Here is a 140,982-nt window from a genome sequence, read left to right as displayed (position 1 = left end):
TTATTTAAAGGTAAATCCCACGTGATCTAATGCTAATTCTAGCTAACCTGTCAATGGAGTTTTCTATTGACTGTTAGCATTAAACTGGCGATTTTTAAACGATAATGTGTGTCTTGTATTGGAATATAGAAGGCGTGTAATTCTTTTTGTTAGTTTAACAGTAAACTGTACGATTTACCGGTCCATCTCCGTTCCTCCCCTCACCTACGGTCACGAGCTGTGGGTCGTGACCCAAAGAACGAGATCCCGGATACAAATGAGTTTCCTCCGCAGGGTGTCCAGGCTCTCCCTTAGAGATAGGGCGAGAAGCTCGGTCGTCCGGGAGGATGTCAGAGGTCCTCCGCATCGAGAGGAGCCAAATGAGGTGGCCGGGGCATCTGATTGGGATGCCTCCCCGGTGAGGTGTTCCGGGCACGTCCCGCCAGGAGGAGACCCCGGGGACGACCCGGGACACGCCGGAGAGACTACGTCTTTCGGCTGGCCCGGGAACGCCTCGGGATCCCCGCGGAAGAGCTGAAAGAAGTGGCTGGGCGTCCCTGCTAAAGCTGCTAAAGCTACTGCCCCCGCGACCCGACCTCGCATAAGCGCTAGAAAATGGATGGATGGATAACAGTAAACTACACGAGGTGTCATTAAACAGTTTAAAGCACACTCAAGGAGGGCAGAGACTTTTTGTCTGTGTGTGTCATGCACACACACACACACACACACAAACAAACACACAGTCTGTGTGTCACTTATATCGGTACTAAAAATACCCCAAACAGTTACATTGTTTAATATAAAACATAAAACAAAAGATCTTTGTACCTTTGGATTATTTTGTCACTTTGAGAGAAGAGAACAAGAAAGCAACCGATTTTGATCACCCGATATCGATCAGCTGACAATCACGTGATCTGATCGGGACATCCCTAATAAATACCAATACACGAATGCAGGTAAAATAACGGTAAAAATAAATGCCAAGTAAAAGGAAACGTGATACGGAGCAGATGTTGGCAAAGTACGGCCTGCGGTCCACAGCCGGCCACCCTCGCAGTCTTCCTGATGTCAAAATAAGAGATAGGACAGGAAACATTCTTATTTACTGCACGGACGAGTGAAGTGGGGGGTTTTGGACTGATGAGAATTTAGGATCCCCGACTAGTGACGGCTAATATGAGGGAGCAGTTGGTGCTCAAAATGTCAGCACGCTTTGAAAATCTCCAAAAGTTATGCGCACGAGACATGGTTTTTGTCAATGTCGATAGAATAGTGATACGTTTATATACTTATGATCTGCTTCTAAATGTGTTTATTTGATATTTATTGTTATAAGAACGAATACCAAGTAGCAGCTTATTGAAACAATACATATATAAATACATTCAATGAATATGGAATACAATTGAAGTCAGCATGTTCCAGTTTCTTACATGGCCCTGCGTTATTAACGTTCATTCAGACAGCCCTGGGGGAAAAAAAACACATTTCATGACACAATTAATCTTTAATAACTTGAAAGAGTTAGCTTGCAAGCAAACTGTTAACGGGTTAGCCTTGGCAGAGGTATGGCAGCCTCCTCATTTTCTCTTTGCTCAATAAGGCGAAACAGCCAGGAGGTGCTAAAGAAGAAGCTCATTCAATAAAACGTATTTGCGAGTCGTCCATCCTACGAAGACTAAAAAATGCCACATGAAATTTCAGCCCCACCCCTCATCCTCACCCCTTTGCTGATTGCCCCAACGGGGGGAGTAGCGAGTGAGGGCGGGCGAGGGGGGCGGCCGAACGTTTCTGGGCCGAACCAGCTGGCTGGCGGCACGGGACAACGCCTGTCCGTAGAGGTGGGCAGGGGGCTGTGTGGGCGGTGAGGGAAGAAGGCTGCCCAAAAGTGGGGGCTGGCCACGCTGAGGGCGCTCATACTGGGGGCGGTTATGAGGGGGTTGGTTGGGGTGGTGGTGCTCATACTGGGGGGGGTATTTAGAGGGGTGGATATGCGGGGGCCAGTGATGTCGGGGGCCTTCATAATCGGGCCACTCGGGTGGGCGTCGACTTTCGGCTCCTGGCGGGAAAGATCTGCGAGGGGAAAAAACGTGGATGAGGGTGACGCATGACCTCGTCACATGCCCGCGCCCCCTCCGAGATGGCGTCCATACCCGTAGGCGCCGCTCCAACGCCCGTCTTCAGGCAGGCGACCGTTGGCGCGTCTCGGGTGGGCTCGTCCTTGCGTCGACGGCGGCAGACACTCGTTGTCCATGCCCTCGTTGCTAGGCAGACGAAAGCATGTGCAGGCGTGAGCGGGAAATGCGCATACACACACACACAAACAAACAAATGCACACATCCACATACTCATTGCTCAAACACACACACATACATGAAGATAAAACAAATGCACACACTGAACAAACACATACACCATCACAGCCCAACAAACAGACACGCAACAAACAAAAACAATGCGTTACCTTCTTCTGGGTCCGCTGCGAAGGTCGTCGATGTAGTTGCTTCTCTCGATGTCGTGACCGCGACACGAGTTGAACACTGAAAACACGCGCACGTGTTCGTTCGGCTCTCGGGTTGGGACAATTTACCCGCTACATCGATGTATGGATTTATATGAATAATAATTCATTACATGTATAAAGCACTTTTCATGATACTCAAAGACACTTTACAATTGCACACACCATTCAGCGGTAGTGGTAAGATACTTGTGTAGCCACAGCTGCCCAGCAGGGGGCAGTCTGACGGAAGCGTGGCTGCCATTCTGCGCCGACGGCCCCTCCGCCCGCATTCATTCACGGGCAACCTGGGTTAAGTGTCGACGACGACATTCGCTCGGGCGGGGATACGAACCGGCGATCCTCCGGTTGCGGGGCGTACACTGACCTTCTGTGCCACACCCACTTTATTATTTATATTCCTACGATGCAACGGCACGGATGTGCGCTTGGCAACTTAATAACTCGATTTAAAGGAGGTCAATCAATATATGTATATATGTATCAATATATATATATGTATATGTATATATATATGTACACTGTGGTAAACATGAGCCTGTCCCAGCTTTTTTGGGACGCGTTGCAGCCATCAAATTCTAAGTTAACGATTATTTGCTCAAAACAATCAAGTTGATGAGTTTGAACCTGAAATATCTTGTCTTTGGAGTGTATTCAATTCAATATAGGTGGAACATGATTTGCAAATCATTGTATTCTGTTTTTATTTATGTTTCACACAATGTCCCAACTTCATCGGAATTGGGGTTGTTGTTCAAGTGTGGGAACTTTTGCACGTCTTTACCGTTATTCCGATTGTATAAACAGTGTAAGAGCTTTCATGAGTCGGGTTAGGGTTTGGTTTTTCCTACTCGTATTACAGTATTTCTATGTTGGACAAACAACAGCAGAAGAATTGTTGTTTGCATTTTCTTTTTGATGATAGATTATTGTTATGTTGAAAAACCAAAGGAGAAGTCGCAGCACGGTTCAAATGTCTCTTGCACTTGCTGTTCTTTTATTGAAAATGAAGACGAAAAGAGAAAAGGTTCACCTCCTGCGGATTCGACCTGAAGTGTTTATTGTATTTTATTCAAATCAAACGGGAATGAATTTGCCATTAATTGTTGCCGATTTTGTTATGGATTCCTTTCTAGCCGATTCCCTCCCAAGAAGCGTCACCTGCACTTTCTGGTTGGCAGGTCTTCATTTCACAGTCACCCCGCTTGAAGTTGGGCGAAAAACTTACCGAATCGATTTCCAGCCACCGAATCGTTTTGGATCGTTCGAAATGAAGCGATATCGTCTTTAAATGCGATCGGCGGCCGCCGATCGTGATACGAAGCGAAACGTTGTTCAAGCGAATCGTTACGCCTCATGTCGCTCCCAAAGATATGTGTTCGTCTGTGTGTTTGCGTGTGAGAGACGCCACTCACATTTGATGGCCTCCGCGGGATCCATCCCATCCACATCGATCAGGTACCTGACACGCACACACGCACGCACAGTAAATGTGGGCCGGCCACGCCCGCGTGTGACGCGCACGCACGCACCTGCAGATCATGTAGCCCGTCCGGTTGAGTCCGTGCGTGCAGTGGACGCCGATCAGCTTGTCTGCAACGCAAACGTTGACAACGGGTGACGCCCGTACGAAACATCCATCCAAATCTTTCGCTGGCAATTCTCAAGCTTCTGCAATTGTTGGAAGCTCGTGCAGCACCTTTGCGGCGCCTCTCTTAACCGTGCTCATGCTCTCGATTGAATTTTGACCTCTCGACTCCAGAAAAATCGTTCATGTCGTCTAAACCCCAAAACGCTGACTGCCGCTTGAGCCGACATCTTTGAATAATTCAAACTTTAGCGCTCCATTGCTAACACTCATGCCAGTTAGCCGCGGTTCTCCCGGGTAGGTCACGAGTGCGTCACGGGCGGACCCGGACGACGACTGCTGGGCATGTGCGTCACACAACCGGTGAGCAAGCAGGAGGAATGGCGAGAAAAACAACGCTTCAAAATTAAAAAACAACCGCGTCGACTTTGAATTATCACTGATCTTGATCGTTGATGGAGTTATGACGAGTCGACTAATCTTGTCGGCCCTCCTTTTTGCGTTTTCAGCACTTACCTTCCAATGTATTTCATGTATTTACAAACAAACCACGACAATGAGTTCAGTTCAAGTTATAAAATCGACATTTAGAATGTTGAATGGAACTGGATTAAATAGCGAAGCTTGCGGTCGTTGTCGGGAGATGAGCGCCACGAGCCGGTTACGATGAAGCGAGCCAACAATCCCACGCTTGGTGAATTCTGCTTCACGATGACGTCATCGAATGATCCTAACGCGAGGTCGCTATGAACGCTTGGCCGCAGAGATTTCGCCAACGGCCAATCAGAGCGAATCTGTTTTCCATATTTACATCGAGAAATTCGAGCAAAGCTATTTACATGTCGCATATCAACGAGAAACGGCCGTCTCAACTGCCGAGCGAAAAAGCCCGACGAGAATAGCTTGAAAAAGGACATTCTCGGCATTCGTGACCCAAATTATCTCGCAAACCCGATAAAGAGAAATTTGAAAAAGGGGCTCTTGAATTGATTGAAAGACTTACGGTGTACACGTCAGCCCTCGACTCTTTGGCTCCTCGTTTCCAGATTTGTCGCAGTTAACTAAAACAAGCACTTGGACTCTCGAAAATATTTGAAAACAAAGAAGGAACTATCGGAGTGCAGAACGCAAATGGGGCTCCAATCCCATGACTTGCATGTGAAGGATTTACCGCTTCAACTCAATCAATCTATTAAAGATGCACGACCAAATTACTTTTCTGATTGACTCAACAGGAACAGCAATGACCCCAGGTCAAGTCCCCCTCCTCCTGACATTCCTGCATCACCTTCTCCAGATTGCGACGGCTTCCTATCCTTCTTTGTCGCCAAAATGGAGGGGCTCACATCTCATTCGGCCCCCGCGACATCTCCTACCCGCTCCTTCCCGTCCTGAACTATTGACCCAATTTTCCTCGATTACCCTTCAGCGCCTCCTTAACACCGTTGCCCAAACGTATCCCTCCTCTAGTCCATGGGACTTGCACCCAATCAACTTTCTCAGATCTGTCCTACCTGTATTTAGCCCCTCCCTACTCAGTATTATTACGTATTCTTTCTCTCCTGGCACTGTACCAGACTGTTTTTCAACCGCCAGTGTCAAGCCTCTCCTTAAAACGCCCCCTCTTAAGCCAACCCAGTTAGAGGATTCAATAACTACTGTATCTCCAGACTTCGGTTTCTATCCAAAATCCTCGTTAAACTCCACCGCCGAGTCCCTCGGGGCTCCGTCCTCGGTCCGACATCATTGTCATGGTACAGACTTCCTCTTGATCAGTTGTTCGGCCGCTTTCAGGAAATATCATACCATTGCTATCTTGATGATACCCGGATCTATTTTTCTGCCAAACCCAATAACTTGAACCAACTTGCCGCCCTCCATGAGTGTCTTGCCGCCACCAAAGGATGGATAGATCAAAGTTTTCTTCACCTTCTTTTTGGTACGGCTTGTCACCCTTTTCCATATAAGCCTATCTCCTGTTCTCTTTCTGCCTAGGAAGCCACTTTCCACTTTTTCTTCATCTGAACCCTGATAAAAACGATTTTTTTTGAATTGACGATTTTTTATATAATTCTTTGTCACTGCTGCTACTCCGTTCATTGGCCCACTTCTCCAGAACAATAAATCCACTGCTAAGAGTCTCAAAAGCTGACCATGCATTTGCATTCTAAGCACCAACTCTGTGGAACCACCTTCCACAATTTGTTAGATGTGCCGAATCCTTGGACTGTTTCAAACAACGCCTAAAAATTCATTCATATGGTTAGCGTCCCTTTTGTTCCTATGCCCGTTTTTTATTGTTTCTATTTTATTGTAGTTGATTTTCTCGGTTGCATGCTTGGCTCCTTGTCTGCTTTATCCACGTTTGTCTATTGTAACCCACCGGTTTGTGTGTTTGTGAAGCACTTTGTAACTGTGTTTTGAAAGTGCTATATAAATAAAACCTTACTTATGTCAGATTGACGTCTGGCGGATCCTCACAGCAAGAGCTACCGGAACATCAAAGCTAATTTCTGTTAGCCACTCTAAGGGGTTTCGAATTAGGGACCATTGAACATCGTGCTGTCAAATATCCACCAAACACACTCACCGTTGTCGCCGTTGTCTCGCAGGAATCGGCGTACGGCTCGCTTGAAGGCAAAGATGGCGTTGTCGGCGGGGACCACGTGACCCTTGGTCAAGACCTTGACGTAGCCTAGCGACACCGGTAGATCCTGTGTCGGGTGGCAAAATTACGGGAGCTGAGGGGAATATGCCGGGAATTTACAAAACTGGAGGTTACCTCTTAATAGGGAACTTATTGCCCCGATTTAGGAGTTTTTGCGTTGCGACTCGTCACATGGAAACTTTCCAGAAACTTAGAAAGCTATTGAATTACCCAGTTAATTGCCATTAATTTCCATGGAATGTTTCCACTTTAGAATACTTAAAAAAATTCCCCTGCTTAACTTGCCGTGGAAATTTACAGGAAACTTTGAATGAATGAATGTGATTTTTTTCGGTCAGCATCATAAATCGTAAGTCAAACAATCAAGAAGATTACATTTATTACATTTCGTGACATTTGTCACGAAATGTAATAAACATTACTTTTGTCAGATTCCAGTGAGTTCTGTGACCACTGTAGGCTTTTCTTTCATTAAAAGAGGGCCTGGAGTTCAATGCGTGGATGACGACATGTTCAAAAATGTAAATATAAAAAACACTTCGCTGTGATATGCTCCTGCAATACGCTGTCCTTTCCTACTGTATGTTGGACCAACATACAGTAGGAAAGGACAGCGTACCTTTTCACCTCTCCCTGACCCGAAGACACGTTCCACAAAGTTGACAGAAAGCTGGTACAAAGGTTGAAAAGGCCCAACGTCACGTGCTCAAAAGCCGAGGTGCCGATTGGCCGAAGAGCACGTCCGTGTAGCTCCCATTGCTTGACGTGTCACAGCTCATTTCAAATTGAATCTGAATGTGAAAATAGAGATGATCAATCAATCTTACTTTCAAGTTCATTGAACTTCAGTTGGCGGCACGGTGGCCGACTGGTTAGAGCGTCTGCCTCACAGTTCTGAGGACCGGGGTTCAATCCTGCGTGGGTTTTCTCCGGCCACTCCGGTTTCCTCCCACATCCCCAAAAACACGCACGGTAGGGTAATTGACAACTCTGAATTGTCCGTAGGTGTGAATGTGAGTGCCAATGGTTGTTTGTTTGTATGTGCCCTGCGATTGGCCGGCAACCGGTTCTGGGTGTACCCCACCTCCTGCCCGATGACAGCTGGGATAGGCTCCGGCACGCCCGCGACCCGCGTGAGGAGAAGCGGCTCAGAAAATGGATGGATGGATGAATTTCAGTTCCAAACTTCAAATCTCAGATTCAGTTTTTCAATGCAATGTTTCAAATGAAACAATACAAATTCAAATGATGCAATCCAAATTCCGTTTTTTTTTAAATGTAATTATTGAAGTTTAACAATTCAAATTCAATGTTTTGTTGTCTCCAAAGCGTTCTCTGTCAATTGACCGTCTGTTGTCGTACTCGAGCGGCTCCGACAACAGGAGGCAAATTCCTTGGGTGTTTTTTGGACATACTTGGCAAATGAAGACGATTCTGATTCTGATTGCTCCATCTTGTGATCGGATCGGTGATCGGTTATCGTTTTTTTAAACTCGCTGATCGGCCCCAAAAATCCCTATCGTGTAAAGCCGAGCGTAAACATCACATTTCGTCTCAACTAATCTGTTGTCGTACTGGAGCGGCTCCAACTACCGGAGACAAATTCCTTGTGTGTTTTTTACAAACTTGGCAAATAAAAATGATTCTGAAATTCAGTTTCTGGTGGCACATACTGTGTTTCAGCCCACTGGATTCCACCCGACGGCGACAATAAATAAAATATGGCTAATGACTTCCACTTTCTAGTATAATCCATTCCTTTGGTCTGCAGGCCTGCCAATGACGTCACACCAAGACACAGAGGCAGTGTCCATTTTGGCTGGCAAAAGGGGGCGCTCCAAAGGCCATTAGTTACTTAATAATTGCGCCAAAATGCATTGATATTATTGGAAATGACTGCAGGTTTCCTTTTCTTCAGCAAAATATTCATCCAATTAACTTGTCAGTGAAATATGGACTACTAAGACCGCATAACTCCTTAACTTCCCATGCTAACTTTGCGGAAACTATGAGTGTGCAACGACGGCATGTTTCCAATTGCTCCAATTTGGAATCTTTCAAAACCTCCGCAGTTTAACTTCCCTGCAAAGAGCGAGCGGCGCCGGCTGGTACCTGCGGCCGGTAGTAGCGCGTGGTGAAGGTCAGGTCCACGACGAGACCCAGTTCTTGGCCGTCTCGGCGGATGGCGTCCAGCAGTTCCCACGGTCCGAACGTCTGAGAGGGCATCAGCTGTCGGTTGAGAGACTGACCGGGACGGCGGGTTAGGCGTCGGCGTTTCCCACGGGCCGCGAAAGCATCGCGGCAGACGCCGAGGCGCTCACCTGATTGAGGGGAACCTTGAAGGCCACAAAGCGAGTCCCGTGGAGTCGCTTGCCCACCGCTTGGTAATCCAGCCACCTGAACACACACACACACACGCACGCACAGCTCAGGTCAGGTGGTCTCAAACTGACCAAATAATAAATGATGAGCGCCTTATTTTTTAATTCTTATTTTTCAACTGAAAAGCTCCAAAAGGGGAGCGGCGCACCAAGCTGAGAGTTCAATACCTTGATTTACGAGTGTCATTTTTTCCCATGACCAAGCTCGTAACTCAATTTACTCATATGTGAACTCAATTTCCCCCCCGAATTCAATTGAAATGTTGAAATTGAAATGAACTCCCCATATCGTCAACCCATTGGAATCTTTTGTCTTCAGTCACAGCGCACGTACCAAAACTAACAAAACAAAGAGTAGACTTTTAGTTCAGTAGTCCGCGTTAGAACGTGTGTCTGTTTTCAGCAGGAATTCAAGTGTCGAAAAATGTCAACTTCCTCCGTTTGCAAAGAAACTCCTTCCATTGCAAAAGGGCTCGGAAAGCCCTTCAAATAATTGCCGTATCTCGACGAATCAGGAACTCGGCAGCTTTTTCATATAATTCATGGACGCATTTTGTTTACAAATCTTCATGAGCCTTTTGTGACCCCGCCCCCCTCCCCCTCAGCGGCCTTGACACCAAGATCATTTTTAGCAACATCATTCGGCCTATCAAGACCTTTTTTCAGTCAATGTATAATTCGCACATTTCAAGACGTTTTGGGAATTTTCCTTTGTGGTCGATTCGCATTCAAATATGAACAAATACGGCATCTTCAAATCGCGTCACATCAACATCTCGCGCTTTTTTTTTACCTGAAGATTGTATTGTGGAAAAATGTAAAAAAAATAAAAATAAATCTTCAGCATCATTCGATTAAAAGACTAAAAGTGGAGGTGATTTTTATTTTGGCCCTTCCCCGGCTCAACAGGCGTAGTGGCAGAACAACAATCGGGACAGAAAATGCCCGCCGTGTGCGTAATCGGCGTTTCTTCCCATGGCCACAAAGTCACTAAGTGTGATGTCTTTCATCTGCAGTGGGGACGGAAAGTATTCAGACCCCCTTCAATTTGTCACTTTTTGTTATATTGCAGCCACTTGCTAAAATCATTGAAGTTCTTTTTTTGTCCTCATTCATGTACACACAGCACCCCATATTAAGCGAAAAAAAACGGAATTGTTGAAATATTTTCTGATTTATTAAAAAGGAAAAACTGAAATATCACACAGCCATAAGTGCAGGACGTCCTCGAGTTACAACGCACTCGACCTACGACGTTTCGACTTTACGACGCCCGTGCCTCGTCCGCCATTTTGTCCCGGCACCATAGTGTTTCTGCTTAGCTAGCGCATAGCGCTTGTCTGTGTTTGTGCGCCGGGAGTATCTTTGCCTTTTTCGCCCTCTTTTTTTCACACTCTCAGCAGTAATGGTAAGTACAGCATCCTATTTTTTTATTTGAATGTATTTTAGTTTCTTTATACGAAGTGTTAACCTTTCCCGCTACGGTCACCTGACCGTGGTCGGGAGACGCAGGGGTGAACTCCCTTCTCTCGTTGCGCCGATTTGCTGCTTCGATGGCTTCCTTAGCTCCTCTGCACATTCGACGTCAACGGGTCCTCCGCTAATCGCTACTCTTCCCCGGTCGCCGTCACTACACTTGCTACTGTACACACTCGCACCGGCGCACACTCCTTCCTCCTTCGCAGTCCCGTCTCACTCACACGTCGACACACACGCCCACACACACTGAGCTTGCTGTCACAATCGCGTGCGACAATACCCGTAACAGAAGTATTTCGCCGTAAATTTCGACTTTACCGGTGAAATCCGACTTGCGCGGAAAATCGTGTTACGTCGCCAGCGTAGGAACGGAACTCGTTCGTAAATCGAGGACTTCCTGTATTCAGACCCTTTGCTGTGACACTCATATATTGAACTCGGGTGCTGTCCATTTCTTCTGATCATCCTTGAGATGGTTCTACACCTTCTGTGTTTGATTATATTGATTGGACCTGATTAGGAGAGCCACACACCTGTCTATAGAAGACCTTACGGCTCACAGCGCATGTCAGAGCAAATGAGAATCATGAGGTCAAAGGAACTGCCTGAAGAGCTCAGAGACAGAATTGTGGTAAGGTACAGATCTGGCCAAGGTTACACAAACATTTCGGCTGCACTTAAGGTTCCTAAGAGCACAGTGGCCTCCATAATCCTTAAATGGAGGACGTTTGGGACGACCAGAACCCTTCCTAGAGGTGGCCGTCCGGCCAAACTGAGCCATCGGGGGAGAAAAGCCTTGGTGAGAGAGGTCAAGAAGAACCCAAAGATCACTGTGGCTGAGCTCCAGAGATGCAGTCGGGGGATGGGAGAAAGTTCAAGAAAGTCAACCATCACTGCAGCCCTCCACCAGTCGGGGCTGACGGAAGCCTCTCGTCAGTGCAAGCTCGCATGGAGTTTGCTAAAAAGGACTCCAAGATGGTGAGAAATAAGATTCTCTGGTCTGATGAGACCAAGATTGAACTTTTTGGCCTGAATTCTAAGCGGTATGAGTGGAGAAAACCAGGCACTGCTCATCACCTGTCCAATGCAGTCCCAACAGTGAAGCATGGTGGTGGCAGCGTCATGGTATGGGGGTGTTTTTCAGCGGCAGGGACAGGGAGACTGGTTGCAATCGAAGGACAGACGAATGCGGTCAAGTACAGGGATATCCTGGACGAAAACCTTCTCCGGAGCACTCAGGACCTCAGACTGGGCCAGAGGTTCACCTTCCAACAAGACAATGACCCTAAGCACACAGCTAAAATAACAAAATAGTGGCTTCAGAAGAACTCAGTGACTCAGAGCCCTGACTTAAACCCAATTGAGCATCTCTGGAGAGACCCAAAAATGGCTGTCCACCAACGTTCACCCTCCAACCTGACAGACCTGGAGAGGATCTGCAAGGAGGAACGGCAGAGGATCCCCAAATCCAGGTGTGAAAAACTACATCATTACATCATTCCCAAAAAGACTCATGGCTATATTAGCTCAAAAGGGTGCTTCGACTAAATACTGAGCAAAGGCTCTGCATACTCATGGCTTTATTTTTTTTAGAACTGTGGGAGAAGAGAAATAAGTCTAGAGGTTGGTTATTTAAAAAAAAGAAAGAAAAAAAGAAAAAAAGGTTTGACTACAGTTTTGAATAGAGGAAATACCATAGCTATTTTTATATTATTGGGAAATTGAGCGGCTTATAGTGATCGGTTAAAATCCAAACTTTAGCTTAGCTTAACGAGCGCCACTTGTTTACGTTCAAGTTTTGTCACCTGTCTGGAATCCCATTTTTCCGGCCGTGGCGAGGCATTTTATATTAAAATGTTTTCTTCCACTTCGACGTGAGCTAAATGCAAATAAAATGATTAAAAAGGACTTTGGAGTTCATAAAGAGTCCTCTTCGCTCATAAATTGCACAACCTCCGTCACATTTTTATTATTCCTACACAGCGAGGCGTCGCGTGGCGATGACGTCACCAGACAGTCCGGGACTGAGCTGCGTTCACTGACCAAACAGGCCCTGAAAAATGTGACGCTCGAACTTGTCATCGCCGATCGAAATGGTGATTGTCCCTGCATTTTTGTAGTTATTAGGTTTGTTTCTTGTTTTTTGGAGGGGTGAAGTCCTTGTTGTTCAAGTAGCGACTTGTTACCCGCTCTAACATGACTAAAAAACGCGTTTGCAGTTATTCAAACGTAAGAATATTTGACCGCCAATAATTGAACGCGTCATCGTACACGCGCAGTCACGTGTTTGGATTCCTCCCCCTGAAGCTTCTCAGCAGTTTTTTTTTTTATTACAGTGGACCACTGCTTTTCGCACGGGAAAGGGACCGGTCCCGACAGCAAATAATTGACGCCCATTATAATGGCATTGAAAATACATATATATATTTTAAAATATAGGTGGGATAGGCTCCAGCAACACTGAAGAGACAACAGGAAGCAGAGCTGGAGGTGGCAGAAATCAGAATCAGAATCAGAATCATCTTTATTTGCCAAGTATGTCCAAAACACACAAGGAATTTGTCTCCGGTAGTTGGAGCCGCTCTAGTACAACAGACAGTCAATTTACAGAACACTTTGGAGACATAAAGCCATTGACAAAAAACAATTGTGCAAAAAGATGCAGAGTCCTCTAGCACTTAGAGCAGTTCGAATGACTAATATTGCAATAGTCCGGTGCAATGAGCATTGTGCAAAGGGCGCTGAGACTTCAAGGAGTGTATGCGGTTTAAAGTGACGAGTAGTGCGATAATCTGGGACAATGTTGGTTGTGCAAAAGTTACAGATACTCATCAATCAGTGAGCAGATGCTACCTAATTATAGGTTAGGTGTTTAAGAAGTTGATCGCAAGAGGGAAGAAGCTGTTGGAATGTCTATTAGTTCTAGTTTGCATTGATCGGTAGCGCCTACCTGAGGGAAGGAGCTGGAAGAGCTGGTGACCGGGGTGCGGAGGGTCCGAGAGGATTTTGCACGCCCTTGTCTTAGTTCTGGCAGCGTGCAAGTCCTCAATGGTGGGTAGGGGGGTACCGACAATCCTTTCAGCAGTTTTTATTGTCCGTTGCAGTCGGAGTTTGTCTTTTTTTGTAGCAGCACCAAACCAGACTGTGATGGAAGAACACAGGACTGATTCGATGACCGCTGTGTAGAACTGTCTCAGCAGCTCCGGTGGCAGGCCGTGCTTTCTCAGAAGCCGCAGGAAGTACATCCTCTGCTGGGCCTTTTTGAGGACGGAGTTGATGTTGGTCGCCCACTTCAGGTCCTGAGAGATTGTAATTCCCAGGAACTTGAAGGTCTCGACGGTTGACACAAGGCAGCTGGACAACGTGAGGGGCAGCTGTGGCGAAGGATGCCTCCTGAAGTCCAGGATCATCTCTACAGTCTTGAGCGTGTTCAGCTCCAGGTTGTGTCGGCCGCACCACAGCTCCAGCCGCTCCGCTTCCTGTCGATATGCAGACTCGTCACCGTCCTTGATGAGTCCGATGACAGTGGTGTCATCTGCAAACTTCAGGAGTTTGACAGTCGGGTTCGCTGAGGTGCAGTCGTTCGTGTAGAGAGAAGAGCAGCGGAGAGAGGACACAACCTTGGGGCGCCCCAGTGCTGATGCTGTGTGTGGATGAGGTGGCCTCCCCCAGCCTGACCTGCTGTGTCCTGCCTGTCAGAAAGCTGTAAATCCACTGGCAGATGGCAGGTGAGATGCTGAGCTGGAGAAGCTTGGATGAAAGGAGTTCAGGGATGATGGTGTTGAACGCTGAGCTGAAGTCCACGAACATGATCCTCGCGTAGGTCCCTGCACTGTCGAGGTGTTCTAGGATGAAGTGCAGTCCCATGTTGACTGCATCATCCGCAGACCTGTTCGCTTGGTAGGCAAACTGCAGGGGGTCCAGCAGGCGACCTGTGACACTCTTGAGGTGGTCCAGCACGAGATGTTCAAAGGACTTCATGACCACAGATGTCAAAGCGACAGGCCTGTAGTCATTCAGACCCGAGATTGCAGCTTTCTTGGGGACTGGAATGATGGTGGAGCGTTTGAAATAAGATGAAACTTTGCACAGTTCCAGAGATCTATTGAAGATCTGAGTTAAGACTTGAGCGAGCTGGTCCGCGCAGACTTTGAGGCAGGATGGGGACACAAGGTCCGGGCCTGCCGCTTTGTTAATCTTTTGTTGTTTGAAGATGCGTCTCACATCCTGTTCATGGATAGTTAACGCAGAAGTCAGAGGTGTGATTGTGGTCGCGGGTGCGGCCGGGTGGGTGTGGGGTGTGAAAGTGTCCTTTTCAAATCTGAAGGTATTCAAGTCGTTGGCTAGTGTGCTATTGTTCTCAGCTAGGGGGGATCGTCGCTTGTAATTTGTCAGCGATTGGAATGCATGCCAGACTGATTTAGAGTCGTTTGCGCTAAACTGTTTTTCCAACTTTGCTGCATAGTTTCTTTTTGCAATGTTAATTTCTTTAGTCAGCTGGTTTCTAGCTCGATTATACAGGGCCCTGTCCCCGCTCTGATATGCGTCCTCCTTAGCTTGGCGAAGCTGCTTAAGTTTAGCAGTGAACCACGGCTTGTTGTTGTTGAATGTGCGAAAAGATTTTGTTGGTACACAAACCTCTTCACAGAAACTGATATAGGATGTGACAGTGTCCATATATTCATCCAGGCTACCAGCTGAATTTTCAAAGACACTCCAATCTGTGCAGTCTAAACAGCTTTGAAGTTCCATCTTGGCTTCATTGGTCCACTTTTTGACTGTTTTCACTGTAGGCTTCGCACATTTAAGTTCTTGCCTGTACGTCGGTATTAAGTGAGTTAAGCAGTGATCAGACGAGCCCAGGGCTGCACGAGGAATAGCACGGTATGCGTTTTTTACCGTAGTGTAGCAGTGGTCTTTTCCCTGGTAGGACAGTCGATGTACTGCTTGTATTTAGGGAGTTTGTGGTTGAGTTTAGCTTTGTTAAAGTCTCCGACAATAATGAGGGGTGAGTCCGGGTGTTTTTTTTTTCAATTTCGTTGACTTGTTCAGCGAGCGTTAGCAATGCGGCGTTCGTGTTAGCTTGAGGCGGTATGTAGACTCCAGCCAGTATGAATGATGCAAACTCACGTGGCGAGTAGAATGGTTTACAGTTTAAGAATAGCGACTCCAAATGCAGGCTGCAGTGTGTGCTGAGCACCGTGACGTCCGTATACCATTTTTCGTTGATATAGAGGCATATCCCGCCGCCCTTTGTTTTCCCCGATGATTCCATGTCGCGGTCCGCTCGATGAATGTGGAAGCCGGGAAGCATGACAGCGACATCGGGTACAGCGTCGCAAAGCCAGGTCTCCGTGAAGCACATGGCCGCGGAACGTCCGAAGTCTTTACTGGTCTTTAACAGAAGATGAAGCTCGTCCATTTTGTTGGGTAGGGAGCGTACATTCGCGAGGTGGATCGACGGGAACGCCAATCTGTGTCCTCTCTTGCGGAGTTTCACCTGAATGCCGGCCCGTTTCCCTCTGTGGCGCCGCTTCCGTCTCCATGCGCTGAAAACCGCGGACGCCGCTCCGGTGAGTAACTCGGGGAAAAAACTGAGCGGATTTGCGAACGTTGGTGACAGAAAGTCCGGAGTAGCCTCCTTGATGGTTAGCAGGTCTCCCCTTGTTTAAGTGAGTCGTGTAAGGTCTCCAAAGACGGACGAAAAACACAAAAACAAAGACAATACTAGAGAGCTCGTTACCGAGGCGACCACACTGGTAGGCGCCATCTTGGATATCTAATAAAGATGTTAAGGTTCGCTCTCGGAGTGACCAGGTTGGATCAAATTAGAAATGAGCTCATCAGAGGGACAGCCGAGGTTCGATGTTTTGGAGACAAAGTTCGAGAGAGCAGACTTGGATGGTTTGGACACGTCCAGAGGAGAGAGCTCGAGGCAAGAGAGTTTGAGGAAGACCAAAGAGAACGGTTGATGGATGTCGTGAGGGAAGACATGAGGGCAGTTGGTGTTGGAGAGGAGGATGCAGGAGATAGGCTGACATGGAAAAGGAAATGTAAATGTGAAGCAATGAAGCTAAATGTGTGCTACAAAAATGAAAGTTGAGCATCTTGTCGAATTGAAGAATGTGGGGGGATACACAGGAGCCTTGAGGAACTCCCCCACTCCCTGCTCACTTCACGCCATCAGCACGTCAGGACCCTTTTTTTATTTTAGCAAGAATGCACCAATTCCTTCTCGCACGCTGGGAGAACTTGCATTCAAGTCACCACACATTTTCAGATTTTAATAATTTTCCAACTTTGCTCACAAAAAACAAAACAAAAAACCCGACATTATTCAAATATTCAAGACAAAGTGGTTTTGCCTTTATGGTATTTGCTGTAGTTCTCCTGGCACCAAACCACCTTAAATAGTTACATGCAAGTCTAAAACGGTCATGGAAGTGCAAAGCCCCCTTCCACAAGCTGGCTGTCACGTTGGACTTCAAAATAAATAAATAAATAAATACCATTCTGGCCTACTTGCTATTCCACCTTTCTCTGCACTCACGGCCAACAACGAGGCGCTCTTAAGTGGCCACGCCAGCCCAAAGCCCCTTTCCTCATGCTGGCTGCCAGGACGGAATATAAAAAAAAAAAGAACATTAAAAAAACCTTCCTTGCTCTTCCGTCTTTCTCTCTGTGACGTGTACGCACTCAGGGGGGACAACGAGGCGCTTTAAAGTGGCCGCGTTATCCCGAAATCCCTGTCCGCCTGCTGGCTGTCAAGTTGTACTTTGTGTTTCCGCTATTTACTACTACATAGTTATCAGTGTTTCCGTGTTTTCAGCAATTATCTTCAAACATGTAGAATGCGTTTCCCAATTCACTTTCGAAACAGTCCCACTGCAGATTCCATGGACGTGGCAACTGAAATCTGATTGGACAATGAATAAATACATAAATACATTGACATTCATGCACTGGAAGCAGTGCAGCCAAGAGAAGCGAAAAGACTGTCGGGAAGAAATGAAGCCAATTTCATTTACCTGCGACGGTGGCGTACATGACGGCCGCGTTGACGGGCACGGACACGTTCGTGCCCGTCAACGCTCGCCGGGAATCAACGGTATCCGTGGATTCCCGCTCGCCGCACGAATCCACGGTGGCGTCACCATGACACGCCTGAGGGATGGCGCACCTTCGTTACTGGGGGTCACGCGGAGATCACGTGACCGGATCCCGGTCACATTCGCCGGCGTCTCACCTGGATGAGGAACACTTTGGCCATGCGCTCCACGTCGGCGCGGTCGAAGTAGGCGAACACCCGCGACAGCCACACGGGGGCGCCGTCCGCACCCAGCACACAGGTGGTCACATTTGATTGGTGCAGGTGGTCACATGGCACTGACAAAGTTCGATTAGTAATAGGTGATAAGAAGTCAAGTCCTCTGTTCGTTAGTTTCACTTAAGTAACAAGTAGTGCAGTTTACTATTACGTAAGGTACTATCATGTAGCGCAATGTAGTAGATGTTAATTAATATAACGTACATTAATTCAATGACGTGTACAAAATGTAGTGTAACATAATGAGACGTTATGTAGGTGAATGTACTATAATGTAGTGTACTGTAATGTAGCACACAATACTGTAATGTAGTTTAATGTACGATGCTGTCCGCTGTTTTAATGTAGTATGCAATAGACAAGCTTGTAAAGCAGTTCTATGTTTTTACAGTAATATACAGTACTATTACGTAGTCTAGTCATATTATGCAGTTTAATGTACAGAACTATGATGCTGTGTTAGTGTCCTATAATGTACTCTATTGTAATGTAGTGTACTGTAGTTTCATGTACTGTGATGGAGTGTAGCTCGCAACGTAGTGCAATGAACTACAATGGAATGCACTCTATTGTGTTTGTGTTAGTGTTCTATAATGTAATATATATCCGGTTTTGCAGTTACATAGTGTAACAATGTTATGCAGTGTAATGGACAGTACTATAATGTAATGGATTAAAATATAGCACACAAACTGTAGTATACTTTATATTTCGTATGACAGTGTGCAAAGTGTAACCAAATTAGTGCACTGCATGTAGTATACGCTACTATGTGTACTACTGTGTACTATATTTACTATGTTGATGTCACAGGCAATAACGTAAGGTCGTGTAAGGGTGCGTGACCTTTTCGGAAGAGCCGGTAAATCTCGTGGCTGTTGAGGTCCTGGTGGATGTCCACCTGGAAGTCGAGTTTGCTGAGGACTCGGTGAAGTCTCCTGGTGTCCTCCTTGGCTCCGTGCCGAGCCCCCAACGATACACCCGGCTCAAAGTTGGCCACAGACACCAGCACCGCCCGCTTGGCGACTTCCTGCATGTTTTCCTTGAAAATGACTTTGCGGAGGTTCCGCGCCGTTAAAGATGACTCGGGCCACGCCCCCGGTGCACCCGGGTGACCAAATATGGGCGCTTCCTGCTGCTCCGTGACACAACTCGGGGAAAGAACACTTACAGTTAACGTGATAAGCGCGTGCACACACACATCTCGTGCAAACGCGCAACAGGATGTGAACAACCTTTATAGGGATGGCTCAGACGCGCACACGCTTATAAACACACATACAAATGCACACTCATAAACACACGCCGCGCCTTTACTAACACGTACACCTTATGTGCACAGACACACACACATATTCATAAACACACACCTTGTGTGCAAACACGAAGTCACACTTTATGAGCAAACATGAGTGACGGGATGCCAACAACTTGTATATGGACACACTCCCTCACACCCCGAGTAAGCTGTTCACCCACGTATGACATCATCATGGGTTTGCGAGTTGATGAAGCAGCATGTGGTTAAGTTGTGAATATTTATTCCGGTTTACAAAAGCAGTTTTGTGAGTGAAAACACGAACGAAAACACGCGTGACGACAAAGTCAAATATTGACCACAAACTTGTCGTTTTCATACGACAAGAAATGGGATTTAAAAAACGTTTAAAAGCTTTTTGTTTTGTTTTGTTTTGTTTTTTGGATAATGGCTGACTGGCTCGCCACCGCTTACAGCTGATTGGCTCGTCTGTGAGAGGAGGAGGGTGGGGCCGGGGAGGGTGGCTCCAAGGTGGGCGCGGACAGGCGCGGGGCATGCGTGTCGCGCGGCGGCTTCGCAGTGAGGGCGAGCGGCCGGTCGGCGTACGGCGACGTGTGCTCACCGTACGAGGCCGATTGTGTGACTGAGTGCGTATGCTCTGTGTGCGTGGGTGCCGGGGCGGCGGGTGATGCCAGCGCGGCGGTGGGCGTGGCCGGGGAGTCAACGGAGGAGGCGGGGCTGGCCTGGGACAAGTGCGTGTGCGTGAGGTGGGAGACTGTGCGCGGGCGTGACGGGCGGGTGCGCGTGTGCATGTCGACAGCAGACGTGTGCGCACGCGCATGCATGAGAGGGGCGTGCGCGTGAGGCGCCTCGTCGTGCACGGAGGAGGACAGGTGCGCGCACTTGGGCTGTGGCGGGGAATCGTCTGCGCCGGCTGAAAAACAACAAGCGCAACACAGACGGGTGAGTGATGACATCATATATGCTTGTCGTCATGCGTTGCTATGACAACAAGGACGCCTTACTGTCTTGTTGGGGATCACTCTTGCTTTTCTTCCTCTTCTTCTTCTTGCCCTGCGCACACACACACACACAAATACACACTAGATGAATTGACGCCAGCGAGCGACGGTGATTACGTGTGCCGAGTGCACGTGTACTGACGTAGTTGTCTCTGGCCGACCATCCAGGGTAAAGTTGAGAGTGGAGCAGGCGCTCCTTCCGGGCGAGCTCATAATATTTGGCCTGCTCGTCCTTGCTCAGGGAATGCCACTGTGGACACGGACACACACACACACACACACACACACACACACACACACACACACGTACATGGGGTGAAACCAGCGCTCGAGTTTTTGGAGTCCCTCGAGTCCTAAAAATGATGGCTGATGATGACATGCTTTCCGCGAGGGGAGGCGAAAGCGAAGCGCACTCATTGGATTGGATTGAAGGAAGGGGAAGAGGGCGACGACGTCCGATAAGGCAAATGTCGGAAAAAAGACCGCCGATGGCGAAAGTGTGGGAGCCTGTCAGACTGAGCAGCAAGGCGAGTAGCGGTGACGTGGAATCGTCGTGATGCGCGCTTACTGTGAAAAAGTGTTTGCACCCTTCCCGATTTCTTTTTTTTTTTGTCACACTTAAATATTTCCCATCTTCAAACCAATTTAAATATTAATCAAAGACAACACAAGTAAACACAAAATGCAGTTTTTAAATGTTTTTTGATTAAGGGAGACACAAAAAATTTATAAATCCAAACCTACATGGCCCTGTGTGTAAAAGGGAATTGCCCCACCCTGTTAAGCCTGTCAGGGAATTGCCCCACCCTGTTAGTTTGTCTGGCAGCACGGTGGACGACCGGTTAGAGCGACAGCCTCACAGTTCTGAGGACCCGGGTTCAATCCCCGGCCCCGCCTGTGTGGAGTTTGCATGTTCTCGCCGTGCCTGCGTGGCTTTTCTCCGGGCACTCCGCTTTCCTCCCACATCCCAAAAACACGCATGGTAGGTTAATTGAAGACTTTGAATTGCCCGTAGGTGTGACTGTGAGTGCGAATGGTTGTTTGTTTGTAAGTGGCCTGCGATTGGCTGGCAACCAGTTCAGGGTGTGCCCCGCCTCCTGCCCGATGACAGCTGGGATAGGCTCCGGCACGCCCGCGACCCGCGTGAAGAGAAGCGGCTCAGAAAATGGATGGATGGATGTCGTTTGTCATACCCGAGTTCAAGTTCTCGAGCCACACCCAGGCCTGATACTGCCACACCTGTTCTCAATCAAGAAATCACTTCAATAGCACCTGCCTGACAAAGTGAAGTTTTTATCTAAAAGATCCTCAAAAGCTAGACAGAATGCCAAGATCTAAAGAAATTAAGGAACACATGAGAAAGCAAGTAATTGAGATTTGTCAGTGTGGAAGAAGTCATAAAGCCATTTCTAAAGCTTTGGGATGCCAGCGAAACCACAGTGAGAGCAATAATCCACAAACGGCAAAAACACAGAACAGTGGTGAAGCTTCCCAGGAGTGGCCGGCCCACCAAAATGACCCCGAGAGCGCAGCGACAACTCATCCAAGAGGTCCCAAAAGACCCCGCAACAACTTCCGAAGAACTGCAGGCCTCACTTACCTCAGTTAAGTCAGTTAAGATTCCCATAGAAGGCAAACGCATGAACAGATATTAACAAGCTGGCGCCTAGCAGTCTGGTCGCCTCGGTTACGCGCTCTCTAGTATTGTTTTTGTTTTTGTGTTTTTCATTCGTCTTTGGAGACATTACACGACTCACTTAGGGGAGACTTGCTAACCATCAAGCAGGCTACTCCGGACTTTCTTTCACCAACTTTCGCAAATCCGCTCAGTTTTTTTCCCCGAGTTACTCACCGGAGCAGCAACCGCGGTCTTTGGGGCATGGAGTCGGAGGCGGCGCCACAGAGGGAAGCGAGCCGGCATCCAGGTGAAGCTCCGCAAGAGAGGACACATTGGTGTTTCCGTCGATCCACCTCATCCAAACGCAGCATCAGCACTGGGGCGCCCCAAGGTTGTGTCCTCTCTCCACTGCTCTTCTCTCTCTACACGAACGACTGCACCTCAGCGCACCCGGCTGTCAAACTCCTGAAGTTTGCAGATGACACCGCCGTCATCGGCCTCATCAAGGACGGTGACGAGTCTGCATATCGACAGGAAGCGGAGCGGCTGGAGCTGTGGTGCGGACGACACAACCTGGAGCTGAACACGCTCAAGACTGTAGAGATGATCGTGGACTTCAGGAGGCATCCTTCGCCACATCTGCCCCTCACGTTGTCCAGCTGCCTTGTGTCAACCGTCGAGGTTTTCAAGTTCCTGGGAATTACAATCTCTCAGGACCTGAAGTGGGCAACCAACTTCAGGTCCGTCCTCAAAAAGGCCCAGCAGTGGATGTACTTCCTGCGGCCTGCCACCGGAGCTGCTGAGACAGTTCTACACAGCGGTCATCGAATCAGTCCTGTGTTCTTCCATCACAGTCTGGTTTGGTGCTGCTACAAAAAAGGACAAACTCCGACTGCAACGGACAATCAAAACTGCTGAAAGGATTGTCGGTAACCCCCTACCCACCCTTGAGGACTTGCACGCTGCCAGAACTAAGACAAGAGTGTGCAAAATCCTCTCGGACCCTCCGCATCCCGGTCACCGGCTCTTCCAGCTCCTTCCCTCAGGTAGGCGCTACCGATCAATGCAAACTAGAACTAGCAGACATTCCAACAGCTTCTTCCCTCTTGCCATCAACTTCTTAAACAGCTAACCTACAATTCCATTACAACATGCTGGCAATGTTTTGACTTGAGTTCGTTGTCACATTTCTGTCAGGCCAGTTATATATTATTCGTGCAGTCACTGTAGAAGTCTCACCACGCTGCACTATTTGCATATCTGTGGTTGCATATCCAATACTGGCCACTCATGCCAGAGTAGCATCTGCTCCATTTGCACAGTGATTGAGCAGTATCTGCAACATTTGCACAATCAACATTGTCCCAGATTATCGCGCTACTCGTCACTTTAAACTGCATCCACTCCTTGAAGTCTCGGCGCCCTTTGCACAATAGTCATTGCCCCGGACTACTGCAATATTAGTCATTCGAACTGCTCTAAGTGCTAGAGGACTCTGCATCTTTTGCACAATTGTCAGAAAAAAATGTATTACCAGATAACTATAAACCCTTTATTGCTCAGTGACTGTTTTTGTCAATGTCTTTCTGTCTCCAAAGTGTTCTCTGTCAATTGACCGTCTGTTGTCGTACTAGAGCGGCTCCAAGTACCGGAGACAAATTCCTTGTGTGTTTTTTGGACATACTTGGCAAATAAAGATGATTCTGAGTTAAGGTCAGTGTTCATGACTCCACCATAAGAACGAGACTGGGAAAAAATGGTCTGCATGGCAGAATTCCGAGAGGAAAACCACTGCTGAGCAAAAAGAACATTAAGGCTCGTCTCAATTCTGCCAGAAGACATCTTGATGATCCCCAAGACTTTTGGGAAAATACTCTGTGGTCTGATGAGACAAAAGGTGAACGTTTTGGAAGTCGTGTCCCCCATTACATCTGGGATAAAAGTAACATTTCAGAAAAAGAGCACCATACCAACAGTAAAACATGGTGGTGGTGGTGGTCGTGTGCTGGTCTCGGGCTGTTTTGCTTCTTTAGGATCTGGAAGACTTGTTGTGATAAATAGAACCATGAATTCTCCTGTCTGGCAAAAAACCCGAAGGAGAATGTCCGACCATCTGTTCAAGCGGAAACCAACTTGGGTTCTGCAGCAGGACGACGATCCAAAACACACCAGCAAGTCCACCTCTGAATGGCTGAAGCAAAACAAAATGAAGACTTTGAAGTGGCCTCGTCCAAGTCCTGACCTGAATCCTATTGAGATGCTGTGGCGTGACCGTAAAAAGACGCGTCATGCCCAGAAACCCACCAATGTGTCTGAATTACAACAATTCTGCAAAGATGAGTGGGCCAATCAGCGTTGTAAGAGACTCATTGCAAGTTCTGGCAAACGCTTGCTTGCAGTTGTTGCTGCTAAGGGTGGCGCAACCACTTAGTTGGCTTGGGGGGCCATCAGTTTTTTTCACACATGGCCAATTAGGATTGGATTTTTTTTTCTCCCGTAATAATAAAAACCTTCATTTAAAAACTGCATTTTGTGTTTACTTGTGTTGTCTTTGACTAATATTTAAATATATTTGATGATGGGAAAAAATGTGTCTGACAAACATGTAAAAGAATAAGAAATCACACCGGTCTGTATATATTCTGATTATCATATTTCAACAGCACGTCAATATGGCGATGTCTCCGAAGCCCAATTCCAATGAAGTTGGGACATTGTGTAAACTGTAAATAAAAACAGAATGCAATGATTTGTGAATCCTTTTCAACGTAATTCCATTGAATGCACTAAGTACAAAGACAAGATTTTTTATGTTCAAACTGAAACTGTATTTTTGCATTTATGCTCTCATTTTGAATGTGACGCCTGTTGTTAAATCTGGGCCAGCGTTTGGGAAGGGAGGGCAGGTATTGTTGAAGCTTATAGGTGCAATTCTTCCCCATTCTTGCTTGATGTAAACTTGGGTTGCTCAACAGTCCGGGGTCTCGGTTGTGGTATTTTTGCGCTTCATAATGCGCCTGCACACATTTTCAATGGGAGACGGCATGTCTGGACTGCTGGCCGGCCAGTCTAGTACTCGCACTCCTTTACTACCAATTAAGCTGTCCTGTTGTAACCTGCGCATTGTGCGGCTTGGCACTGTCTTGCTGAAATAAGCAGGGACGGCCCTAAAAACGACGTCGCTTGGATGGCAGCATATGTTGCTCCACAATGTGGATGTTCCTTTAAGCGTGAAGGTTAATGTTAAAGTTACCCATGCCACTAACACACTCCCATCTCATCACAGGTGCTGTCTTATTTTCAAGTTTGCGCTGACAACAATCCGGATGGTCCTTTTCCTCTTTGGGTGAGAGGACACCACGTCCGTGATTTCCAAAAACAATTTGAAATGTGGACTGGTCAGACCGCAGCACACTTTTCCACTTTGCGTCTGCATTCCATCTCAGATGAGTACGGGCCCAGAGAAGCCGGCCGGCGGAGTTTCTGCCTGTTGCTGATTTGTGGCTTTCGCTTTGCACGGTAGAGTTTTAACTTGCAGATGTAGTGACCAACTGTGTTAACTGATGATGGTTTTCAGAAGTGATGATGGTTTTCGGAAGTGTTCCTGAGCCCACGTGCAGCAGGAAATATCCTTTTGGGGATGCCCATTTTATACTCAATCATGACACTCACCTGTTCGCTATCAACTTGGAATGTTCCGAACTGGTGTTTTTGGACCATTCTTCAACTTTCCAAGTCTTGTGTTGCCCCTGTGATGCAGGCATCAAGTCTTATATTCTTATGTTCTAGGGTTATGTTATGTTTTATATTCTTATCTCTTATTTTATATCTGTATATATATTCTTTAAATAAATACAAACCAGATAGTGTGTTTGTGTTTATTAAAATACAGAAATGAAAGTTAATTTTGATTGATTACCTACAAAAACCAATAGGTTTCATAAGATCACTAATCATTTATCTTTTGCTGTTGACCTGTCAAATGCGACGTGGGGGTGACGTGTCCCCGAGTTTCGTTGGCATCCGCGCTCCGCGATAATGAGCAAAACGCTTTAACGTCCATAAAATGCAAAATATTGGGGCGAGCGTTCTGATACTCTCAGAGGTTGAAGGGGGCATAAGGAGAGATTTGGGGGAGAATCGATTGCAGTTATGTGACACGAAGCCACGTTTTTTCAATACAGTGAAAGCCCAAACACATGCACGCACACACACAGACTCCCAACTTACACATAGCCTCACACACACACACACACACACACACTTGCTCTCTTCCACTCCAACACAGACACATGTGCATGCACAAACACACAGTTTCATGCTGTGTAATGCACACGCTCTCTCACTCACACACACTCACTCTTTGTCATGCACTCCGTCTCACTCCCCCTCCTTTCTCTCTCTCTGGCACGCACTGACCCGCTGTCCCAGGATCTGGTTGATGGTGGCGCTCTCCTTGACTTGGCACTGCGCCACCACTTTGGGCCTCTCGTCCCTCATAAACAACATGAAGGCGTTGAGAGGTTTCTTGATGTGAGCTTTGACCTTCTGATCGACGGCCTGCGTGCCCACCATCGGCGCCGCCGACTTCCTGTGTTGGGAGATAGGCTGGCAAGTCGATATTCTAAAGCTTTATGCATAAGACCAATACAAAATATGCATTTGAGGTGCAGGCATTATTTGTGTCCACTTGGTGTCACCAGCCCCACGTTCTCCACTGTGGTATCTTGAATGTTTTTGTGGCTACGAAAGGCGGAGCCTGTCCTGGTAAGTGACGTGGGAGTCAGCCAATCAGAGTGTAAACTTGGCTGAGTGCTAACTGGCTAACCGTAGAACAGTTTGTGTGTCGAGTAACTGTTTACTGTTTATTTTGTTCCCTTTTGCTCAATTTGCTCATTTGAAAGAAGAAAGGATTGGCTGGCTTTCGGCTGTTTCCATCATCCCTCTACGTGAACCATCTGCTATGATTTCAAGTGGTTCTAACAAGCGCTGCTAAACTACAGTATATTAAATTACTTTGCTGTAGACGTGCAGTTGTGTAAGCCAGTTCTGTTTTGGCGGTAACATTAGTCCGTGTAGTGGAAAAACTGCAGATAGCAAATAATCCGCACCATATGTATCATTGAATAATCTGCTATACAGTGAGACCGTGAAAAGTGAAGTGCGATACGGCGAGGGGGACTGCATTCTGAACATTCGTAGGAGGAGTTCCTATTTACCAGCATCAGATTAAAAGGGGCGGACGTTGCTTTTGATTCACACATACACTCTCCCTCACACACACGTTGAAACTCTCCTTCTCACACACAAATGCATACACACAACCTCACGAACGCACTCTCTGTTTCCCTCTGTGTTACACACACTCTCTTTCACACGCACACAGTCCTTCTCACAAACACTTTCTTTCGCTTTCATACATGCACACACACACGCGCACCTATGTGACCACCAATCTGTTTCCCAAATATACGAGTATGCGAATGAGAGGCACTCAGTTTGTCGCTTTCTGACATTCGGTCCCTTGACTCACATTCGTTTACGGGGCAGATCTGCCACATCCAATATGGCGGACACGCTACCGTACGGAGACAAGGAGGCAACCCGCTCTAGGCGGAATCTGGGTACGTCCGGAAATGCATTCTAAACGCACTCTCTACACTCCGGACCGTTGGGCGGCACGGAAGCTGTTCGAGCAAGTCGCTCGAGCGAGGCAGCCGTCCGTTGATTCAGAGAAAGGGAGCCTGCGTTTCGAAAGCACCCAAGATGGACACTTGGCCGTCTGCGGTACCGAGCGTTACCTCAACAGGCCTGGTTCTCGGGGTTCTCTGGGTTCTCGGGGTTCCAGTTTGACGGCCGCCGAGACGTAGGCCGACGGCGACGAGCTGCTCGCCGGGCCACCGGAAGAGAAGCCGCTCGACACCAGGCTGACGTCACAAACGGGAAGTACGCCCCAAACGTCACAATCTAATCAATTGATCAAATCAATAAATCACCCCGCCCTCTAAAGGTCACTACACCGACGAACACGTCTGATTGGTCGATCCAACCCTGAAAGCTCGCCCCCTGATGGCACTCACCTTGACACGGAGGCATTGATGCCGAGGGTGGCGGGCGAGAAGCCTCCCGTCATCGGGTACACCGGCTGACCCTGCCTGTAGACACACGCGCACAAAATCACAGAGCGCACACACACGTTGAGAGACATGCTAACACACACACACACACATGTTCAGAGACACGCTAACACAGACGGATACACACACACACAAGAAACATGCTAACGCACGTGCGCACACACACATTCAGAGACAAGCTAACAAAGACGCACGCCCACACAAAGTCACAGAGCGCACACACACGCGCGCACACACACACACTCACACACACGAGACATGCTAACACGCGCACACACACACACACAAACACATCGCACAGACAACACGTACACTTACACACACGTTTATTCATACGCACTCTTTACACTCACACATGCCAATACACACGCACAGTCCTCACAGACCCTTTCTCTCTGTCACACGCACACGCACGTACACACACACACACACATACTCTCCCTCCGTCTCTCACATGCACACAGTCCTTCTCACAAAAACACACAGACCCACCCACGCTGTACTCACAGCCAATCAAACGCGTGAGCCCCGCCCCCGGGCGATATAGGATAGCAGGCGACGTGCGGCGGGCGGGATGAGCCTGCCGGAGCACATGTGTGAGCACGTTAGCCTGAGCGCGCGTGCGAGTTCCCGCGGGGTCACCGCCGTGTCTCACCTGGGTCGGGCGAGAAGCCAGGCGACGCCCTCTGGGGCGGGAATAAGCCCTCGGGGCGGCGGGACAGCAGCGGGTGGAGATGACCCACGTCGGCGTGCACACCGCTAGACTGCGCACACAGACACACCGCATGCGCGCAGCAACTAAGGTGAGTGTATGAGGGGCCGTTAGGTACATTATTCAGGATTAGCTCTCACACTTACTATTCAAATACTTTCACACACACACAAAGTACTGAAATTCTCTCATAAACACAACTCAAACACTCTCATACGCACGAGTCTTGCTCTCAAGAAGACTACTCAAACACTCTCTTACTCACGAGTCTTGCTCTCATTAACACTACTCAAACACTGTCATATGCACGATTCTTGCTCTCATAAAGACCATTCAAACACACTCAATAACACCACTTAAACACTCCCATACACACGAGTCTTGATCTCATAAAGACTACTCAAACACTCTCTTTAACACTACTCAAATCCGTTCACGCAAGCACGTCAATCACATTCTCGCACACGTCACTGGCATTCACGAGTTAATGTCAATCATGTTCACTCACACGTGGATTATGCTTACATGTGAATAGTGTAAATCTAGTTAGTTCAATTCAAAAAGTGAAATTATAGCGATGCACTGCACACACTCAAGAGTGAAGTATTTCATGTTTAAAATATGTATTATTTGGATGATTATAGCACATAACAAATACCAAAAATTCCCCATATTGAGAAACTAAAATATAACGTCAAACGAAATAGTGAATTAATTCAGGAAATTAACGTAGAAATTAGGCTGGAATTTGCCCTCTGAAAAGTATTTCAGTGTTTAATCACTCTCTACTTGCCAAATAAAGATGATTCTGATTCTGATGAGTACTGAGTACATTTGAGATTGAAATGTGAAAGGATCTGAGTAAATTTTATGAATAGATTTGAGGATGGTGTGTGAATAGATTTGACGTTTCTACGAGGTTATTTGAACTGTATGTGTGCAGACATTTGACATGTTTATGTGAGCGTGTATTCATATGAGTTGAAAAGGAAGTGGTTTCGAAATAAAATATGGCATTGACCAACAGCCATAAAGTACAATAGTAAGCCTAACTTAAGCAGTAGCTTACATAGAATTATACTGTATAATACATTAATATATATTTATAATGTATCTATGTCGTATACTTGTTGGTTATTGTGTTACAATAATGCTTTTCCTCATTGATTTAAAATGGATGCTTTTAATGTGTAAGTGCTGTAGGATATGACATAATGGTCAATCAGAATCCAATCAGAATATGACATAGGGCTACGCTGGCTCGTCGACCAAGAGCGAGACGCCATTAATCGAACACGGATGCTGCCGAATAAATGTGCCTTACGGGCTAAAACGCAGTGGACGTGTGCTTACTCCCCCTGACTCGAGACAGAGTTTCAACACCGCTGCGTTACAATCTGAAACGTATTCGGTTCGTTACGGGCAGGACGGCCGGATAGTCGCGTTTAAGCTCCCCTGCGCCGGTGTACCTAATGAGGAGGGCCAAAGGGAATGAAGGAATTGAATTGTCGTAGTGAAACTCGTGTCATAGATACACACACTCAGAGTCAAATATTTCATGACTTTGTTAAATATAGGTACAGCTCAATAAATTAGAATATAATTGAAAGGTTTTTCTTCAGTACTCATAGAGTGATTAAACACTGAAGTACTTTTCAGAGGGAAAATTCCAGCCTAATTTCTACATTTAAAAAATCACTTTATTTCTTGAATTAATTAACTATTTCATTTGACGTTATATTTGAGTTTCTCAATATGGGGAATTTTTTTTATTTGCTATAATCATCAAAATAATACATATTTTAAATCTAAAATACTTCACCCTTGAGTGTGTGCAGTGTGCAGTGCATCTCTATAATTTCACTTTTTGAATTGAACTACCTAATAAAAGATTTACACTATTCAAGTTTGAGCACAATCGACGTGTGCATGAGCATGATTGACATGAACTTGGGAATGCCAGTGACGTGTGCGAGAATGTGATTGACGTGCTCTTGAACGCATTTGAGTAGTGTTACTGAGAGTGTTTGAGTAGTCTTTATGAGAGCAAGACTCGTGCCATGAGTGTTTGAGTAGTGTTGAGAGTGTTTGAGTAGTCTGTATGAGAAGAACTCATGCGTATGAGAGTGTTTGAGTCGTGTTAATGAGAGTGTTTGAGTAGTCTTTATGAGAGTAAGAATTGTGCGTATGAGAGTGTTTGAGTTGTGTTTATGAGAGCCTTTCAGTAGATTGTGTGACTGTGAAAGCATTTGAATAGTAAGTGTGAGACCTAATCCTGAATAATGTCCCTAACTGCCCCTTATACGAGTTGCTGCAATGGTGTCACGTGACCAGAGGGTGTCGTCATGTCTCATACCAGGTGAACGGGCGTGGCCGAGTCTCTCATGGCTGATCTTCCCGGAATGTCCAGCAGGGGCCACTGGAGAGGAAAATACTACACCCGCGCACACACACAATCACACACGAACATATCCACAAACACACATATGCACACACAAACACACGCAAACACACACATGCACACAGACGTACATATAAACACACACAACCACACGTGAACACACAAATACATGCACAAACACGCACACACAAGCACACAAACGCACACACACACAAAGCAAAGCATTTTTGTCATTGCTGCAGCTCAGTTATTGACAACAAACCACAAGCACTACTACGCCACCTTTTGGTCACTTCAACACAATTCAACTGTTACAAAATATGTAAATGACTCATACACACACACTAACAGATCCATATATATATATATATATAGCTTTTTGAAAATATAGCTTTTTGAAAATATAGCTTTTGAAATATATATATATATATATATATATATATATAGCTTTTGAAAATGCCACACACACACACACACACACACAAAAAGCTAAACCTTCCTGGTGGACAAACAAGAAAATAACATCGTCCCGTCGGCCCTCGACCTGACGTCAGTGAATCGTATACGAAGTGAAATGAGCATGACATCATAGGTGACGTGTATGACATCATACGTGACAACGGGCTGGAAAAATCTGCAGGATCCTGATATCAGAGTCCTTCAATGACATCATCATCTGGCGTCTATAAAAGGTAATCTGGGACAGACTGTTGGCAAGACTTTGCTTCCAATTACAAGTTACCCTCTTGAAATTTTCATAACGAATTACATTTGACTTCATTTTGATGATTTTTCATAAATTTATCAGACTGATTAGAGCGTGTGCCCCACCCAATTTGACTTGACTGAAGCTCCGCGCGGTATCGGCTGAGGCTCGGAGCGGGAGGGAGCGCGTCAGACTTCGACACGTCGCCAAAGCCTCCTTTGCACAATATAATCTTATTCCAAGTGTTGCACTAAGGCGCTGGTTTTTGATTTTAATAAAGTTAAGACACGCTTTTGTTCGCCGCCCCCATTGGGCACAAACACTTCTTCGTGCGTGTTCTTCTTCGTTGGTTTTTGCCACTTTCTTCTTCGGGGTCGGTGGACTGTTGGTATCGAAACTGGGAACTGAATTTTTTTAATTAAAACGATTCCGGGAGAGCCCGGAACGTTAGCCCCGGTTCCAATCGGTTGTCGATTTTCCATGCCTAACTCTACCTATGACACCGTAGGTGACATACATGACAACATACGTGTCACATATACTGTATGACCTCACAGGTTTCGCGCATAGTGTGGCGTGACACCACGATACATATGACGTCACAGGTAGCACCGTGTGGTGTTCGGGTGTTCTTGCCGTGCACCGGCTGACTTACCGCGCGTGCCGCTGCCAGTCCTCCGCCGGCCAGATAGGACCGGCGCAGGTCCGGAATCACGAAGAAGGGGTAGCCCACATAGGGCGACGGCGCGAAGAGACCCCCAGCGGTCTGCTGCCACCTCAGCGCTGTCGCAGCACAACACATTAAAGACACGTCAACAGGGAACAACTTCAACTGCCGTCTTCCTTTGCGTATTGGGAGCATCAACCGTGTCGAAAATACTGTCTGTCCTGTCGTGCATGCGACAAAGAGGCGGGGCCCGGCGGGGCGGCGTGACGACGACGGCTCCTGTGTGAGCGTGCTCGTTGGAACTTTTTATCGTTTATAAAAAATAAAAAAATTATATACTATAAAAAAAAAGAAAAGAAACCACATTTGAGCCACCCTCCGTCACGCACACATTCACTGCAGACACATGCATGTTGATTCAAGGTCAGAGGACAAAGATTTTAACCTTTTTCCTGATAACTCTAGAACCCCTTTCCAAACCACATCTGCCATTTCAAAGTGATTACATAGCAGATATAGAGCAGTTATATCGAAAAATAGGATGCAGAATGCGCCTTCCGGTCTTCGGCTCTATCCGGTGCTGCGATGTCACACGAGCCAAACAGCCTGCTCATTCGGCGTTGTGTGCTATTGCTCCCGTCCTCGTATATATTTGTTGTCGTATGATTTAGCAATGTCACGATGGTTTATTGTGTGGCATTTGGTTGCAGAAACGGTTCAGGCAGTGGCAAGAGTTTTTTTTGGCTTTGCAAGTGAAAAAGAATACGTGATCTGTGGATAGGGAAAGCCAATCGACAGGGGAAGAAGCGTGGTCACCTGCGGGTGCCTAGCAAGCATTCTAAACTGTGCTGATCACTTCGAACCGGCGTGTTTTGAGAAAGACTTAGCAGAAAGCACTGGATACTGAGGTAGAGGCTGAAATCAGCTGCGGCGCCAACTATTTTTCCGACGGCCATCGAGACGCCAGCAAGAGAAGTAAATCTGGCAGCCGCCACGGTGCCGCGGCGCAGACAAGAGGTGAGGATTTCGACTCTATTATGGTTACTATGCACTGGGGAGTAGGAAAACAAAAAAGACCCACGCAGTACTTTTCAGTACTGTCGTCTGTACTTTTGCCTATATGACACGGCAAAGACTTTGTGTGCGGCGTGTTATGACGCAACTCGAGCGAGGGGCACACAATATATAGGAATACTGCATCCGATGTAAAAGCGTGTGCCGTGTCACTGAAACATATATGAATATATCATACGTAGAGTCGTGCTAAAAATTATTTCAAGCCATGACTGTATAAAAAGGGACCCAGCGGCCACTCTCTTTTTCTGTTGTAGAGCTGCTACCTGGCCGCTCGTCGTCGTCACTGTCAGGTTCCGACCTCCCGATCGGCCCAAACATGTACGCTTTGACGATGCCACCTTCAGTTGGGTGCTCCTGTAAGTCGAAAGCCTCCTCCTCCTCATATTCCAACACGTTGCTCGCCATTGCGTATTGTGTGTAGCGCCCTGTGTTTGTCAACTGCAACGTCACCTCTGGTAGCCCTTGCGGTGGATGCAGTAACCACACCCCGGTGTCTTGAGCTTCGGGTATGTTCGGGGAGTGCTCAATATGCGTCATAAAAACCAAATTTGAGCTAACCTATGGTTGAAAACTTTCTGGAAGTGACGTGCATGTATTACATAACATATAAACAATGCAAATATGAATTCAAACAGACCCCATAAAATCTTTGTCATCTGACCTTTAATTTGATCACCAATTAGCTGTCAATTAATTGTTGCGCCTGTAAATCAATTATCAATATAGTTGTCGATGAATTTGATCACCATTTAGTTGATGATTTCTCCACCTGCAAATCGACTGTCAAAATAGTTGCCGGTTAATTGTTGCAACTGTAAATGGATTATAAAAATAATTGTCATCATTTAGTTGTCGATTCATTGTTGCACGTCTACTGTGTAGGACAAAAAGTGTCCGATTTGACCTTTCAACCTGTTGACAGACACTTTTTTTTTCTTTTTACTCCCCGCTGGGTTGCGTTCGCGGCCTTCGTCACCATGGTGACGTGGACGTCCCCCTGCGTCAACAACAACAACAACAACAAGGTGACGTGATGCATTCACTGACTCGAGCGGTACCTTCTCCTGACAGCCGGTTGTGCCTGGCCCGGCCGGGCGCGTCCGGCTCGGTTCCGGCTCGCCTGTTGGCCGCCTGCACGGACACACGAGATGGTCAAGAAGTGCACACAACAACAACAAAAGTTCGCTCACCTCGGAACCCGACGCGCCGTTGGTGGTCTCGGTCTCGTTGACGAGGGACGACTTGACGTCGTCCAGGTCCGTCTCGGCGGCGGTTCCGGTTCTCTTGTCGTCGCGCTCGCCCTCTTCGTGGAACTGGATCAGCTCGTCGCTGGCGCCCAAGTCGCCGTCGTCGCTCAGCTGCGGCATGCTAGCGAGTTAGCCGCCGCGCTTTCCCCACTTTTCGCCGCCCCGATAAGTCCACTAGCCGCCTGCTCGAGCTTTCGTCTTTTAGTCTTCGGGGAACGGCGACGGCATCGGGCGCTCCACTTAATCGCCAAACGGGCGCAAAAAGTGCGTTTGAAACAGTCCGGAGGTGGCCAAGAGCTAGCCGTTAGCTTGCTGCCCGCCTGCAAGCGGCGTTCACTGACGCGATGAGCTCAGAAATTCCGCAGGTGTGAAACAAGATTTCCTTGAATTAGCAAACGTACAAAAGCGTCGAGGAGGAGGAGGCCGACTGCCCGAGTGAAAAGTTTCCTCGCGTTCGCTTCAAGTTCCTCGCGAGGAAGAAAAGTGCAACTTTCCCACATTGCTCACGTCGTCTGAACCTCTCACGGCGGCCCAGAGAGCGATCGCGCGCGCGCACGTCCGCTGACTGCGTTTGCGAGCGCGTGCGCACACACGCGCGCAGGAACCGCACGTCCGAGGTAAAAAAGAAAAAAAAAAAGAAGCGAGACCGGGAAAGCGGGACAGCGGGTCCCGGCGCTCGCCGACCCGGGATCAGCGTCGTCCGCCCGTTTGAGTTGCGCGTGGCCGCCGCGCTGATCCCAGATCAGGACAACAGGTCGTCTGATGGAAAAACACACCTTTCAACTCTCAGCTTACGTCACCACTCTCAGGGCTGATCCCTGATGCAGTCCCACCTCCACCTTAAATGCGTCTGTCACAGCACACCTCACTGCTGTTCTGCTGCCCTCGTACATGTCCTGTATTATTCTAACATACTTCTCTGCCACTCCAGACTTGTGCATGCAGTACCACAGTTCCTCTCTGGGTACTCTGTCATAGGCTTTCTCTCGATCTACAAAGACACAATGTAGCTCCTTCTGACCTTCTTTGTACCTTTCCATCAACATCCTCAAGGCAAATAATGCATCTGTGGTACTCCTTCTAGGCATGAAACCATACTGTTGCTCGCAAATACTCACTTCTGTCCTGAGTCTCGCCTCCACTACTTTTTCCCATAACGTCCTTGTGTGGCTCATCAACTGTATTCCTCTATAGTTCCCACAGCTCTGCACATCACCTTTGTTCTTAAAAATGGGCACCAGCACACTTTTCTTCCATCCCTCAGGCATCTTCTCACGCGCGAGAATTCTATTGAACAAGCTGGCCCAAAACTCCACAGCCACCTCTCCTAGATGCTTCCATACCTCCACAAGAATGTCATAAGGACCAAATGCCTTTCCATTTATCATCCTCTTTAATGCCTTTCTAACTTACTAATCATTGCCACTTCCTGGTCCACCACACTCTTCTACTCTCCCTTCTCTCTCATTTTCCTCATTCATCAACTCCTCGAAGTATTCTTTCCATCTCTCTAGCACACTACTGGCACCAGTCAACATATTTCCATCTCTATCCTTAATCACCCTAGCCTGCTGCACATCCTTCCCATCTCTATCCCTCTGTCTGGCCAACCTGTATGGATCCTTTTCTCCTTCTTGACTGTCCAACCTGGCATACATGTCATCAAATGCCTCTTGTTTGGCCTTTGCCACCTCTACCCTTTCCCTACGTCTCATCTCAATGTATTCCTTTCGCCTCTCCTCGGTCCTCTCAGTGTCCCACTTCCTCTTAGCTAACCTTTTTCCTTGTATGATTTCCTGTACTGTGAGGTTCCACCACCAAGTCTCCTTCTATCCTTTCCTGCCAGAAGATACACCAAGTACTCTCCTGCCTGCCTCTCTGATCACCTTTGCTCTTCCTGTCCACCGAGAGCCTGTCTCACCTCTTCCTGAAAAGCTGCACAACGCTCGTCCTGTCTCAGCTTCCACCACATGGTTTTCTACTCTGCCTTTGTCTTCCTAATCTTCCTCCCCACCACCAGTCATCTTACACACCACGATCCTATGCTGTCTAGCCACACTCTCCCCTACCACTACCTTACAGTCGGTAACCTCCTTCAGATTACATCGTCTGCACAAGATGTAATCCACCTGCGTGCTTCTACCTCCGCTCTTGTAGGTCACCCTATGTTCCTGCCTCTTCTGGAAAAAAAGTGTTCACTACAGCCATTTGCATCCTTGTTGCCACTATCTTTCACTCCATGATGTAAGTAAGTGATGTAAGATGGCGCCTACCAGTGTGGTCGCCTCGGTAACGCGCTCTCTAGTATTGTCTTTGTTTTTGTGTTTTTTGTGTTTTTCGTCCGTCTTTGGAGACCTTACACGACTCACTTACACAAGGGGAGACCTGCTAACCATCAAGGAGTCTACTCCGGACTTTCTGTCACCAACTTTCGAATATCCGCTCAGTTTTTTCCCCGAGTTACTCACCGGAGCGGCGTCCGCGGTTTTCGGCGCATGGAGACGGAAGCGTCGCCACAGAGGGAAGCGAGCCGGCATTCAGGTGAAACTCCGCAAGAGAGGACACAGATTGGCGTTCCCGTCGATCCACCTCGCGAATGTACGCTCCCTACCCAACAAAATGGACGAGCTTCATCTTCTGTTAAAGACCAGTAAAGACTTCGGACGTTCCGCGGCCATGTGCTTCACGGAGACCTGGCTTTGCAACGCTGTACTCGATGGCGCTGTTATGCTTCCCGGTTTCCATATTCATCGAGCGGACCGCGACATGGAATCATCGGGGAAAACAAAGGGCGGCGGGATATGCCTCTATATCAACGAAAAATGGTGTACGGACGTCACGGTGCTCAGCACACACTGCAGCCCGCATTTGGAGTCGCTATTCGTAAACTGTAAACCATTCTACTCCCCACGTGAGTTCGCATCATTCATTCTCGCTGGCGTCTATATTCCGCCTCAAGCTAACACGAACGCCGCATTGCTAACGCTCGCCGATCAAGTCAACGAAATTGAAAAAAAACACCCCGACTCACCCCTCATTATTCTCGGGGACTTTAACAAAGCTAAACTCAACCACGAACTCCCTAAATACAAGCAGCACATCGACTGTCCTACCAGGGAAAATAATACTTTAGACCACTGCTACACCACGGTAAAAAACGCATACCGTGCTATACCTCGTGCAGCCTTGGGCTCGTCTGATCACTGCTTAATTCACTTAATACCAACGTACAGGCAAGAACTTAAATGCGCGAAGCCTACAGTGAAAACAGTCAAAAAGTGGACAAATGAAGCCAAGATGGAACTTCAAAGCTGCTTAGACTGCACAGACTGGAGTGTCTTTGAAAATTCAGCTGGCAGCCTGGATGAATATACGGACACTGTCACATCCTATATCAGTTTCTGTGAAGAGGTCTGTGTTCCAACAAAATCATTTCGCACATTCAACAACAATAAGCCGTGGTTCACTGCTAAACTTAAGCAGCTTCGCCAAGCTAAGGAGGACGCATATCAGAGCGGGGACAGGGCCCTGTATAATCGAGCTAGAAACCAGCTGACCAAAGAAATTAACATTGCAAAGAGGAACTATGCAGCAAAGTTGGAAAAACAGTTTAGCGCAAACGACTCTAAATCAGTCTGGCATGCATTCCAGTCGCTGACTAATTACAAGCGACGATCCCCCCAAGCTGAGAACAATAGCACACTAGCCAACGACTTGAATACCTTCTACTGCAGATTTGAAAAGGACAGTTTCACACCACACACCAACCCGGCCGCACCCGCGACCACAATCACACCTCTGACCTCTGCGTTAACCATCCATGAACAGGATGTGAGACGCATCTTCAAACAACAAAAGATTAACAAAGCGGCAGGCCCGGACCACGTGTCTCCATCCTGCCTCAAAGTCTGCGCGGACCAGCTCGCGCCAGTCTTCACTCAGATCTTCAACAGATCACTGGAAATGTGCGAAGTTCCATCCTGCTTCAAACGCTCCACCATCATCCCAGTCCCCAAGAAACCTGCAATCTCGGGTCTGAATGACTACAGGCCTGTCGCTTTGACATCTGTGGTCATGAAGTCCTTTGAACGTCTTGTGCTGGACCACCTCAAGAGTGTCACAGGTCCCCTGCTGGACCCCCTGCAGTTTGCCTACCAAGCGAACAGATCTGCGGATGATGCAGTCAACATGGGACTGCACTTCATCCTAGAACACCTCGACAGTGCAGGGACCTACGCGAGGATCCTGTTCGTGGACTTCAGCTCAGCGTTCATCCCTGAACTCCTTTCATCCAAGCTTCTCCAGCTCAGCGTCTCACCTGCCATCTGCCAGTGGATATACAGCTTTCTGACGGGCAGGACACAGCAGGTCAGGCTGGGGGAGGCCACCTCATCCACACGCAGCATCAGCACTGGGGCGCCCCAAGGTTGTGTCCTCTCTCCGCTGCTCTTCTCTCTCTACACGAATGACTGCACCTCAGCGAACCCGACTGTCAAACTCCTGAAGTTTGCAGATGACACCACTGTCATCGGCCTCATCAAGGACGGTGACGAGTCTGCATATCGACAGGAAGCGGAGCGGCTGGAGCTGTGGTGCGGCCGACACAACCTGGAGCTGAACACGCTCAAGACTGTAGAGATGATCGTGGACTTCAGGAGGCATCCTTCGCCACAGCTGCCCCTCACGCTGTCCAGCTGCCTTGTGTCAACCGTCGAGACCTTCAAGTTCCTGGGAATTACAATCTCCCAGGACCTGAAGTGGGCGACCAACATCAACTCCGTCCTCAAAAAGGCCCAGCAGAGGATGTACTTCCTGCGGCTTCTGAGAAAGCATGGCCTGCCACCGGAGCTGCTGAGACAGTTCTACACAGCGGTCATCGAATCAGTCCTGTGTTCTTCCATCACAGTCTGGTTTGGTGCTGCTACAAAAAAGGACAAACTCCGACTGCAACGGACAATCAAAACTGCTGAAAGGATTGTCGGTACCCCCCTACCCACCCTTGAGGACTTGCACGCTGCCAGAACTAAGACAAGGGCGTGCAAAATCCTCTCGGACCCTCCCCACCCTGGTCACCAGCTCTTCCAGCTCCTTCCCTCAGGTAGGCGCTACCGATCAATGCAAACTAGAACTAGTAGACATTCCAACAGCTTCTTCCCTCTTGCAATCAACTTCTTGAACAGCTAACTTACAATTCCATTACAACAAGCTGGCAATTTTTTGACTTGAGTTCGTTGTCACATTTCTGTATTATGTATTACTCGTGCACTCACTGTAGTTGTCTCGCCGTGCTGCACTATTTGCATATAGTGGCCACTCATGCCAGAGTAGCATCTGCTCCATTTGCACACTGATTGAGGAGTATCTGTAACATTTGCACAACCATTGTCCCAGATTATCGCAGTACTCGTCACTTTAAACCGCATACACTCCTTGAAGTCTCAGTGCCCTTTGCACAATGGTCATTGCACCGGACTATTGCGATATTAGCCATTCGAACTGAGGACTCTGCATCTTTTTGCACAATTGTTGTTTGTTGTTGTTTTTTGTCAATGTCTTTATGTCTCCAAAGTGTTCTGTAAATTGACTGTCTGTTGTACTAGAGCGGCTCCAACTACCGGAGACAAATTCCTTGTGTGTTTTGGACATACTTGGCAAATAAAGATGATTCTGATTCTGATTCTGATTCTGATTCTGATTCCAAGTTCCTTTCCTGGATGCCTTACTTACCCATCACTTCTTCATCACCCCTATTTCCTTCACCAACATGTCCATTATAATCTGCACCAATCACGACTCTCTCTCTGTCTGGGACGCTCAGTACTACTTCGTCTAGCTCCTTCCAGAATTTCTCTTCCACCTCTAGGTCACATCCTACCTGTGGGGCATAGCCACTAATCACATTACACATAAAACCCTCAATTTCAAGTTTCAGCCTCATCACTCCATCTGATACTCTTTTCACCTCCAAGACATTCTTTTAAAATAACCCCGACTCCATTTCTCTTCCCATCTACACCATGGTAAAATAATTTAAACCATGCCCTGAAACTTCTCGCCTTACTGCCTTTCCACCTGGTCTCCTGGACACACAATATATCAACCTTTCTCCTAATCATCATGTCAACCAACTCCCGAGATTTTCCTGTCATATTCCCAACATTCAAAGTCCCCACATTCAATTCTAGGCTCTGTGCTTTCCTCTTCTCTTTCTGCCTAAGAACCCGCTTTCCACCTCTCCTTTGTCTTCGACCCCCAGTAGCTGAATAGCTGAGCTCCACCGGCGCCCTGCAGGTTAACGGTGCCAGGGTCGGACGTTGTTAACCACGCTCGATCCGGTATGTAATTCTTTAGATGAACGTCATATTTGTTTGGCAAAATTTTAAGCCGGATGCCCTTCCTTACGCAACCGTCTGCATTTATCCGGGCTTGGGACCGGCCGACAGTTTGCACTGGCTTGTGCACTCCATAGGGCTGCATTTGTCATTATTATCATATTACCACTCAATATTGTTATTATTGTTATTATTTCACAATTGACACTAGCGGTGCAACAATTAATTATTAACAATTAACACAAAATTGTCCAAATGCCCCAAATTTCAGCCTCTTGACAGAAAGTGGAAGTCCCGAATGAGCGAGTCATCAACGATAAACCAAGACGGCACCCATGAACGTTCCTCAGGCCCGTAGCCCTCCAACTCCACCAGATATTGCAACCCCCTCCCCCTCCGATGAGGAGACAACAGCTGCCTCACCGTGAAGACAGGGCCCCCGTCAACGAAACGGGGGGGAGGAGGGGGCCTGGAAGGCGGGACCAGAGGGGCCTCCCGGGGCGGGCTTGAACAGGCTGACGTGAAATGCAGGGTGGAGCTAAGTTTCATGGTGACAGGGTTGTTGACCTTTATGATGGGGAAGGGCCCAACGAACCTGGGAGCGAGCTTCCGCGACTCCACCCGGAGTGGAAGATGCTTGGTCGAGAGCCAAACTCGCTGACCCACTTTTTCATTTCGGGGCCGGTGTCCCCCTACGATCAGCTGCGGTCTTGTAGGACCGTCCTTGGCGTAGCAGCATTCGGCGGGCTCGCTCCCAGGTCCTCCTGCAGCGTCTCACCAAGGTCAATGCAGATGGAACCGTGAACTCTGGGGCTGTGGCAGGAAACTGAGATGGTTGGTAACCATGCACAATGTGAAAAGGCAATAGACCAGTGGATGCAGAGGGGAGAGAATTGTGAGAGAACTCGACCCAAACCAGCAAAATCTAGGGAAATGTCTGACCAAGGATGTTGTGGTACTGGCACCGGTCGCAACTCCCCAGAAGGACGTTGACGAGAGGGCTTGTTAGCAGCGCATACCTGGCAAGCATTGACGTAATTGATAACATCTCTTCTAACATTAGGCCACCAAAAGCGCTGTTCGACCACAGATTGCGTTTTGGCAATGCCTGCGTGACATACAGTCCGGTTAGTGTGAGCCCAACGGATGACTCTTCCCCTTAAGGTTTCATAAAGCCACATAAAGCCTGTTTTCAGGGCAATCTTCAGGGCTAAGAGTGTTCTTCAGAGCCTCTTTTACCATAGTTCCAATGTCCCAAACAAAAGCAGAAATAAAACATGACTTTGGCAAAATGGTTTTAGGGTCAGACAAAGAATTCTCTTCGCAGAAAATATGCGATAAAGCATCTGGCTTACCATTTTTAGAACCAGGTCGGTAGAATAACATGAAATTAAATCTTGTGAAGCATCGAGCCCGCGGCACGGTGGACCACTGGTTAGAGCGTCAGCCTCACAGTTCTGAGGACCCGGGTTCAATCCCGGGCCCCGCCTGTGTGGAGTTTGCATGTTCTCCCCGTGCCTGCGTGGGTTTTCTCTGGGTACTCCGGTTTCCTCCCACATCCCAAAAACATGCATGAATTGGAGACTCTAAATTGCCCGTAGGTGTGAATGTGAACGAATGGTTGTTTGTTTCTTTGTATCCTGCGATTGGCTGGCAACCAGTTCGGGGTGTACCCCGCCTCCTGCCCGATGATAGCTGGGATAGGCTCCAGCACGCCAGTGACCCTAGTGAGGAGAAGCGGCTCAGAAAATGGATGGATGGATGGATGGATGGAAGCATAGAGCCCATCTAGCCTGCCTAGCATTTAATCTTTTAGCAGACTTAAGATACTCAAGGTTCTTGTGATCTGTCCATACTAAAAACGGAGTCTGAGCCCCTTCTAGCCAGTGGATCCACTCCACCAAAGCCACCTTGACAGCCAGCAGTTCACGGTCACCTATGTCATAATTTCTCTCGGCTGGAGTCAGTTTTTCAAAGCGATACGCACAAGGATGTAACTTATCATCCTTGAGACATTTCTGGGAGAGCACTGCTCCTATACCGGCATCAGATGCATCCACTTCCACAACAAATTGCTGTTTGGGATCTGGCAAAGTGAGGACGGGAGCGGAGGTAAAGCTCGATTTTAGTTTCTGTAAAGCTGACTGACAAACCGGGTTCCACACAAAGGGTCTGTGTGGCGAGGTAAGATCATGCAAAGGCGAGGCTATTGAACTGGCATTTCTAATGTACTTTCTGTAGAAATTTGCGAACCCTAAGAACCTTTGTTCATCCTTGCGTGATGTGGGAGTGGGCCAATTAGTCACGGCATCAACTTTGCAAGGGTCCATTTTAACTTCACCTTGAGCCAGCACAAAACCCAGAAAAGAAACAGACGCCTTGTGGAACTCACATTTCTCAGCCTTGACATAAAGTTCATTCTGCAGTAACTGCTGCAACACAGAGCGGACATGAATGATGTGACTCTCCTCATCCAGGGAGAATATAAAAATATTGTCCAAACATACAAAAACATACACATTCAACATGTCACGCAAGACATCATTGACAAACAGCTGGAGCGTTAGTTAGTCCAAAAGGCATTACCAAATTCTCATAATGTCCCGTTGGTGTGTTGAATGCTGTTTTCCATTCATCCCCCTCCCTTATCCTGACTAGTTGATACGCATTTCTTAAGTCTAGTTTGGTGAACACCTTTGCTCCCTCCAGGAACTCAAAGACGGTGGAGATGAGAGGAAGCGGGTACATGTTTTTCACAGTTATTTCGTTGAGACCCTGATAATCGATACAGGGTCGCAGGGTCTTGTCCATTTTGTCCACAAAGAAAAATCCTGCTCCAGCAGGGGAGGAAGATGGGCGAATGATCCCGGCTGCCAGTGATTCTTCCACATACTCCTTCATAGCCTTGTGTTCCGGCCCTGAAAGAGAGAACAACCTCCCCCGTGGATGTGTGGTTCCAGGCAGCAAGTCAACTGCACAGTCATAAGGTCTGTGGGGTGGAAGGGATTTGGCTTTGGACTTGGAAAAAACTTCTTTAATGTCATGGTAACAGGTGGGCACTTGAGACAATTGGGATCCCCAGTTGGGGTCTGTGGAATTTCATTTGAAAAATATCCCTGAACATTACACGGAGGCTTGAAACAGTTCTGGGCGCAATTGCTGCCCCATGACATAACATGCCCAGAGGACCAGTCAATGTGGGTGTTATGTGATTTCAACCAAGGGTTCCCTAAAATAAGGTCATAATTCATAGGGTCAAAAACATGAAAACGAATGCGTTTCGAGTGAGAATCAGGAAATGCTAATGTGAGTGTTCGGGTGCGGTGAGTGATCTTGCCCATAAAACTGCCGTCTGCAGCATAAGCGTTGCGGTGGCGTCTTACTTGAAAGGTTCTAAGATGCATTCGTCTAACGAGGAGGGAGTTGACTAAATTTGCGTCAGAACCAGAGTCAATAAATACAGATGTATGAATCTCTTGATGTGGAGAGCATAGGGTCACTTTAGGAAGAACCTGGGTAGGGTCTTCCTTAATGATATTTAGACTCACCGCTCCTGTGCCCTTGTTACCGGCACGGGCAACTTTGACGCGACAGTTGCTCACGGAATGACCCAACTGCCCGCACTAGAAGCCCTTCCCTCAGCCGGCGTTCACGTTCCTCAGGGGATAGACGGAACCTGGCCAGTTGCATGGGTTCATCCGTGGTGACGCTAGCCAGTGGATTGAGACTGGCAACAGGGGATCTGCCTTGGTTTGGCTAGTTACCAAGGATCATCCTCCAAGTGTGCGGTGAGGTATCCTTCCGCCAATCTCTGTCCAGCTCGTGATGCAAAAGTCTTTTGTCGATCTTTATGGCGAGAGCGATGAGTGTCCCCAAGTCAGTCGGCAGGTCTAGTGGGACCAGATGATCTTTGACGGCAGGGGATTGCCCTTGCATCGAGTAGTGCCCTGTTATTCCACTGACTCTCAGCTGCTACAATGCAAAACTCAATTGCGTAATCTGACACCCTGCACTTGCCTTTTTGTAAGGTGACAAGAGAGCGAGCTGCCTCACGATCTGGTGTGGAAAACTGAAAAACCTGCTCCATATACTTTACAAAAGATGCCCAAGAATGACACGCGGCAGAGTTGCGGCTCCATTCAGCAGTAGCCCACGCCTCCGCACGACCAGTCAGGTGGGAAATGACAAAAGCGATCTTTGCCCGCTCGGTGGGGAAGACAGCTACCTTCAGCTCAAAGTGGAGTTGGAGATACCTGCAAGCTGCTCATCCTGCTTCGAGATGCGTTGACCCTGCGCTTGAAGGGCTTTGCGCACCGGGTCTGAGTCTGCTGGGTCCATGTTAGGGCCAGTTCGTTCTGTCATGAACAGAACAGAGGACAGGACCCAAAATGCACGACTCCAATTCAAATGGACAGTTTCAAAAAGAGAGGTTTAATAAACGGGCAGAAGTCGATACAAAGGCAGGCAATCCGTAAAGGCAACAGTATCCAAAAAATGTGAGGCAAAAAGGCAAGGTCAATAATCAGAACAGGGTCAAGGCTTACTATGAGTCGGTGACGTGGAAACAAGGAATGCTGGAACGTGACAACAAGGTACAACGAACTGGCGACCAGAAAGAATGAGACAGGAGGTTAAATGCATGGGGTGATTAGGGTAAACGAGGCACAGGTGGGGAAGATGTGCTCAGGAGCAGGTGTGTACGAGACGGGGGGAAGACAACAACCAGAACACACACCCATGTCAGCAAAGCCAAGTATTGAAACAAGTCCATTTTGTTGTTTAATGCTCACATCAGCAAGATCATCTGCACGCGCCGCCACCATGACCGTGACGGTCCCTGCGGCGCTTTCCGATGTTTGCTCGCCGTCACTAATGTTGCCAAAGTGTCCGTCGGAGCATCAAAACAAATGACGGAGACGCCCGCACTCGACATGGGAAAACATTTTCCATTTGGCGCCACGGGATAAGTCAACGTGCGCACGGGGAAAAAAAAAAAAAAGGAAAATGCTCATTTGAGCTATTCGGACACGTCGGCCGGCCGCGTGACGCAAGCGAAGTCGACCTGCGCAACAAAATGACAGTCGGCGACTATTGGCCGTACACGAAGCGATTAAGTAGCGTGCGTCGGTGCAACCGCGAGTTCAACGAGATGGAACGTTAGACAAACAAGTTAGCGGTAACCGAAATCGTTCGCGTCGACGAACTGGTGTCGGTGGGTCAAATCATTATTTAGACAGGAAAGAGCAGTGAGGATTCCGAGCGGGAGAGGAAAGCGACGTGCCGGATGGTGTCAAAAGCTGCAGTGAGGTCGAGGAGGTGGACTTGGCCGGCGTCAGAGGAGAGGGGGAGGTCGTCGGTGACTTTAAGGACGGCCTGTTGGAAACCGGACCGCAAGGGTTCATCTAGGTCACTGGTCGTGAGCTGGGTTTGAAGTCGGGAGTCGACAACTTGACAGAAAGGGGAGGTTGGAGACGGGCCGCTAATTGTTCAGGATGTCGGGGTCCGGTCCGGGTTTCTGCAGGCTGGGAGCGACGCGCGAGGGCCTGACGATGTTGCTGACGAGCGGGGACAAACTGTGAGACGGTCCTGGAGAACTTTGGATGGGATGGGGTCGGAGGGGGCGGGGCGGCGGACAGGGTGCTGGAGATATCGTCCATCTTTTCTTGAACAAATGAGAGCAGGGGAGCGGAGGAGATCGGACCGAGTCACGGTGAGAGCGTCTTTACGTCACGATATCGTACGGGGCGGCGCTTTCGTAAAGCAGAACGGGAGAGACGCCTGGCGCGGTTGAGACTTTGCGGGCTAGTAGAAGAGCGGCGGCAGGAAGCAGGAACCAAATTCGTCAGGCGCTTCGGGCACGCCTGCCCGGGACGGGACGTGGCAGGCGGGAGAATGTGGCCAGGCCGGTTCTCCACAAACCGGTCCGACCGGACCTGCTTTTCCGGAAGGAAGGAAGGCTATCGCCTCGTCTTCGTCGTCCTCGTCTTCGTCGTCTCCGTCGCGGCCTCGGTAACATGGCGGTCAACATGAGCAAAAACGGCGCCGAGCTGATGGCGGCCTACAAGGACGTGGTGGACGGACGCTCCGACACCAACTGGTCGGTCGCACCCGGATTTCCACTAACTCCCGTGCGTGTGTGTGTGTGTGTGTGCGTGTAGCCTCTGTAATGTGTGTGTAATGTGTGTGTGACCACTGTCGAACGTACGTGTGCAACTATTGTGAATTTGTGTGACTATCTGTGTGTGTGTGTGTGTGTGTGTAACGTGCGTGTGTGTTTCAGGGTTTTGTTCACCTACGAGGGCAACAGCAATGCCATCCGCGTGGCGGGAAAAGGAGGTGAGAGTGGTCAAGTGACTCTTTGGAGGAGGTCACGTGACCTTTGACCTCTGCGTGCGTGCGTGCGTAGGCGGCGGTCTGGAGGAAATGGTGGAGGAGCTGAACAGCGGCAAGGTGATGTACGCCTTCTGTCGAGTGCAAGAACCCAACTCGGGCCTGCCCAAATACGTGCTCGTCAACTGGGTAAGCGCGCACGCACACACATTAGTAGCATGCCACCGTTCTGCTTTCGTGCGTGTTTGTGTGTCTATCTGTCTGCATGTGTTTATATGTGTGTGTGCGCATGTATGTGCATGTGTGTTATTGTGCGTGTGTGAGAAGCCACATGACTCAGCATATTTCATCTCGTGTTCATCTTGTGTTGTTGTTTTGCATCCCACGACTGAAGGAGTGGCAGCTCGTGTCGCTGTCGTGTTTGCGTATCGTAGACATCGGGCGAAGGCGTGCGGTGTCGCGTTGTGATGACATGATGTTGCGCTGTTGCGTATCGGACACGTGACCGGGCCTCGTCGTTGCGTTAACGCTGATGTTGCGTATCGGCCGGGAGAGCCAGTGTGTTGATGTTGTGTTGTCGTTGTGTGCGGCAGACAGGCGAAGGTGTGAAGGAAATACACAAAGGACTGTGCGCTAATCACTTGAGTACAGTGGCCAACTTCCTGAAGGTGAGCGCCACTTTCTCTTCGCTATTTGTCGCCTCCTTCACAGCAGCCGTGCAGCGTGCGCGCGTGTGTGTACGCAGGGCGCCCACGTGACCGTCAACGCTCGCGACGAGGACGACGTGGACCCCGACGTGATTTTGTCCAAAGTGTCCAAAGCGTCGGGAGCCAACTCCAACCGACCCGAAAGCGCGAGTCCACGAGCCGCGGACGTCCCGCGAGGCGCCGCGGTGAGGAGAATCCCGATCCCGAAAGCAAAATGTTGTCAGCCGAGCGCTGAAGGTTGCGTCTCGCTTTCAGGCTTCGGTCTATCGCAAAACAAACGCGGCGGAGGAAATTCGACAAATCGACAAAGATTCATTTTGGACTCGTGAGCAGGTAAGCGCGATGCTACAGTGTGTAAATACGCGACGGCTTTCGGGCTTCCCTTTTCAAACTTGCGGCACGACGGAACATCGTTCTTCGTACGATTTGGGTTTCTTGAATTGTTTTTTTGTCCAAATTTTGTCTTGGTTTTCGTGAACCCGTTCGGTTTCTGTACAAAAAAAGAAAGAGTGATTCGGCCTTTTATTTCCCGGAATCGGCGCACCTTCTTCCGGCGCGTTTCCCTAAATTGCGTAAATGGCTTCGGCAGAAGCAAGTCAGACCTTCAAAAACAAAAGCACGCGACATAACTTTCTTGAGTCGATTCGACAGTTGGAGTCAATAAACCAGCACTGAATAGGTTGAGTGCATCTGCTCAATAAGAAGGAAAGTGTGGTGAAACTCTTCTAAAACTGGCCTGCTTTTATTTTGGAGGCCTACCTTTTGGGAGGATGTCCCGCCAATGTTGCGCCAACTTGTCCGAGTGTGGCCGAGCAGAGCGGGAGGCTCGTTATTGCCGCGAGGGGCCAATGAATGCTTGCGTTGCGGAACTCAGAAAATTTCAAGCGCCGGCCATTTGCTAGAGAAGATCAGAGTGATGTTAAATGTTCGTTATCCACTTCATTAGTCATTTATATTGGTTTATATTAGTCAAATATATTCTTCAAATATTCGTCCGCTGTTGTGTGAATGCAAAATGTCTGCCTCCTCACAGATCCCTCTGGTGTCATGCAACAACATCGTGAACGACGGCTAAAGACGGCTTGAGTGACATTTGTAAATGAAGCCAAAAAAAAAGAAATCTTTGGACACTAGGACACATCCGTGTTCGTTTTCACTTCAGAAAATGTTACAAATCATGGAACTTCATTGAGGTCACCTGACGGTTCGGACATTTTAGCATTCAAAGTTTGAAAAATAGGACTTTAGAATTGTTTTTCTTGATGCCCTTTTGATGGATAACAACCTGCACCCAATGAATTGATTCTCAAAATGAAATTCAGTGGGCCATGTCTTTACCGTTATTGATTGAATGATATGAAAATGAGCCGTATAAACGTGTAGTATTTGTGTGGCGTATGTTCAGAGGGAGGAGGAGGCGCGGCGCCAAGCGGAGGCCAACAAGGCGGCGCTACAGAGGCGAACGGTGGAGAAGGAACGGCTCGACTTGGACCAGAAACACGCCGAGGAACGCGAGAAGAAGATACAGCAGAGGAACGTCGCCATTGACCACAACAGGTGACGTCACGTTAGACGTCATTGCAGAGTCAGAGGTCACGTCTGTAGATGCTGCAGAACGCCGGGAAAACAAGTGTTACTGGCGCGTGTGGACGACACTGTGCCTGTGTGTATAGCGTGTGTACTGTTTGTCAGAATTCTGCAGAAGCAAAGAGAAGAAGAAGAGCGAGAGAAAGAACAACAGCGACGGGTGAGCGAGCGCTCCCGTCAACATCTTTGATTGACTTTTTGCATCTTTGTGGCGCTTCTCAATTGACAAAAATCAAATATGAATTGATTTCGCATGCATAAGTGTGTGTGTGTGCGCGCGTGACTGCGTGTGTGTTTGTGAATGTGCATGTACACGTGTATATGTGTGTGTATCTAAGTGCAAATGTTGTTTACATTGCAGAATGTGCAGGACGAAGCGAAGACAAGCACGGGCCTCAAGTTGGCCGCGTCGGTGCAGGCTGCCCACGTGAGTGCTAGCCTGCTAATTAGCGACGACGCGCGTATCCCGCCCTAAGTGGCTCAATGAAGATTTGGGGGCGGTGTTTCAGGAGGCCAAGGCGCTGATCGCGCAGCGTTCCTTCAACCCTCACGACGTCTTCAAGAGCAAGGACACGAGTTCGGAGCTCGGCTACGGAGGCGCCGCACCCACAGTGGGTAAGAACATACGTCACATAGACGGACGGCTACAGAATAGCCTCAACTTTTCTAATCATCGCATAAAGGCGACATATGTTGATTCTGGTTTGCCAAATCCAGGAATGACTGAGAAGCGTTCAATTGGTGCACTTTTACGTTTTCGTCGTTAGACTCCTTTGAGACTCGCATCCGCTTACAGCAGATCTGCCACATCCAATATGGCGGACGCACAGTAGGACATACACTGACTCAGCAACGGGCTAACCTACCAGATGAGGCCTCTAGTATTGTCTATGTATATGTACACTGGATATAAAAAGTCTACAACACCCTGTTCAAATGCCAGCTTTTTGTGATAACCATCCATCCTTTTTTTTGTACCGCTTCTCCTCACACGAGTCACAGGCTGCTGGAGCCTGTCCCAGCTATCTCCGAGCGAGAGGCGGGGTACGCCCTGAACTGGTCGCCAGCCAATCGCAGGGCACATAGAAACAAACAACCATTCAGACCTACGGGCAATTTAGAGTCTTCAATCAACCTACCACGCATGTTTTGGAAATGCGGGAGGAAGAAAACCCACACAGGCACGGGGAGAACATGCAAACTCCACACAGGCGGGGCCGGGATTTGAACCCTGGCCCTCAGAACTGTGAAGCAGATGTGCTACGTAATTTACATTTCATCCAAAATAGAAGCTGTTGAAATTTACACTTGACCATTGAGGTGATGGCGAATTAATGGACTTTTCTGTCTCTCGGATTAACGGCGCAAAAGTGCGTTCTCCCGACGCTGAAACTACAGCACCAAGTACCGTCAAGTCAAATGAAGATGATTTCTTTTGCTCTTAATCCCAAAAGTCTCAATGGTCTTCACAGGCCCACAGTTGTCAAGGACGGAGCTGATGTTAGATCAATGTTTTGCTGAAGAACTCAAAGAAAAGCCAAACGAATATTCTCGACAAACCCGTGAGAAAATGTCTTCCTCAAACCCGATGATGAAGTTTTGCGTGCCAGTCTCTGGCTACCGAGCAACTGCGCAGTCTTGTACAAGTCTCGCTATTCTGACACCAGGAACTATCCCGCAGCCTACTGTTGACAAGCAGGAAGAAAAGATCTGTACAGTATGTCTATGTCCGTACGTATATACAGTACGTCTGTGCATTTGTGTGTATGTTTGCGTTGGTCCCTTAGGGAAGCTGCGAAGCCCCTTTTTGTCCCAGCAAGCCTTTGATAGCCCTCAGCCTCCCACCGGCCACAAAGCCTCTCGACCCTTGGAGCCCGCGCCTGCGACTTCGCCCACCCGGGAACCCTTCCAGGCCTTCGAATTTGCCGGCGGTCACGAACCGTCCGTTGCCCAAAGCGCGCCGCATTCCTGGACTGCGCCCTCCTCGCCTCCCGGTGTCACAACCTCGACCGATGGCTTCCTCTCACGGGCGGCGGCGACCGCCCCCCCGGCGGCTGCGCCCGGCCAGGCTGCAGGTGCGTGGGTTACTGCTAACAAGTTAAGCCAAGATGTAATATGTGTTCTGATGGACAGGGCATTACCCGGACAGAGGTTATGACCCAGGCAGTGCTACCGGCGGGATAGGACAAGGCCAGACAGGACTGGACCAGACCGGGGTGGCGGGTTAAGATGGGGAAAGCCTGAACCAGGCAGTGCGACACCCTGTAAGGAAGGGAACGCAAAAGGTAGCAGATGACTTGACAGGACAGGGATAGCGAACCAGGCGGGACGGGACGGGGCCGAGTGGGGCGGAATAGGGCATGATGGGTTCCAAGCGGGCGGTGGGAGAGGGCCGGCGAGCCAGGCTACAGGTGCGCTGCTAACTGCCTGCGTGTGGCTAACAAGCCGAGCAGCCGAGTAAGACGTCGCTCTGTCGTACGCAGCGGAGGAGGACGATTGGTCGGACGAGTTTGACGACGACCTGTACGAGGCGGTGCCCAGTGGCGAGCGTCTGAAGACGCTCACCGACGCCATGTTCCCTACGCGCGCGGAGGACAACGAGTGCGCTGTGCCGCGGCCCGTGGGCGGGGCCGTTCTTTTTGACGACGTCGGCCGAGATGTCTACACGGTCAGTCGCTACACAAACGCAAACTCCCGTAAAGAGTTTGAGCGCAAATGAGAGGATGTTCGGTTGCCACAATGGCGGCTGTTTTCACACTCCATCGATCAGATTTCATGACTTTATAGGCTCAAGACGACAACGACGCAGGACAAAACGTCCGCGCCAGAGCCGTGTACGACTACCAGGCCGGTGTGTACACACACGTGCGCGCACAGACACAACACGCACCCTCAAAACAAGCAGAAGGATGTAACTTCTCGGCTTTCGTCCTCAGCCGACGACACGGAGATCACCTTTGACCCCAACGACATCATCACGGGCATCGAGATGGTGGATGAAGGCTGGTGGCGAGGTTACGGCCCCGACGGTCATTACGGCATGTTTCCCGCCAATTACGTTGAACTCTTGTAATTTTTTTTTTTTTTTCATCATGTGACGCTTCAGCTAAAACTTCAATATTTTGCTCATATTTGTGTCTGCTGTTAAAAACCAGAGGTGGGAAGTAACAAAGTGGTAAGAAAGCGTTCAAAAATTCTCCATCTTGTCTGAAATGAAAATTTCAATCTTTTATATCTGTTCTAAATGTACAATAAAAGGATATGTTTCAAGTTTTTAATACTCTTTTAAGATGAGTGGACAAATATGCTTACTATATGCAAATATTTTTTCAACACTTCAAATTCATATTTGTTCATTGAAATGAGAGCTGTCAAAATTAATGCTTTAATGCATATGACTGATCACAAAAAATGATCGCATTAATCATGTATGAACTCACAACACAATACAGTATATTTTGAGCGCACATGCTGCTTTCCCTTAACGTCGGATGGTTATCTGAAAGGCGGCGCAGTTGCTATAAGGTCAGCGATCGGGTCAACGCTCACGCCAGTGCGGAGAAGAGTGACGAGACACCAACTGGTGTGCTCAGTGGCAAAATTTGCTTCAAAAGTCATGCCGATGAGACTTTCCATCAAACTACGTTCATTTGCAAATAGTGCAGAGCTGAGCATCGAAGCACAAGTTTAAAATACCATCTCAAAGTGTAATGTGCTGTTCTGTGTGGTACATTTGGCGTCTGTGCTTAATCAAGATTAATCAAAATTCAAAAGTGTGATTAACCTGATTTTTTTTAAATTATCGATTGACAGCCCTAATTTAAAGACAATATACGTTGATTTAGAAACAAATAGCTTTGTTGAAAAAAATAAAATAAAACCACAAGCTGAATGCTAATACACAATGTAAAACGCTATAGACAGACTAACAAAAATGAGCATTCCGGTTTTGGTAGAGACGAAATAATGCTGCCATCCAAGTAACGTCGTTTTCAGGGCCGTCCCTGCTTATTTCACCAAGACAATGCCGAGCCATATTCTGCACCGGTTACAACAGCGTGGCTTGCTAGTCAAAGAATTGGAATACTAAACTGGCCTGTCAGCAGTCCAGACCTGTCTCCCATTGAAAATGTGCACAGATGCATATGAAGCGCAAAAATACCACTACGGAGAGCCTGACCGGACTCAAGTTTACATCAAGCAAGAACTGGAAAGGATTCCACATCTGCAAAGGCGAGTTAAAACTCTACCATGCAAAGCGAAAGCCACAAATCAGCAACAGGCAAAAACGCCGCCGGCCGGCTTCTCTGGGCCCGAACTCATCTGAGATGGAATGCAGACGCAAAGTGGAAAAGTGTGCTGCGGTCTGACCAGTCCACATTTCAAATTGTTTTTGGAAATCATGGACGTGATGTCCTCCCAGCCAAAGAGGAAAAGAACCATCCGGATTGTTGTCAACGCAAACTTGAAAATAAGCCAACACCTGTGATGGGATGGGACTGTGTTAGTGCCCATGGCATGGGTAACTTTAACATTAACCTTCACGCTGAAAGGAACATCCACATTGTGGAGCAACATATGCTGCCATCCAAGCGACGTCGTTTTTAGGGCCGTCCCTGCTTATTTCAGCAAGACAGGTTACAACAGGGCATCTTAATTCCTGGAAGGCTGTGATTGCAAGGAACGCCTCCAGCAGAACCCCAGCGGTGTTCTGTTGTTGGACTTCTGTGCTCATCACAGATTGTCCATAACTAACACCATGTTCAGACATAAGGGTGTCCACACATGCGCATGGCACAAGGACACCCTAGGCCGCGGTTCAATGATCGACTTTGTGGTTTGTCATGTCTTGGACACTTGGGTGAAGACATGGGCGGAGATGTCCTACGGTAGTGTGTTGGCTCCGATGGTGGGTAAGATGACTTTCCGACCAGGCAGGCCCAAACGTATTGTGAGGGTCTGCTGAGTACGTCTGGCAGAGTCCCCTGTCAGAAGGAGCTTCAACTCCCAGCTCAGGCAGAACTTCACCTATCTCCTGGGAGAGGCGGGGGACATTGAGCGCCCACCCCTGGCTCCGCCTATGGGGTGCGGATAAACTCCGCCTCCACCAAGCTGGTTGTCATCATCCTCATCCTCATCCTCTCTCTCTCTCTCTCTCTCTCTCACGCACACACTCTCTCTCATTCAGTCTAATCCCTCGCTCAGGTCGGTGGGGCTAGTACATGTTGGATGTCACATGAAAAAAAGAAAGAAAAAGGAAAGACAAGTGATAAAAGAAAAAAGAAAGCAAAAGATACAAGGACAGAAAAAAGAAAGACACAAAGAAAGAACAGTAACTAAAATGCAAAAATAAAGACAAAAGAAAAGCAAAAAAAGGAATAAAGACGCCAAACAAAAAAGTCACATTAAAATTCAAAAATAAGGAAAACTAAGTCATAGAAAGTGTAAATTTTGCTCATTTATTGCAAACAAAAATGAAAATGAATCTGTTGCACTTGGACTAAATTTGACACTAATAGCTAACATTGTTAACGTGGCTAACATCTGACAGTAACGCATAGCTTGTGTGGCGACTGCATGCTAATGTGCGGTCAGCGGCTTTCCTTGTTGAGGTACTTCCTCATGACTGTGGCCACGTCTCCGCCCTCTCCGCCCTCACCGCCTTCACTGCCCTCCGCTTCCAGCCGTTCTCCCTGCGGCCGGTCCGAGCGGCCCCGGGCCCGCGCCGACTCACAACTTCCCGCCGAGCCTCCGGACCCGGATGATTCAGTGTCAGAGACCCCGCCGTGCCGCGTGGAGGTCGGCAGCTCTCCAAAATGGACGCTAAGCGCTCGGCGGCCGCCCCGCACAGATCCGGCCAGACTGCCGGCCGACCGAGCTCTGCGGATGGCGGGGAGGATGGCGGACGTGGTGTTGGACTCGCCCGGGTGGCGCCGGTTCTGGAACACTGCACCCTCGGGCGCCAGGGGGCCCTCGGACGTGTCCTCTGAGAGCAAACCTTCCAGCGTGCAACGGCGCGGTACCTGCGGGGAGCGCTGAGGTTCCTCCCAGCCCTCCTCCGGGATGGCCAGGGAGGGGGGATTTTGGGCAGGGGGGTGTTCGCCGGAGGGGTGCCGGGTTGGTGGGCACTGACGGGTAACGTGCAAGGAGGATGCCAAAGACGAAAGGCAGGGCAGCGACGGTAGCGACGCCAGGGAGTCGCAGGAGTTAAAGCGTGACGGCGTGGCAGAGGACGCGGTCGTTAGTGGGTCGCTAACGGAACGAGCGCTGGCGGCACGGGGCAGGAGGGGCGAGGACGGCTTCAGAATACCTGGGCGAGCTTCCGGAAGCGTGTCCGCTGTGAGAGACAGTGCCGAGGCCCGGCGCCGAAGGGTAGATGCCGCCGTGGTTTGATAGACAGGAAGTGACACGGTGCTGTCTGCGTTGCTGCCTCCGCCCGCATCCGCGGCACCACCCGCTCGCCGCTTGCGAAGTCCTTCCAGAAGCTCAGACAGTGCCGAAGAGGATGCCGCCCGGCCTTGTCCTCCTCCTGTACGCCCCGCGCCCGAGTCGTCCTCATCCAGGTCCGAGCGGGAGCTGCACAGAGCAGAATCGCATGACAAACATGACAGCAGACTCAAAGCGACTGCCATCGAGGCGTAACATTGTCTTACCGGAAACTATACGTGCTGCCGGAGTCCGCCGCCGATCGGCGCCCTCCCTGGCCGCGGAAGCTGCCGCTGGGCGAGCCTCCTCTGGCCGCCCCGCGCCAACCGCGTGTGGCCTCGCCCACGTTCTCTGTCCCGACACTGGACTCCCTGCCGCCACAAGAAACACTTTCATCGACACACATTTTCATCGACACACAAATAAAGTTTGATTGATTGATTGACAATTATGGTAGAGCATGTATAGAGTTAGGCTATAAAATGTATAGCTGGTTCAAATTACAAATATAGCAAATGGAATAATGATATGGTGTCCAGAGTTGTATAGAATATAGTTTCTCTGTAGAATGTATAGAATCGTGTCATGAACTATGCTCTATACAATGATGACAAAAGTGTGCGCCATAATTCCAATAATTATGTTATAGTGGGAAGAGTTCTATTGGGTGGGTAGTGGGTAGTGAGCGGCCGTTTGCCGCTGCGCCGGAGAAGACAGGAAGCGCGTGCCGCGGCTACCTGTCGGTGTCGGTGTCGCTGTCGTCGCTGGACTCGACCTCCTCCAGGGCGGCCTGCAGGTCCACGATGCGGCGGATGGACGTCTCCAGGTCGGCCTGCAGCGTCTGCCGGATGGCCGTCAGCTCCTCCACCTGCATTTCCTAAACACGCGCACGCATGCGCACACACACTGATGATATCATCGCTGCGTCTTATCGTCACCTTTTTAACCTCGTCATGTCGATGACGACAAAAGTGCGTGCACACAGAAGTACATGCGGACGTGCGTGTGTGTTTGTGGCGCTTGTGACAGGAATACCAGGATTGGCCAGCTGTGTTCCCAGGTGGCCGGGGACTGGCTGTTAGCATGAAGGGGCGTGGCTGATGTCCAAGTCAAGTGCTCTTTTCTAAAGACGCCATCAGGAGTTTGCATGATCTTAGTTTTTTGTGTATATGCAGGCGTAACATGCGGCGTGTCGTGGGCTGTGTCCTCAACCCTGTCGTCGGGCGTGTCGTGGCCCGTGTCCTCGGCTGTGTCGGCGCGCATGTCTTTCCGCCATGTCGGGAGGGGCGTGTCGTGGGACGTGTCGTCGGGGATGTCTTTCGGGCGTGTCGGGGGGCGTGTCGTCGGGCATGTCCTCTGACGTGTCGCGGTCCGTGTCGCGTGTCGTGGGCTGCGTCGTCTGGCATGTCGGGCGTCTTGTGGCCCATGTTGTCAGGCGTGTCGTGGGAAGCGTGTCTTACCAGCTCCATGCGGCGTCTGCCGCCGTCCTGATGTCGCCGGCTCAGCTCGTCCATTTCCACGCGCACGTCCTGAAGACGCTGCTGGAAGTAGTGAGCATTCTCACGCTCGCGAGCCTCCGATTGGGCACTCTGCTCAAGCTCCTCCCCTAGACGCACCACGCTGTCACGCAGGCGCAGCACCAGCACCTTCACACACACACACACACACCATGGTTGCTAGCTAGTTGCCGTGAGTAGCTAGGGTACCGGTACTGGTTCTTTTACCGTTTCTGGTACTGGAGCTGGTATCGTTTCAGATTTTGGTTCTGACACTAGCTCTATAATTGATTTTGGTGCTGGTTCATGTATGGATTACACTGGTTGTGGTAGTCTTTATGATACTGGTTGTGGAACTTGAGTTGGTTCTGGTTCAGTTTATTACGTTATTTTAGTGTTACCAATACTAGTAGAACTAGAATCAGAGTTGGTAGTGGTTTTGATATCTCTAGTCTGCTAATACTAGGTTGCTCAGCTAAATACTTGACACACACAATCAGCTTCCAGCTTTATGTTGGCCATTTTCTAAACAGTTTCTATCCCCTCGATTTCATCACGTTATTGTTGTTTGGGTCATTAGAGTACTATGGTCACCCAAAATACGGATCTCTACCCCTCTGTGGTGGTTGAGTACTGTAGTTAAAGGGGCTGAGCTGTGCACTCACCTCAAACCTTTTGACTTGACCTTTCTGGAACTCCAGCTTGTTCTCCAGGTCGCACACACGCGCTTCCTGTTTGCTGACAATGCTGCGCCCCACAGTGGACGACTCCAGAAACTGCAGCCTGGAGGCCTGCTGCTGGAGCTGTGCCGAGATGATAAACGGGAAGTCGTGTGATCCGGATCAAAAGTGATGAAGATGACATGACAAAGGGGGCGTGGTTACCTCCTCCTGGAGGGCGTGTCTCTGCTTCTTCACCTCCTCAAGCTCCGCCTGCAACTCTCGGATCTGACAGATGTCACTGGACGACTGAAAGGACAAACGTGTCGAGAGGTCAAGCAAACAAGACGGAAATGTGAAATGACACGTGATGAAAGGAGATCGATCCATCCATTTTCTTCCGCTTCTCCGGGGTCAGGTCGCAGGTGGCAGCAGCTTTAGCAGGGAAGCCCAGACAACCCTCTACCCAGCCACCTGGTCCAACTCATCCAGGGGGATCCCGAGGCGTTCCTAGGCCAGCCAGGAGAAATAGTCTCTCGAGCGTGGCCTTCTTGTGCCCGGAATGCCCCGCCAGGGAATCTCATCCCCGACCTGAGAGGGCACCCCACCCTTTTCTGATTTAGGACCATGGCCTCAGATTTAGAGGTGCTGATTCTCATCCCATCCGCTTCACACTAGACTGTGAACTGCTCCAGTGAGAGTTTAAGTTCACAGCTTGATGAAGACAACATGACCACATCATCTGCAAAAAACCTGAAACGTGAAACTGAGGTCACAAAACTGGAAACCCTCAATGCCTCTGCTGCGCCTAGAAATTATTTCCATAAAAGTTATGAAAACAATCCAACCGTCACTGGAAACGAATACGACTTACTGTCGACAATGGGGACCAAACCTCGGACACCGGTCGTGCAGGGACTGAACAATGCAGGGACTGTATCAATAGGTTTGTTTCCCCATACACCCGGAGCACCCCCCTACTAGGAATCCATGAGGGACACGGTCAAAAACCTTCTCCAAGTCTACAAGGAACATGTAGACTGGTTGGGCCAACTCCCATGCACCATCCAGAACCATGCTGAGGGTATTGAGCTGGTCTACTGTTCCATGGCCAAGACAAAAACCACACCACTCTTCCTGAATCTGAAATTCGACTTCCCGACGGACCCTCCTCTCCAGCACCCTGGAATAGACCTTACCAGGGAGGCTGCGGATTGTGATCCCCCTGTAGTTGGAACACACCCTCCAATCCCCCTTATTAAAAAGAGGGACTACCACCCCGGTCTGCCAATCCAGAGGCACTGTCTATGATGTCCATGTGATGTTGCAGAGGGCCCTACCACCGAGGAGCTTTTTAACCACCTCGGCGATTTCAACCCCAGATAGGAGCGCCTACCGCAGAGTCCCCAGACTCTGCTTCCTAATGGGAAGGCCTGACAGAAGAACTAAGGAGGTCTTCGAAGGCACAAATTCACAACTTCCCGAGTTGAGGTCTGCAGTGCCTCATCCCCACTATACAGTGTTAATGGTGCACTGTTTCCTGCTCCTGAGATGCTGGACGGTGGACCAGATTTTCCTCGAATCCGTCTGGAAGTCGTTCTCCATGCCCTCCCACGGACTCCTCCCACGCTGGAGTTTTTGCCTCAGCGACCACCAAAACTGCATTCCACTTGGCCTGCTGGTACCCATCAGCTGCCTTCGGAGTCCCACAGCCCAAAAAGGCCAGATAGGACTCCTTCTTCAGCTCGACGGCATCCCTCACCGCTGGTGTCCACCAACAGGCTCGGGACAGCCGCCACAACAGGCAACGACAACCCACCTCAAGAGTGGAGGCGCGGAAAATAGCCCACTCGGACTCAATGCCCCCTGCCTCTCCCGGGACGTGGTCAAAATTGGAGTTGCAACTGACAGGACAAACATGAAATGGAAAACATAACAAGAGGACAAATATGAGAAGATAAAAATGATTTGAAGACAAAAGTTAGAGAACAAACACAAAAGGACAAACAAGGCGAGAGGACAACGGTGCCGACGACAGACTGTGAGCGACCTGCGCAATGAGATCTTTGTGTTTCTTCATGAGCTCGTTGAGGTCCTCCTGGTCTTCTTCGAGACGTTTAAGCAGATCGACTTTCTCACGTTGGAGGACGCAAACCTCGTCGTCCACCTGGAAACACAAACGCTCTTGTCACCATCAAAGCGGCGACATTCACTGGTCGCTGGACACTGTTCCTGACTTTTCAACTGGTTCTGTTCTGATACTGATACTGGTGGTACTGGTTGTAGTACTGAACCTAGTACCTTTACAGTTCTGGTACTAGAACTCTTTCAGGTACTGTTTCTGGAACTGATTGTGCTACCGGTACTAGTAGTAATTCAACTGGCTATGGTAGCTAGTATTAGCACTGTTACTGGTTCTGCTACAACAGCTGGTTCTGGTACTAAAACTGGTAAGGATTCTGTTCCTTGATCTGGTTCGATAATTGGTTATGTTCTGATACTGATTTTGGTAGTGGTTGTGGAACTGAAGCTAGTACTATTACGGGTTCTGGTACTGAAGCTGGTATTAAAATGATTGTGCGACTGGTACTGGTTCTGTTACTAGAACCCTTAGTGGTTGTGGTCCTAGCGCTGTTAGTGTAGGTGGCGGATGAAGATGAGGAAGATGTTTCTGACCAAACTCTTCTGCTTTCTGATGTTTTCCAATTCAATCTGAACATCTTCCAGCTCCTGGGTCAAGGTCGTCTGGACGCTCTCGAGCTCACGTCGCCGTGATTCGCTGTCCTCCAACTATACGCACGCACACATATCCAGATTGGATTATTCGTAGCGTAAGTAGCGCTTTGCCCACCTGGCTGGGCCGCATCCGCTAACCTGAGAGTGAAGTCTTTCCAGTTGCTCCTTGCTTCCGCCGTCGGGGCTCCTCCCGATTTGTCGTCCGCCGTGGACGGCGTCCAGCAGGGTCTGGGCGTCGGCAAGCAGGGCGTGAGTCCTCTTCAGGTCTCGCCTCAACTTCTTCTCCACGTCAAAGTCACGGTGGCCGACCTGTTCGCACAGCGTGGCGACCAAACCTTCCAGGTCGCGCTTCTCGTGGATGACTATCTGCTTCTCCTCGTATTCTTGCTCCAGCTGCATCTCCAGCTGTCTTAGCTAGCGCGGCGACAAAACGACATCTTCACGAGACGCACCCGAGGATACGAAGGTTGCTAATATGCTGATGTTGCAAACGTGGCCATCGACGTACCCGCCGCTGGGACGACCTGTGCACGTCCTCGAGCTCCTCTTCCTTGTCCTCCAGCTCCTTTTGGTGCATCTGCTTCACTCGGGCCATCTCCAATTCCACACGCATGTGAACCTGAAGAGCAGCAGCGGGTTTGCACATTATTAATGATAACTCTACCGGCTGTGTCAAAATTATTTCCACCGACTAATTCCACTGACTGTCAAAATTATTCCTACCGACTAACTCTACTGATGTATTAATAGTCAAAATAGCATCTATATCAAGTCATGTTTTAATACAGAACTAAAAGTCATAATCCTGACATAATTCCGGATTAAATGTGACGTGGCGTTCCTCCCAACTAACTCGACCGACCTGCTGCTGCTGTTCAATTCTGGCGGTCAGCTCGGCCACTTCCTGCGCCGTCTCGCCGGCCACGCGCTCCAGGTGGCGCACTTGTTTCTTCAGCTCGGGCAGCGAGTCGGCGGTCAGATGCACGCTGAGGTCGCGAATCTGACTACACAACTCGTCTTTCTGCTTCTGCAGGCGGCACGCCTCCGCCTGACTCTCCTGCGCACACGCCAACACTTGAGTGTGTGTGTCCGTCCTCCCATGTGTTCTGGCGGGCTCACCTGCAGGTTTCGGCGCAGCGTGAAAATCTGGACCCTTAGCGCGGTGTTTTCCTGCAGGGTTTTGTCCTTCAACTCTCGCTCGCTGTCGGCGTCCTCTAACGCCGCCGCCAGCTCGCCATCGAAGCTAAAAGTATTACCGTCATATTAGCACGCTAAGCGACGAACTAATTGGTACATTTGTTAGCATGTGTGCTAGCACGTTCATCGGAAGGCTAATGCTTACTGTGTATTTGTTAGCGTGATCAAAAATGTCAGTGTGTGTTTTTATGTTCATGTGCTTCTGTGTGTGTTTGTATTTATGTGTGCATGTTTATGTGCATTTGTGTTTGTGTGTGTTTTTGTGTTTGTGTATGCATGTTCCTTTGTGTGTGCATAAATGTGTGTTTCTTTTTGTGTGCGCATGTTTATTTTGGGCAGCACGGTGGACGATCGGTTAGAGCGTCAGCCTCACAGTTCTGAGGACCGGGGTTCAATCCCCGGCCCCGCCTGTGTGGAGTTTGCATGTTCTCCCCGTGCCTGCGTGGCTTTTCTCCGGGCACTCCGCTTTCCTCCCACATTCCAAAAACATGCATGAATTGGAGACTCTCTCAATTGCCCGTAGGTGTGAATGTGAGTGTGAATGGTTGTTTGTTTGTATGTGCCCTTCGATTGGCCGGAAACCAGTTCAGGGTGTACCCCGCCTCCTGCCGGATGATAGCCGGGATAGGCTCCAGCACAACCGCGACCCGCGTGAGGAGAAGCGGCTCAGAAAATGGACGGATGGATGTTTATTTTGTCGATGTGTTTATGTTCACGTGTTCGGCAGTGCGGCTACCACGCGTTAGCATCTTTTAGCATTCATTAGCATTGTCTTCAGTCACCGTCGTTGTTTGCGTTCCAGTTGGTGCGTTCGATTGTGCAGACTGTCCGTCATCACCCTGGCGTCGTGCAGGTCGTTGGCGACGCGCCGACTCTGCCGTTTAAGGTCCGTCACGGTACGCTTGGATTCGTCCAGTTGAGCCTGCAACGACGCCGCCTGCAGGCCAAGGGACACATTACAGCTAGGCTTCGGCCATTCATCAGTTTAGTCATTAGCTTGTTTTTGGCTACAAACGTCAACTATCAAGTCGTGCGCCTTCGCTGACCTTGGCGTCCAGCTGTTGCCGAGCGTGCCTCTCGACCTCCGCCTTTTCTTCGGTCTGCTGCAGACGCCGGCGAAGGAAGCCCACCTCTGTCTGGCAACACTCCAGCTGCAGAACCAGCTCGCTTTCTGTGGGGCGGCAACACCGCACTCGAAACTCCAAACCAGGTTCGCCGCACCAAATTCATTTGCAATAAATAATTATGTGCTATCATTTTAGAAAAGTGCAGACCTACATACTGAAAGATTTAAGCCCCGGACTCAAAATGTTTGAGCCCCCATTGTAGACCACAAGCTGGCGAGCTAACTGCTAGGTAGAAAGAAGAAGAGGAGGCAATGTCTTCCTTGGGGAATGCCGCCAACTTCCATCAAAAACATTCCAAACAGGATATTCCCCAACACTAAAGTGACGCCCCTGACAGCAGCGTCCAATTAGCGTGCGGACAGGAAATAGCAACCGACCTGTTCCTATTTCTGATCCTGCCACTTTCAGACTCTCCAGCGTACGACGCTTTAGATGTTCCTCCTCCAGATTTTTCTCCAGCATCTCCATTGCAACCTTGCACTGGTCGAGGCGAGCCTGGGGGGATGTGGCATTTACAGGAAGTTGTCAAAAAGGGGGCTGGTCAGGGACTGAGTGGTCAAACGGGTGGTGATGGTGACAGGAAGTGGCCTAAAAGGTTGACCGTTGGTGAAAATGAGCGACCGTTGGGGACAGTAATTGCTCAGAGCTTGGCAGTTAGGAACAGGAAGTAGTCTAAAAGTTTGGTCGTTGGGGACAGGAAGTGGTCTAAAAGTGTGGTGGCTGGGGAGAGGAAGTGCTGGTCAAATGGACGGGGGTTGGGGTCAGGAAGTGTTGACGACCGGCTCACCTGCAGGTCCTTGTTCTCCTTGCTGAGCCTCAGTCTCTCAGCTCTCTCCACATCCAAAGCCTGACCCACCGCGTCGCCGCGGAAACGCTCATCACTCAGCTCTGAGGTCACCGCCGTCAGCTACACACACACCAACTGCATCACTGTGTGTGTGTGTGTGTGTGTGCGCGTGTGCGTGTGTGAGTACAAACTTTAGTCTCGCAGGTGTCGACGGTTTGTCTCAAGTCATTTCGTTCTTTTTCGGACTTTTCCAAACGTCTTCTCAGTGCTGACACTTCGTCCTGACGACACACAAACACACACGCACACTGACGACGTGGCTGCGTGGAAGCCGAGGCTGCCACTTGGTCGGTAGCAGTCGTACCAGATTGTAAATTCGTTGGACCGTGCGCCTCAAGGACAGAGTGAGGAGTGGCACATAGTGCAAGTTGGGTTCAAGTGCTTTGTTAGTATTCGCCATGACTTGTTGCGCCGGATTACGCTGTTGGAGTGTTTGTGATTTTGTTGTCAAATTTACCATCTGTCGATCTCACCGGTACGCACTGGAAATGGGAAGGCCCAATACATATTTCCTTCTTACTTGTGGTTCTTCGTGTTCTTGTTTAAAAAGAAAAATGTTCTTAACTCCCTGTTTTGGATTCATTACAGCAGTAATGAAAAAAGTACCACCTACAAAAATATTTCCATCCTTCCATTCATTTTCTGTACTGGAGCCTATCGCAGCTATTTTCGGGCGAGAGGCGCGCTACACCCTGGTCGCCAGTCAATCGCAGGGCACATATAAACATTCGCACTCGCGGAACGGTGGACGACTGGTTCGAGCGTCTGCCTCACAGTTCTGAGGACCCGGGTTCAATTGCATGTTCTCCCCGTACCTGCGTGGCTTTTCTCCGGGCACTCCGCTTTCCTCCCACATCCCACAAACATGCACTCTGAGCCCCTCCCGGATAACCGATCTTCTCACCCTATCTCGAAGGAACCTGCGGAGGAAACTCATTTCGGCCGCTTGTATCCGGGATCTTGTTCTTTGGGTCACGACCCACAGCTGGTGAGGGGAGGAACGGAGATCGACCGGTAAATCGAGAGCTTCGCCTTTCGGCTTAGCTCCTTCTTCACCACAACGGATCGATACAAAGTCCGCATTCATGCAGACGCTGCACCGATCTGCCTGTTGATCTCCCGCTCCATTCTTAGCTCACTTGTGAACAAGACCCTGAGATACTTGAACTACTCCACTTGGGGCAGGATCTCATCCCCGACCCGGAGAGGGCACGCCACCCTTTTCCGACTGTGGACCACGATCTCAAATTTGGAGGGGCTGATTTTCCTCCCAGCCGCTTCACACTCTGCTGCGAACCGCTCCAATGAGTGTTGGAGATCACGGCTTGATGAAGCCAACAGAACCACATCATCTGCAGAAAGCAGAGATGCAATACTGAGGCCACCAAAGCGGACCCCCTCTACGCCTCGGCTGCACCTTGAAATTCTGTCCATAAAAGTAATGAACAGAATCGGTGACAAAGGGCAGCCTTGGCGGAGTCCAACCCTCACCGGAAACGAGTCCGACTTACTGCCGGCAATGCAGACCAAACTCTGACACTGGTCGTAGAGGGACCGAACAGCCCGTATCACGGGGTTCGGCACCCCATACTCCCGAAGCACCCCCCGAGGGACACTGTCGAACGCCTTCTCCAAGTCCACATAACTCATGTAGACTGGTTGGGCGAACTCCCACGCACCCCCGAGGACCCTGCCGAGGGTGTAGCGCTGGTCCGCTGTTCCACGAAAACCACACTGCTCGTCCTGAATCTGAGATTCGCCTTCCCGGCAGACCCCTGAATAGACCTTACCAGGGAGGCTGAGGAGTGGGATCCACCTGGAGTTGGAACACACCCTGAAATCAGCTGATTGGAATTTCTCCAGCTTATCGACGTCACTAGCGAAGATCTCCGTGTACCTCTGCGCTGTCAACAGAACGTACACGTGTGCACTTCTACACAGAGGCAACCAATCAGAAGAAAGGGCGCAGTCTTAGCCAAATGTGGACCAAGCAGATACAAAACCGGCTCAAACAGAATTTGCTGTCACTGGGGCCTTTTGTGGACACTCGGATGAGAAAACCAAGTTCTGTCAAATGAAACCGACACCTTGATACTAAGTCCATGTGAGGGAGTCACTCGATGGAGGTCCTAATAGACAAAATATGGGACCTTTAAAGATATGAAAATTGAAAACAAAAACTCAACTGTAATAAAATGATCAATGAAAATGTATTGCACATAAAAGTGGAGTAAAAAATGTAGTTTAAAAACAAAGTTATGAAAGTTTACATGCAAATGTGTTGTAGTAAAAAGTTCAATACAACTGCACTGTGTAGGCCATGATTATTTCGTGTACCACCAGAGGGAGCCCACATACCAATGGTGGTACATTTACATTGACATTTTATTTTAGTTCTTATTTTTGTTGTTGGTTTGAATGAAAAAGACTTTTTTCAAAGTAATATTACAGCCTGACCGAGGTCGATAACCTTTGATTCATTGAAAAAAATATTTCCCTTTTCCAAGAGTTATTTGGAGTCAGGAGTCAGACATCCTCGTCAATGTGACGATATTGGAGGTGTTGGTTAAAAAAAAAAAAACAGCAGTTTTGAGTTTTTGTTTGCAGAGGTCCTACGAGTAGCGTGCGTGCGCGCGCGTGTACCTCTTTGGCGCGCAGCCTCTCGTTGTCCATGTTGACGTCCAGCAGGGGGCGCACTCGGCAGAACAGCTTCCACCAGCTCCACTCAGACACTCCGTGCAGCACCCGCAGGTTCCTCTGCAGGCAACGCACCGCCATGTGCTGCACCTACACAAGTCCGCCTTATGACTCATGTAATAATAATCATCATCATCATCATCGTCAAATGGCCTTGAGGAGGTCCACGTTTGTGACTGGACAGACATTGTGTTTGTGCAGTTCTCCTTCGGGCCACACGAGGGGGCCAAAATTTACATCTTGGGCGCTGACCTTAAGCGTGCGGTACTTGTGTCTGGCCAGGTGACCCGCGCAGGACGCCTGAAGGTGGACCAGCCAGCCAGTCACCCGCAGGTCCCTCTGAGCCTCCAGGTGGGCCAGCACGCCGCGCTTCATGAACACCTGACGCACAACAGGAAGTCAAACGTGACAATCAATCAATCAATCCAATTTTTTTTATATAGCACAGACATCAAAAATACAGCCCAAAGTGCGTCACATTCTCAGATAAGGGAGACACTTCAAATAGCAGGAAATATCCAAAAAGGGGAGCCATTACAACCGCAGAAGATGCCACACTGGCACACCGAACAGATCTCCAAGCGTGGAGGCTTCCGGTGTGTGTGGATATGGTAAAAACCTATTTTAGTTAGATTGTTGATGTGTGGAATACAATTAATCTCAGAGTCAAAAATAACGCCCGGGTTTTTAACACATTGTGAGGGTTTAAAATCTTTTAGTTTTGGTAAAGGTTTCTCTCTCTTGCCTTCAGGACCAATAATTAAAACCTCTGTTTTATCCTGGTTGAGCTGTACGATATTCACTGCCATCCATGACTTCATGCCTAAAATACATTTAAGAAGGGTATCAAATGGCCCCGTGTCATCAGGAGACACGGCGACGTACAGCTTTGTGTCATCTGCGTAGCTGTGGAAGCTGATGTCGTGTCTCCTGATGACATCCCCAAGGGGAAGCATGTACAGATTAAAAAGAATTGGACCTAAAATTGACCCTTGAGGCACCCCACACTATATTTCATGTATGTGAACATGTATCCATACCTACAAATAAACTTCCATTTGTGAGATAAGAGCTGAACCAGTTAAAAACAGTACCAGAGAGGCCAACCAGGTTTCAAAGTCTGTTTAATAGCCTTCTCTCGGCTCCACTACTCTTTCCCATAACGTCAACATGCGGCTCATCAACTTTATTCCTCAGGTAAACACGACGCTTCAGGTGTGTTAAAAATCATGTTCTGAGATAGAAGACTGGAACTGATACCATCGATCTTGCTTCTGAAATGGTTTGCAAAGTCCTCGCAGGCTGTTTTAAAATTGGTGTTGGTTAAAAGATCGAAGGTGGAGAAAGGGAATTTGGGATTTTTTTGTTGTCTGTGATGAGTTTTGAGAAATGGAAACTTCTTGCCTGTTTGATGTGGATTTTTTGTTGTTCAGAGATAACTTCATGGTGAACTGTCTTATTTGTTTTTTCTCCACTTCCAGTCTGCACTCCTGCCATTTCATTTGAATTTTTTCATTTTGTCATTTCTCCACGGTGGAGTAGTTTTTATTTTTCTTGTTTGAGTTCAAAGTAGAGCCAATGAGTTCAATGTGCACTTCAGCCTGGTATTTAAATTTTGAACAAGAAAATCACATGATGCAGGAGGCATGTCACCAGGGGTGCTCTGTAACATCTCAATCAAATTTGCAGTCGCTTCAGAAATCAGAGCGTTTGTTTCCTCACCGTTCTCCCCGGGGTTTCCTGAGGGTTAAAAGCGGCAATGTTCAAATGTGCAGTGAGCAGACCTTAGTTTTGGTTATCAACAGAGGACACGGCGATGGATAAGCCATACATTAAAACGAGAGCCACCGTGTATCCTCTGTCCCGAGTCGGCTTTGTGAAGTGCTGTTTGAAGTCCATCCAGCTTAAAAGGTTGAACAATTATTTCGGATATTTTATCCGAGGTGTTATCAACATGCAAATCGCCAGTTCTTAAAACCCTCTTGTATGACTGACAGCAATTCAGAAAAGTCACTGATGAAACAGGCGCAATGTTGGGGCGGTCCATAAATTGTGAGACAAACGATCAGTGGGCGGCTCAAGGCATGATATTCTAATGAATTATTCATGTTAAAAGAAACCTCATTTGAGTCAATGTTTCTTTGATAAGTGACGCAGTACCGCCTCCCATCTTAGCCCATGTGACCACGTGACACACGACAGGAAGCGCACGAGCGTTCTGACCCGACTGGTGCCGACCACGATGCTCTTGGGGTCCTGGTCCAAGTCAGCCAGCAGCTCGTCCACCGCCTGAAACAAAGATGGCGGCGTTGAGTCATGTGACCCACATTAATGTAATTAGAAGACGAATATTAGGCACCTTCCTCTCATCGTGGCTGACAAACATGGAGGCGTAGCGCTTCATGATGGGCGGAGACAAAGCCTGGAAGTGGTAGCGGAAGTCGCTCAGGGTCATGTGGTCCGGGTAACCTGGCGGGGGAAACGCACACACGCACACACTATATATGAATGGGGTGCTCGACCTTTCCACATCCAATATGGCCACCAGCTCTTCATACCATCCATGTCTATGTCTCCATGTGTAGCATATGTGTATGGGTCATTTTCATACATTTCACTGAAAACGGTAAAGACGCTGAACTTTTTTTTCTCCATCTAGCAATGGTTTTTCGCCACCTTGGTTTTCTATGTGTAAACGTCTCCCGTCTTAGAAACAATTCTTACCTTTTGAATGATAACAACTGTCAATAATTCCAGTGTGGTCAAAACCATTATTAAACAAATCCTATGAAAATGACCCATAAAGTTACGTGCGTGCGTGGCGCGGCGCCGACCTGCGCGGTATATGCGGAGCATGGCCAACGTCTGCGCGGCCTTCAGTTGCGCTCTGAGCTCGGCCACGTTGAAGGCGCCGGCGGCGTCCGTCTTGGCGCTGACGCACTGCAGGAAGACAGGACGGGCGCGGCGGATCACGTTGACCAAGGCGTCCTAAGAGAGCGGAGATTCGCTCAAATCAGGGCCGGGAAAGGGGGCGGACCTTCGGGTGGCGGGCGCTTACGGCTTGCAGCTTGACGGCGATGCAGGGCGAGTGTCTGCGTAGCGCCGCCGCCCCGCCGCTCAGCGTCTTCCTGATGGTGCCGCTCCTCTGCAGCGAGCGCTGGCTGGAGCCCTCCAGGCCGCACACGCCGCAGCACAGGGGGGCCACGTGCACGCTCGTGGCGAACATGGACTTCACCGACGCTCTGGGGACAACGCCGAAACGTCACTGCCCGAGCGATCCGATGACTGCGAGACCACTCACATGTTGGAGCTGTGCAGCAGCGCGCCGGCGTTGCTCGCCACCGGGTTGTTGTGGAGCACGCCGAACCATCCCGTCAGGTCGTAGCGGACGCCGTCGTTTCCTGTCAGGTGTTGAACTTCGCAGTGCAAAGGTTGCTCGCATTGACGCACTGGACAGGCGCACGCGTCAGTCGTCATCATCATCGTCATCGTCGTGCGTGCGCATGTTACCCGTATTGCTGTAGTGACGGCACACGCGCTCCATGGCGACGCCCTCGCTGGACGCGGGTGTTAACATCTCCTCGTCCAGCGCCCAGAGGAGACCGCGAGGGCTGTCACCCGCTGCACGCACCTAACACACGCACACGTTTGTTGTGTGATGACATCATCAGCACGTGTTAGCATACCTGGGTAGGCGGCTGGTCGATGGCAGATACGATGTCAGCGGGGCTAACGTCCGGACACTCGAACTCCACCGGAATTTTCTCCTGCACGTACTCACACGCAGACGCACACACACGCACGCACACAGGCACACACACACGCACACTTGCGCATTATGGTGCACGCATGTTTGTGTGTGTGTGTGTCTGGGTGTGCGTATCATACCTGTGTGTATTTGTCCATCGTGTATGTGAATGTGTGTGCATGCGTGTGTGTGTGTGTGTCTGTGGCACACCTGTGCGTATCTGTCCATAGTGTGCGTGAACGTGTGCACGTATCGATGTTCCAGAAGTCGTTCTTGTAGGTAGTTGTGACAAAACTCGCTGACGTTTGCCGCTCGTTCCTGCGCCGCGTGGCGAGGGTTCCTCAGGCCTGGCGGGTCTACCACCATCACCGACGCCAGCGCCAACTGCTGGCCGCTCAGAGATCTGCACGCACTCGCACACGGTCAGGATGGCGTCCTTGTGCACACATTTCCTGACACACACACCTGTTGATGAGCGACACGATGGTGGTGAAAAGTTCTTCGTAGAGACCAGATGCCATCCCGTCTACGCACTGTGCCGCCGTCAACCTGGGACCTGGTCGCACGATCATCAACACACGATCGTCGTCACGTGACTCGTACACTATTAATACATGCTAAGTTAGCACAAATACATTGATTGATTGCCTTCGTTTCGAAAATGTAAGCAACAACAAAAAACCAAAAACCAACATAACAAATCAAGAACAAACAAACAAAAGGAAACAATACAAAACCAGAAAAGGTAGGTCAGAGGAGACCCCCTTCCACTCGTTCGAAAGGGGGCTGAACGTATAAACTTATCAAGGAACAATTATACTGTGCTATAAAATGTAAAATTTACTACATATAAATATTCTAAATGATTATATGTCGGTATAATAAAAAAGAGGTACACTGCATTACTATGCATTACAAAACAATGATTTTTTTTGATACACATTATATAAATAGATGTAGATCCAATGGTCCCTGTTACGGAGGCTTTTCTAGATTTGTGTACTTTGTGAAGATGATGTCTTTTTACTGTTTAAATACTTAACTTATTCCACAGTTGAACTCCATAAATACTGATACAAAGGCTCTTTTTGGTTGTGCATGTGCACGGAACTTGAAGTGTAGCTGTCTCCGTCACTTATGACCCCCCTCCTTTTCAGTTACGTAATAGTTTTGGACTGTATAAATGATGCATATGTTGTGTATTTATATGTTGTGTGTTCATCAAGTTACACAATGTATTATTCTGATGGCTCGTTTTTTGAAGAATGCACATTGCACAACGGCTGTAAAGAGCTTTTGTATGCTTCCCCAGACCTGAACAGTAATTCAAAAATGCTAATATTTAATTGAGTTGTAAAGAATATGGAGAAGTTGATTATTCAGGTAGTACTTGGCTTTGGACAGGACTGAAATGCTTCCAGATAGTTTGGTTGCTTTGTATGTGTTTTACATGATTTTTCCAGCTAATTCTATCATCAGCGGGTGGTCGCCTCTGTACTGCGCTCTCTAGTACTCTTTGTTTTTGTCATTTTTGGCGACCCCACGCCACTTACGCGAGGGAAGACTTGCTGAGCATGAGGGAGTCTACTCTGGACCTGATTTCGTCAACTTTCACAAATCCACAAAGTTTTTCATGTTAGCACAGCACGTTAGCTTGTCTCACCGTCTTCGACCTGGCTGGCGCTGTTGCGCTCTCTGCCGCCCCCTGTGGCTGTCTGCAGTAGCTGTCTCAAGTGATGCTTGAAGACGGCCGTGTGAAGCTCCTCCCCCTCGCAGCCCAGCACCCTGCTAGCGGCCTGAGCGCTATCGAAGTTCAAAAACTGCCTCCGCCCCACTGACAACACACACACGCGCGCGCGTGCGCACACACACACACACACACACACACACACAGACACCGACCAATCAGTGAAGCTAACGAAGGCGCTAATAATGACGCTACATAGGATGCTAACATCAATGCTAATGGTGATGCTAGTGAGGATGCCAACAAGGGTGCTATTAAGGATGCTAACAAGGATGCTAACAGTGATTCCAACGAGGGGGCTACTCTGATGATGATGCTAGCGAGTATGGTCTTTTGAGCACTCCAACTTCACTTCCGGTCTCTCCCCCAATCAACCTGCTGGTTACCTTTGCAGGCCCCAGCAGCTCCTAGATGGTAAATCCCGGCCAGGACGTGCCAGATGGACTTCTGCTCGCTGGCGCTGAAGGCCAGCGTTTCCATGGCAGCCAGCAGCTTGGAAAAGGCGACGGAGGCTCGCTGTTTTTCCTCCACCTGCGGACACAATGACGGGCGTCAGCAGGTCAGCAGGTGTTGATGTAGATGAGGCCAGCGGATACCTTGGTGGGAGGAGCCATTCCGAAGGAATGACGCTCTGGAAACTGATGAAGGCCGAGCTCCGTCCTGACAAGGAAGCGACCACATTAGCGTCAGCGTTAGCATTGTTGATAGAAGTCTCGGTAGCATTACTGTTAGCATCTTTGTTTGCATATTCAGCAGTATTTTAATAATAATAATAATAATAATGATGCGCTTAAATAGCGCTTTTCTAGACGCTTTACAATTTCACGCATTATTCATTCACTCCTCAGTCATACCTGGTGGTGGTAAGCTACTCGTGTAGCCACAGCCGTGGGGCAGTCTGACAGAAGCATGGCTCCCATTCTACGCATACGGCCCCTCAGCCCACCACCAAACATTCAAGCACATACATTCGTAGGGAATGCGGGTTAAGTGTCTTGCCCAGGGACACGACAATGACGACATGGGCTCCGGTTGCATGGCGTACTTTTACCCTCTGCGCCAAGGCGCTCACAATTATATACATAACATTATAATACACAAACAAGCTACAAAAATGACATATTACTGTTAGCATCAGTGATGGCATCATTGTTAGCATTGCTGTTAGCATCCCTGTTAACATTTTTGTTAAGATCATCATTAGCATTATCGTTAGCATCATTAACAGCACCTTTGTTAGCATCATCATCAGCATCACGATAAGCATCATTAATAGCACCCTCGTTAGCATCGCTGGTAGTCAAGTCAATTTCATTTGTAGAGAGTCTCAAAGGGCTTCAAAGGGCACAGTTGGCAATGATTGACTAAACCCCCCCCCCCCCCAATCGAGCATAGAAAAATGCAAAACCCCATTTGGGGGAAAAAGAAACCTTGAGAAGGGACCGCAAATGGGGGGCATCCCCATACTAGGATGACCACGCTGCAATGGACGTCGAGTGGGCAACATTTATCACATGGTATGGTGCTGCACAATGTTCATTACGATGGCATAGCACCCTCCTTAGCGTCACTGTTAGCATCATCATCATAAGCGTTATTGATAGCGCCACCATTAGCATCATCAATAGCATCATTGTTAGCATCATCGTTAGCATTAGTGTTTCCTCTAGATTGCGAACTAACGCGTGTGGTGGTTGGCAAGGCGGTGCAGGTTGGCGCCGTGGTGTTTGATAGCGCATTCAAAATAATAGAGTCAAACAAAGGTTTATGAACTGCTTATTTATTGCACATACGCAACAATATCATTTCTAGTTAGCTATTGACAAAGTTAACAAAATTTTAATGGAAGTGTTTCTGAATAGGTTTTTAACTGTGAAATGTAAACATTTCCTGTTAAAAGGGGCATTAAGTATGAGATTTATTCTCTCTGCTTTCCATCCATCCATCCATTTTCTGAGCCGCTTCTCCTCACTAGGGTCGCGGGCGTGCTGGAGCCTATCCCAGCTGTCATCGGGCAGGAGGCGGGGTACACCCTGAACTGGTTGCCAGCCAATCGCAGGGCACATACGAACAAACAACCATTCGCACTCACAGTCATGCCTACGGGCAATTTAGAGTCTCCAATTAATGCATGTTTTTGGGATGTGGGAGGAAACCGGAGTACCCGGAGAAAACCCACGCAGGCACGGGGAGAACATGCAAACTCCACACAGGCGGGGCCGGGGATTGAACCCCGGTCCTCAGAACTGTGAGGCTGACGCGCTAACCAGTCGGCCACCGTGCCGCCTCTCTCTGCTTTTTTTCATTCAAATTTTGCATTTTCATGTAAACATATTTTTCTTTGATGTAATGAACTATTTTTAACAGAAAAAAACAATACGTTAACACAAACCTATCATTGCATAATAGCATTGCTGATATTGTAAATATTTATAAGCTCCTTGTCCTGGCTGACACGGTAACCGATTCATTTCATATTTACGTGTGTGTAGCTGTTGTATTTCTCTCTGGACACTTAATTTACCTGCTAATTTGCTGTTCAGGTTGCCGTCCGCTGTAATGCAGTTACAGCATGTTAAAGGTGTACTTTACAGCAAAGCCCTCATTCTGGTGTTTCACGACTCAACCGTTCACGTTAGCTTCACGATTAGCATGCTCTTCTCTTAGCTACTACTTTCCCCCTTTAGTGATACTGGTTTGTGTCACGAGTTAGTCGCCATCTTGGTGGCGAGGATTAGTTACTTTGGAGGAGAGATTTAGATTCCACACCGTGGAAGTAAGCGTGGCACATAGCTGGTGCGAAGTTGGACTCAGAGGAAGTTAGCTTAGCGCACTGTGTAGCATCCTTGCACACTCTTGTGAGCAGCTGGGAAAGGAGGGAGGATGTGCCGTTTTATTTCGTTTTTTTTAACCAGTTTGAAGATGATTGGTTTGTATGAGCTGTCCACAAGTAGTTGACGCACAGATTCTGTCAGTCTGGAGCGCTGAACACCGACACACACACACACAAAACGCAGCTTTGCCAATCACATGATTGCATTGTCATTTTTTATTTTTTTTAATTACTAGCATCCTCCTTAGGTTCGTCGCTAGCATTTTGGCTAGCTTTGCTGTTATCACGACGCTTGCTAGCACCTACCTCATCTCTGTGCCAAGTCCCACTAGCATCTGCGAGAAGACCAGGAAGTTGCTTTCTCCTGCCGTCGTGTGACAAACTCGCCATTTGTCCAACATTATCGTCTGAGGTGGGAAAACGCAAGGTCAGGCATCACGTCCAAGGTCGCAGTTCTGTATGTGTATGCGTTTGCCTGCAGGTGTCCGGCGGCGGCCCGTCCAGCGTGGTTGAAGTCCAAAGAGAAAAGCATGGCGAAGCGCGAGGAGGCATCACTGTACGTCGAAGTCACGCAACCAAAAGACTTCAACACCGTAAACATGGCCTGCACGCGATCCACTGCAAGAAAACATAGCACCCTTCCTCTTTACTTCCTGGTTGTAAGGAAACACTTTCTGTTTGTCACTTCACACTTCCTGTTTACATTGAGTGTCTTCAAAGGGTTAGCTGGCGCAGTTAGCATTAGGAGACTGACCGCTCACGTTGGGTCCGACGGTTCCGGCTTGTTTGAGCAGCGCGACGGTGAAGGCCTGACAAGTGGCCGTCTTGCCGGTGCCGCTGCGTCCAGTCGCGCACACGCAGTGGTCCCGCCGGGTGTCCACCATCGACACGTATACCCGCTTGACCAGGGCGGCCAGAGCGGCTGGAGCGTCCCACCCCGACTCGCCGCGCCGCGATTTTGGAGTCTAATGGAGCAGAAGGACACCAAAAGTCAAACATGATGGACATCAGAGACAAATACACACGGTCGCTCACAAAAGCGAGCACACCCCTTAGTGAAAATGTGATACTGTAGGCCTACATACGTAGACGATTCATTTAGAGATCAATTGTACGTTGACTTCTCTCAGGACTAGAAGCTTCTCTTGAGATGAGCACCCTTTCTTAGGACTAGAACCCTCACTCGAGACTACACCGTTATTTTAGTACTAGTACCTTCTCTCAGGATTTAAAAGCTCTCAAAAAAAGAACCGTCCCTCTAGACTACAACCTCTCAGGAACAAAACCTATCGGGACTACAACCTTATCTCAGGTCTAAAACATTTATTTGGGACTAAGACGTTCTCTCCGGACTACAACATTCACTTGGGATTATAACCTTCTCTCAGGACAACAATCTTCTCTCTTAGGACTAGAACCTTCCCTCAGGATAAGTGCTTTCACTTATGATAATTACCTACTCTTGGGAGAAGACTGGTTCAGAATTGTATCTCCGGTCTTGCACCTACTCTTGGTACTAATACCTTCCCTAGAACCTTATTTCAAGACGAGAACCTTAATTTGGAGCTAGACCGTTCTCTTGGGACTACCACCTGCACACAGGAGTACAAACTTTTCTCAAAACTTCAATTTTCTCTCTAGATTAGTTCCTTCACTCAAAACTACAATATTGTCACTTGGGACTAGAGCCTTCTAAAGGGACAAGAACCTTCTCGTGGAATGAGAACCTTGTCTCTGGTATCACACATTCTCTCAGGATTAGTACCGCCTCTTGTGACTTGAACCTTCACTTGGGACTAATCTATTCTCTTGGTATTATGTATAAATATACTTATATATACTTTCTCACTGGACTAAAATCTTTCTTTCAAGACTGGACCCATCACGCTGGACTACAACCTTCTCTCAGGAATAAAACCTCTTGGGACGAGAACCTTTTTTTGGGACTAGAACCTTAATTTGGGACTAGACTGTTCTCTTGCGACGAGTACCTTTCTTGGGACGAGAACCTTCTCCCTGGTCTAGCACCTCTCAGGACTAGTACCTTCTCAAATGGCAAGCACCTTTTCTTGGTACAAGAAGCTTGTCTATAGTTAACAGGGAGGTCTGCCACATCCAATATGGCATTTCCATACAATACAGGAAGTCCACGATTTACGAACGAGTTCCGTTCCTACGCTGGCGACGTAACACGATTTTCAGCGTAAGTCGGATTTCACCGCTAAAGTCGAAATTTACGGCGAAATACTTCTGTTACGGGTATTGTCGCACGCGATTGTGACAGCAAGCTCAGTGTGTGTGGGCGTGTGCGTCGACGTGTGAGTGAGACGGGACTGCGAAGGAGGAAGGAGTGTGCGCCGGTGCGAGTGTGTACAGTGGCAAGTGTCGTGACGGCGACCGGGGAAGAGTAGCGATTAGCGGAGGACGCGTTGATGTCGAATGTGCAGAGGAGCTAAGGAAGCCATCGAAGCAGCAAATCGGCGCTTTGTGCCTTTATTGTTGCCGCCACCCGGCTCAGCTGCGCAACGAGAGAAGGGAGTTCACCCTTCCGTCTCCCGACCACGGTCAGGTGACCGTAGCGGGAAAGGTTAACACTTTGTATAAAGAAACTAAAATACATTCAAATAAAAAAAAAGATGCTGTACTTACCATTACTGCTGAGAGTGTGAAAAAAGGAGGGTGAAAAAGGCAAAGATACTCCCGGCGCACAAACACAGACAAGCGCTATGCGCTAGCTAAGCAGAAACACTATGCTGCCGGGACAAAATGGCGGACGAGGCACGGGCGTCGTAAAGTCGAAACGTCGTAGGTCGAGTACGTCGTAACTCGAGGACTTCCTGTAGGTTTCTATGCTAACATGCTAACGTGCCACCGGTGTGTCACCTTGCTGTGAGTGTGCAGAGGCGGCCAGAGGTTGACGAGGTTGGGTCCGGCGTGCGTCAGCGGCATGTTAGCCTTAGACCGGCTGATGAGCGCGTGCAGGACGCCGCTCTCGTTGATGCTCGGTAGCTCGCTCAGGTCCTCGCACAGGTCCAGGTGGGTGGGGTTACACTGAGGAGGAGGGGTCGCCTTCATTAAAAAATTCTCTTAAAAAATGTATCAAATTTGGGTCATATGACTGACTTTGTCAACGTGGTCTTCTGCAACGTCAAGCAGCGAGCCGTCGGTGTGGAGGCGGAGTCTCACGTGGCCTTGGGGAAGGTCGGGTGTCCCTTCGTCGGGCTTCAGCTGAGTGGCTGAAGAGACCGATCACAACAGATTTAAAATCTCAAGATTTATCTCGGGACTACGATATTCTCGCTTGGAACTAGTGTAGAATATTTTCTCTGGATTAGAGCCTTCTCTTGGGACGAGTACGTTCTCCTAGGACTACAACCTTCTCTCCGGTCTAGCACCTACACTAAGGAATACTGTAGTCATTATATCAGGACTAGAACCTTATTTTGAGACTAGAACCTAAACTTGGCACAAGACCGTTTTCTTGGAACTACAACCTTTTCTCAGGAGTACAATCTCTGTTTGGACTAGAATCTCAAGATTAGAGTCTTCTCTTGGGATGAGTAACAAGGGTATAGAACCTTCTCTCTGGTCTAGCACCTTCTCCCAGGACTAGTACCTTTTCTTGGGACTGGAACTTTACCTCAGTACTAGAATATTCTCTTGTTGTTTAGGTGAAATGTGGCGACCGATTTTGAATCTCAGGACTAGAACCTTAACTCGGGATTAGTCAATTTTCACGGGATGAGTATATTGTCTTGGGACTAGAACTGCCTCTCTGGTCTAAAAGTTGATCGTTACGCTTTCGCGCGGCAACGGCATTAACGTACCCAGCGTGAATCCGTCCTTCTGCACGTACCAAACAGTTCCCGCCTCGTACCACACGTCCTTCACCTGACAAGCACAGCACACGCTTTGATGGTCTTTCAGGTGTTTTGGTGTGTTCTTGAGTTCTACAGTGTTTTGAATGTGTGTCGATGCATTGTAGAGCAGTGGTTCCCAACATTTTTTTTCCGCCAGGGACCAGTTGATGGAAGTACATATTATTTGCAGACCGACAACAATTTTTGCCTGGGTCAGGGGCTCAGGGGTGGGGTTTTGGGATGCTGAAGGCCTTTCCCGATCGGAAGCTAATCATCAACGGGGTGAGGTACCGAATGTCCTGTCTCCCGCTCCGCTAAAAGAAATTAAAGAAATTAAAACATTAAAATGTTTTTTTTTTTTCAGTTCTATCTGTGCGGCCCGGTACTTCTATCTGTGCGGACCGGTGGTTGGAGACCACTGTTCTAGAGTGCCTCTTGTGGTTTATTTGGAAGTCTTCTGTTTTGTAAGTACCTTCTCCCTGTCACATTCGGTCACGGTGGCATATGCTAGTCTTCCTTCAGGTTCCTGACGTTCCTCAGTTTTTTCCTTTGTCTTCACTTGCTCCTCCTCCCACAGGCTTACCTCCGCCCCCTCGTTCTCACGCGTGCCCCTGGTTTGCGGCTCCGGCATGACCTCCCGTCGGGTTTCCGTCTTCCTGGGGAGAGCGGCGCTCCTCTGGGACGACGGTGGGCGGGGTGAGTGGGCGGAGACAGGGGCGTCGCCATGCTTTTCAGCTCGCAGCAACATCTCCGCTTCCAGGATGGGTGGAGTCTGATCCGGAAGCAGGAACTGTTGCACCAAGTCGTCGCTAAGTTTGCTTGGCTGGTGGAGGAAAAACAAACAAGCTTTATGAACTAACAAAGATGCTAATGCTAAGACCTCAACTTCCTTATATGCTGCCCCCTGCTAGCTTGGCGGTATCGTGGAAACACATCAAGCATGTGCTTTATAAATGAGCTGTATTATTATTATTATCTTTGCTAAAGTTAGAGATGAAACCTAGTCTCCATGCTATGCTAACAAGCTAGTGACCAAAACGAAAACCCTCACTGGTTTCTCGTCTTTGACGTCAGGCTCTTTTTGTTTGGTTTCCTTCTCGGAGTCTCGGACCAGCTGCTTGAGGAAGCCGCCCGGGAGGGCTGAGAGGGGCGGCGGTGGTACCAGGGCCACCACTGGTTGATTCTCCTCCTGAATCTGGGGTCACATCATCCGTTAGACCACAAACCAGTTCTCTTGTTAGCGTGCTATTGCTAATGAGACACAAAGTGCAGGTGGATGAAGCTTAAAAAAAGCTATAGGTTCTGAGCTAATAATGCAAGGTCACTAAACTAAGATCACCAGCAAAGGAGAAAAAAATTAATGTAAAACCAAAACTTTATCTTTTTATTATTACTGGTGTTAGTATTAGTAGTTTGTGTGCAAAGAGACCATGCTAGCTAATTAGCATTCCAAAGCACTAAGATCCAATCAGCATTTTCACATCGTATTGATTTGAAGTATCAGTTCCAAAGTGAACTGAGTCGGGACTCAGGACAAAGTCTTGAGGGATGCCTCGGTGATGCTAAATTTACAACTGACTTCTTTTGGGGACCATACCTGGACCTGGTCACTTCAGACTAGGACGAGAATTGATCTGATGACTTGGAACTTGACCTCATGATTTGAGACTAGAGATTGGGACTAATGATTTAGTACTTGTTGAAGATTTCGGAACAGAAGACTTGGACCTGTTTACATGGGACTTGTTTGGTAGTTAGACTTGATGACTTCAAAGTTGTAGGGTAGGACATAATGACTTGGGACTTGGAACTGATGACTTCGACCTGACGAGTACAGACATGGACCTAAGAATTTAGGACTTGTTTGTGGTTTAGACCTGACAACTAGAGAGTTGGAGATCAGGACATAATCAACTGGATCTTGTTAAAGACTTTGATCTAATGATTCGGTATTTGACCTAATGATCTGGGAGAAACTTTGACTTGAGACTTGGACCTGATGACTTCACACTTGTTTGTGTCTTGCACTTGATGACTTGGGACTTTGATCGAGACTTGGTATAGAAGACCCGGGACTAGAGATTTTGACCTGATGACGTGGGACTTGACCTCCTTACTCGAGACTAGAGATTGGGGCCTAATGAGTTGGGATTTTTTGAAGATTCTGAACTGAGGATGTGGGACAAGAGACTTGGACTTGGTTTGTTTGGGACATTGACCTGATGACTTGAAAGTTGTATGTCAGGACATAAGGATTTGGGACTTGGACCTATTGAGTACAGACTTGGACCTGAAGAACTGGAACATTTTTGGGGCTTCGACCTGACGACTTGAGAGGTTGAGATCAAGACATGACTTGGGACTTGCTTGGGACTTTGACCAAATGACATAAGGGCTGCAGATTAGAACCAATGACTTTGGTTTTGTCGAAAACTTGAATCTAATGACTTGGTATTTGACTTGATGATCTGGGACTAAAGATTTGACTTGAGACTGGGTCCTGGTGGGCGGCACGGTGGACGACTGGTTAAAGTGTCAGCCTCACAGTTCTGGGGACCGGGGTTCAATCCCCGGCCCCGCCTGTGAAGAGTTTGCATGTTCTCCCCGTGCCTGCGTGGCTTTTCTCCGGCCACTCCGCTTTCCTCACATGCATTCATTGGAGACTCTAAATTGCCCGTAGGTGTGACTGTGAAGTGTGAATGGTTGTTTGTTTGTATGTGCCCTGCGATTGGCTGGCAACCAGTTCAGGGTGTACCCCGCCTCCACCCCGATGATAGCTGGGATAGGCTCCAGCACGCCCGCGACCCGTGTGAGGAGAAACGGCTCAGAAAATGGATGGACGGATGGGTCCTGGTGACTTGACACTTGTTTGGGACTTGGACTTGATGACTTGGGAGTCTGAGATAAGGATCTAATGACTTGGGACTTGTTGGAGACTTAATACTAGTGACTTGGACCTGTTGACTTGGGACTTGTTTTGGACTAGAGGACATGCATCAGGTCAACAGCTCATTGCCTGTACACACACGCAGACACGTGCAACATGCGTGGGGCGCACCTTCTTCTCCCAAAGTTTTAAGCGTGATGACAGCGCCATGTTTGTGTGGTTTTTGGTGGGCGGGGTTGTAGGGTGTGTGGGGGCGGGGTCAGAGTGATGGCAGCCCGGTGTGATGTCACAGACGGCAACCTGAGGGGAACCAAGTCACATGCACGCACGTGTACATCATCATCATCATCATCATCATCATCATCATGCTGCTGCTCAAGTTTCAGTCAACAAAATGTTTTTCGCGACCAAGTTAGTGTAAGATGTCGCAACATGTCACGATCGCACCACTTTCATTCTGGAGGGGCGGTTGACGCTTTCATCGCGACTCAAACGGCAAAAAGTGAAAATCAATTCCTTCGAGGTGTTTTTCTGTTAGCGGGAGACTTCTGAGTTCACGTGGGATCCCCTCAAATCCTTCCCGGATAGCAGTTTTCATTCTGAGAGGTGATTTTGTCATGTCTCAAATAGCAAACACTGAAAATGAATTGGTTTTTTTTGTACGATAGTGGGACAACTTCGTTAATAAAGGATGATGTATTTGTGTTGGAAAATGTCATATTTGATTTTTTCGAGTTTTTGATTTTGTTCTCAAACATCTTACGCTAAGTACCACCTTACGCTAAGTACCAAATTCTTAGCTGTACAAGTACCACTATGATGACCAACATTAAAAGTCATCCAAAATGAGGCAAATGTTTTCTTCCTATCAAGAAAAACAGGAAAATGTCCATTTTTTTGGAGCCACTGTAGCATGACGCACAATTTGAACAGTAACACTGTTGTTTTGTTGTGATATACCGTTGCACTCTCACATGAACAACAGCTAGCGCCCTAAAAGTATGTTTCATCGCTAATATGTTGAAAAATGGCTAATTGATTAGGGTGTCATTGATTAAAATGATACGTCGGGAGAGTTCATCCCATCCTCGCAAGTCAACCCAAGCAATTGAATTGAAGAAGAAAGTGCGATTGAATTTAAACAATTCACCATGTTCTTTGTCATACTTGCGTACAACTTTGAGAATCACCGGTTTCAGTGTCTCTGTAAGTCAAAGCTATAAAAATCAACTTCCCAGATGTTTCATTGTTTGACCTCTTTGCAAACATAATACACCGCACAAGTAACTTTGTCTTCAAGTATTTTCTATTGGAGCAAGTCATTTCCCCCACAACATATTACAACAGGACTGTACCGTTTGTTATTCTGGAGGAAGGAGGATGTTTTTGTCACGACTCAAATGGCAAAAAGTGAAAATAAATTCTTCAGAGAAAATGGTGGCCTGTTTGTCTGTCCAATTGTTAGCTGAGCAGGACCGGACTGTACCACATTTCCTAGTATAGGGGTTAACAATGTAGTCACGACTGGAGCGGCACAACTTTCAATAAAACGCCGAATTATTAGTTATGAGGCCACTAAAGCGGACTGTACCCTTTGGGCCTTGGCCGTGAGGGCAGCTCACAGCACTTTTTGTAGACTCTTTGATCCAAAGTGACATCACAGACCAACGCTTGGCTCCTCCCACTTTGCTGGGAACCAGATCCAGATGCGGACAAATTCCCCACGAAGGCCACCGCAAAAACCAAATCCCGTCCAGCAGCAAAGTCTCAGGCCTCAGGGCTCCCCAAAAAACTCCCTTCGAGTGCTACCAAAAACAAGAAAACTCAAAATAAACTAATTCAGAATTAAAAGAATCAAGTTACCGTTAAGGAGGTCTACGAGGTCCGAAGAGGAGGACTGGACTCTCTGCGAACCTTCCTGCTGCCTGGTGTGTCCGAGTGGCGTAACTCTCAACAAGTAAGAGACGTGTCCTATAAATAAAACCCTGGGGGGTCGCGGAGGGGGGGCACCGACACCACTCCGGGGAAGGGGAGAACTGCTTAAAACTTGAACTTTTGTGTGAACACCACTAGAGAATGTTCTTGGAGGACTACAAACTCATTTATACAAACATTTTATTAGTGGAATGTATTTTTTATTTTTGAGGGGTGACAAATGGCATGTTCGGGGGTGTTGGTACCTCAGCTGTCACTTTGATTGACGGCTGCAGCTGAAGAGAGGGGGAGGGAGGGGCGGAGTCACACAGGTGGGCGGGGTCGTGTGAGATGGCCCACTTCTCATACGGGCTCGCTCGACAAAAAAATAAAAGCTTTCTTACCCAATATTCAAATAAAACAGGAACACAAGTGGGGGGCGGAAAAAAGAGAGGTTTAGATTCACCAATAATTACCAAAGTCTTGACGTGTCAAGGAGATCAATCAATTTTCCCCAAATTTGGTCAAACTCAGCTTTTGGAATTCTCAGGCAGTTGGTTAGCTTTTCAATTTCATACAACTTTAAAACTATGACATCATTTGAACGTTGACACGACCACTTGAAAATTCCGTCACCGCTTACAAATCAGGACTTGAGACTATAGACTTTGAACTCAGGACCCCAGACCTGCTTGAGATCTGGACCTGGGGCTTGCGGACATTTGACTCTACTTGGACCCTATAATCTGGAACTTGAAACTTGGACCTGAAAAAAAAAAATGGAAAAAAAGCTATACTGTACTACAAGTTGCTCATAACACACGGTTACTAAAATTCTAGCAAAGTTGGAAGAGATGAAAGGAAAATGCAAATATTGATCTTTTTATGACTGCTAGTGTAAGTATTAGTAGTTTGTGTGGAAATACACCATGCTAGCTAGGCAGCATTCCAAAACGCTAACATTTACCAAAACAAGAGTTTTACGGACTTGATTCGAAGTGTAAGTTCCAAAGTGAAACAAGCATCGAAAAGACAAAAACAACTCAGGACAGAGCTTTGAGGGACGTCTCAGTGGCGCTAAATTAACAACTGATGTTTTGGGGCCTAGACTTGGACCTGATCGCTTGAAAGTAGGACTAGAATTGATCTGATGACGTGAGACTAGACCTGTTGATCTGCTATTAGAGACTTGGACCTGATGACCAGGGACTTGAAAACTATTCCTGATGACCAGGAACTGGACTTCGTCCTGTGGACTACAAATTTGGACTGATAACCTGGAGCTTGAAAATTGTACCTCATGACCTGGGACTTAGAGACTTGGACCAGATAACTTAGGAAGTAAAACTTCAACCTGATGACCTGGAACTTAAAATCTTGACCAGATGAATTGGGACCAGAGACTCGAGGCAAGTCCTGCTTCGACTGGTAAAGGCAACAGGAAGTGAGCCAGACTAAAAAAGTTTTAGTTTTAACTGTTGGTGGTCCAACTTCCTGTGTGTCAACGATGATATCATGGCAATAATCAATAATTCATCATAATCCACAATGACGTGAGGCGCATCCCTAATAAAAAGACCAGAGGAGGCTTTTGTTTTGAAAGTCTTTATGTGCAAGATTGTTCACCACAAACACCTGAAAGAAAATCACAATAAAATCCCCCAAATGTTCTTGAATTTTTTTCTACATTAAATCTTTTAAATAAACGTAAAGCTTTCTTATACACATATATTTCTTTATTTCATTTATTTATACTTTTATTTTGTCACTGTGCTCCGGTAGCGTCCAAACAGCATGAACAGGAAGTGGGGAGTGGCGGCGGTCACGCGATTGGTCAGTTTTTGTTCCCTTGGGAGAAACGGCGACCGGCCACCATCTTGTCGGCGCGACGGGACGTGTAAGGCTTCCCGCTGGCTCCGCCCCCTTCGTTTGGCACATTGACACTAGCATGTAGCGAGTTAGCACATGGCGCTAAAAAAGATGCACGGACGAACGACACAAAATGAAAAGCCTAAAAAAAATGAAAAAGACACCGCGAGAGGTGCGACGGTGCCCACCCGCCGTCACAAACAAAACAAACCAGCAAGCCAACCGGCGCTAACGATGCTAATCGGGCGAACCACGCTCACTCCTCCGCCGCACTCGACGGCTCAGTCACAGGGCTCCTTTCGGCGTCACCATTGCTAGCGCCGCCATGCTCTTTCACGACGGAACGCTCTAGAACATTCAAGAATGATTTTGAATGAAGTATATAGATATACAACATACAACCCTCTAGAATGCGGTACAACACTGTAGAACGTTCATGGTGTAACACTAAAACACTATAACATTGCAGAACTCTCTAGATCCTAGAATGTTATAGAACATTGTTGTCATCCTACAACATTCATTTTGGAATTCCTAGAATGTCGTAGACCCTTCTAGAATAATGGTTTATGTTGTAGACTAAGTATATTTCAGAACCTTCTAAATTGTTCTAAAAAATTGTAGAACATTTATTCCAGGCATTACAGTTGTGTTTAGAACTTTCTAGAACATTCTACAAAGTACTGTAGATGAAACATTAAGATTGAAATATTCTAGAACATTGCATTATATGCTAGAATGTTTTATGTTGTAAACGCTCCTAGTACGTTGTAGCTCTTTCTTGACTGTTGTACAAAGTTGTAGAACAATCATTTTTTTACCATTCCAGGCATTATAGTTCAGTTTTTAAAATATTTTAAAATGTAGTCATACATTTATTTTGGAACATTCTACAATATAGTACATCATGCTGGGATGTTTTGGAATGTAGATTGCTCTATAATGTTGTAGAACATTCTACTATGTTGGAAACATTTATTGTCAAACACTAGAACGCTCAAAAATAGTTGTAGATAACTATAGTGATGCAGAACCTTGTAGAACATTCATTGTCAAAGACCAGAACGCTCCATAATGTTGCAGAACCCTCTGGATCCAGCTAGGTTTTAAAAAATTATTTTTGGAGCATATTCGAGAACAATTTGAATTTGTTTATACTGTTATAGAACATTCTAGAACGCTTGAAAATGCCGAATAATACAGATTGTTCATTAGCAATCACCAGAATGCTCTCTTATATTGCAGAACCCACGAGATCCTTCTAGAATGTTGAGGTACATTCTGGAAAATTAGTTTTAGCATGTTGTAGAAAACACTGTCCAGCATGCTACACTGTAGTTTGTTTCGAACTTCATTCTAGAACATTCTAGAGCGTGTCCCTGTTCTGCACTCTGCACCAAAAACTCATTTGGGTGTTTCTAGCACCAACTAAGATGCTAACAGGGCTAATGTTGATTGACTCTGCCTCCTTTCAGAGCTCACTTCCTGTTTCCTGTGAGAATGCAGCGTCGCCATGGTGACAAATAACTACTTCCTGTCTTAGCCCCGCCCCTCCCTCCCTCTACCCATACAGATGCTGTTGCAAACACTGAACACAAATATATACAAGACTCCCCTGACGCCCCCCAACCAGTGTGTGTAGTTACCATAGCAACATAGTGCAGCGGAATCGCAGAGTCTTTACCGACTGGGTGAGCGGCAGCCAATCAGAGACGAGTTTGTGTTGTGTTCACTTCCTGTTTGCCGCAGTGGAATGTTCAGCCCGCCCCCTCCAGTAAGAGGCCATGTTGGCACTTGACGCACTTCATAATACTTGGGGGGGGGGGGGCGTGCCCCTGGGGTCCTTGCTAGAGTGGGGGGCGGGGGTGTGTTGAGGGGTCCTGGGTGGGGGGGTTCATGCAAAGTTCTTCACATGCTGCTTCTGCTCCACATCTGGCAAAGTCCCATGGCGGGAAAACTACAATTGGTCGTAACGCGTGTGTGAGAGTGCGCATGTGTGCGTGTGTGTGTATAGCATGTATTGTGCGTGCGTGCGTGCGCATTCACAGGCCGTTGCTGTTGCGGTGCGTGAGGGGGGGTTTGGAGAGCTCCACCACGCCGCCGGTGCGACTCTTGCCGATGACCTTGGGAGCACGACGCAGCAATTTCTGAGCTTCGGTGAATGCCTCGGTCAGCTCCTTCTTCCACTGCACCAACTCGGGATCGCTCTGCGGACAACAGCAGCGACAGTGAAAAGTTTGCGCGTGTACGCGTACGGGCCTTTCAGTGTGAGTCCGAGCATGTGCACGCAGGTGTGGGCGTGTGTACGTACACATGTATGTGTGTGTGTGTTGGCAGGTACATGCAAGTGTGTGTATGTGTGTGGGTCCATGCGTGTGTGTTGGTGTGAATGTAGGTTAGGGTATTTATGCGCGTGCTTACAGGTGTCCGTGTGTGTGCGCGCACACATTAGGGAAGAGGGACGGTTTCTGAAAATCATCCAACCGGTTTGGTCTGACTGTTTCGGTTCGGGCCGCATGTGTTCCGTTCGTTTCATAACATGCACAACTCCCCCCCCCCCCCCATTTATAAATGAGGCGACAATGTCACGCCACAGCACAGTAGCAAGTTAGCCGAGATGGCGCCGCGGCACGTCATCTTTGTCATGCCGTCCAGCGATGCAGCAGCCAATCAAATCGCAGCGGGGCGCGTCTGGAGAGAACAGACACAGAGCTGCGAGAAACAGTAAGCTTACGACGGCATTTCCGCGTCTTTCTCTCTCCGACGTAAGCTCTCCGACTGCGTCCGACTCACAACTGTCCACTTGACGACCCTCCTTCCCGCCGACGGCTCAAGCAACAAGGTCCTCAAAAAAGTACCGCGGAAGTGATATCGCTATAATGTTGGTGACTGACTGAGATGTTTTGATTAGCACGGAAACTTTGCTTCACGTGAGGATACGCGATGCTAGCATGTAGCGACCTAGCCTTTAAAAAGTGGAAGACAGGACCTGAGAACTGGTGCAATTCCGACACCATTGACCTTATTTGGACGTAAATACTCTCAAATTAAAGCGGAAAAGCAGCAGTTAAAGCACATCTTATTTGTTTCATTTCAAATTCAATGTGGTGGCGCTTTAGCCAAAAACATGTATTTGTGGACTTGACCGGAAGCGTATAGCAATGCTGCTACTAACATAAGAATGAAGTTTATAGTGAACTTTCTGCATAAGCCGAGCTCAATCACGTTTGATCAGAAGACCTTTGCTGAGCCAAGGCACCTAATTTACATATGAAAAATCCCACGGTTAACCGCCAAACCAATTTGTCCAATTTAGTCACAAATGTACTTTAGTCAGTATGTAATCTGGGGTTGTTTAGTTGAGCACAAAGCTGATATACACGATATTGCCAAAAGTATTGGCTCCTCTGCCTTGACTCACACATGATCTAAAGTAACATCCCTTTCTTAATCCATAGGTTCAATATGACGTCGGTCCACCCTTTGCAGTTATAACAGCTTCAACTCTTGCGGGAAGGCTGTGCACAAGGTTGAGGAGTGAGCTTATGGGAATTTATGAGCATTCTTCCAAAAGCGCATTTTTGAGGTCACACACTGATGTTGGACGAGAAGGCCTGGCTCTCGGTCTCCGCCCCAATTCATTTCAAATGTGTTCTATCGGGTTGAGATCCGGACTCTGTGCAGGCCAGGCAAGTTCATCCACACCAGACTCTGTCATCCATGTCTTTATGGACCTCTCTTTGTGCACTGGTACACAGCCATGTTAGAAATGGAAGAACTGTTCCCACAAAGTTGGGAGCATGGAAATATCCAAAAGACTAGCTCCTTAGTTCCAATGAAAGGAACGCTGAAGGATTCGGCATACCAAGAGATTTTGGACAATTGCATGCTCCCAACTTTGTGGGATCAATTTGGAGCTGTCCCCTTCCTGCTCCAACGTCACTGTGCACCAATGCACAAAGCAAGGTCCAGAAAGACATGGATGACAGAGTCTGGTGTGGAGGAACTTGATTGGCCTGCACAGTCCTGACCTCAACCCAATAGAACACATCTGAAATGAATTAGGGCGGAGACTGAGAGCCAGCCCTTCTCGTCCAACATCAGTGTGTGACCTCACAAATGCGCTTCTGGAAGAATGCTCATCAATTCTCATAAGCTCACTCCTAAACCTTGTGAACATCCTTTTCAGAAGAATTAAAGCTGTTAAGTGTGGACGAATATCACATTGAACCCTATTGATTAAGAAGGGGATGCCACTTCAGATCATATTAGGAGTTACAGCAGATGAGCCAGTACTTTTGTCACTATCGTGCATTTGCAGATAGCCAACCTATTCTTTTGTATGAACAGGTGGACACGCTCAATAGTAAATGAGAACAAAAAAGTTGCGCGTGCCGAACCCAACGGGACACATGCGGACCGAACTGAACCATCTGGATGCTTTTCAAAAACCCTTTCGCCCCGAGTGTGTGTGCGTGCGTTACCTCGCACTGCAGCACAAATTGTTTCCCTCCTTTGATACGCAGCAGGATGCACTTTTTGTCTTTAATCTGCGTCTCCTCCACAGAAACGATTTGCTCCATCGTCAGAAGGTTTTGCTGCGACACAAAGAGTCAAACTATAAGACGAGGATGCAAAGCATCGTGGGAAACAGGAAGCGCAAGTGACATGCTGTGACAACGCGAGAGACGACGTGACGAAAACATTGCGACATGGAGAATCCCAGCTCCCGCGCTGAACAACCTCTGAAGAGGAAGAAGGCAGATTCATCGACTTGGACTGAAGATTTACTCACGGGCCAGTGCCCCCCACTCAATCGACAAGAAATCATAAATTACACTCGACTTGCTGCGCCAAGTGATCACCGAGCTCAAAAACAGGTCGAGGAGCTACGATTAGATCATGCTGCACTTCGATCAAACTTGATATCCACAACAGCGGAATTGAAAACGCTCAGAATGGAATAGAAAATCATGAAGGAAACCATGCTGGACATTCAATCAAGAAGCATGCGCGGCATTCTCACCTTCTCGGGCATTCCAGAAAACGCTCCGGAAAACCCGAGGCGCAGATTAAAAAGTGAATGATGTCCGCGCTCAAGATACAACGAGATGCAGACGACAAGATGACCTTTCACCCTGTTCATATTCGTTCAGGAAACCGACCACGTCCCATCGCCGCTAAGTTTGAACACTTCCCCAAAAAAAAGTTTGTGAAAACACAAGGTGGTGAGCTCAAAGGGACATCTTTTGGAATGAACGACCAGCTCCCCAAGGAAATCAACGAGGGGCGTAAAAACTTGATGTAGAACATCCGTAAGAAAGGCAAATGAGTGTGGTTGGATGTCAACAAGCTCAAACTGTTTCGTGATGCCAACGTCATCCCCTGGCTCTACTAGATAAGTACTTCTGATTGGGTCTCCTTATTGTCAAAAGCTTGTTGTATTTTGTTCGCTCCGTTTAAAAAAAAAAAAAAAAAAAAGGAACCACGCATGACTTTCGCTTTGTGTTCCTTCTCCCCTTGCACTCACACGCGTTAAACACACAATTGTCACAATACACGACAAACCGCTACACGCCATTTGATTCCTTCAGCACTCATGTTTGTTTTGCAAATCACTGCATTCTGTTTTTATTGATGTTGAACACAACGTCCCAACTTCATTAGATTTGGGGTTGTATGTTTGCTAACCTTTCTGTACCCTGGCTTGACTGGACTGAAATAAATCATTCTTATCACCGGCTTTAAATAACATCAACATAATAACATATCATTTGTACCCAATTCATGCAAAATTACGATACACGCACGCATTATGTCACACATAACATTTGTATCGTGGAATGTTAATGGCATTTGATCACAGGCAAAGAGAATTAAGATTATTTCACTAAATTTAAAACAGATCTCACACATCTAATCAAAAGCGAAGAAAAATACCTGACTGATTCCAATTTCACTCTGGCTTTCTCGGCTTATTATAACAGCAGACAAAGAGAAGTCTCAATACTAGTTTATATAAGACTACTTTTGACAAATAAATAGTACAGTAGCGGACTCAGAAGGCCGATACATAATTATACAGGCAACAATATTTAACAAATCATCAATGTATACGCTCCTAATAAAGATGAGCCAGCCTTTGTCCACAAGCTATTTTCACACTTCACTTTTCAGCCAATTCCACAATTATCACGGGGGGCGACTTCTTAAACCCTTCATTGATCGCTCAAATTCCAAAAATAGCAACCAGCCACTATGCGTCAATATATTAGAGCAGTGTATGGACAACTTGAATATTCTTGAAATATGGAGACTAAAAAAAAAATCGTCCATTCATCCATCCATTTTCTAGCACTTATCCGAGGTCGGGTCGCGGGGGCAGTAGCTTTAGCGGGGACGCCCAGACTTCCCTCTCCCCAGCCACTTCATCCAGCTCTTCCGGGGGGATCCCGAGGCGTTCCCGGGCCAGCCGAAGGACGTAGTCTCTCCGGCATGTCCCGGGTCGTCCCCGGGGTCTCCTCCCGGCGGGACGTGCCCCGAACACCTCGCCGGGGAGGTGTCCGGGACCTCATCTGGCTCCTCTCGACGTGGAGGAGCAGCGGCTCGACTCTGAGATCCTCCTGGATGACCGAGCTTCTCTAAGGGAGGAAACCGCAGGGTGTCGGCCGCTTGTATCCGGGAAGATAATTTAAGGTCGAAGTTGCACAAATAATGTCAGACATCTATTACATTTTGTAAGCAAGACACAGTGTAAAAACCTAAAAGCAATCATCACGTGTTTTCTTTACTCCCGGCGTGCGTTGGTGGTGGATTGGCTCATGTTCCGCGGGTGCTGTGGTGGTGCCAACTGGCAGCCGCTCCGGCTGCTGGGGAGGGGCGGTGGGGCCCACTGTCGCTTCCAGGGCCTGCTTCCTCCTCTTTTCTCCGGTCCTTGCGTCCGGCTGTGGTCGCCTCCCCCTCTTCTTGCGGGGGGTACCCTGCTGACCCTGGGGTCTGCTGTGGGGTTTCGTCACTGCCTAGGCTGGGTCCACTTCCCGCACTCTGGGGCGGGCATTGGCTAAGATGGGGAGGGTGGGTGTTCCGGGGGCGGTATCGCAGGGCTGGGTGCAACAGTCCTCGCTCCCTGTGGACGACCCGCCGGACCGGATCGGATCGGCCCGGCCTGTAGGAAACGTGGCTCTCGCTCACTCACTTAACACACACACACACACACACCATTCACTGTAAATATTTTTTCGGATCCTGGCACACGCTCATACTTAGGGTTCCTTGGGGGGCTGCTGCGGAGTTTTGGGCTTCGGACTGAGATTCAGTACGTCAACGCCGGTTCGCGGTCTCGACGCTTTGCTCCTCTGCCCTGCCCGCCCCCCAGGTCTTTTAATGCATTACAGACACCCATCCCTTTTTCTTTTAAGTATCGGATTATATCGAATGTCCGACATAAGCGCTCGGATACAAGCGGTCCGTTCCGCTCCGGCTCTTCTATCGAGCAGCGTCGGACCCGCATGCGGAGCCCACGTGATCACAACAGCGTCAGCCAAAACAACTGTGGCAGTTACAATTATTTTGGCCAAAAATCGCAAAAATCCGTGGCAAAAATATGATGGTCAGCACTTGCTCTTGGAATGACCACCATCCGGGGCCTCTGGGTTTCAGTCGCCTCAGAGAGCTGGACCTGGAAAGAGCCGGCGGCCTACGCGGCAGCGGCCCGGCTGAGCGGCGCAAGCCGACGGAGGAGCAAGCGAAAGCGGTGTGAGCGGAAGGCGAAGCGTCGCTTAGCACATTATGTTCAGAATCAGATGATTCTGATGACTGTGTTTCTCAAAATCCCAATGTTTAGTTACTGCTGCAGAGGTATATAAACTACATTTGTGCATTTTGATTTTATTTATGCATTAACTAATTATTGGACATACTTGGCAAATAAAGATTATTCTGATTCTGATTAATTACATTTTTAAATGTATTTATTCCAAACGCTGTGCTGAGCCAAATGCAACAAAATTTTGTTCTGTATACACTTGTGCATACCTGACAAAGTCTGTCTTATATAATTATAGTAGAATATAGTACATAGTACAATTTGTATCTATGCTTCAGATGTTTTTTTTTCTTCATCTAACTCATTGGATTATAATAAATGGGTAGCTTTTCCCCCTCTATTGTTCTCTGTTTGAGTCATATAATTTCGATTGAAGCCGTTTCTATCATTCCATAATACAAAATAAGTATTAAAATTATGTATGATTGGTGCTGATATTGTATCGGATCAATATCAGGATTGGCCACCGCTCAAGGCTGCAATATCGGTATTGTATCGGAAGTGAAACTGTTGTATCGGGATAACCCTCGATAAATGCAGATCTTTTTCTGCTTACATTTTAAATTTCAGTCCTATGAATGAAGGTAGAATGTACTCTTCGATAAATGAGGGCCCTGGACCTGATGCCTTATAGTACAGTCTTGGACCTAAGGACTAGAGACCTGGGTTCGAGACTCGGGATTCATTTTAGATTTGGGGCTAGACACCCGGACCCGATGGCTTGACACTGGAGTCTAGAGCCTGGGACCTGGTGTCGTTCTTCGGTTTTAACTTCCAAAATTTCCCGCGAGACATGACAGCTGAGCATCAATGTGTGAGGGTGACGCGACAGGCACTTGTTCAACTAGCAGCAGGAGGGGGGCGGGGCAGAGTCTACAAGCCAACAACACGGCAGCCACTCACCGAGTCTTTGAGCTGCGTCAAGTGTTTCACCAGCCATGTTTCCTTTGCGTGTTCAACACACACACACACGCACAAACACACACACAAAGTGAGAGCGTTTACACGCACGCACGCTAACACGTACGGACGTATATGACGCGGGAGTCGTGATGAGTGGCAGTGACTGACCCGTGACTCTCCCTCTCCCCGCCACTCGACCCGGTTGGGGAAGAGATAGAAGTAGCGCCGCTGCCACTGCGTGAGGAACGGGTTCCCCAACTTCAGCATGTAGCCGTGCATGATGCAATCCTTGCCCAGCGCGTAGTCTGAACAACAACAACAACAACAACACAACAAAAGCAGCACCATGATGTCATCACACAACAACAACATAGAAGGAAAGAAGAGGATTATGCTGTGTCCGAAATGGTTCACTCAGTCAGTATTACCGACTCCCCATGTGGGGTTGCACTACTTAGTAGACTAGATAGTGATCTTATTTGTAACAGCTTTCGGACACTACACGACGCTGTGTTAATGATGTCACAGCTGTTGCACAAAACATTTTTTTTTTTTTAAATGCACACATGCAAACACCAAAGGCATGAAAGGTGACAAATCAAAATAAATAAATAAACATTTTATTTTATTTGAACATAAATTATATTTGAATATAAATTAAGCAATCTGGAATAGCTGAAGAGTACAGTAAGGTGAAAAAAACTCATTTTCTTCACGCAGAAAAACATTTATTTACACCGCTCAAGTACATGTTGATGTACAAATTTAAGATTCAAATGAAATTTGCCTTATTTCTTAGTTTTTTTTGTTCTGGCCTCCAACTTGAGCCAGGCCCATCTCCACCTGCACCTGATGCCTGCCTCAAGCTGTGCCACATGAATAGCATCCTCCTCTTTAAGTGCTCTTATTCTGGAAAATCATTGTCTGTTTCACTTCATTTTTCACTATTACCATCTTCAAAGGCTAATCCCAAATGCATCCTCCAGGAAAATATTAAGTATAATATTTTTCCATTTTCATTGTCCATTTCTGAATTTGAAGTTAGTTAATTCTGTGTTGTGACATAATCCCAAACATCGCTCCTTCGCTTAATACATTTAACATGAACATCCGTAAACTAATTAGATAATTGTAGGTGCGTTTCCTAATTAATACAAGATGTACTAGCGGGTCAACTCTTGTCGCCGATGTTACGTGTGCTTGGCGGTTCCGCCGGGAGCGCAACCGGGGCCGCGACCCGCAGCACCTCGACGCCAAAATCCAAAAGACCATTGCAACAAATACGACACGGGTTGATCTGATGAGCAAAAATGTTGCTTCAACGTAAGAGTAGCAATAGCGGATGTCTGCTCCAGAGGCGGGAAGAGTCGCCAAATATTGGACTCAAGGAAGAGGACTGTGACTTGACAATAATGGGACTCAAGGAAAAGTCAAAAGGAGTCCTCCCAAAAAATACTGAAGAGTAAAAAGTACACAGTGAAATAATGACTCAAGTACTGAGTAAATAGTAACTTCAGATTTTTTTAACCACAGCATGAACGGAATTAAAGTAGCGAGCGACATTTCGATCATCGTAACGGAGTAAAACTACAGTTACTTCGTAAGTGTTTTTTTCTGGTCTCGTAAACACCTGTGACTAATGCAAAGCAGGTCCCGAGCGCACAGGTGGAACCTCAGGCCGATGCACTCGCATATTAGTCCGCCGCGGAGTAATATTCACAATTACGTGTCTGCCAGCATTCAAGGAGTACGAAACAGTCTATAACGACGACCCCCACCCCAGGAAAAACTCATCGGCTCTATACGATTCACGTAAATGGCCTATTTTGAGTTCAAAATGGTGAATTTCGTCGAAAGGCGACTAATTTGCATGTATGAAAATGAGAACATTTTGTAAACATTTTTTTTTGTCTTTGTTGAAAAGTTACTTCCATTTATCTGAAAGATTTGACGCATTTAGTCCCGCTAAGATGCAACGCATTATGGTATATCACGACTCGGTGCGTGACCATCGGTTGGGCGTGACTTTTTTGGGCACTACTACATGGGGGGGTAGGGGGTGAGTGAACAATTTCGGACACAGCCTAAGCATTCGGACATGACTACAAAATGGCGTAACCACTATATAGTGCACTGTAGCGTGAGTATAGTGAGTGATTTTGGACACAGTCTTAATGTAATGCTAATTTCTCTTAGTTGGTCTATGGCGTTTTGCATAATATGTTAGCATTAAGCTATCAAGTTCAGTTAGAAAAAAGGGTTTGGTTAAAATTTTTAGTCTTTACAGCTATCGTATGTAACTTGGGCCTGCTAAGCTTGAGCTTCTCTGCATTACAACAAAAGAACAGAGCCGTCACTACAATATGACACAGGCAATGCGTGTTACGGTTCTTGTCCATGTATGTGATGCTACACACGTTGATGATGTTTTGAAGTATGGCCAGTCGGGAAAGAAAGATGGACTCTCTGGAAGAGATCATTCTTATAGCTTCTCTATCAGTGCTGCGTTTTGTGGCTGCATTGTTGGTGGTGAATGTCGTGTATTTTACATCAGGCACCTTATTGGGCAGCTAAGGCCTCAGAAAGACACCGCGTTCGTTCACAGCAATTATTTTGGTTTTAATTATTGTTTTTGTTTGCACAGTAATTATTGTATGATCACTTTGTGCTACAGAAATGCAATATAATGTTTAGTGAGCTTTTTACCACCGCGCTCCACCCGTTGGTCAGTAAAATGCGTCATTTCCGCTACGTCGTTCGCGGTGCGCCGCCAACCATGCCAGCGATGGAACTGAATTGGGCATTCACTAAATATAAAAAAAGAAAATACTGAAAAATACAGCAAGATGTTCTGTGTCGTCTCCTCTAGTAGAGGCTAGGCTGAAAAGGATGTTTTTTTGTTTTTTTTTGACAAAACAAAAATGGCTTGCAGGTTTAAATACACAATGTTTAATACTCTATCGATATATGTGTGGCTGCGCCATGTGTGCTATAATAGCAGTTGCTTGAAGGTTTATAATTACCCTAAAATCAAAGCTAATTTCTATTAGCCTCTCCTTGAATTTCTGCATCATATGTTAGCATTAAGATTCAAACTCTCAAAATAATTCGGTTTGGTTGAAAATGTTGGTCTTTAAATATATAATGTTTAATCCGCTTTCATGACGTGGTTTTGCTCCGCATATGTTAAAGTAGAAGTTCCGAATCTGAATCCCCTTTATTAGCCATGTTACAAAACACACAAGGAATTTGTCTCCGGTCGTTGGAGCCAATCTCTTTCGACAAGTTTAGAATTACCCCAACATTGATGCTAATTTATGTTAGCCAGTCTATGAGATTTTGCATTACATGTTAGCATTAAGCTACTAATACTCGTTAGACAAAATGATTTGGTTTGAACATTTGGTGTTTCAATGTACAGTGTTCAATTCTCCTTTGTTATATGTCTTGCAGCTAATTTCTGTTAGCCAGCCTATGTGATTTCACATTATGTGTTAGCATGAAGATGCAGACTTTTTCTTTTGGGTGTTTTAAGTATACATTTGATTCTTTCTCTTGTTATGACAAATACAGCTTGAAGCAAGCACGCTTTGCCCCCCAATACTATAAAATGTGTCTTAATCATTTGTTTTTTAAAGCATGTGGGAAGGGTAAAACTGTATAAAATAAAAAATAAAATAAAATAAAATAACTCTAGCTCTACACTGTCGCAGGTTTCTTACCTTCCTCGTGTCCGAGCTGTTTGTTCTTGGCCCTCTTGCGGGCCTCGTTCTTGTCTGTGTCCGAGTTGACGGCGTCGTAGACGGTCTCGGCAACTTCCTGTTGCCAACGCTCGGAAATCACCAGTGGGAAGTTCTTGTACAGTTCCTGGTCGCTGTCCAGGAGCTGGACACACAAATGCACAACACCACACTTGGGACCAAAGACTTGGACTGCAGCATCGTGTGTGTGTGTGTGTGTGTGTGTGTGCGTGCGCGCGTGTTTGTGGAAGCATTTGTATGAGTGTGCGTGCATTACTATGTGTGTCTGTGTGAGAGTGCGCATTAGTGTGAGTGCCTGAGTAAGTGTGAGCGTGTTTGAGTGTGCGTGCAAGTGTGTCTGTGCGTGTGTGATTGCGCGTTTATCCCCTTCACCTTGATGCCCTTGGTGTCCTCCTCGTCGAAGGAGCCGATGTCGAACGCGTCGGCGGCGTTGACTTCCCCTCGGGGCGGGATCAATGGCGGCGAGTACTGTACACACACACACACACATTAGACTTCCTAACTTTAACGAATAAATATAATAATGAACCCTAAACCTACCTTCTGCAGGTAGACCTGCTGCCAGTCGATGCCCTTGAAGAAGGGATGGTCCTTGACCTCGGACGCCCTGATTGACAGGCCACACAAACATGTTAGTCCTCGTGAAGATATGACGCCGGCCTCGTCTTCTCCAACAGCTCAAAAGTCAGCAAAAAGTCACATTCGACCTTGTGGACGGGCGCTATAGAAACTTGGTGTTTTAGCACTTTGATCTTAAATTCTAACCCTTGAAAATGCTTCATTAATAAGAATTCAAGCATGCGAGAACTGATGTCAGATCACGTGACGTGTGTGTGTGTGTGTGTGTGTATGTGAGCGTGCGTGCGTGCGTTCGTTACCCCCGGCCCTGGCATCCCAGCCTCTTGGCGACGTCGCGCTGCAGGAGACCTTCCAGAAGTTCTTTGAGTTCGGCCGTGAACGAGTCGGGAAGTTCCACATTCTGAAATATGCAAGAAGAAGAAGGTCGTCACTCGCTTTGCATGTCCACGTGATGTGACCCTTCATCACATGAGTGCCATTAGAAGAGCTACCAAAAGTAGGAGGATTAAAGGATGAAGCAGACAAAGTCACCGGATGAAATGATTCATCTGATTTGGGATGATAGCCAAAGATCACACTTTAGCTGTTTGCGCGTAAAAGCCAAACACTGACTCAGCAGCGCCCCCTGCACATTTGGAAAAGAAATGCGGCGCCGAGACGTTTCTGTCTTTGAAGTCGGGCGGATGTGTCGTCGTCATTGTCACAGGACGCAACAAAAAGAGCCAGTAAATTGAATTCAGAGAAATTGGTTTCAAAGTACATTCTACATGTTTGAATGGCTGAAAACTGGCAACTATGTCGTACTGAATTGTGGAGCTCTAGCATTAAACTTTTTCAACATTTCATTTTGCAGATTGATTTTTTTCGGGCTGGGCGCGGGGGGGCACCCAACGGCACCCCAAGACGCACTTTGACGTGTGGCATGAGTCGCCCACTAGAGAAGAACATCAGCAGCGGTGATCCGCCATCGTCGCAACGTGGAGTGATGCTGGCTGGTAACGCGTTACAACTCCTTTCTTTGGACAAACGTATCTGATGTCTTTGAACATATTCCTTTATATGCCGGTTGGGTTGACTTTCTCCGAAAGGCCAGAAGTGTCTGAATGGCATCGTTTAAATGTGTTCCAAAATGAAGGACTTCTGCTACCTTTGGACAACCGGAAATTTTGACCCAACCCGATCGTGTGCGCTGTGCTCGGCTATATGACCGTATGCGCCGCAAACTCTTTTACCTCTTCTGCCGTAAGGTTGCTAAAGGCTCAAAATAGAAACCAAACTGAGAAGCAGTCCTCCTTTCTGCACGCCGTTCGTTGGCCTGTACGTTCACCGCTTGTCGTGATGGCATGAGCTATTATTGACTGAGTTACATTTCATAAATGAGAGGCGGGACCCACTTAAAAAATGTAATTCATCTTGATTAATCACATTTTAATTGTATAATTGTCCTAAAAAAAAGCAACTTTTTTGAATTGAAATGGATTTTAGTAGATGACTGAATCAAACAAATGACACAGACAGACTGGACAGACTTCCTAACCCTACAAAACAGTAGGGGGGAAAACAAACAATATTCCTGGTCAAAATTAAATACACCTAAAGTTTGTAGGGCAGTTTTTCAGAACACTCCAATTACTGCCTTTCAAGTGGTTTGAAGTTGGATCGCATGTCGCACGTTTATCTTCTACCGCGAGAAGCGGTCTATGGTAAATTTGCCTCCCATCAGTCGTCGCAACGCCGTTTCTTCAGATTCCGCCGTTTCGGTGGCCGAGCTGTGACGCGCGAGTCAGTGTTATCGCCGTACCAGGAAATGGTACATTGAAAAAGGTTTGGAACACAAAACGCCATTCAAATGCGGTTACTATTTGTGAAATGAATGAATTGGTTTGTAATTATTTGGAATTAAGGCTTTAAAAGACCTATATGGTCTTCATGGTCCATATTTCATATATTTATTATCTTTAGGTTGTTTTTTTTTTGCTCAAGAAAATGAAACTGGCAGTCATTTTCAATGATTGCGATAATTTTTGGATCAAATGTTAAATAAAAAATTGCCTTTGGAACACCCCTTTTTCCACTTCCGCCATCTGCGCGGTCAGGCTGCCGTGTTCGAAATGTGGTCGGGCCAAAACCTGGCTGAAAATCAGAAAACGAGCCTAAAATTTCGACTGAATCCATTTTGGGAGGAATTTTTTCCTGCAGAAATGATTTTTAAGTGGCAAAAGTGCCAATGTGGTCAGTTGGCTTCGCGACTGTTCCGGAAGCTTCCATCATGACACGTTTGTGCGTGCGTCTTACCATAGTAAGCGTCATCCTGTCAATCTCGTGTTTGTCTTTGGTCTTGTGCTGCCGGAACGGGCTGTGCCTGAAGGGGGCGATGGCGGGAGTGGGGAGGAAACACACGAGAAAGACACTTTAGTTAGTTTAGTGTGCGCGCACACACACACACACGGCTGAGACCTGTGGCATTGGCGAGTGCGCATGTGCATGCGTGTGAAAGGGGCGGAAAGCTTCAGAATTGCTGCTGACGGCACAAGACGGCAGCAGACCACTCACTATTGATGGCCAAAAAAAGCTCCTTGACTCATTTCAACATCGTGATGCCCTAACTGCAATAAACCCAAAGGCAAAATGTGTTTTTATTAATAAGAAAACTAGCAAACTATAATATTGGGCTTCATGAAAACACAGCAATGACAATTATTTTGAATGTAAATCAATGAAACAGTTTATGCCACATTTTTTTTTGCTTCAATTCAATGGCTATTGTGCTGCTCCTATTGGTGTGTGCGCCTTGGCCTCCTGGGGGCAGTATAATACAGACAGAATAATATTTTTCATCCAGACAACCGCAACGCCTCTGCAAGCTGCAGTAACATTGGTCGTTCTTTGCTGAGGATAAAGAATAATGCCAGTGGGTTTTGTTACATTATCCGTCTACATGGGTTGCTCCACAATGTGTGTTTAGATTAGACGATGGAGTCCGTCTTTGTCAACTGTGGGCCTGGTAATATGTAATATGTAAGGTAATATGTAATACATGGCCTTCTGTGAGCTGTGTTGCGTTTTCTCAAGTAAAGGCACTTAATCAACTCCCTATTCTGCAAAAACTTTATCAATCCCCTAGATTCAGGACGCATTATATTGCAGGACTTTGAAAAGAAACTCCATCCAACAGGATGTTTCTTTGGAAAAACAGGGGACTTGATCCTGCGCTCAGAAAATTTGACAGTCGTCATGTTACTATATTTGATGATGTGAAGGTACAAGTATATACACACTGGCCTTTTCTCTTTTTGGTAAACACAACTCCTGCTCTTAACATGATTGAAAACAAAAATATCTTTTTAAAGATTGGGAAAAGGACATGTAGACAGAGAAAATGTGTCCTTGCCAGGTTAAAATGTGCCACTTTAAGAGCTCCTATGTCCCATTTTGCTTGTTAACTCAGACTGAAGACATTCTGCAAAGACGACAGGGATTGTTACCAATTCCCGGACCAACCTCGCTGAGGTCGTTATGTCTGAGGTGAGCTAAAGCGGAAAGCATTTACCATTTACAGCAATGAAGTGAATCTTTTCACATGGCTACAAATCTCCGGCTTCACATCTGACATCTCAAGCTGCCATCGGAAGTGCTGTGGCTGCCTGCCGCTGCCACAAATTATACAGTATACTGCCTATTTTCTTCTGTATTAAAAATATATATTGTGGTGTAGCATATATAAAGAATGTCATTCATTTGTCAGGCAAACAAAAAAAAATCCTATGTAAATTTGACAGGTTGCCACATAATTTCATGATCTTGTTGATTTTTATTCATTGGCTGCAAAGGCACGAAATGTCCTGAATCTATTCTTCTGACTACATCTTTGAAGGACAACAAAAGGTAAAGGAGACTTTGTACACATAATGAATGCATTGTGCCAGTTTTGGCTCAGTCATTGTTGAGTTGAAGTTAACATCCGTATATTTTTTCCCAACAGACCTGGAGAAGTCACAAGTAGTGATTCAGAAAGTAGGATGAGCTGAGATTGTGGACTGCACTCGTTTCATTCAGTTACATCATTTTCATTGATATAACCTGTATTCATCCAGGTAAGGCAACTGAGGACAGATTTTCATTTGCAATACCGACCTGGCTGCAGATAGCAGAGTCAATAAATTGACCAAATGATTCACAGTAAATTATAGGCAATCTTAAATTGTGACATCCAAATATCAATGTTCAATGACTCTTTTTCAAATTGTGTCTTGTTTACTGCAGGAAAATGTTTTAGTGAGAGACAGCAAGGCTGCTGCGGAATGAGGGGGAAACCAAGTTGCCGGAGCCAGTGTGACCTGGCGGTGAGCCGCGGTTGAAGGAGTGCCAATGAAAATGAGAGAAGATGTCTTGTTGGACTGAAGCATTTATTAAGATGTGGATGACTGTACTTACATATACAGCAATGTATATTGACAACTATTTTTAAAAAAAAAAGCCATTATTAGACATCGGATGCCCAGGCTGCTCTGAGCTATTGGTGGCTCTCAGCATATTACGGAATTAATACACCGTTGTCTCATAAACAAATACTTACATAATGTCGTCTTCATCAGTAACAATTCCTCTGCCCACTAAATTAACAATCATCTCAAGTGCTATGTTGAGAAAATTACCCTCATAGAAAACGTATTTAAAAATGAAATTGATCCTAAAGTCTTCATGGCCAAAGAGACTTTATAGACAATCAATTCTAACATTCAAACATATAGAGTAAAAAAAAGTATCATCATATGGGCCAACAGCAGCTATTTTGGATGATTGTAGTTATACACATACATATATATATATATATATATATATATGTAAAAAACAACAAGCTGTTTCAAAGCACATACGATGTCGTGGAATGAGCAGCAAGTCGAATATGTGTCGACATGCCGAGATGAGCAGGCGGTGAGCCACAAGTCACGTCATTATGCCGCGAGGAGCCAAGACGTTACGATGTTTTATTTGATTGACGCATGAATTAAGACGTGGATGGCACTTACACATATTAATGTACAGTACTGTATATCCACCATTATCAAAAACAACAAGCCGTTTCTAAGCACATACGATGTCGTGGAACGAGCAGCGAGTCGGATATGCCGAGATGAGCAGGCGGTGAGCCGGCGTGACCAGCCTAACCTTTGTGCTGGTGCACCAAAGAAAGTACGTTGGGCGCACCAGTGCAACAAGTTCATCTAGAGCCCTAAAGGCGACAGCTCTAGTTGGGAACGGCGTCGCGCTGTGGCTTACCCTCGTAGGAGCTTGAAGAGCATGCAGCCGAGCGAGAACCAGTCGGCGCTGCTGTCGTACGCCGTCCCTTTCTGGAGGACCTCAGGGGCCATGTAGCCGTGGGTGCCCCTGAAAACACACCAAAAAACATGAGTACACAACAACAACAACAGCAGCAGGATCAGGTCAGCCATGTAGAAAAGTGAGTAAAGGACTCGCACCGCTATCACATCAATGCAACTTAAAAAAAGAATACACTAAAAGGTAAAAGTGTATTTGGTGGTAAGGAAGAACTACAGTGGCAATGCTACCAAAACTCAAAATCTTTGGTCATATTTCCAGTCAGAAAACTCATTTGATTACACTTCAAATAACACTCATGATGTCAAAAGTCACTTGTCGTTAGACAAGTTACAGTTGTTTCAAGCTAGTTTTTGACTTAAAATAAGTCGAAAAAGACTTATTACAAATTATTTATTATTTCCAATTACAAATTTCAAGTGAAAATTTGGTTCCGTTAGGTGATGAATCTTCTTTTAAGTGTAAACAGATGACTTTTGACTCGAAATAAGATTTTGGTATGATTTTGAGGTCTTGCAGTGGACGACGTGCTGGTCTGTTGGTGACTAAGCAATCTAAAAAGAAGTCTGCAGGTTTCTCAAGCATCTCGCTGGAGGCCAAGCGTGCGCATTCACTACTAACAGCACTTGGAATGAACATCAAGAAAAATCGGAGGGCTAAAAATGTTTTTTTAGCATTTGTGACACTAAGAGGCGGACGTTGCGAGGTGAGAACGCTACAAGGACGCTAACGAGCTCCTCTGGTGTCCAGGTGAGTCTCCTAGCGATAGTATGCGACAGACGTCAACATGTGGTCATAGTGTTAGCCTAGCCGCCGGGTGCCTTGCAAGTTGGCTTGCCTTGCAAGCTTTTTTGACATGACGGTCACCATTCACTCCATTGCCTGAGTCCTAATTTTGACACATTGCCACACATACTCCGTTTCTAAAATACATATAAATACGCTGGTCGAGTGTCAGGTGCTTCAACTCGTCCGACTTCCAACGTTTTGTCATTTCTCTCCCTTGCGATTGACGTGACAAGCTGCAAAATTCGCTTGGAAACGTCCGCGGCAGCAAATGAGTTGAACAGACCGGAAATCCTTTTCTTAAGAAATAGGCAGTCAAATTGGAAGACGGCTCAGCGCACCCGCTCGCAGAGCGCGGCGAGTGTCGGCAACACCGCAGTTGCCCGAAGCCGCGAAGGAACACCCGTGCGCGCACTCACACACACACACACACACACAGGTACTCACACGCTGGCGTGAGGTTTCTTCTTGGAGAAGTCGCAGGCGAGGCCGAGGTCGGAGATTCGAACGTGGCCGTGTTCGTCCAGCAGGATATTGGCAGGCTGCGAATGACGGCCACAGATTAACCCGGGAACGGACTTGTCGTGCACGTGTGTGTGTGTGTGCGCTCGTACTTTGAGGTCTCTGTAGACCACGAAGCGGTTGTGCATGTGCTCCAGGCCCAGGATGATCTCGGCGGCGTAGAAGCGCATTTCCTTCTCGCTGAACACGCCGTGCTGCGACAGGTGGTAGTGAAGGTCGCCGCCTGCAAACACAACGCACGCGCAAACACACAAAAATCTTTCATCGGACAAATGAGGTAAAACAAAGCAACAATAGGTGTACGGAAAATATTTGGACTTTAATGACAGTTTAAAAAATACATTGTATTTATAATTATGTTGTCATAATAATTAATCAATGAATACAATTTCAAAAAATTTAATATACAAATGTGTCAGTATATTGAACTTTTTGAAGCTGTATTAAATATTTTATTGTAAATATATATATATACATATATATACAGTTTATCTTACAAATATTAGTATTTACTATAAGTTAACAAATACAAAAACCAAAAAGTTAAACATAGTCATTGTTGTTTGTCTTACTATTTTTTATTTTCTTGACAAAAACATACCATTTAAAAAATATAATTGTTTTATTTTACTTACAAAAAATGTACAATTATTTTATTTACAATAAATAAAATTAACCGATACAATTTCCCAATAGTTGTATTTTTATTTTATTGACAAAAGAATACATACGGCGATTGTTAAAGCTGTAACGATTCTGCATCCAAACCTGTGTCCTCTTTTCGTCCTTTCAACTGTGTTCTTCCATGCGACACGGAGCCACAAGGTCACGGTGCTACCAAACGTCATATCACGAATATTACTATTATTATGTTGTAAGATTTTCAGCTCGAAGATACATTTGTTCCAACTGCTTGTCGTGGGGACTATCTTTTTCCGCTTGGCCTGAAAGTAATCCGCTTTTTCTGAGCCGGACGTTCTTTTCTCCATCCTGACTGTCTGCTGCGTCGGCAAGCTGAGAACCCAGTCGCGGACGCCGGTGTCCGTGTCCGGCGACCTCAGCTTCTTCTCCACGCGTCAGAAATCGGGAAATGTATCAAATTGTGACCTTGGTGTATCGTTACAGCCCTAGTAATTGTTTCATGCTAATATATTTTATTTATGTACGATAACTAAACTATATCACGTAATTAAAAATGACTTATATAAGTAATGTTTCTTCATGTTGATATTTACAATAAAATCTACTGACAATTTATTTCATGAGCTAAATTAATAAATACAGTTGACTTTTTTTTTTTTTTTAGGAAATTAAAATAAAAAAAATTAAATAATACAATAAACAATGCGAGTGCCGTGTTGGTTTGAATTCATTCAAAATCCAATGTGTTGTTGCTACGGTTACCGTTCATGAGGTCCAGGATGAAGCAGAGCTTGTCGGGCGTGTGGAAGGCGTACGTCATGCACACGATGAACGGGCAGTCCTGCAACAGCCACAACGCCGCAAGTTAGCCCCGCCGCGCCGTCTCCGCGCTAACGGTAACGCGCGACTCACCCCCGTGCTGACGAGCGACAGCATGATCCGCTCGTTGAGCGCCAACGTCTCGCCCTGCTTCATCTTGATGCGCTTCTTGTCCAGACACTTCATGGCGTACCTGAAGGGGGGGCGCATGTGCATACAAACACATCCATGAATACAAATGTATGAACACACAAACACAAGAACACAAACGCGCACACTCAAACACACAAGACAAATGCACATATGCAAACGTGGGCGTGCCAGAGGCACTTCCTGCAACTTTCTGCGGGGGTGCTCACATCTTTCCCGTGTCGGCCTTCCTGCATCCGTAAACTTCGCCGAAGCCGCCGCGGCCGATGATGCGGTGGACGCTGAAGTCGTTCATGGTCAGCTGCACACAACAACAACACAGACACAAGCGCTACTTGACTTTCAAATGAAAGGCATTGGACACTTTATTTCCATCTAAGGAGGCTTTTATTGTGAAAGTTGTATTTCAAGGCAGCTGGCTGCGTCAAAATGACATTTCCTCTTTTACTTTCAAATCTATTTCATCAAATCACAAAAGTTCAGAAGGAATTTTAGCAGGAAGAGGACTTTGGATTTCCAACAAATCAAGCTTTTATTATGAAAGTGGACTTTCGATGCAGTAGCTCAAGAATGTAGCAGTTCCTCTTTTATCTTCAAATGAAAAGCCTCTAGTGTCTCCCAGGATACTATTTCCATCAAAGCAGACTTTTCTTGTGAAAGTGGACTTTGAATGCAGCACTCAGTGAACATGACATTTTCTCATTCACTTGAAAATTAAAACAGGGCTCTACACTAACTTTTGCACAAGTCGCACTGGTGGAAACTATGGTATGCCGTGGTCATGCTGTTCCACCACAAAAAATGGTGAGACCAAATCATGTGCAAATCAGTTGGTGGCACCATTTTTTGAGGCGGTACAGCATGACCATGGCATACCACAGTTTCGATTGACAGCGACTCGAGATATGATATTTGCAAAAAAAAAGTAGTTTGTCCGCAACAAGCAGCAGCAGACAAAACAGGTCAATTATTAAAATAAAAAAAATAATTATATTCGATCGTTTGTCCGACTGAGAGGAGCCACTTCCTCTCGTGAGGGCTCCTCACCCTAACTTTCCCCTGGGAAAAGTTCCCATTTCATTTTGAGCTTTACCACAACCATATGATTGACATACATTTAAAAAGGATTGCATAAGTGTACCACCACCATATAAAAGTACCGTTTATGATTATTCACACCATTTTGCAAAGTATTGACAAGCAAAACAAATCAATATACCTATTTAAAATCATAGTCCCAAACAGAACATGGATAAATCATTACTACAGCAATTATTACACTTTTTTTTTTTTAATGATAGTTTGTTTTCCTATACAATCCTCTTTAAAGGAGTCTGGGCTTTTTAACTTTGCACATGCAGTATCTGTATTTTTCTATGCTATAAACAAGGTTTAGAAAGACAGACAGACAGATTTGTTAGCTTCATAACAAAGTTATTAAAACCTTTGCACATGGCTGTGTATGTTATAATGAGTGAAATGAAAACGACAGACAATCTTTGCGGTCAGCGGTAAATTATGAGCCGTCCAGAACTCTCAGGTCTTCTTTTATCAGTAAGAACTAAAACTCACAGTGAAGCATTCTCTTATTATTACGCACAATGTATACACACAGTGCCACGAAAAAGTATTGGTCAACTTTGTCAAATTCTTATATTTTTGCATAGTTTCCCCACTTTAATGTTTAAGATCATCAAACAAATGTAAATATCAGACAAATATAACCCAAGTGAACTTAGAATGCTGTTTTAAATGGTGATTTAATGTATTAGTGCCTCGAGCAGACGACAGGATTTTAGCCCCGATCTTGGCCCGATTAGCTATCGCGGGCGATTTTCCAGATCGGGACCGACAAAACTTTTTGTGGTGTGACATAATCCATGCCCTACGATGTCAAAATGAAAAATCTAGCAAGTTAGATTTTTGGGGCTATCGTCTGTGTAGTGTGACATATCGACGACAACTCTCTAACAGCGCACCTTGACGTTGACCAATAGGATTGCGTATTGTGTCCGGCGCATCGCCTCCCGTGCTTCCTGTTGTCAACATACTTGCGCACAAACCAATGATTAACGAAACCTGAGAGCACGATTCGACAGAACACCGGCATGTTTACGTACAATCGCTAGTGCTAGCACTAGCTTGCTAAGCTACATCGAGCGAGCTGTATCGTATTAAAAGTACATGAACATACCTCAAGCAATCTTTGAATGAACGTCCTCTCCCGAGCACCGGTGATGACCACCGCACATTTTTCCTCATTTCGCTCCACACAATACATTGGCCCGAACCATTGTTGATGTCGTTGCCATGGTAACGAGCGTAGCCGGTGGCGTTGACCAGTGACACGTTCTCTGGTTCCGCCTCTCCAACAGTGTTTGCTTTGACAATATAAAGCCCACTGCTCGTAAAAGACAGGATACGGTGGTATCGGAATACACGTGTAGTGTTGCCACTGTATGACCGAGATACGGCGAGATTTTATGGCAGTCGTCTGACTGTGCAATCGTTAAAGACCAAATCTGTCTTGTAGTCTGATTCAGGCATATGGAAAAAAAACTACTCCAAGTTACTTGGCCCTGTGTGAAAAAGCAATCCCCTCCTAAACCTATGAACTTGGAGCCGCTCTAGTACGACAATAGACAAAAACCTTTTGACAAACACTTCTGAAACATAAAAACACACTACGGCGAATCACCTAGCCTCTAGCAATTTCATTGCAAGAAGGAAGAAGCTGTTGGAACGTCTGCTGCTTTTAGTTTGCATTGATCGATTGCGCCTACCTGCGGGGACGAGCAGTTGGACAGCCTGAGGGACCCGCATGCGCACACACACACACACACACACGCATAATCTTTCTGTTTACCTATACTTTTTCGTGTATTTTAACAATTTCGTTTTTTATTTTTTCTTAATAACATTTTAATTTTGCTTTTATCGATTTTATTGAAAGGTCAGCTGTTAGTAATTACTATTATTATTATTGTTGTTATTTTAACAGATTGTACTTGTTTACCAATTGTATCCAAACTAGTGTTTCCTCAGTGCAAATTGCTGAAAGATATCGCTTCAGTTTCCTTCTTCCAGCGCTCTTACACACTATGCTGTGTGTGAAAGAAAGGGTGTGTGAGGGCGATCCGTAGTATGTGCGCATCTGTTTTTTTGCGTCATGGCATTGAGTTTGTTTACTTACCTTGATTTTATTGTGTAAAGCACTTTGTGCTACATTATAAATGTATGAAAAGTGCTAAAGAAAGTCTGATCGATTGATTGATTGATTTAAAGCATCTTACAGGACAGTATTTCAAAGAAGAAGAAGCCGCATGAACATGACGTTTCCTGTTATACTTTCAAATTAAAAGTCTCCAGCATGTGGCAGGTAGGACACTATTTCCACTTTTGGTGGACTTGCTGTACTCACGTGTATGTTGAGCTCCACATTCTTCCACTGGCAAAATCTCGTAAACTTGTCGCTGTATGTGAGAGAACGAAGGGGCGGGGTCAGTTAGCGACTAATGTGGCTAACGTAGCTAACAGTCTCCTCTCACCTCTCAATGAACTTGAGGAAGATTTTCCCTCGCAAGCTGTCACAGATCTCCATGATGTACGGCTGTCGGGGGTGTGGGGGTGTTAGCACCTTAGCATAATGCCCAACGGAGGGTTGGAAGTGTTACGTGGTCTACCTGGAAGAGTGTGGGGGGCACCTGCTTCTTGGCCAGATGACTCTGGACGTGGTCCACAGCTTTTTTGGAGAAAGGCTGTGAGGGAAACCAAAGCGCAAAAGTCACAACAGGCACAAAAATCAACAACAACACCAATGACGACAACGGTGTTTGACCAGCCAGGCCTTTAGACAAGGACCAGTACCAGGCACATATCGAGGGTAAGGGCCAGGGCCAAGACCCATGGCAAGGGCCAGGGCCACGGCAAGGGCTAGGAGTCAGGACCAGGTTCAGGGCAAGTATCAGGACCCGGGCAAGGACCAAGACAATAAGTAGGGCTAGGGCAAGGACTAGAGCTAGAACCTAGACAAAGACCAGGACAAGGGCTAGGTCTGGGGCCAGGACTATGACCAAGACAAGGACCAGATTCAGTGCAAGTACCAGGACCAGGGCAAGGACCGGGACCAGGACCAAGACAAGGGGTGGTGCTAGAGCTAAGACTAAAGCTAAGGCTAGACCGGAACAAGGACTTGGACATTGTACAGCAGCAGACTACGTGATAAATGTTGTTGATAAATGACCAGGGGTAAGGTCTAGGGAATAGACTAGTGCTTGAACCTAGTCCAGGACCAGGACAAGGACCCGGTTCAGACCAAGTACCAGGACCAAGACAAGTGAGAGTGCTAGGACTAGGCCCAGGACCTGGGGTAGGGCTTGGACTAGAGCTAGGAAAATAACTGGGACCAGACCAGGGTTAGGTCTAGACTAGGACAATTAGTAGGTTCAGGACAAGGACCAGAACCAGGGAAAGGCAGTGGGTAGAGCTTGGACTAGCACAAGAACCCAGAAAAGAACAATGGCTAGAACTAGGACAAGACCCAGGTTTTGAGCAGGGACCAGGACCACGGCAAAACAAAAGTTATAGATAGAGCTAGGGCGAGAATGAGGACAAGGACCAGGGCTAGAACTAAGACAAGGGCTAGGTCTAGGAGTACAACGTGGACCAGGACTAGGGCAGCACTGGCGTGTCCTCACATGCGAACACGACAGCAGTTCCTTCATGATGTATCCGTCGTAGATCTGCCGACTGCGACTGAGTCTTTCCTCCTCGGAGTCCAGCTTCTCGTAGTCTTTGATCTGCGGGGACGAGACCAGAATGGAGATGGGAAGTCAGCGCCGGGTCACTTCCTGTCCCAAGCCGAGCCAGAACCAAGAGAATGAAGACCGATCCACTGACATCTTCGTAGAACTTGAGCTGCGGGACGGCCTCGTCGATTTCGTTCAGACAAAAGTCCTTGAAGAGCAGGAAGCCTGCGCAGAGATCGAATGACATCATCAGTATGTGACACACACACACACACTTCCTGTTGACCTGTGATTGACAACTGCTGGCAGGAAGTAACCCTTCTCATATCAGCACGCGTGCACACAATAATATCGCCAAATGCATGTACGCACACAAACAAAAACCCTCAAAACACACAAATGCACAAAAACACCCATGCACACAAACAGAAATACATGCATACACGTAGACACGCACAGAAAAACAAACAACACGCATGTACGATTGCACATGCGCATAAATGCCTAAATGATGCTAAAATAATCTTAATGTTTTCACAACCCTAACCGAAATAGCCACACACACACAAATGCATATAGACTTACACACAAACGCACACACAGACGCATAAAAGCCTAAATAATGCTGCTTGTTATCGTCTTAAAAACAAAATAATGCCAGACATGCACGCACGCATACATGCACGTGCCGAAGATGCAAAATGTTTGAATTGTTATTGCTGTGAAAATAGCCGCACGCACGCACACACACACGCACGCACGCACACACACACACACACACACCCCAAAATGTCGACGAGAGGTTATCTGGGCAAAGGGGGCGGGACTAATAAAAAGATCACACATCGCCGACAGAGACGAGACGTGCTGTTGCCATGGCAACTACCTCCACGAGGACGGGGCGCGCGTGTGTGAGCGTGAGAGAGAAAATAAGAGGCGCAACAATGGCAGAAACAGCCAACTAGACTGCGGCGTCACGTGACGACACTCGAGGGCGCCAGCGCACTCAAAATAAATGAAGAAGAAGGATGAAGAGGAGAAGGAAGGATGTAGAGAAGAAGAAGAAGGATGTCTTCAACATCCTGTGCGTTGCTTGTCCTAACGGGTGCCAAACGTATGACCCGCAGGTGACAACCGGCCCAACCTGTAGGGACAGACCGCGATTTCTCGATAAAAGCAACTGTTGCTGCTAATTTGGTCCACTGGAGGGCGTACATACAACCACTGACTTTCCTTTTTCACTTTCAAATTAAAAGCCTCTGTCATCTCAAAGGATATTATTTTCACCAAATCAGGCTTTTATTCTGAAAGTGGACGATGGATGTAGCACTCAGTGAACGTGACATGTTCTCATTCACTTTCAAATTAAAAGCCTGTTTATTTCCACCGAGCAATGCTTTCATAATGAAGGTTTAGCAGGAAGCTGACTTTCAATGCAACAGAAGCTCCGTGAACATGTTACGTCTAATTTTCAAATTAAAAGCCTCGAAGAGGAAACTATTACTACTACTATAAACTCTATTCTCTATCCGACTGTACATCACACATCCTACATCTTGTCTCTTTTGTCCTAGACTACATGTCCTTTGTCCTACTTCCTGTTTAATCCAAATTCCGCCCCCCTCGTCTGGCAGTTGACCTCTGTCCTCCACCTTCAAGCACAACAATCTACACGCGGACAAACCTTCGAGCGATCGCTCGACCGGTATGGATTTTTGGAGGCTGATTCCCATATTTGGCAGAGCAAAATTCTGATAACCGATTCATCAGACGATTAATTTAAAAAACAAACAAGGAATAGAATAACTTCTTTTGTGGTTGTGTAGCATGACAGTAAAGATATGAATTCAAGGCAGAACACGCAACAGTTTTACAAGACATTGCCCTTCAGTATTTCTTTTAAGTTTACAACGGCGACAAAAATCAGCTAAAACTGTGGGGTAAATTTTGGTTTCTTTATGTTCAGTTGAATCTTTGTCTTATGTTGTAATGTGTAAACGAAAAATTTGCAAAAACAAAAAGGGCTCAAATACACCAGACGATTAATCGGTCGGCCCCTAACTGTAAGACGTCCACATTCAAAAATAGACATCATAAAAAAAAATTCAACAAAAGTTTGGTTGTCATCAAATCACATTTTTGAAGAATTCCCTTCAGGCATCGCCACAAACTGCTCGGGTCAAACATGACGCTTGTGAAGAAAAGTCCTTTTCCGTTTCTTCCGATGTGCACACACACACACACACACACGCACCCACACGCATCACAAGTGGACAAGCAGCTGCAGCAAGCTACACATTTCCACTGTTTGCTGTCCAAAAATAAAAAGAGACGCTTCTGTGTTGCATTATACATACGCTAACCTTTTACTACTGGATGTGTGTGTGTGTGTGTGTGTGCGCGCGTATGTGTGTTCCTCACTCAAGTGCAAACAAGGCTTTCTGGCCGTGGTCAAGATATAGCAGCACACAAAGTGCCTCTCGTTTCTCATAGCTAGCTGGCTGATAGCCTAACGTTAGTGGGTCATGCACGCACGCGTCCTTCTGATGGTAAAGGCGCTCCTCGCTCGCTCGCTCGCACGCACGCACGCCCACTTGTTGAAAGCCGGCAGGTTGTTGGAGACGCATCCCGGCGTCACGTCTGTATTTGGAAATATTTTGATTTTACTGTGAATATTTGTATTGACGGCTATGTGCCCTGCAATTGGCTGGCGACCGGTTCAGGGTGTACCCCGCCTCGCGCCCGAAGATAGCTGGGATAGGCTCCAGCAGCCCGCGACCCTAGTGAGGAGAAGCGGATGACTGGTTAGAGCAACTGCCTCACAATTCTGAGGACCATGGTTCAATCCCCGGCCCCGCCTGTGTGGAGTTTGCATGTTCTCCCCGTGCCTGCGTGGCTTTTCTCCGGGCACTCCGCTTTCCTCCCACATCCCAAAAACATGCGTGGTAGGTTAATTGAAGACTCTAAATTGCCCGTAGGTGTGAATGTGAGTGTGAATGGTTGTTTGTTTATGTGTGCACTGCAGTTGGCTGGCAACCAGTTCAGGGTGTGCCCCGCCTCCTGCCCGAAGATAGCTGGGATAGGCTCCAGCACTCCCGCCACCCTTGTGAGGATAAGGGGCTTGGAAAATGGATGGATGGATATTTGTATTGACATATTTTTCTTCATCGAGGAAAAAAAAAACACCAAATATGCAGAATTAATAACAGTAAATGACAAAAAAATAAAGCCAGTGACGAGCAAGCGCATTAGGGTGGCGCACTATCGCCCTCTATTGACCAGCTGCCACCGCTACACGTGTTTGCTCACGTTATTTGCGCTTCGAAGCACTTGGACTTGACGGATGATCGAGCGCACATTTAGTTGGCCGTGAAGGTGCCACGACGGCCGAGCGCCGCCGGAGGCGCAGCTCCCCAGGAGGGGTGCATTGTGGGAAATACTCGGGGATAGAAGAGTCTGGCCCGATTTGGCGCCCCTCTTCTTCTTTTCAGATTGTTGCTTTTTTCCCCATTAATCAATTTCATTTCCCACCGTTGACGAGCTAAAGCGGCAGCGCACGCAAGCACTTTCTTCCGTTGCCGTCACCGTGGCAACTGCAGTTGCCTGGCAACACACAACTCTCCATCATCCATTCCACAAATCTGACAGATGGAGAGGAAGCATGCCGAGGCGTGACGACAAGAAGAGGAAGAAGAAGAATTTTGGACTGGGTGGGATTTGGAAAAAGGCCCTTCATCTATAAAAGAAAATGAAAAAAAACATTTTGCTACAACATTACTAAGACGACGATGACGACAAACAAGAACAAGGAAAGAAGAAGAAAAAGACAGCACCCTGTGTATTTAAAAAAAGTACATAGCTTTGCCTTACGAAAGTACGCTTAGGTTAATGCTAACAAACAATGCAAAATCCCATCGACGGGCTAACACAAAACGGTGGCGCAGCTCCTGGAGACAGACAAAAGCCACAGGCATATATTCTTTATCTTCTGAGGATTCTGGAGCATTTGTGACCGACTCCTTCATGTAGGCCATAGATGTCAAACTGGTGGCCCTGGGGTCAGATCCAGCCCACCACATCATTTTATGTGGCCCGCGAAAGTAAAATCAAAATCAGTAATTGTGTTCTGCTGTAATACCATTGAGCAAGCATTTCTTTGTTACCAATCCCACTTTGAAAAGAAATGGAATAGTTGAAAAACATGTTTTTATACGCGTCTGATTTCAAAACTGGTTATTCATCAATGTGTTGTGTATACTGTAATTAGAGTATATGAGGTAATCCTTCATTTATATGGGTCCACAATCATACGGCCCTCCGAGGGAAGTCATAACTGCGATGTGGCCTGTGACAAAGATAAGTTTGACACCCCTGAAGTCGGCAGTAGCCGCCATACACCCGAGGCATGTCTTTATAGCATTGACAGGACTTTAAAAACAACACAAAGACATTTAAACATTGTATATTGAGCGAGAGCAAGAGCAATAGATCATTTTGGACATTTGCGGACGTAAAGGGGGAAGGGTGCGCGTGAAGGAGGACGCTGAAGGCACGCCCCAAGTAGGTATATAGCGCCGGTATGTGCCATGTGCAAAACAACATCGGTTTGGCTAAGGACCCCCGAAAATGGCACCTACGAAGAGACACGCTTACGTATGCGTAAGCTACTAGCGTAGCCACAGCTGCCCCGCAGGGGCCAGTCTGACGGAAGTGTGGCTGCCATTCTGCACCTACGGGCCCTCCGACCGCATTCGTTCGTAGGCAACGCGGGTTAAGTGTCTCGCCCAGTGACGCCATGCGCTCGGACGGGGTTACGAACAAAATATGAGCTCTCAGCTGAAGGAGGCTCGCATTAGCTTGGTTTCAAATAGCAGTCCGGATATTCAAGAGAGCGCCAAAAAAACGTCGGTGTCGGTGAGAGCAGCAGATCCAATTTGAGAAAGTTGATCCGACAGCGTGAAAGTAGGGATGCCACAAAATTCACGTGGCCCAATGGTTAAGATCATCGCCTGCCACCGTGGGGGAGCTAGGTTCAAAACCCCGACTGGACCATCCGCCAACATCCCCCGGACTCACGGCTGTGGTGTCCTTGAGCAAGACACTGATACCCCGAAATGCTCCCCGGGCGCTTCAGCTGCCCCCTGCTCCAGTGTGTTCCACTAACATGTGTATGTGTTCACTGTGATGGGTTAAATGCAGAGAACAAATTTCGTGTGCATGCATGCATGTTCATGACAATAAAAGATGATTCTTCTTCTTCAAATTAAAAGTGCCTCGATATCATCGTAGCGTTGTCTCGGCATAAAATAACGAGCCGTTGTACTTAGAATGTAGTTTTGTGCCATCTGTACGTTGACAAATTGTTGAAGCATATTGTAGCAGTATCACTCTTTATTGGTGTACTAGTGAGTCAAAGGTCACGGGTGAATGAACATCACATGGAGAGGGAATAACTATTCAAACTCCCGTGAAAACATATTCTTCCGCAATTCCATTAGTCCCAAAAATGAAAGCGTAAAATAGGTCCACTCCATATCACTAAAAAAAATAAATCGTCTTACATTCTTCCCTCACTTCAAATGTAACATCTACATTTTAAATCAAAACATATCACAGAGGTGGCTCAGGAAAATAAATCCTTTTACAATATCACTAAGCGGAGGAAAAGAAACAATGTGGGAGTTGCGTGATTTTATTGATTGTTTCTAAACCTGCGTTGCCTTTAAGAGTGTACCTGCCTTTCTGACGACTTCAACTTTGGACTCAAGCAAATAAATCACGGTTAGGTGGCCGTCATTTTTAATGTTAGCTCGAATAGCAGCAATTTATAATGTTATAAAGTGAAAGAAAATATAACAATAAATGCTGTTTTTTAGTGAACAGACAATTTCTCGATGGACAGTTTTGTCATTGTGAGCATCCCATGATTATTGCTGCAACAATATTAGCGTTTTGTAAACATTGGATGGACGGGGACAGAAGTGTGACGTAATGTATGATTTATGAAGATGTCTTTTTAACAAAAATGCACAGAAACTACTGAAGTCTTGGTTTTCTTTGCTTTTGACTCACTTTTTTCACCCAAAAAGCCTATTTTTCTGCTTTTTGCTCACAAAGTGGTTTTTCAATGGAAAAAAAGCTGTTTTTTTCTGCTTTTTGCTCATAAACTGGTGTTTTCCACCAACAAAAAAAAGCTCATTTTCTCAGCTTTTTACTTTTTAACTGATGTTTTTCACCGAAAAAAGCTAGTTTTCTCTACTTTTTGCTTATAAACAGGTGTGTTTAACCAAAAATCTGTTTTTCTCTCTGCTTTTTGCTCACAAAGTGGTGTTTTTCACCCAAAAAAAAGTTTGCTTCCTCTCCTTTTCCTCCTAAACTGGTGTTTTTCACAACAACAAAAAAACATTTTCTCTGGTTTTTGCTCGAATTGGTTTTTCAACCGAAAAAAAGCACTTTTTCTCTGCTTTTTACTCACAAAGTGGGGTTTTTCAAAGAAAAGAAACCCTCACTTTCTCTGCTTTTTGCTCACAAACTGATGCTGTTGGTGAAAGCAACCCATGCTCTACTGTCCTAAGAATGAAAAAAGCTAGAAGCAAACTTTTCTTTGGCAGGATCGGTGCGCTTATTGCCAGAACACAAAAATCTACATATTACGATCCTCCACGACGCTGGAAACCGTCTGGCGGGCGAACAGTTAACTTGATGTGGCCTAGCATGTACTATTAGAGAACCGACTACTTCCTTGTTCTTGAACGGTGACGACCAGACGTGTGCCACCTTGTTGATTCGATCAAGGGTGACTGATGAAGAAGACGATGATCACGCGGGCATGACCCTTTTGATTCCAATTTTGTCTTTTTAGCTGCATGTGCCTACTTTTTTTCTGTTATTCGGGACCAGACGACTTCCTGGTTAACAGAGCGAACAGATGGGTCGAACCATTTTAGTGGCGGAGGGTGTGTGGATCCAAACTTTTACCGTATTTGTCCTTTGTTTAGTATCTATTTATGTTTCTATGAATGTTTTATGGAACTTATCTTGTAAAAAGTGCAAAAAAATTACTTAAGCATTTTACGGCATCGTAAAACAAACTTGTGAGTCAGTTAAGTGTGGCACACTTCAACTTCCTGTTGTGGGACCCATTACAAAAGCGGAAACCCACACGCACGCATGCAGTCAGAATTAAGGCCGCCTATTCTCGGGGGGGCTGACGAGTGTCCGGGGGTTGTGGGTGAGTGGTGGACTCGAGAGGGTGACGTAGACGAAGAAGAGTAAGTACCGCTGCCGCCGGCGAGGCAGCCGCGTTCCCCTGGCGCACTTCCTGTCGCGGGAGGAAGTGCGTGCGGAGCCGCAGCTTCCTCCGGGCTAGCGTTAGCATCCGGCAAGCGAGTGCCACACTTTTGAACTTCTTGATTCAACTGGGATTTTGTTATATTGACAATTGCTGTTCCTGCTGTGCACGTCTCGACCTCCAAGGTGCAGTGCGGTGCACGCAGTGAGATACACTTGCAGTAACTAAGAAAGTAGAAGTCAAGATCGAATATTGTTACTGTAATTTGTTTTTCACAGAATTTGAATAATATATGCCAGAGAATATTGTTATATATATACAGAGTTTGTGGACCGATATTCCTTATTTTGAGAGCGATAAGAGCTGCGAGTTCAATGGTGTTTTTCATTCATTGTGTTAACTTTGAGCTAGCGATTTTTATGAACAAAAACAAAGAAAGAAATGAAGTCTGATGTATTTGTACATTTAATATGTGTAATTATTTTTTTACGTGTGTTTTAGTTTTATAGTGAACTTCAAATGGAGTGGCAATAAAGGACTTTAAGCAAGCAACCTTCACTCTTAAGGCTTCTTTATACTGGCACGGGCAGAGGTTAGGACAGGCGCTGACGTCACTACGGCTGTCCCGCGCGTAGTTGGCCTTTACACGCGCGCGCAGTTTTGAAAATGTACTGCAGTTCACCTCCTAGTCGGGGGTGTCGCTACGGCTGCTATTGGATAGGACACAACACGGTGGAAGTTTCCATTTCCGGTAGCCGTTTTTCCTTTCCTTTCCGTAACAAGGAACAAAGCAACAACAATGGCGACCGTGGAACAGGGTCTGCTAGAACAAAAGGACCTAGATGACCAGATGATACGTTTAATGATGCTGCAAAATCGATCGAGAAGGCGGCGGTGTAGATGGTATGTAGAACCGAGGGGCACGCTGAGTACGTCTTTACAGCATGTGACTAAAACGGAGCAATCACGAGAGATGATCTCCGTGGCGTTCTACGCGCAGCAACAATTTTTGATGTGTGCGCGTCAAGCTACGCAGAGGGGCCGTGCGGGCCAATTCGTCGGTCACGTTATGGAATGCAGGCGTTGTCGGCCGCGCGAGCGCGGTAGTATAGAGACGCCTTTCCTCCTTGTTGCTACTATGCTAGTAGCTTAGCAGCTGCTGTTGTGATCGCTATCCGGGCGCTGCTGGATACGGAATAGACTGCTTCCAGAAGAGTGGTCAACTTGGAGATTTCGTTTTTTTGCTGACATTGAACAGATGACGCCCCTAATAGTAATTGTTTCTAAATTGTATTTTTGGATTGATATTTTCAAACTGTCAATGCCAAAATGTCTTGACCGTTAAGTGTCCCAAATGAACTTTGAGGAATTGCAACATGTTTAGTGAAGATAGCGATGACATGTTCGTATCTATCGGATTTTCTCCTTTTCCATGAAAACACAAACGCACCTTGGTGTACAAAGAGTTCCTTTTCCAATGTTTTTTTTTGTGTGCTTCTTTTACAAATGTCACTCAAGCAGTCTTTTGCGTTAATGCCACCGGTGGGAGCCTGATGACGGTGTTGCAATACACCAGAGGGATCTGTGTTGAGGCTGCCATTTTACCTTCACACAATAGCAGACAGCAAAATAAAATGCTGTTATTTATTTATGAGATATGAATGAATATGTATGAATTTGTGAAAGTGTGGCAACTTGCATGTCTTTTCCGTTATGCACTTTTGTCTTAAAATTGAAGCGGTTCTCACTGTTTTATGATTTTTCCTGTACAAGTTGAAGAAATCTCGTTGTTCAGATGACATTTGCATCGGACTGCCATGAAACTAACTTATTTAGCTCTTGATTGTCTTTACTGTTACGGCCTACAATTTTCAAGAACTTTCGGAAAATAAGACTTCAAACGTGGCAGTTTCAGGATGGGAGACATTTACACATCAAGGCAACATAAAAAAATGGCCAAATTAGAATTTGTGTCTTTACTGTTACTCGTGGCATGATTTGAAAACGAGAGGCCCCCTTCCTCGTGACTCATGCTTGCCGCGTACTCACCGATCTTCTGGTTGAAGATCTTGTCGAAGGCGAGCTCGTCGCGCTCCTCCAGATATTTCTGCATCACGCTGCGGATGCTGAGGACACAAAGCGGGACGGGCGTCAGTCAGGCATGAGCGTCGCCATCGTCGGACAACTGTTTAGCACATGTGCCTCACAGTTCTGAGGACCGGGGTCCAAATCCGGCCTCGCCTGTGTGAAGTTTGCATGTTTAATCCGATTTCATGTCAGTCAGTCAGGGAAAAAAGCGTTTGTGTCTTTTTATACAAAGCCGTGACTGTATCTGCTGTCCCTGCTGTACGCGCCTTGGCCTCTTAGGGGCAGTGTGGTGCGATGCATGCATAAAGCTGCATATTTAGTCAGCAGAAAAGAAGAAAATGAGAAGTCACAATAAAACTTCAATGAACTTGTTTTTCACAGATTAGAAAGAATATATGCCTTTGAGTATTGTTATATAGTCTGTCTCTATGTGTTACTACGGCATTTGTGTGTGTGTATTCATTATTTGAAGGTAAATGTATCCTGTGATCTAATGCTCATGTTAGCTAGCCAGTCAATAGGGTTTTCCATTGACTGTTAGCATAAGCTGGTGATTGGTAACATTGTCTGTCTTGTATTGAAATATTCATTGTGTGTAATTCTTTTTGTTTGACAGTAAACATCATCATCAATAAACAGCTTAACGCACGCTCGGGGAGGGCAGAGGAACACGCGACAAACGCTTGATACAAATAACACAGGGTGCGTTTGCAACCCGGGAACTTGCATAAACAACCCGCGCCAAAATAATCCTTTTTCTTCAATTATTACATATTTACGATCGTTAGAAGCAAAACATTTCATTACATTACATTTCGATAAATCGCCCAGCCCTACTAGTTTTGTCTGACTTCTGATCTCACTATGAGTCTCTCTCTGTCTCTCTCTTTGTCACCCTCTCCCTCCATCTCTCTCACTCTGTCGCTCCTTTGCTTTCTGTCTCTTCTTTCCAACTTTCAAACACAAGTGGTCGAGGCAGACGGCTGCCGCCCACACCGAGTCTCGGGTCTGCTGGAGGTTTCCTCCCAAGTTTTTCCTGGCCTCCATCGCCTGGTGCTTGCTCACGTGGTCTTCAGTTGGTCTCGGTCTTAGACCTGCTCCATGCCATGTGGAAAGTCCCACAAAAGGACTTTTCTCTGGACTTGGCGCGGGCTGGAGCCTCTCCCAACTGACTTTGGGCGAGAGGCGGGGTATTACCTGAACTGGTCGCCAGCCAATGGTAGAGCACATAGAAACAAACAACCATTCGCACTCACATTCACACCTACGGGCAATTTAGAGACTTCAATCAACCTAGCGCGCATGTTTTGGGGATGTGGGAGGAAAGCGGAGTGCCCGGAGAAAAGCCACGCAGGCACGGGGAGAACATGCAAACTCCACACAGGCGAGGCCGGATTTGAACCCACAAACTCACAACTGTGAGGCAGATGTGCTAACCAGTCGTTCACCGTGCCGGCGTATGTAACTTATTGGATGCGCCTCTAGAGTAGCGGAAGTTAAATCAAGTGCGGCGCTCGCTTCCTCTTTTGCGCTTGTCCCCAGTCATTGCGTTTTTGAGGACGTTCTCCTGCCTTATTTATGTTTGTAAAAGAAAATGGTGGCTTGCCCAGCTGATGCAGAATGTAAACCGTTCGGCCCGCGTACGTTCCCGACAATACGTTCGCCATAAGTGTTGCGCAATAACAGCCCAAAGCAAGAGTGCAGTTGCGTCATCCGCGGCTGTGTAAACGCCACGCACGTTTCAATATTGACACATTAAACCCGTTACGCAGGTTCAACGTCAAGCCGGCAAGTCGCACGAGATTCACTATAATCAGTCCAACGACACAATATAATCAAGTACATAAAGTTAAATATGTACTTCCTGTAATAACTATTATTACATCAATATTCTTAAGTACTTATTCAATTTGCTGGCCATTCCGTTTGTCATTTGACCATTTTGGGTTTGAAACGAGCAGAAGGAAAGTTGCATCTTGCTAGCTAGTTCGCCTTCTCCACACCACACTACCACATTTGTGGAAAAACATATTCTGACTTTCAGCGCATCTAAAAGGTTTACACACTCCAGTTCAAATGCCAGCTTTTTGGGATAAAACAAAAATGATAATTAATTAATAATTAATGTGACCTTTAACTTGTACCACTCAAGAGGGGAAAAAAAGATTGCGATTTAATGTGGCTGCACAAGTGTTGACAACCTCTTCACTAGAGATGTGGCTGTGTGTCACATTCAAGCTCATGTGAAATGGGAGTCAGCAAACACCTTCCACCAAAACGCTACGAGAGTTAAACCGACAGGGCGGGTACAAAAGTCCAACAGAAGTACCATGAAATCAAGACCACCTTGTAAAGCTAGGCACTCATGGAGTGGGGTGAGTTGGTCCACGTTATCGGGTTGGCAGAGATACAAATGTGGCTGTCATCAGCATTGCAAGGGGAAGACATTTTCTGAAAGCAAATGACCAAGTGACTGAGAGTGAGCATGTATAACCAAAGTCGTACTGGCCCAAGAACAGAGACCTGAGGGACTCCACAATGGAAGGGAGCTAAGGACAAATCTTAGCGGTCCCGTTATACTGTGGATTTTTTTGTGTGTGTTATTGAAGTTATCTATTTTTTTTGTACTTTATGTACAATATTTTTGGTGTATCCATTGCTCTTGCTCCCTCTCTCTCTCTCAATATATTATGTGCTTAAATGTGTTTGTATTGTTTTAAAGGTGTGTGTAAATATCTTAAAATAAAAGTAAATGCTATAAAAACATGCCTAGGGTGTATTTAAATAGGGTATTTATATATCACGGATTTCACTTCTCGTGGGGGCGGTCCGGAACGTAACTCCCACGATGGAGGAGGTATCACTGTATAACGAAAGCAGTATTGACCCAAGGAGGGAGTCCACACTGCAGGGGAGCCAAGGAACAATCTTGATGATTAACCCGGACACAAAAAAATCTATTTTGCCAAATCGTGTGTAAATGACGTGTGTTGGTATGACAATAAAACTCCTTGAATCTATTTGTTAAAGGTCTCATGCCATCAGAAACCAAATTTGTTCTACTGTTTTATGCATAACATGGGTCAAAATGAGTCTCTGACGTGGTTTAAGTTTGACATGTATACACTTTGTCGTTTGAATCCAAAACACAATAAACAGCTTGCAAAATGATTACGATATGATTTTATGAAACGATATGAGTGGGCTAACAATTCAATGCTTGTTGAATTGCGCTTCACGATGATAGAAAGACATTGTAGGATCATAACGTGATGTCTCTACGAACACTTGGCTGCCACAAGACACCGTGATATCGCCAAGCCATATTTAATTGAAGAACAACAACGATCCAATCAGAGCCAAGCTTTTTTACCCATCGAATATTAGCGAGAAATCCGGCCGTCTTAAATGCCTGGCATAAAAGACCAACTAGAATGGCTTGAAAAAGGACATCCTGGGCATTTTAAAATCAAATTTAACTTTTATTTATAGACCCCTTTTCATACAACGATATGCATCTCAACATGCTATAGTTAAAATCAATCCCCTCCCACTACTCATCCACATCTACATACATGTGCATGCACTCACACTCACACTCACACACACACACACACACACACACACACACACACAGTCAAAAGAGTAAGCAAATAATATTGTTATTATTATTATTATTATTGGCTGGGCACAGAGAAACCAAATCTGCACTGAGAACAGACGGCAGACCGTGGCCACACGGTACCGGCATGGGGCCCAGGTGTAGCGGCGACCGAGGACCCCATGAGGCAGGACCATGGCGGCGGTCAATTACAGCTCCCGGTGCAGAGGGCTCCCTCTGAAGAAACGCGAAAAGAAACTCAAAAAAATCATGAAAAAAAAAAAAAAAAGAGCCAGCGTTCGGTAAAACATTACAGTCATAAACCTTTGAAAGCAAATAAAGTTAAAAGGATAAAACAGTTCAAAATACATTAAAAGGAAAATTATATATTAGTGATAAGCTAAATTAAAAAGTCGGGTCTTGAGCCTGTTCTTAAAAACATTAATGTTCGCTGCAGCCCTAAAGGTGCTCCAGAAACCCTCTTCCACAAAACCGCAACGATACCTCGCCGTGAGTGTGCGACCTGACTTTTGGAAAAAGGAAAAGGCTGACCCAAATCATCCCACAAACCAGAAAAGATTGATGGCATGGCACCTTTGAGTAAGAGCGAAAGCAGCTTAACACTGTGCCTGAAAAAGCCACCCAGGAATGCAATCGATCGAGTGAATGGCAATGACCCCCCTTCTTAATTACCTCCAGCTTGACTAAGGCCGCCGCAGATCCAGGCGAAGAGAAACATCCCCTGCCGCCATCGTGCTACGGTGTCGGAGCTGCTGACCTTTTGGAATTCTAGCCAAAACGTTTTTCTTGCTTTGATCGGGCCATAACACATTTTCCCACATGCATTCAGGACATCAAGCGTGTTTTTTGTTTTTTTACAAAATTTGCAAAACCGAGGTTGAGCACTGAACACACAGCAGTGTTGTGTGTTTGTGTGTGGTGGCTAATGCTATGCTAGTAGCATGCACCACACGGCGAAGAAGAATGTATTGAATCATATTTAAGCCTGCAGGCATGAAATTTGCCTTTGAGCAAGAAAGGAACTTCCATTTTCTGAACAGGTTTGATTTTTATTCGCAGTCTGCCACAAGGCAGCAGGGGGCATGGCCACAACTGTTTAACGATGTCAGTCTCACATTCCGTAGGACATCAAATTAAGGCTATGTGATATGGGTGGAAAATAACCTTTTTTTTTTCCCTTCCTAGGGTCGGATAAGTAGCTAAATGTGGCGAGCAAATCACTAAACTGTCAACACTGACTTTATACTACTTTTGTAAAATAGATCCTTTCTGTTCCCAGCCATGTTGTTCATGTAAGCAACAGTGATAGACGTTTACGTTTATACGATACGTTTTCCTTCAGTGCCAATACCGATTATTATTAGTCAAGGAGGCCGATAAGCGATAATCGGAGCGGATATTCATTTTGCGGTAAAAAGAAAAATATTGGCATCAAAATTTGAAATAACAAAAATGCCAACACTTCATTTAAATGCCTTTAAGCATGTTTTTTAAACACGTTTTCAGATTTGCAAAATCTTAGAAAATAGGCATTTTTGTTTTAAAATTGTACCAAAAAGTGCAGGGAGCTCCCAGGATTAGCAGCATGTCTTACAAAGTTAAATAAAAACTTATCTGTCCAAATAAATAGCACCCTAAAGTTTTCTATAGCTAATAAAGTCTTCCAAAATTTCAATATAATTGTAATGTTAATGTTTTACATACCACATAATTAAAATAATAATAATATTTTTGTTTAAAGTTAAAAAAAAGACAAGTGCAGGGAGTTCCCAGGGTCAGGAGCATCTCTTGTGAAGTTAACTGCAAATTTAGATCGAGTTTGCTAAATAGCAAGCAAATAAAAGAGAGCTGGCGTTGTCATGTGCACGACTGCAGTGGTTCCGCTTTCCAGCCATTGATGGCCGGCTCCTCGAGGTCCAGATTAAGCTCATCCACAACCGGTGTGACGTGCCAGCAGAGTGCCGGACATCTCGTCAACGCGGCTGCGGAAGGATCGCGTTCTCTCCGTCGCCTATTGTGGCTGTCCGTCATTCCCGTGCATTCATATGCAGCTGCCTGCTCCTCCTGCAGCAGCAGAACTATAGTTCAACGGCCATGATGTCACTACAGTTTTTAAACACGAATGTTTTGCTGTCGCGTGCACACACAATTCTCTAGCCATACCCTCAACGTGCATTCTTCCCTGCAATAAAACAAACTCAATTTTACTCTCACTCACACACACACAAACACTCCAGAACCACTAATATGGTTGACGTGGCAAATTAGCAGCTAGCTGGGTGTTAGCCTGCGAGCTAACCTCTTCCCCTATTGTTAACTACCAGGGGTTGGCGCAAGGCACTGGCAGCATTTTTCATTCATTGCATTTCATACACAACGTAACTCAATGTGCTTTACATGATTGAAAGTACATTTACTGGAAGCAAATGTACATGTAAGCAATTAACACTAACAGGGACGTCTGCAGGGACTGCAAGGGAGCAGAGCTGCTGCGTGTTTTTATATATATATATATATATATATATATATATATATATACCATATTTTCACGACCATGAGGCGCACTTAAAAGTCTTACATTTTCTCCAAAATGGACAGGGCACCACCTTATAATGCGGCGCGTCTTATGTCTGCACCAAGTTCCAAAATCTGTAACTTAATAAGCGCTCCGCTTGACTGACTGGGAGCATTTCCTGCCGACACGCTGCTTATATAGAGGACAACATGCGGACGTAAAGGGGAAGGGTGCGGGCGTGCTGGAGCCTATCCCAGCTGTAATCGGGCAGGAGGCGGGGTACACCCTGAACTGGTTGCCAGCCAATCGCAGGGCACATACAAACAAACAACCATTCGCACTCACAGTCATACCTACGGGCAATTTAGAGTCTCCAATTTATGCATGTTTTTGGGATGTGGGAGGAAAGCGGAGTGCCCGGAGAAAACCCACGCAGGCACGGGGAGAACATGCCTTTGAAACGTTTGTTTGCTCCCTGGGCCATCTCCAGTTGGTAAAACTTTCTCTTCTCGGTCCCGTGCGTGTAAGACTGAACGCATTGTGCATACATTGCACGGCTTTTACTGCATGCTGATTGGCTGTTACCAATCAGGTGGTGCTGTGGGCGGCACAATGCTGGAGAAAGAATTCACAGCCATAGAGGCTCGCCGCGACCGCATCAGATCCAAAATAACCCAGAGCATTGAATTAGCAGCCGTCAGATTAAAAAAATTATTATTTTTTAAAATCTAAATGCCGATGCCGATATGTGCCAAAATCTCAAATATCCGCCCCGATAATCGGCTTAATAGTAAATCACTAGTGAGCAGTGCACCAATAGATCACTAGTAAGCAGTGCACATCAGCGAGAACTCACCCTAAGTCCCCCCCAAGAAATAAATATAAATTAATAAATCTATTTTAAAAGTTGTCCCGAGGATTCACCTCAAATTAATCAAATGGATTCATCACCCAACCCCTCGTACGGTTTAGAGCTGCAACTAATAATTGACTCATCTGTCCATTATTTTTTGGATTAATCCATGAATCGGATTCAAGCTGTCACTATCGACTCCTTTTAGAATCGATTATCCAATAGATATTGCGTCAACTAACTGAATAATTGCGCCTCCCCACCCCCCCAAAAAATTTATTCTCATTCACTTCTATCTTTTACTGCATATGTTGGTATTGTAATGTATGTATGATAGAAATGCATTGTGCAGAATGTGAGTTGCAGCTATCGAATATTTTAGTATCCTACCAAAATTTTTAAACGGGTATTCGGATAGCAAACAAGTTAAACTACACCTTAAAATGTTGGTCAATCGACTCAAATTCAAATAACCAACTAGCATATGGAATTTAAGCAAGTGTGTTCTAAAACTGTTATCAAAGTGTAACCTACCCCAGTGAAAAGAAAATACATAAAGTTTTAATTCAAGTCCATTTGTTTGCTATTCATATCGTCATACTGGTTAAAAATAACCCTGTGAGAAAGTCATATTAAAGCTTAGAAAAGATTAACAGCAACAAACGGTATGCTGTAACTTGTATAGACTAACATTAGCTTGACTATTTGTGTGGTATGTACAGCATATCCTTTATTTAAAAAGCAACTCTTTCAAAGGCATCTGTTTATTATTTGGCTTGGTAGGAGACATGCCTGAAGAAAATAATGGGAGTCGAGGAAATGTGATGCAAAGTTAGTTTAGCAACCCCAAAATAAGTTATTTAATTTATTATAAATCATTTCATCAGTTATCTTTTTTTTTTTCCTCTGCCAAACCGGTTTCTACATTGGCCTAAAAAAAATTTTTTTAAATCCATATTGGTCGGCCCTTAATAAATATATTATTGTATTGCGCTTACCAAACACCACGGCGCCGCCCTGCCCACCACCACAAGTACATTTTCAACCTAGGGGAAACACAGTAACTACAGCTAGACTTTATACAAATGACTGTATACTTTTGTGCTCTACTCAGTATAGTTTTTTTAGAGAGGGAAAAGAGAAATGTGTGCTGCTTTTCACTTTAGTTTATGTTAGGTAGGGTTGAAGAAACCGCCATGTCAATCACTGATGGTGTAGGCCATTGGCCTTACTTGGGTGCAGGCAGTGTGGGTTCAGTTCAAACTCAGTGACGCTGTGAACGTGAGTGCGAATGGCTGACTGTGTCAATATGTGCCCTGCGACTGACTGGCGACCAGTACAGGGCATAGTCCGCCGGGATAGGCTCCAGCACCCTGTGGCCCTGAACAGGATAAGTGCTTTTGAGAATGGTTGGATGGTTGGATGTTTGGATGGATGGATGGATGGATGGTGCAGCCCTAGTTTGGTACTTTTATTACTGCAGAACACTGTACTCTGTGGGTCTTGAAAGATCTGTCAAAATGCCATAAAATAGCTGGCATTGAGTGAAATAGTTTGGTTGCACATTTGGACATTAAAAAGTAAAACGCTAATGTAACATCTGACATCAATGTTGCTCTGTTTACATTAGCTTGCGTAGCAGTATACCAGATGACATACATTTTATGGAATGAAAGCGAAATAAGTCAAATGATCTTTTTGAATGGAGCACTGCGACTCGGTCAGCTGCAGCAACGAGCAGTACTTCCTGCTGGGTGCCGTGTTTTTCCTGTTTGGAGCCGCTAATCAGCCAGCTAATCTTCCGCCGGCTGCGACGACACGCAGTACACCGGTCGGACCGCCTGCCGCGCCGTCCCGGGATTAACTTCGCCGTCGCCGCTGATCCCGCTCAATTAGCAGGAACTAAACGGCTAATCCGTGTGACGTCATTGGGCAAACTCGCGAACAAGCGAGTGCCGCGCCACGAGCCGCCGGATCAACGGGGACTGCGACATCTTCGCTGCGCTTCGGCTCGACCGAACGCATTCGTGTGATCTGTAAAGGTGGTGCCTTGAGATGCGAGTTGAATTTGTTCTGTCACCAGCTTTTCTCAAATCATCTTTCCCCATTTAAATGAATGAAAATACCATTCTCAAATCCAGCTATTTTTGTTTTTATTTTTATAAGGAAAATTAGCACTCAATAATACTGTAATTTGTAAAAACAGAGCAATAACTAGGGTCTGACTAATAATTTTTTTAGGCCGATATTTGGCAGAGTAAAAGTCTGATAACAGATTAAAACAAAACATTTAAACATTTATAATGAATAAAGTATCTTTAAATAAATAAATATTGTTTTTCCTTTTTTGTTTGCTTTAACGGTGGCCGACCAGTTAGAGCGTCAGCCTCACAGTTCTGAGGACCCGGGTTCAATCCCCTGTGTGGAGTTTGCATGTTCTCTCCGTGCCTGCGTGGGTTTTCTCCGGGCACTCCGGTTTCCTCCCACATCCCAAAAACATGCATGAATTGGAGACTCTAAATTGCCCGTAGGTGTGAATGTGAGTGTGAGTGGTTGTTTGCTTGTATGTCCCCTGCGATTGGCTGGCAACCAGTTGAGGGTGTACCCCGCCTCCTGCCCGATGACAGCTGGGATAGGCTCCGGCACGCCCGCGACCCGCGTGAGGAGAAGCGGCTCAGAAAATGGATGGATGGATGTTTGCTTTAATGTCATGTTGTAATGTGTTAATGTGTAAAAATAAATAAATAGGCAAAAATCTGACAATATTTTTGCTGATTTGAAAAGGGCTATTATTATTATTATTATTATTATTATTATATTACATGATCCTCTACCCCTATTGGATAGGAATTATGAAACGTCCGTCCGTCTGGCATATAAGACTTAATAACTAGAGCTTTTATTTAGGAGCTCGAGACCAGTGTTTTCCAACCTTGGTTGAGCCAGTGAAAAGCAGATTAGCCGAAGTAAGACAGAATATAAATGCATGGATGAGAGGGGCGGTGGGGGAAGAGTGAGGCTACAGGGAGAAGAGATAGCAAGGGTGGAGGACTTGAAATACTTGGGGTCAACCGTCCAGAGCAATGGTGAGTGTGGTCAGGAAGTGAAGAAACGGGTCCAAGCAGGTTGGAACGGGTGGAGGAAGGTGTCAGGTGTGTTATGTGACAGAAGAGTCTCTGCTAGTTTAGAAGACAGTGGTGAGGCCAGCCATGATGGACGGATTAGAGACAGTGGCACTGAAGAGACAACAGGAAGCAGAGCACATAAAGATGTTGAGGTTCACTCTCGGAGTGACCAGGTTGGATCAAATTAGAAATGAGCTCATCAGAGGGACAGCCGAGGTTCGATGTTTTGGAGACAAAGTTAGAGAGAGCAGACTTGGATGGTTTGGACACGTCCAGAGGAGAGAGAGTGAGTATATTGGTCGAAGGATGATGATGATGGAGCTGCCAGGCAAGAGAGCGAGAGGAAGGCCAAAGAAAAGGTTGATGGATGTCGTGAGGGAAGACATGAGGGCAGTTGGTGTTGGAGAGGAGGATGCAGGAGATAGGCTGACATGGAAAAGGAGGACACGCTGTGGCGACCCCTAAAGGGACAAGCCCAAAGGAAAAGAAGAGGAGGAAGTTGAGCCAAGGCACTTATTTTACATGAGGAAAACCTCATAGTAAATCACAAAACAAAAACATCTTAAAACACATCAAAGTTGTTTCATTGAACACAAAGTTAATATAATTGCAGGAAGCCATGACTTATTCTGTTGTATGAATGGCAACAGGTGGATACACAGCTTTGTTGTACCTTTTGCCATCCAAATGAGAGAGCAGTTCATTGTTGTGCTTGTCACTATATGCCACTGACATAGATAGAACAGTAAATATACATTTCTGATTTATAAAAATAATTAAAATAAAAATACACAAATAAAAATGCTGTGAAGATATACTTTCAGTTTATTTAAAAAAGTTAAAATGGACAAGAATAACGCAGTTCTTCTCCTAGTCGGAATGTCGCGACGGCTGGTATTGGACAAGAATAACGCAGTTCTTCTCCTAGTCGGAATGTCGCGACGGCTGGTATTGGCTAGGACGCCATAGAGTGGAGTTTCCTCTGCATTTTTTGGCCATTTCCGGTAGCCTTTTTTACTTTCCTTTCCGTAACAAGGAACAAAGCAACAACAATGGCGACCGTGGAACAGTGTCTGCTAGAACAAAATTGACCTAGATGACCAGATGGTACGTTTAATTATGCTGCAAAATCGATCGAGAAGGCGGCGGCGTAGGTGGAATGTGGAACTGAGAGGAACGGTGAGTACGTCATCACAGCATGCGACTAAAACCAACCAATCACGAAAGATGATCTCCGCGCAATTCTACGCGCAAGAATGTTTTTGCCGTGTGCGCGTCAAGTGACGCAGAGGGGCCAATGCGTCGGTCGCGTGATGCAATGAGGGCATTGTCGGCTGCGCGACCGCGGGAATCTAAAGAGGTCTCAAGAGTCAACGTGTACCAAACCGAACTGAAAACCATGACCACAATACACAGATAAGAACCGAATCATGGATTTTGTGAACCGTTCCACCAATAATAGATATACTTTGTATGTATGTATAACTACATGCATAGGCTACACATGGTATTAATTTCAGAGAATTTGGATGTGCACTCTTTTTTAATGTACAGTCGAGGTATCGGATCGGGAATCGGTTTCGGCAGATCCTTAAATTCAAAGACTTTGAAAAATTTGATTGGGACATCCCTACTGTCTATATGTGTTGCTGCAGTCTTTGTGTTCAAAAATCCATTACTGAAAGGGTTGTGAAATTATGACTATCGATGCTAACGTTAGCATGTGAATGGCATTTTCCATTAAGCTAGTGGGCCGGTCTCCAGCAACCAAACTGCGCTGCCTTTACGTGTTTGTATTTCTTTTTGCTTTATGTTTAGTTTTCGAGCAAACTTCAACTGGGAGCAGCAATAAAGAGCTTGAAGCTTCTTTTTTGTGCTTGGCCCTTGATGGAGATTACAGCGGGCTGGACGACGTCAAGCCTACTCAGATTTTTGTGTCTTTTCTTCCTCTGCCGCGTTTAAAGACTCTGTGCTTTTAGTCAGTTTTTAAAACGGAACGATGCAATTGTTGCACTTTTCTAGTGCTACTAGACCGTGAAATGTGTCGGGAGGCCACGTTGACGCTGCATGACGGCCGATAGCACGCCACTACTCATGCTACACCACAACAACAACAAGGACGCACCAGTGCAGGCGTCGCCATGTTATATCATGTATCGAATGTTTTATTTAATATGCTAATGGACGTCAATGCACCATGGGGTGCAGGACGTGCGTGCGTGAGTGAGAGCGAGAGAGAGAGAGAGAGAGAGAGAATGTGCCTGTGCGAGTGAGAGAGAAAATGTACACACGTGTATAAATGTGGTGTGTGTGTGTGTGTATAAACGTCTGTGATAGAACGTGTGAATGTGTAGTAAACGTGCATTTGTATCAATATGTCTGTGTGTGTGTATAAATGTGTTAGAGAATGTTTTTGTGTAGTGTATAAACGTGCATTTGTATAAGTATGTCTGTGTACGTGTATAAATATCTCTGTGAGAGAATGTGTCTGTGCACGCAGTGTTTCAACGTGCATTTGTATAAATACGTGTGTGTGTGTGTGTGTGCGCGCACGCGCACCTAGGCTCTGGCAGGATGATCTTCTTGCTGGCTCTGGCGGCGGGGGTCGACTTGCTCTTCTCCATCGCCATCAAGTAGCTGACGTCGGCCAGCACGGCCTCCAGGTCCGCCATCTTCGCGGTCGAGAGTCGTTCAAAAACACGGAGCTCCTCCAACGCCAGATGGGACCACCATCAATGGCCCGGGGTGGGGGGCTGCTGCTCCTGCTGGTTCTTGGGTGGGGGTGGGGGGTTCCTGTGATTGTCCACGGCCGCCTCACAGTGTCATGGTGATGGGTGGATTCATCGAACTTTCAATCGGCGAGTTTGTAATCCCATTAAGTGCGCGGCGGAGTAACAAACACGCCGCGGCTCCCCGAGGGATCGCCCCGGCTCGATGCAGCATGTGCTCCTCCTCGAAGACAAGGTCCACGCCGGCCTTGAGTGGGGAGAGCAGGGCTCTTTTGTTCCGGCTGACGAGCTGCGAAGATCCTCCAACTGCTGCTTCTGTTTCCTTCGCCTCTTTTAAAACGATCCTCGTCGCAATGCAAATGTCTCCGAGCGAGCAAACACAAATGCGCGAGCCTCGTTTGCATTCCACATACACTCCTGCCTGCCCGCGGATCCCCGCCGACACTTTTACGTCCTCGTCCGCGAAATGAGCTCCTGCGAGCGGGGAGAACGAAGGCTACTTGCCCGCTTGCACTCCGGTACTCGCCGAGGATGATGAGCTCACGTCAGGATGCTAAATGCTAACGTCAGGAGGCTAACCTCGACGGCGATGTTTGCTGAGCTAGATAGCGCGTAGCTCGCCAGGACGCAAAATGATAACGTCAGGGTGCTAACGTTATTGTTAATTGTCAAATATTTTTATTATATTTGATTTACATTTGTGCACAGAACTTTGTTTTCAGCCGTGGTTGTTTTGAAAGTACTTTATAAATAAAGTTAGCTAGTTAGCCGCGGAGCTAACAGGCTAGGCTAGCGGGCTAACCGGCAGGTTGACGTGTGCCTCTCTCACTCGAGGGGAAGTCGGGCAGGTTTCCTCCCCCCTAAAAAAGAAAGACGACCCGCAGGCGCCCACCTAAGAGAGGTTATCGGGGCCCGAGAGCTTCCATGGCGGCTTGCGGAGCTTCAGGGGAGCCTCGTTGCCGGGGCAGCCAGCGGAGGGGAGAGGGGAGGGGGGAGGGGGGTGGGGGGCAGCACTTTGCTCGCTCAACTTTTCCTCCGCGACGCAAATGGCGGAGACGACAAAAAGCGCAAACTGCAACGGCGACGGTGGTTGAGGGGGCACCGGGGAGACCACCGGGGCTTTGGCGTGGAAGCGTCCCGTCAAATAAAACGGGAGGTGCGGGGCGATCGGGCTTCGTGCTGCGCCAGCTCCCCGCGACCTCTTGCGAGCGGGCTGACCGAACTGGGAGAGCTTCCGTCCAACAGCTGGGTGTCCTGGGGGTTGGTTGTATCCCTGGGCCTCACGAAGATGACGCAAACCGCTCCCCGGCTCCGGTAGCGAACATGTCACCGCAGAGGTGGCTGCCGTCCTCCGTGTTTTTGTCGACTTTCGCTCGATAGCGCGGCTGGCTGGCTGGCTGCGCTCGCCTCTGGTGGCTCCACTTCCTCCCACTGCGGCGAGAGAGGCCGCCAAAACCCGGAGCGGATTGTCCGATGGAGCCGGAGCCGGTGCCAGGCCGGGAGTGCTCGGCTCGTTTAGTTCACACGCACGCACACGTTCAACACAGTGCTGCTGTGCGGTGGACACACGAAGTGAATTTGACACTTTCATAACTAACTCTGATGTTGCAACATATTCGTCATGATGACGTCATGTTCATGGGGCCTTGTGTACGTTTTGCATACAAAACACTTTTATCGTTACCTTCCCAATTTAAAAGTGACATGTTAAAATGCGCGGCGCGGCGGACGACTGGTTAGCACATCTGCCTCACACTTCTTAGGACTGGGGTTCAATCCCCGGTCCCGCCTGTGTGGAGTTTGCATGTTCTCCCCGTGCCTGCGTGGCTTTTCTCCGGGCACTCCGCTTTCCTCCCACATCCCAAAAACATGCATGCTAGGTTGGTTGAAGACTCTAAATTGCCCGTAGGTGTGAATGTGAGTGCAAATGGTTGTTTGTTGATATGTGCCCTGCGATTGGCAGGCGACCAGTTCAGGGTGTACCCCGCCTCTCGCTCCAGCACGCCTACAATCCTAGTGAGGAGAAGCGGCTCAGAAAATGAATGGATGGAAATTCAAATGTAAGGTGAAACTGCACTAGGCCTTTTCTATTATCTCCACACTCATGTAAGTAAACAAAGCAAGCTCAATATGAGGAACAGTTGTCACAGCACCACAGTACAGTACAGTAAAAGAAAAAAAAATCAAATAAAGCACACAGGATGAACCTGTTTTCAGGCCCTAGAGGCTAAAAATGTTCTTTTTTATTCAATAAATAAACTGCAAACCAACAAACATTTCCCTGCTTGCAGTGTGGACTTTTTCGGAGTTCCTACTTTCAGGAACATTTGATATTCACGTAGGTTGTAATACATTCAGTCAACAAGCTTAGAACAAATTTTCATTCATATTAATACTGGCCTATGTTCCTAAAATATGTGTTTTTCTTCCTCTTCCTCAATCAACACCATATATCTATTATGAAGATCAGAGATGTATTATGTTTTCTCCATGTTACATGAAATGAATTAGTATTTACATCATTATTGTATTTATGTTGTACATTTCTACTGTATAACCTATTTCATGTATTACTGTTTATTGATATAGTTAAACATTCATACGAAATATTCAAATCTGATTTGATTAATTATTATGTATGAAATGTGATTATTGATTATGAAAGGTGTGGTATTAAGTAAGAGAAAGGCCGTTTCTAACATGAAATGAATTAGTATTTACATCATTATTGTATTTATGTTGTACATTTCTACTGTATAACCTATTTCATGTATTACTGTTTATTGATATAGTTAAACATTCATACGAAATATTCAAATCTGATTTGATTAATTATTATGTATGAAATGTGATTATTGATTATGAAAGGTGTGGTATTAAGTAAGAGAAAGGCCGTTTCTAATAGTTTTGTATTAAAGAATACATGCATACATCCATTTTTTCGTGTGTATTATATATTTTGGGAATTTCATGCTCTGATTCATTATGATATGTTAAGGACGAGAGGTATGTTGTGAGATTTTGTCGAGAGACTCAGATATTTATGAATGACGATCTGGGAGGTACGTTGTTAGTGTTTAAGAAAGACATTTTATTGTGATGGTGAATTGGGCAAAGGAGAGGTGTGTTGCGTGGGTTCTGAGGAAAGACATTTTGCGGGCTGGCGCGACTACTGCTGGATGCGCCTGATGGACTGGATTTGGGGCGTCTGGCAGTGCGAGCCGAACTCCTTGAAGTGTTTGTACTCCCCACAGTGGCGGTCGCACTCCATGATGTACTGGTAACCACGGTAACCGGGGTACTGGTAGCACACGAAGCTGTGGACAGAGGACAAGGAACTGAGCGCAAATACTCCTTCACCCTACTGAAGTTCATTTTGACTTGAGTATCTATTTTTCTGATGACGTTAGATTTGAAGACAGATATGTGTCGTCGATGTTATCGGCCAATGCGTCGTGCCTAAAAAAATGACAGCTTCTGTTGTCCGTCTGAACTGAAAAAACAGAAACGTAGCCCATCGATTTCTTATTAGTTTTGAAAAAGATTCACATAAACAGGAATTGTTTCAAGAAATGTGTGGCCTTGAAACATTGTAGTATATACAGTACAGTCGTGCTCACCATTACTGGCACCCATTAAGTTGAAATACTAAATGGGGAATATCTCCTGAAGAAAATGAATTAAGTGAAACAGCATTCTTCGATAGCGGACTTGTGTTCGATACAAAAGAGCAAATGATAATCAATATTTTATGGACAGATGAAACAAAAACAGAGCTTTTTGGCAATGCACACAAACAGTAGGTTTACAGATGGCGCAATGAAGCCTTTAAGGAAAAGCACACCCTGCCAACAGTCAAGCACGGTGGAGGATCTATAATGCTGTGGGGCTGCTTTGGTGCATCTGGTACTGGAGGCCTTGACTGGATCACAGGTATCATGAAATCAGAAATTGATCAAGAGATTTTACAGCGAAACCCAGTGTAAGAAAATTTGGTTTGAAGTGGAGCTCACTGGTCGTCCAGCAAGACTAAGACCCAAAGCACACATACAAAAGCACACAAGAAGGGTTGAAAAGGAAAAAATGGCCAGCAATGAGTCCTGCTCTGGATCCAAGTGAAAATCTTTGGGGGAGCTGAAATCTGCCATTGGGGAAAAGAACCCTGCAAATGTTCAAGAGCTTGAACAAATTGCAAAGGAAGAGTGGGAGAAAATAGCTTCCAGATGGATACAGGAAACGTTCGGAGGCTGTCGTCGCTGCCAAAGGGTGTGCAAGAAGTGTTAAGGAGGGCTGCCATTATTGCCGCACATGCGTTTTGCAGTTTTGTTTGGTTTTTTTCTTTGTTAAATTACTTTGGACCTCCAATTAAAAGATCCCACTCATATAAATTTGGTACATTTCCATGTATTTCTGAAAGTATTATACAGGTTATGCAAAAAATGAAGGGGTGGCAATAATGGTGAGCACGACTATACGCCAGGCCTGAAGGGGTGCTGTGGCGCTCCCACAGTAAGTCACCAAAGACAGAAACGCAAGGTCAGCGTTTACAGATGGAGTCAGTCTGGGACCCGCTTTTAAAAGGAATCGCATTCGGGCTCCCAAAACGCAACTTACACATGGAAGAAACATCGAATCGATTGTAAAAAAACAAACTTGTCTGCTTGGGAACAGGGTCGAAGGTGTTTTTGTTGTCGTTATCAACGGCTAATTGAAAGGTTTCAAATTGCCTACAGAGGCCACAACATGGTGGCAAAACACGACTTTTGTCGAAATGAAACTCCTCGACTCGGTATTTCTACTTTCATCAGTCTTGTTTTACACAAATATCTGGAATTCTACTTGAACAACAGAGGATGAATAGTTTTGCCAGAGTGGTTGAGTACTTTTTCCACCTCTGTACCGAAGTAGAGCGTTCGAAGTACTTTTGGCACCTCTGCACTTGATCGTGATCATTTGGGGGTCGCACTCACGCTCCGGACTGGACTTTGAGGGATCCCACTTCGTTGTTGCACCAGCCCATGGCCTGCAGGGACGGGTAGTCGTCGCTCAGCTCGCCTTTCCGAGCCAGGAAGTTCTCTCGCTCGAAGATGGTCATGCGGCACTCTCGGTGGTTCTGCCGGAGACGAGACGACACGCTCAGGCTCGGGAACGCGGGCGGCGGGGACCCCGAAAGGACCGTCGGACTCACTCACCGCGCAGGCGATGGGCCTGAAGGAGGTCAACCTCTCGATGTGGTACGCGTTGCTGCCCCCGAAGGCGTCGCACTGGGGGTACTCGCCCCGCTCCAGAACCAACTGTTGCCCCTGGAAGGAGGCGTGTTCGTAGCCCACCCAGCTGGAAAACAGGAAACGCGACCCTCGTCAGGCGCGACCTCGACGTGTGCGCGTGTGGCGTGTGTGTGTTGCTGCTCGCACTCACGCGCCGCTCTCCACGCGCAGCGAGCGCACCGTCTCGAAGCCGAACTCCATCACGTTCCCGCACTCCGACGTGAACTCGTGACGGCGGCCCTGGAAACATTCCTCGTCGAACACGATGATCTGCTCACGTGTGGCGGTGACGTTGACGACAACGGTGACGACAAGGACAATGACAACATCATCTTCATCTTTACCTTCATCACCATCATCATCATCATCAGATGACACATCGTCATGCCAACGCCTGCATCACATCCTACCCAGAAAGGCCCACCACAATGTATCCTACCGTGCAATCATCGGGTCTGCCATGATGTCAGCAAATTATTCAAAACATCTTGTGGGTGTACCTAGTGTGCCTAATGAAGTGGCCAAAGTGCCTAATGAACCGTAGCTGTTCTTCACTCACCTTCCAGTGGCCAGAGAACTTGGTGCAGTGGTGTGTCATCTTGTCTGTGAGGAGACGTTAAAAAGTTATGATTTGGTCATTACATGGTAATTACATTATATTTCATGTTATTATCTGCTTTTACATGGTTGTTAATGTTATTACATGTTATCTGATATTATGTGGTTGTTAATGTTATTACAGGCTTTTATGTGGTTGTTAATCTTATTACATGTTATTACATGGTCATCAATGTTATTACATGTTTATTGCATGGTTATTACATTTTAGAATGTTCTTACACAGTTTGCTGTTACATTGCTACATGAGTGCATAGTTATGCGGTAGCATGGATATGTAATTGCAGCATGGTAACATGGCAACAATGTCATTGGTACATGCTCACATGACCAAACGGTAACATGATTACAGACTAACACTGTAACACAGTAACACTTTCACTGTAATTCAGAAGTACGGTTACATGGTTACACGGAAGCATAGAAATGACATGTATTTAAGAAAAGGTTAAATAGAAGCAAAACTGGCCAGGCTGATCGATCCCTAAAAGCTGTTCTGTTTGGGGGTCCATCATTGCAGGGTTAGGGTTCACACCTCCCTCCCTGGGACCCCTAAGGGCGAATGCGCAAATGTGGGGTTCCGGGTGCGCGAAGGACTCACCTTCCTGCGACGCTCTTTGCTGCTGCTGAGGAAGAGTGAGAGGAGCGGGGCGCAGCCCTCCCTTTTAAAGCCTCCCATTGCAGGGGGCCACCGTGAAAGGCCGGGCTCAGCAAGAGGGCCGGGCTCTCTTTTTTGTGTGATCCCTGCTCTGCCCCCACCCCTGACTAAAGCGGCTTTAATCTGTGGACCGGCATTTGTGCAGACGCCACATTATCAGCCGCGAGGGGGCTCGGCCCCTCGGACTGTCTGCGAGGAACCGAGAATGAGGACGGTATTGCACGTTTGCGCTGGCAAGTCAGCTTGCTCTTATCTCAAGGTGCAGTGGTGTGTCATCTTGCCTGTGATTTGGGGGTCAGGAATGATGAATGATTCAGAATGCATTCGCTGCGTTCAGAATCGATAGG

The 140,982-nt window shown here is 46.9% G+C and overlaps 6 protein-coding genes and 1 long non-coding RNA gene across 27 annotated transcripts in view; 2 read left to right on the top strand and 5 right to left on the bottom strand.

Moving 5' to 3' along the window:
* Nucleotides 1–909, top strand: part of LOC133489912 (uncharacterized) — a 3,935-nt gene extending 3,026 nt beyond the window's left edge. Inside the window, exon 3 of the long non-coding RNA XR_009792047.1 lies at nucleotides 274–909. This is a non-coding gene — a long non-coding RNA (uncharacterized LOC133489912). The remainder of the gene's footprint in view (nucleotides 1–273) is intronic.
* Nucleotides 910–1,280: 371 nt separating this feature from the next.
* On the bottom strand, nucleotides 1,281–19,332 carry LOC133489907 (RNA/RNP complex-1-interacting phosphatase-like). Of its 9 annotated transcripts, none has more exons than XM_061799178.1 (12): nucleotides 18,797–19,332; nucleotides 17,870–18,009; nucleotides 17,724–17,787; nucleotides 17,652–17,688; nucleotides 9,085–9,160; nucleotides 8,876–9,007; nucleotides 6,686–6,809; nucleotides 4,040–4,100; nucleotides 3,923–3,969; nucleotides 2,451–2,579; nucleotides 2,139–2,249; nucleotides 1,281–2,058 (listed from the first exon to the last, which is right to left on the bottom strand). In XM_061799178.1, exons 1-12 carry the CDS (start codon nucleotides 18,984–18,986, stop codon nucleotides 1,664–1,666), a joined length of 1,506 nt encoding a protein of 501 aa, XP_061655162.1. In that variant the 5' UTR covers nucleotides 18,987–19,332; the 3' UTR covers nucleotides 1,281–1,663. The 9 variants fall into 9 exon arrangements, with proteins under 9 accessions (XP_061655162.1, XP_061655163.1, XP_061655165.1 ...); XM_061799179.1 differs by having other exon boundaries at nucleotides 2,451–2,526; XM_061799181.1 differs by lacking the exon at nucleotides 2,451–2,579.
* Nucleotides 19,333–19,474: 142 nt separating this feature from the next.
* On the bottom strand, nucleotides 19,475–35,635 carry LOC133489903 (transcription factor 7-like 1-B). Of its 2 annotated transcripts, XM_061799174.1 has the most exons (12): nucleotides 34,739–35,632; nucleotides 34,607–34,679; nucleotides 32,460–32,587; nucleotides 31,054–31,131; nucleotides 28,641–28,749; nucleotides 28,493–28,565; nucleotides 27,929–28,003; nucleotides 27,650–27,775; nucleotides 26,268–26,439; nucleotides 20,373–20,480; nucleotides 20,234–20,282; nucleotides 19,475–20,142 (listed from the first exon to the last, which is right to left on the bottom strand). In XM_061799174.1, the coding sequence occupies exons 1-12, from the start codon at nucleotides 34,913–34,915 to the stop codon at nucleotides 19,679–19,681; spliced, it is 1,632 nt and encodes a 543-aa protein (XP_061655158.1). In that variant the 5' UTR covers nucleotides 34,916–35,632; the 3' UTR covers nucleotides 19,475–19,678. The 2 variants fall into 2 exon arrangements, with proteins under 2 accessions (XP_061655158.1, XP_061655159.1); XM_061799175.1 differs by lacking the exon at nucleotides 27,650–27,775 and having other exon boundaries at nucleotides 34,739–35,635.
* Nucleotides 35,636–46,945: 11,310 nt separating this feature from the next.
* Nucleotides 46,946–53,021, top strand: LOC133490321 (drebrin-like protein B). 2 transcript variants are annotated; one of them, XM_061800252.1, is made up of 14 exons: nucleotides 46,946–47,224; nucleotides 47,408–47,463; nucleotides 47,534–47,646; nucleotides 48,051–48,125; nucleotides 48,203–48,349; nucleotides 48,420–48,497; nucleotides 49,570–49,721; nucleotides 49,857–49,911; nucleotides 50,113–50,178; nucleotides 50,261–50,366; nucleotides 51,539–51,826; nucleotides 52,235–52,419; nucleotides 52,539–52,602; nucleotides 52,688–53,021. In XM_061800252.1, exons 1-14 carry the CDS (start codon nucleotides 47,142–47,144, stop codon nucleotides 52,822–52,824), a joined length of 1,605 nt encoding a protein of 534 aa, XP_061656236.1. In that variant the 5' UTR covers nucleotides 46,946–47,141; the 3' UTR covers nucleotides 52,825–53,021. The 2 variants fall into 2 exon arrangements, with proteins under 2 accessions (XP_061656236.1, XP_061656237.1); XM_061800253.1 differs by having other exon boundaries at nucleotides 46,950–47,255.
* Nucleotides 53,022–55,189: 2,168 nt separating this feature from the next.
* On the bottom strand, nucleotides 55,190–84,006 carry LOC133490319 (unconventional myosin-XVIIIb-like). 6 transcript variants are annotated; one of them, XM_061800243.1, is made up of 41 exons: nucleotides 83,875–84,006; nucleotides 82,183–82,311; nucleotides 80,176–80,319; nucleotides 79,597–79,947; nucleotides 79,092–79,155; nucleotides 78,388–78,500; nucleotides 78,148–78,315; nucleotides 76,019–76,229; nucleotides 75,740–75,882; nucleotides 75,571–75,671; nucleotides 73,028–73,091; nucleotides 72,818–72,962; nucleotides 72,348–72,518; nucleotides 71,150–71,240; nucleotides 70,895–71,087; nucleotides 70,623–70,703; nucleotides 70,447–70,567; nucleotides 70,238–70,385; nucleotides 69,995–70,178; nucleotides 69,771–69,924; nucleotides 69,296–69,405; nucleotides 69,160–69,225; nucleotides 67,189–67,317; nucleotides 66,883–67,026; nucleotides 64,371–64,460; nucleotides 64,180–64,299; nucleotides 63,770–63,887; nucleotides 63,312–63,436; nucleotides 63,048–63,202; nucleotides 62,188–62,311; nucleotides 61,931–62,125; nucleotides 61,577–61,687; nucleotides 61,207–61,482; nucleotides 61,009–61,122; nucleotides 60,383–60,499; nucleotides 58,558–58,641; nucleotides 58,339–58,476; nucleotides 57,638–57,823; nucleotides 56,915–57,054; nucleotides 56,405–56,548; nucleotides 55,190–56,327 (listed from the first exon to the last, which is right to left on the bottom strand). In XM_061800243.1, exons 2-41 carry the CDS (start codon nucleotides 82,219–82,221, stop codon nucleotides 55,343–55,345), a joined length of 6,357 nt encoding a protein of 2,118 aa, XP_061656227.1. In that variant the 5' UTR covers nucleotides 82,222–82,311; nucleotides 83,875–84,006; the 3' UTR covers nucleotides 55,190–55,342. The 6 variants fall into 6 exon arrangements, with proteins under 6 accessions (XP_061656227.1, XP_061656228.1, XP_061656229.1 ...); XM_061800244.1 differs by having other exon boundaries at nucleotides 83,603–83,959; XM_061800245.1 differs by lacking the exon at nucleotides 83,875–84,006 and adding an exon at nucleotides 83,367–83,555.
* A 1,508-nt stretch (nucleotides 84,007–85,514) lies between these two features.
* On the bottom strand, nucleotides 85,515–134,057 carry grk3 (G protein-coupled receptor kinase 3). Of its 6 annotated transcripts, none has more exons than XM_061800249.1 (22): nucleotides 133,923–134,057; nucleotides 121,210–121,286; nucleotides 112,021–112,094; nucleotides 111,819–111,920; nucleotides 110,805–110,879; nucleotides 110,670–110,731; nucleotides 110,543–110,594; nucleotides 107,331–107,422; nucleotides 107,065–107,164; nucleotides 106,915–106,993; nucleotides 105,603–105,733; nucleotides 105,436–105,530; nucleotides 104,143–104,250; nucleotides 101,158–101,224; nucleotides 99,162–99,262; nucleotides 98,824–98,890; nucleotides 98,656–98,751; nucleotides 98,245–98,407; nucleotides 94,691–94,827; nucleotides 94,523–94,564; nucleotides 90,279–90,392; nucleotides 85,515–88,001 (listed from the first exon to the last, which is right to left on the bottom strand). In XM_061800249.1, the coding sequence occupies exons 1-22, from the start codon at nucleotides 134,033–134,035 to the stop codon at nucleotides 87,837–87,839; spliced, it is 2,112 nt and encodes a 703-aa protein (XP_061656233.1). In that variant the 5' UTR covers nucleotides 134,036–134,057; the 3' UTR covers nucleotides 85,515–87,836. The 6 variants fall into 6 exon arrangements, 2 of the variants coding, with proteins under 2 accessions (XP_061656233.1, XP_061656234.1); XR_009792165.1 differs by lacking the exon at nucleotides 85,515–88,001 and adding an exon at nucleotides 92,573–92,988; XR_009792162.1 differs by lacking the exons at nucleotides 85,515–88,001; nucleotides 90,279–90,392 and adding exons at nucleotides 91,397–92,435; nucleotides 92,556–92,988.
* Nucleotides 134,058–137,159: 3,102 nt separating this feature from the next.
* Nucleotides 137,160–140,694, bottom strand: cryba4 (crystallin, beta A4). Its single transcript, XM_061800255.1, has 6 exons — nucleotides 140,579–140,694; nucleotides 139,919–139,962; nucleotides 139,511–139,629; nucleotides 139,285–139,426; nucleotides 139,063–139,205; nucleotides 137,160–137,409 (listed from the first exon to the last, which is right to left on the bottom strand). The coding sequence occupies exons 2-6, from the start codon at nucleotides 139,955–139,957 to the stop codon at nucleotides 137,262–137,264; spliced, it is 591 nt and encodes a 196-aa protein (XP_061656239.1). The 5' UTR covers nucleotides 139,958–139,962; nucleotides 140,579–140,694; the 3' UTR covers nucleotides 137,160–137,261.
* Between the last annotated feature and the right edge of the window lie 288 nt (nucleotides 140,695–140,982).

The sequence above is a fragment of the Phyllopteryx taeniolatus genome, chromosome 15, assembly GCF_024500385.1.
Source record: "Phyllopteryx taeniolatus isolate TA_2022b chromosome 15, UOR_Ptae_1.2, whole genome shotgun sequence".
Classification (NCBI taxonomy): domain Eukaryota; kingdom Metazoa; phylum Chordata; class Actinopteri; order Syngnathiformes; family Syngnathidae; genus Phyllopteryx; species Phyllopteryx taeniolatus.
This window is presented reverse-complemented; position numbering and strand designations above follow the sequence as displayed.

What these genes read in the sequence shown, in the direction of transcription:
- LOC133489907 (XM_061799178.1), bottom strand. Translation starts at nt 18,986, where the DNA reads ATGCAGGAAGTCGCCAAGCGGGCGGTGCTGGTGTCTGTGGCCAACTTT. An exon ending in CCAAAGTGTTCCTCATCCAG is followed by an intron (nt 17,788 to 17,869) that starts GTGAGACGCCGG and finishes GCCATCCCTCAG; the next exon opens with GCGTGTCATGGTGACGCCAC. An exon ending in CGCGCTACTACCGGCCGCAG is followed by an intron (nt 6,810 to 8,875) that starts GTACCAGCCGGC and finishes CACCCGACACAG; the next exon opens with GATCTACCGGTGTCGCTAGG.
- LOC133489903 (XM_061799174.1), bottom strand. Translation starts at nt 34,915, where the DNA reads ATGCCGCAGCTGAGCGACGACGGCGACTTGGGCGCCAGCGACGAGCTG. An exon ending in ACGGCGCGTCGGGTTCCGAG is followed by an intron (nt 34,680 to 34,738) that starts GTGAGCGAACTT and finishes GTGTCCGTGCAG; the next exon opens with GCGGCCAACAGGCGAGCCGG. An exon ending in CGAGAACCAGGCCTGTTGAG is followed by an intron (nt 26,440 to 27,649) that starts GTAACGCTCGGT and finishes CTCCCAACACAG; the next exon opens with GAAGTCGGCGGCGCCGATGG.
- LOC133490321 (XM_061800252.1), top strand. Translation starts at nt 47,142, where the DNA reads ATGGCGGTCAACATGAGCAAAAACGGCGCCGAGCTGATGGCGGCCTAC. An exon ending in AATACGTGCTCGTCAACTGG is followed by an intron (nt 47,647 to 48,050) that starts GTAAGCGCGCAC and finishes TGTGTGCGGCAG; the next exon opens with ACAGGCGAAGGTGTGAAGGA. An exon ending in TCGGCCGAGATGTCTACACG is followed by an intron (nt 52,420 to 52,538) that starts GTCAGTCGCTAC and finishes ATGACTTTATAG; the next exon opens with GCTCAAGACGACAACGACGC.
- LOC133490319 (XM_061800243.1), bottom strand. Translation starts at nt 82,221, where the DNA reads ATGGCGCTGTCATCACGCTTAAAACTTTGGGAGAAGAAG. An exon ending in TAAAACTTTGGGAGAAGAAG is followed by an intron (nt 80,320 to 82,182) that starts GTGCGCCCCACG and finishes ATGTGACCCCAG; the next exon opens with ATTCAGGAGGAGAATCAACC. An exon ending in AGCGACACCGACACCGACAG is followed by an intron (nt 56,549 to 56,914) that starts GTAGCCGCGGCA and finishes TTGTGGCGGCAG; the next exon opens with GGAGTCCAGTGTCGGGACAG.
- grk3 (XM_061800249.1), bottom strand. Translation starts at nt 134,035, where the DNA reads ATGGCGGACCTGGAGGCCGTGCTGGCCGACGTCAGCTACTTGATGGCG. An exon ending in ATGTGGAGCTCAACATACAC is followed by an intron (nt 107,423 to 110,542) that starts GTGAGTACAGCA and finishes TGTTGTGTGCAG; the next exon opens with CTGACCATGAACGACTTCAG. An exon ending in AAGAAACCTCACGCCAGCGT is followed by an intron (nt 104,251 to 105,435) that starts GTGAGTACCTGT and finishes GTGTGTTTTCAG; the next exon opens with GGGCACCCACGGCTACATGG.
- cryba4 (XM_061800255.1), bottom strand. Translation starts at nt 139,957, where the DNA reads ATGACACACCACTGCACCAAGTTCTCTGGCCACTGGAAG. An exon ending in AGTTCTCTGGCCACTGGAAG is followed by an intron (nt 139,630 to 139,918) that starts GTGAGTGAAGAA and finishes ACACGTGAGCAG; the next exon opens with ATCATCGTGTTCGACGAGGA. An exon ending in TCAGGCCCATCGCCTGCGCG is followed by an intron (nt 139,206 to 139,284) that starts GTGAGTGAGTCC and finishes CGTCTCCGGCAG; the next exon opens with AACCACCGAGAGTGCCGCAT.